Genomic DNA, 144,179 nt, shown 5'->3' on the forward strand with positions numbered 1-144,179 from the left:
CCGCTGTGCTTTCCTGAGTTTGGAGTGCGCTTCCGTCAGCCTGCATTTTCCCGGGATCAGAACCTGAGCCCTCCAGCAGCCATGCGGAGCGGTTGATGCTGTCCACCAGGTATGGGTGGTTCTCCCACTTCTGTCCATGTGATTGATTGGCACTGCTGCCCCTGGGGGTTGACCAGAGCCACGTGACTCGTGCCAGCCAGTGAATTTGTGAGTGGAAGTGAAATACGTCACGTCTGGGTTAGGGCATTTAATTGTCAGCGTCTCCTCCGAATTTATTTTAAGGAACCGAACAGTATTCTGAGTGAGTTTGAGCACAATTCTACTTAGAAGCAAAGAGTAGGGAGAGCAAAGCATTTACCCGTCCTCTCCTCCACTGTAATCTTATTCTGATACATGTTCTGCATTTCCGCCCGCAACACAAGAGTTTATTTTACCATTTTGGATATGAAATGTGATATCTGAGGTCCAGCCTACCGTCACTGTTCCTTTCCACTTAGCCACACACGTCAACATCTTTAACGTCACCGTGAACCTCCCTGAAATGTTCCCACGATGCCAGTTTCAGAACCTAATGGCATTAATAGCTACGGGGTCCTGATAATGGGAAAATGTACCAGGGGGAGGAATCAGATAGGCCTAGTCCAAATCTCAGCTCCGTCTGTTATCACTTGGGGCAGAGGGCTTGGGGGGACCCTGCGAACTCCCCAACAGGAGAGTCAGTGCCAGGCCCTGTGTCTTGTGCGGGTTGCCCAGACACGGCTTCCACACCTTGGAGATCTCCGGGCTGGAGTTTCGAGAATGAGGAGTTAACACAGAAGGCCTTGAAGGCACTTCTGGTGGGGAGAAAATTGAACGAGGACTTAAGTGCTTCAGGAAACGTAAGGCAGAAGAGATCACCCGAACCTGTGTGAGACAAGCAGAACCCAACACTTCCGAGCCACCGATCTCAACAGAAGGGGCCCCATTCAGCCTTCGGTGGGTGACAGACGCAAGGATCTTTTCAGTCACTGAGATGCTCGCCACATCTACATACAGTACTATTTTTTTTTTTTTGCTTTAATTCAACACACATTCTGGAGTCCCCGCTCTGCGCCAGGCAGTGATCTAGGCTTTGGGAAACATCGGCACCCTACTGCCTTCCCCTTCTTATTTTATCATGAAATACATTTATTTTTCGAGAAAAGTTTATACCACCACCATAAAGGGAAAGCCACATCCTCGCCAGGAATCAAAGGCAATCATGAACACAGACAAGATTAAAAAGCAAAATCCATCTCGCCAGATGCCCCCGCCTGAAGGGAGCAGGCTCGGGACCCGAGGTCTTGCCCTTTTGATTAAAAGGTAAAGCTCAGCAGGCGCTGGAGACATGCTAGGGACCCCCTGGCACCCCTCGGCCCCAAAGTCAGGAGAGAGGGCAAGAGGCGATGGGGACGTAGGGTACTTCGTCTCTGACTCACGGTGCTTTACGTCCTGGTGCCCCTGCAATGATCCCAGATGGACCTACAACAACCACACTGCAGAGAAATCCAAGACAGGGACTTCGAATCTTTTCTACTATTTCAATTCTAACCGTGAAGCATCGATGTCCATTGCCCTGATTACAGAGCCCCGGTTCCCCCTGCCCTCCTTGCCTGATTTCTAGGGTGACAAATCCAACTATGTCCATTTGGCAGGTGAGAAACATGAGTCCTAACCTGGTTGTCTCGTAGCACTTGTGAAATCTGCGGGCTTAGAGTCAGGATTTGAACTCAGATCTGTCTGACCCTCTCCGCTGACCCACGGACCTTCTGTATTTGTCGGCGCTGCTTTTTATGGACTAATCGCGTGATCGGCAGGCTGCGGAGTTAGATAGGCAATGTCATATTTCCTGCAGATAAAATCAGTTTGCCACACAGTTGATTACACAACCCCTCTTTTCTGAAATTAAAAAAAAAATCAAGCCATTTTCTTTCATTATCGTCCCTCTCCAAACCCTCTGCCTGGTGGCACTGGTATGCATGCTCGCAGACACCTGCATTTTCCGGTCGGCGTTCGAAACAGAGAGACCAACAGAGAGAGGCGACCGGGAGAGAGAGAGAGTAACACATTTTATTATTCTTGCTGCATTTGTAGTAAATTGTGTAATAGTTTTCATGTCTTAATTACTTAAATTTTATATTGAGCTATAGTGATATTATCTCTCTTTTTGTCTCTACACAATTGTATTTTACAATAGCTTTTATTAGAACCTACATGAATGGAATTTCAAATGAACACATCACTCGTGTGACTTGTGCAATACAGAGAAGAGAGCACCTCTCTGATATTTGGCATGAAAAGTGCTTTCCTTTGTATTTTATGACACATCGCAAGTTATATTAGGTGGGGACATATTTTCAACAGAATGGTAACTAAGGGAGACTATAGAACCTCTTTTTTTCTGCTTTTAGTAACTTCTCAGTGAAGAAGGGTGTGGAGTAGTCAGTGTATTAAGAAAAACTCCCCCACAAAAGAGTTAGCTAATTATAGTAAAAATGCAAATGACACACACACACACACACACACACACACACACACATATTTTTTAAACTGAGGTTTTCTTTTGGAACAATTGGACTTGGTTGGCGTATTAGAGAATTGTTGGAAAACTGGGTGTTAAATTACAATATCGTATTTCATGTGCTAATGTAGCAGCCACATTTAGTGTTTTAAATCCAATAGTTAATAGTATGTGCAGCACATTGCACAAATGAGTCTCACTCTGGCTCCTTTTAAAAGGCTGTGATCTTTCCAATGCGGAGTTTGCAAAATGAACCTGTAACTTGCAGTCAAAGAAATGTAGCAGGGGCTTCCGTACGGCGCTGAAAATGGGTTTTGTTTGTTTTTTCCTCTCTCCCCTGGTATGTTTTTTTCTAACCAAGTACAGAGGAGTTCGTAAATCAAATGGTCTCTTGCATATATTAATAGAAGTTCAAATATAAAGGGGAAAATCTCAACAAAGGATTTGTTGGCTACTTGGGAGTGATGGTTATAGGAAGAAGTGTGAAGAAATATTATAGATGCATATTTAATATTGTTGTGTTTATTGCTTCATTTATAAAAAGTCAGCCATCTAGAAACTGTGAATGAATAAACTCTTCACAGGCTATAAGTTAGCCACAGTGTAAGGTGTGTCTTAACGCTTAGCATTCCCAGAGCGATTAATTTAGAAAATCATTGCTTCATTATACTGAACGCGCGGTTCTTCTGACTGGGAAGGAAAAATGCAAAATCAATAGGCATTTGTTCCTGGCCAGTGTCTGCTCCTGCCTTCCTGGTTACTGCACTCCCCAAAATAAATCTTCCAAGGGCAGCTCACGTCACCTCCTCCATGAAGCCCCTCAGGCTTTTTCTAGAAAAGTTGCTCTCTCTGTGTGTTGGCTCTCTTTGGCCCTGAATCACAAGGCAAGCTAGCTCAAGGCAGCCCTGCCCCTCCACCAAGTGGGGAGTCCTTTTCAGGCGAAGACGTCGCCAGACCATGTTTATATTCACTCTCACGCTGGAGGCTTAGAGACGGGGCTGGTAGCGTGCAGTGCGTTATGCCAATGCCATGTCCCCTAGCAGGGGCAGGGCCGGGTTTTGCAACCCCATCCCAAAGATATTAACACACTGTCTTTGCCCTCAACCAAGAACGTTCAGACTCTGTGGATGAAATGACTCATAAAACAATCGGAGCAGTGTAAGATGATAAAGTCCAAATCTGGGGAGACAGACTAGACTTCTTTATCATCACCAGAGGAGGAGCTCAAGGGACTGAACTCAGAGGGGGCAGCTTCCCAAGAGGAGACGGCTACTCCATAGGGTCTGGCCCAGCAGCTGCTTCTGAAGAAGGCCGTATGTTCTCATCCGACAGTCAGACCGTCACCACATTTCACATGAAACCGCGTCTCACATGGAAGGAAGAAAAGGAAGAAGAAAGGAAGAAAGAAAGGAAAGGAAAGGAAAGGAAAGGAAAGGAAAGGAAAGGAAAGGAAAGGAAAGGAAAGGAAAGGAAAGGAAAGGAAAGGAAAGGAAAGGAAAGGAAAGGAAGGAGGGAGGAAAGGAGGAAAGAAGGGAAGGAGGGAGGGAGGGAGGGAGGGAGGGAGGGAGGGAGGGAGGGAGGGAGGGATAGAAGAAGGGAGGGAGGGAGGGAGGGAGGGAGGGAGGGAGGGAGGGAAGAGAAAAGAGGGAGAAAAAATACAAAAACACCAGACTCCTGCCTTCTTTACAAGTATCTTACTGGCCATGATTTTCCAATTACCAACTCAAGTCCATTTCCAAAAGCTGGTTCTTTCCAACCTGCAAGGCAACATCCCTCCCTTTCCTAGGATCAACCCTCTTTCCAAATCACAAGGAGCCCGGGCAGCCAGCACAGGTCTGGCGGCATCTGCTCGGACCGTCCACCCATGGTGTCCCTCCATAAATTGCCCCCAATGGAAGAGCTTTTCTACTTGGAGATTTGGTTTCTGCCGCTCACACCCCCGCCCCCCGCCCCCCGCCCCTGCCGCCCTCCCCTCACCCCAGTGGTTCACTTTTATTTTCTCTCCCCTTTTTATTAACACGTCCACACTGTTACTAGACATAAAGGGCTGCCTGAGGAACTGATTTCACCACCTTTGTTTGGGTGTTATATGGATGTTCAGGACGGAGATCAAGAGACTCAAACGGAGACGCTGCTGATTTATGAGGCCTTGCTGCTTCCAATTCCCTATCAGTATGGGCAGGCACGACGCAGTCAAGAAATGAAGCATCTGCTTCCCCGACGTCTCATTTGTGAACTTTAGCACCAGATGTAAATCATTCATAAAATCCCCAAGTGTTGGAAGGTGCTCATCCCTCGTTTCCACAAGCAGACACTCCACATACCACATCCGGTGTTTTCTCTCATTTGTTACAAAATGGTGGGAGCAGAATTTTAATGACTAGCAGAGATAAGTTTTCGGAAGCAAGGAAAAAAAAAACCAAAGCAGGTACTTCTGGAAACCCTAGCATGCCTCATTGCTCATCAGAGGTCTTCTGGAAACAGAAAGATATCGCATTCATTTATCGTCACCCAACGTCTCCACCGTGAAGAACTTGAAAGGGTGGAAGATATATTGACTGGTGGCGGTTTGTTGCTTTATCCCCTTTGGTGGCATCAGATCTGCGTTAATAAAGAATCTCTCCCGGGCCAAGGCACCTGCTGCTGGCTGCACAGCGAGCCCATCTGTCTCCTGGGCCGCACCCAGACACCGAGTCACACCTATGAAACATCTGAATCGCACACGCCCAGTTTCTCCATTCGAGGTGCTCCTAGTCCCGCCAGGGAGGAGGGATGGGGAGAGAGACTGACACTTACGTCAACACTGCTCCGTGGAGGGAAACCCTGGACCTCCCTGCTTCCCCGGTCCCCATCTTTTGGAAACAGAACATCCGTTTGCTGTGCGGATTTGGATGGGAAGGTCAGCTGAGGGGCTCTGCCATCTTCTGGCCAAGGACAAAGGGGAGGTGACCCGAGCGAGCTCAGATAATCCGTGGAGTAGACTGGCGCTAGAAAGAAAATGGCCCAGAGCGATGCGTCCTCCCTGCAGTGGCAGGTCCAGCTCTGAGTCCTCCAGAGTGGCCCTGATTCTGCTGACTTTTGGTCAACATCATGTGGGTCTAGTCGGTCATCTTCTATGAAAGGCACCTAGAGTCAGTGTCGCTTGTGTCCCACTGACGTACCCTTCTGAAACCTTCCGGAAAACACTGCGGCTACTGGCGATGGTACAGGGTTCGGGGATAGCACACAGAAGAGGAGTGCAAAAGGTGGTCTTCCAACTCCTTCTGCAAAATACAGACCCAAGTAGTGAGGCCAAGGCCTCTGGCTCTAAATGCTCCAAAGGACATGGATCCAACAGCCAGCACTTCCTGAGTACGTTCCTAGTACAACGTATCATACAAAACACATATTTTCTCTAATTCTTTCAACGCTGCCTACGATCCCACAGTGAGAAACCCTTGAATCCTAACTCCTTGGAACGTACCAGCAGCCTCCCTTGCTTTCTCTTCAGAAAAAAAGCTCCTCCTTGCCAAAATTCTATAATTTCACAAATGTCCCTTATAATGATCATGGGGAGGGGGCGGGGTTGCTCCTGGGTGGCTCGTCCCCGATAGTCTCTCTCTTGCAGAGACTAGAATAAACGTCAAGCACATGGAGAGAGTGTGGATACATAAGGATACATTTGGAGCTTTTACAATCCCATTTTTGGGTTGCTTTTAGGTCAGCTGGAAAGAGAGGACCCGAGGGATCCTGCCGTTAATAGCTGAGTTGAAATTTTCATGAGAAATACTTATTTTTATCTCTGCAAGAATTTACCATTCACTCACTTATGCATGCATTTGCTCATTTATCAGTCAACTCATTCATTCGTGATTCTACTCTTTATAGAGTTATTAATTTATAGGAGAATAACATCATATAAACATAACAAAACACGCATACTGAATTTTCTCTTCAAAACTCCAAGGAGGTTATACTCCAAGTAGAAAATACGGTGGTCTGGATGACTTGAGATCCAGATTCAAGTCCCAACACTGCAACTTACTAACTACTCAGGACTAGTCCCTGAGCCTCAGTTTCCTCTTATTTAGACAAGAATTATAATCTCTGCTGTCTCTGCACCAGAAGTTTATCAGAAGGACCGAAAGAACTTAAGGAGCCACCAACCCTTTCATTGGTAACCCCAGATCCTGGCCAAATACATGGTACTATAGCCTTCTGCCATTAGGAAGACGTATGAGGTCATAAAAGTCATTTTCAGTGTCCGCATGCCCTTCCCCCCCTCTGTGGTATGGGAGGTTACTACCCAATTGCAAATATTCCTTCTAGCTCCAAACATTGATAATTCTCTAAAGTGACTTTTCACTGTGAATTTCAAGTGGTATGATTCAAGACATTGGTCCATCTGATTCGATCATCTCAGTGTCTTCGTACTGGGGTTCCCCTTGCTGCACCTCTGTGCCCCCTGAAACACCTGATGGACCATGGAGGACAAGTATTAAGCTTATGCATGTTCTGATGGGCCTTTGACCTTATAGATGTCCAGATGAGGCTAAAGAGATGACCTCAGACTGGGAACTCTAATGCCCAGATAGTGAATTTATGCCCATCCTTGTAAATGTTTAGTTAAGACCTTTGTCCCATCTCCTCCCTGCAAAACAGAACCCTGTACATGGCTTTCCTGAAGTGCCAGCGTCTTCCTGTGTTTGCCTTATTCTCTAAGAAAGCTGGGACCATTCCCGCCCAGCCTCTGCATCTCACGTGTTCTCATTTTGTTACACAGCAGTAATAGTGGCTGACCCCTTCGGAGCCGTCACTCTTCCAGGAGCTTCGTGTGCCTTATGACGGGGGGTCCTGGGGCTGCTTGTCGCTAATTTATGTGCGAGGGACCCGGGTCTGAGAAGGGAGGCGACCTGCTCAAGATGACCTGCCAGGTGAAGCCAGGCCTAGTGTTTAATTCTCAACCATGAGGCCCATTGTCACGCTTGGAAATATATTTCCCTCTCTGTCTGTTTCCATCTTCTCCTCTTTATTCACCCACGGGCACCAGTGCACATACACACACAGAGAAATGTTAACAAGCACAACGGACAGATAAGAAAGTGGGAAGGGGGTGCCACCCGGCCTGTCTTGCCACCTTGATCAAGTAACTCGCCCTCGCCCGCTCTCGGTTCAAGGTCAACTCAACGTCTTCACCGTGAGGCTGTTCTATCTCCTGGGAACCTAAGCTCTTTGCTTCGTTTTCAGTTTAAGAAAATTTTCTCCAAACATCTTTACTGCAGCTTCTATTCCTACTCCTCTGGTTTCCTCCTGAAAAGGGGCACTACCTGATTTTATTTTTCCATTATCCATACTTGTCATACACGTTCTCATCGTTTTACTTCTTTCTTTGCTTCTTCTTTCTAAGAGGATTCTCGAGTTGGTCTTCTACCTCTCTGATTCACATTTCTTTTATGCCCGCTTTCCGTTCTCCGCCCATCAATGTATGAATGTCTGTGTGGGTCTGTGTGTGTGTGTCTGTGTGTGTATGTGTCTATGTGTGTCTGTATGTATCTGTGTGTCTGCATATCTGCATGTCTGTGTGTGTGTCTGTCTGTGTGTGTCTGTGTGTCTATGTTTGTGTGTGTCTCTGTGTGTTTGTGTGTGTCTGTGTGTATCTGTATGTGTCTGTGTGTGTCTGTATATGTCTGTGTGTGTGTCTGTGTGTATCTGTGTGTGTGTCTGTGTTGCAAATGGGAGAGATAGAAAGAAACTATGAATTTCCAAAGAAGAAGAAAGCACCCACTTCCACATCCTGTCTGGCTGAGGCAGGCTCCTGGGTGGCTGAGTCCACCTCTGTCACACGCACTCCCCACAGCACAGGCACCCCCTGTTCCCCCAGGACATCCGCTTCCGGTGACCCGCTCTCTAAGGAAGAGGGAGGACTCTCAGCAGCGGTGCCGTCACAGGAAGGCTGGCAGGCTGCCACTCTGCCACCGTGCAGGGAGCCTACAAGTCACGGTCTGGGGACTAAACATCCCGAGTGAGTGCGCCATGGGCGGGTGCCCAGGAGCCAGCGCTCCCGGAGATGTGTCCTGGAGCCACTGGAGCCTGCCCAGGGACCTGGGGACCCCCAGGACAGTCGTCTGTCAAAGACCAGAGGCTGAGCAGGACCTCCCTCTCCACACGCGAGTCTTCACTAGCTCCCGGCGAAGGCTGGAGAAAAGGGACAAGTTCTTATTCAGAACAGCTATCCCACTGATGAAGGACCTTGAGAGCCCCCTCATTCCAGGGTCCACACACAGCTCAGAGCACGGGCCCCGCCAGCAGCTCTGGGGAGGACTTCGGGAGAGTTTTGCCTGTTTTAGTTGATGCCATGTGTAATCCAACATGACTGAGGCTTCTCCCGGGGATGAATCACACGGCCAAGCTCAGGAAGCCGGGCCCGCAGGAAAGCGTGATTTAGAAGGAGACTGTCCCTATGTGGCTGGGGGAGGCGGGGTGGTGGTGGAGGTGGGGGGCATTGATGGAGGGAGTGGGAGGTGGGGGTGTGAGGGGGGTGAGGGTTGGAAGTGGTCACGTGGGGAGAGGGTGGCGATCGGGGTGAGGAGTGAGAAGAGGGGTGGTGATAGAGGGGGGCGGGGGTAGGGTGGGGGTAGTGTTGGTGCTTTGCTCTGCAATACTGTTTTAACTATGCCCTTCTCCAGGCCCCTCCTCCAGTGTCCACGTCCCTCTGAGTTCTCTGAGGAAAGCCCCTTGGTCCACGGTGGCCGTGGCCCCCTGCCGCAGGGCCCTTAGGGAGCCTGTGGTAAGAAAGACGGGAGCACGTTCCCAAAGGGAGTCTGAGCTTCTTACATGTGGACCCCTTGTCCCCACCGCTCATGACTTGCCGGAATGTTGACTTCACAAGCAGACCTCTGCTTCAGCAAACGCAAAACGCTGCAGCGGGGACCGCCTTCGCTCGTGCAGGCCCGAGGACGTTCACGGTCGGGGCCTGGCGAGCAGCTGGTGCACAGTCTGACTCTCTGCATGATGAAAGCCTGATTCTCCAAATGCATGATGTGTCCCACCTCTGGGCTCCCACCCTGTCTCTCATCGGGGACCCAGTCCCAGGTCAGTGTGGCCAGCAGAATAAGGTCCCCCACAGATGTCCATGTTCCTGTTCCCCAAACCTGTGACTCTGTCACCATACACGGAAAAGGGGACTTCGCAGATGTGGTTGATACAAAGACTAATGCTCCCATCAGAGAGTGCAGAGAACAAGGTCATTCGTTCATTCATTGAATCATGCATCCAAGAGCTTTTACTGGGTATCAGCTTGGTTCCAGGTGCCACTCTAGGCACCCAGGAATACAGCAGTAAACACGATGAGAGAGTGGACAGAATTGTCCCATCAAATAACAGCAAGTAAAGGCTACAAAGCAGGGATGGTCAACCTTTCTATACCTACCGCCCACTTTTGTATCTCTGTTAGTAGTAAAATTTTCTAACCGCCCACTGGTTCCACAGTAATGGTGATTTATAAAATAGAGAAGTAACTTTACTTTATAAAATTTATAAAGCAGAGTTATAGCACGTTAAAGCATATAATAATTACTTACCAAGTACTTTATGTCGGATTTTCGCTAAGTTTGGCAGAATAAATCTTTATAAAAACAACTCACTATAGTTAAATCTATCTTTTTATTTATACTTTGGTTGCTCTTCTACCACCCACCATGAAAGCTGGAACGCCCACTAGTGGGCGGTAGGGACCAGGTTGACTACCACTGCTACAAAGGATGTTTGTAATTAAATCGTGTGAAAGAAATTAGCATGGTGCCCAGAACCTCATAGGTGCCTGAAAATGTTAGCTGAATTTCCAGATAGACACAGGGACACTAAATCGATTCCCTCCCTCAGACCCATCCCTGGCACCCCAGTGCCAGGCCAGGTGGGCTGGCGATGGGGAAGGGGGCACCCAATGAGACCCCTGTTCTTGTCCTGAGACATGGAGGCTGAGGCACCATTTTTGGTCTCATGAAGATCTTAGCCAGATGGCAGTTAACTTGGGGCTGGCACCAATGACAAAGTCGACACCAGCGATAATTGTGCCATTCACGGTGATAGTGGCCCCAGACTCTCTTCCCCACCTCAGCCTCTCGTCCCTCAGTCTGACCCAGGAGTGATTCTTGACTCACAAACCAGGCCAAGTCCGCTGTCTTCATCTCCCAGGGCAACCACCAGCTCATGCGTCTACACGGCAAACATGGTGAAGCAGGTCAGCTGTAGAGGTTACTGGAGGTGAGAACAGGAGAAAAAAAAAAATTTTTTTTCCCCAAGAGAAGTCAGTAGGTTTTATTTTCAAAGTGCCCAGATATATTTAATGTTGGTAAATGAAAACCTCACCAACCACGACAATGATTTGCCTTGTGCAAGGTGATGCTTCAAAGGGGTGGGGGGCATCTGCACCCTGAACTTGCTTTAGGGGCACCCAACACGTGGTGGGCATCGTGGCACTGAGATGAAGGACAGTGGTGACGTGGAGCACTGAGGACCTGTCGGCAGTGTCAGGAGGCTGGGACCAAGGCCACGAATGGGATGAGCTCTCTTGGGGCTGAAAGTCTCTGGGTGTGGGCCTGTGTATCCCCCCAGTCCATCTCCAAAGCAGGAAGGACTGACCAAGCCCCTATCAGCTTTGCTTAATGCCCCGCCCATTAGTTTTATTCAGAGTCCTGTATGTGTTTGAAAATATTCCTCATCATTATTTATATTGTGCCACAAGAATGGTATATTTGAAGAAATCACCATGAATAAAGTGGCCAATTTAACAAGGAGATTTACTAGGAAAATGCTCAGTAAAAAATAGCTAGCCACCATGCCCTGTCTGGATAGCTCCGTTGGTTAAAGCATCATCCTGATGTGCAAAGGTTGTGAGTTCAATCCCTGGTCAGGGCACATACAGGAACAGATCGATGTTTCCATCCATTCTCTTCTCTTTCTCCCTTTCTCTCTCTCTGAAACCAATGAATAAATTTTTAATAAAAATAGTCAGCCACCGCATTTTCCAGGAGAGGAAAAAGAAAGTGCTGTTTCGTGAATCGCTGCAGAACTATGCTCAGAGCTGCGGGATTCTAGTCAATGATGTTTCCTATCACAACTCCCAAAGAAAAGTTTATTTTTAATCATGATAAAAGAAAAAATAAAATAACTTTGGTCCTAATTAAACCTAGTTTCAAAAAAAAGAAAGAAATCATGTTCTTTTCTCCCCCGTTCTAAAGTTGTTTGGGAAGGGCAAACACGTGTGCACATACAGAACAGAATGGCTGAGAATGTTGCATGGGAACATTCTGGGTTCGGGTTTGGGAGGCCAGGTGGCAGGGCAGTGAGAGCTTCTAGACTATTCTCACTAGCTGTAAAGTCAGGGGGGAAGTTACCCAGCGTGCCAGACTTCCATGTCCTCCTCCTTAAAATGCGGTTGTTATTATACTTAGCAAAGATGGCCAATTGCCCTCCAAAACTGGTGTTGTCCCTTCCATTGTGGAGCATTACCACTGGAAGGGGCCAGCAGTCTGCTGATGAACCCACCTGCCGAAAACAAACCAAAGGCATTTGCCAAAACAGCCGTGGTAAAAATACTTTTAAGTGTGGCCCATTTCAAGCTATCCACATGACATCACTCACCAAACTGGTTCTCGCTCGCACCAGCGAAGCAGGGAGCCCCACATATCCCCGCCCAGCCCCGTTCTGCACCCAGGTGTGGTCTTGTGATGATTTCTCAGCGGCCTGTGTCACGGCCAGTGCAAGTCCTTACCTTCCTCCCATTGGAGGAGGACCAGGAGGTGATGGTAGAGTCACAAGTGGCAAGAAGCCTGCTTCCCCGAGTGACTGTATGAAGAGAGCTATTTCCGGATAATAACGCCCACATCGAGCTGTTAGGAAATACCCTGTGGGGGTCTTTTATTGGTCCAGCAACTGGCATTACTCCCGGCAATGAACCAGCCTTTGGGGATGATAATGGTCCTACCTCGTCAAATTCTGTAGACATCACTTAGCTCGGTGCCAGGCACACGGGACACTCAGTGTTCTTCCTGTTATCAGAAGTGCCCCAGGCCCTGGCCGGTTGGCTCAGCGGTAGAGCATCGGCCTGGCATGCAGGGGACCCGGGTTTGATTCCCGGCCAGGGTACATAGGAGAAGCGCCCATTTGCTTCTCCACCCCCACCCCCTCCTTCCTCTCTGTCTCTCTCTTCCCCTCCCGCAGCGAGGCTCCATTGGAGCAAAGATGGCCTGGGCGCTGGGGATGGCTCCTTGGCCTCTGCCCCAGGTGCTAGAGTGGCTCTGGTCGTGGCAGAGCGACGCCCCGGAGGGGCAGAGCATCGCCCCCTGGTGGGCAGACCGTCGCCCCTGGTGGGCGTGCCGGGTGGATCCCGGTCAGGCGCATGTGGGAGTCTGTCTGACTGTCTCTCCCCGTTTCCAGCTTCAGAAAAATACAAAAAAAAAAAAAAGAAGTGCCCCAGAGATACATTCATTAGAGCCAGACATCTTGATACAGAGAGAAACCACCCAGCTAGCTCAGATAGGGACATGCCTTCTGTGAGCGGATATCTATTTGTAAGCAAGCACCTTTATTGAGCATCTGCTACTTGGGAAAACAAACAGAGTTATCTTTTCCTTCCACGAGGCACCTGAACTCCTGAGTGGGAGAGGGCCCACGCACATCCGTGACCACACGAGACGAGATGGACAGGTGCTCAATGACAACAGTAACTTTCGGCGACCACTCAAGAGCCTTCAGCGCGGAGAAGGCTCTGACCCGAGAGCGGCTTTCCTCCTTATCCCCGTTTTACACGTGAGGAAACGGACTCTCAGTGAGACCTCAGAACCGGGGATTGAAGCCAGGCAGTCTGAGTGCAGACCCCACACCGGGAGGCTGGGGGGGGGGGGTGCTACTCCCCGGACAGGGGCTCAGTGAAAGCACACATGGGACCGTGAACGGACTCTCAGTGAGACCTCAGAACCGGGGATTGAAGCCAGGCAGTCTGAGTGCAGACCCCACACCGGGAGGCTGGGGAGGGGGGGGTGCTACTCCCCGGACAGGGGCTCAGTGAAAGCACACATGGGACCGTGAGGCCCAGTGCTTCTGAGATGGGCTCTGAAGGAGTGGCGGGCCAGGTCCTGTGCCCCTGAGGGCACGCAGGGTCAAGGCTCCGGGGATTGGGAAAGGAAGTGGACTCCCGGACGCAGATGGCCCCACACGTGTGGTTAGAGAGTTTGGACTTAACGTTCCAAAATCAAAGAACTTGAAAATAAATTAAAAAAAAAAAAAAAAAACCAGCCAGAACTTGGATTATTCAGCTCATTTTCCATGAACGACCACGCGGCTGTGCCTCCCAGCCGCTGCGATTTCTCTGATTAGCTCCGAGATGGAGCCGAAGCCGTCTCTCCCGGGCTGATGTATTTACATCACCATTAACATGCAAGCCGGAATCTGCTCCCGCATCTCCATAGCGATGGATGTCCTCACCAAGAGCGCCAATTTTAATGATTACATTATCTCTGTATTTTATTTTCGGTTCTTATAACTCAACATTTTCCCACACTTGATTATACTTTGACTAATTTAATTCTACTTGGCCAACACGGGTGAGGTGACATCCCCCCCCCCAAAGAGATCTATTCTAGCTGCAAAGTACACACAGTTAGGACATCTCAAAACACTGTAATTTTAGCAGGGTGATGGCACATCTTAGCATAATAGTTTTAAATCACAATTTATAATCCTGAATTATACAGAAAAAAACTCCTCAGCCCAAGGAAGTTCTATGTTGATGATGTGATTGTAGGAAGTGGTGGAAAGAGCTAGTTCAAATAAATCCTTTTTTAAAAAAATGTTTTACAGTAGATTTAGAAGGAATTAATGCTGTTTCGTTGGTGATTGTGAACGGGAGACAATCTCCGGGGTTCCCGACCCCAACTCATGGTCGCCCATGTGCTTTCCTTGAACCCTTCCCTGCTCAGGGGGGTGTAGCACCCCCAGTGCCTCCTGCTGTGGGGTCCGGACTCAGACTGCCTGGGTTCTGCCCCCGGTACTGACATCCAATGACATCGTTTCTTTATTTGTCAAAGGGCTCATTGACTGAGCCTAATGTTATAATTAACTAAATACAGATTTAAAAAGAAAAGCCACCTATGGCCCCATACCAGGCATTAACTGACACAGACTTTGCTGACACCAAGAGAGTTTTGACTCCTGGACTAGGTCAGAAGTTTGCCTCTGTGGACTCACACTGGGTAAGTCACATGTAGGAGGCTCAGAAACACTTGGGGAAAAAAATTTTAAAGTTACTTTATTCACAGCTCAAAACCTTCTGGCCTGATCACTTCAACATTCCCATTCATTCTTTCAGGTGGCAGTGTAGACATCACTTCCTCCAGGAAGCCTTCCATGCACGCATCCACTAGGTCAAACCAGTCTGCTCTGAGTCCCCTTCCTGACGGTATTATGCTCATTGGGAATATGGTAGTATGCATATTTTTCATAGTGGTGATAGTTATCTACTGAGCAATCTGTCCTTCACACCTCTGGGTCGGAGCCAGCCTCTTTGGAGGGTGAGTCTCACATCCAGCTGCTACTCAAGCCCCAAGTCCCTAAAGGCCTCAAGTCCAGTGGAACTCAAGAATAAAAACAGAGTTTATCTTGGCCCAGACCTTGCATATGCCAGTGACAGTCTTCAACACTTGTCTTCATTTACTTGGTCCTCTTCCTATGTAGGGATACTTTCGCCATCCCATTTCTCAGATGAGGAAACTGAGACACAGAGCCTTTAAGTGTCTTGCCCAACGTCACAGTTACTAAGTGGCAGGTCTGGAATTCAAATATAAGAGGCCAGGCTCTTAACTACTCCTTCAAGTAAAAACTGTCATCCATCACAATACAATGGGCTAACTGCTTCAGGAAAAGTATATATGAACATTGAACTTGCAAGTGCACCAAAAATAGGGAACTTTATTTTTTTTCTTAGAAAGGGAAGTCTTTTTGTTGGGGTTTTGAAGGGTGACTAGGAGCTGAACTGGGCAAGAAGTGGAGAGAAGGGCATTCTGTGTTTAAAGCCCAGAGAAAAGTTTTATAGGGCTGAGGGGGGGGGGGGGAGGGAGCCTAAGAAGAAGAGACTAAGGAGTTAATTTGTGGTCAGACCGAAAAGAACCTCGCACGAAACGTGAAGAAACCAATTATTCCACCAAGCTTAATAAGAAATGATAACAAACTGTGTTTTGGGTTTTTACCTTATGTCCTTTCCTTTCTGGCCTGCCTCTTGGAAGCACTAGAGAAAGAACTCTGGGAAGCTGTAGAGATCGGGCAGGTCCATGCGGATACCCACCGCTGCGGGCGTGGGCGTGAGGGAGGCAGAAAGCACAGCTCTGTCTCAAGAAGCCCACAGTCTAGCAGCAGAGAGCGGCGTGGACTCGGGCTTGCCCCACCATGGGGGCAGAGATGGGAGCAAGATGGCTTCAGATCTACAGACTCAGTCTCCCCACTGCCGATAATCAGGATACCCTAGAACAGTGGTTCTCAACCTGTGGGTCGTGACCCCGGCGGGGGTCAAACGACCAAAACACAGGGGTCGCCTAAAGCCATCAGAAAAGACATATTTATTATACAATACATTTTTAAATAAAATATGTATTTCCAATGGCTTTAGGTGACCCCTGTGTTTTGGTCGTTTGACCTCCGCCAGGGTCGCGACCCACAGGTTGAGAACCGCTGCCCTAGAAGCTCAGAGAATCCGTAACCTAGATCACGAATCCTGGACAGCTGAATGTTCTTCCTCCACAAGGTTTATCATTAAAATGTACTCACTTGGATGTATTTATACCCTGCACCTTTCATTTAAAAAAATAAACTGAAGCAGCTTAAACAGCCAATATGAAATAAAATGACTAACATGGGGATAGAGAAGGAAAATGTGACTCTGACCAACAAGGGTCAGCCCAGCTGCTGCGACTGGGTTTAGAACCGGCTCTGAGCTTCCTAGTGGCCGGAGCAAAGAGGGAGTCTCAAAACAAATTAAATTGTCCAGAAATAATGAATAATGCCAGCTCTCCCAGGGAAGACAGACGTTTTCCTGGTTCTAAACCCTGAATGAAATGTCTCGAGTTAAATGTTTCTCAGGAAAGGCAGAAATAGCATCATATGGCTCATAAGAACCTTACATAAAAGTTAGAGACACGACATTTAGAGGAACGTGGCGCAGAAGAAAGAGAGTATGATCCCCATACGGGAACTTCCTGAGACTCCCAGTTCCTACCCTGCGTTTTTTCATCTCTCCTCCAGCCGTTAGTCACGGCTGCTAAAAGCCAGACCATCCTCTGGGCCCTGGGAAGGTGGGGAGGTCGGCCACAGGGCGGAAATGGAAGTTCAGAGAGGAGTTGTGTGAGCTGATGCTCGAGAAATGGATAGTTGCTGTGAGGTCGAGTGACCGCAGTGTCCCCAGAGGAGGGAGGGCTTCCCACATGTGGAGGCTCATGGAAAGCAACTTGGGCCCATGCCACTGCCCAGCTGTGACCACGAACGTGGACAGCACTTGGGTTTCTCACACGAAAATCCCAGCAGGACATGCGGGAAGGCTGACCACAGTCCTGGCTTTGACCCTCAACCCCTGTGGGATATTGCATGAGCCTCTAGGCCTCTCTGTGCTATAACTTTTCTTCATCTACCGAAAACGGGGTTGACCCTAGACTAGCCATCTTGGTCTCTTCCAGCAAGAATTCTGATTCGGGGAGTATCCTCAAACCTAAGGGCAGGATATTTTGTGCCAGGAGTAGAGAGACCCCGAGCCCCTGGTGTTTAAAAGGATCAAAGGCGTTGAGCTCGGAGGCCTGGAGGAGGGGGTCTCTCTGTCCCTTCTTAACTTCACAAGCCCCTTAAAGGGGTTCTTCCTTCATTTTAGGTGTTACTGCCCAATCACCAAACTCTTAGAGATGCAGAGTCCAGGAACCGGAATCTAAGTATTGCGTGTCCGTGAGGTGGGTTATTGAGCGCTGGGGTTGTTGTCCTCGCCGGTCTCACTGCCATCTATCTTCCTAACAAGATAATTTGATCTGTTACCAATTAGTAATTTCTCGCTGTCCAGTTAGGGGCTAAGTGAGCGGGCGTGCAATCCGATGAGCACAGCCAGGCTCCCTGGCCCCCGACTGGTCAGCCCATCAAAACCGCTCCCTGGTTTTACGTCATTGTGGAGACGTCGATGTATCTTCTGGGGAGAGGGGTCATCGTTGGGGTGAAACAGGGACAAAGACACTCGTCATCTCATTACCGTTCACTATCTCAGGCGTGTCTTCTGATCTAAGCTCCTGGCGTTTGAATTTTTTTTTTCTTTACATGAGCATGAGAGATGTTCAAGGTCACACGGCCCCCGGAAGTAAAACCCCCTCGTGTCGTTGCCCTGGGTCTCCCCCTCTGCCGTGAGCTCCTCCTATTGCAGACGACAGTGAGGTGCTGATGTGCTACCGATCCCTGGACCCTGCTGCTGCCGGCCACGGGCTCGGGGTGGCATCTAGGCCTTGGCTCTAAGGTCCCAGCGCTTTCGACGCTTGGAAGAGACAACAAATGGGCAACTGTGGCCCGGAGGGTGACGTCGCCCACCGTGGCCATCACTGATGGCAGCCGCCACCCACAGCCGGCCCTGGGGTGTCCTGTGTTTTCACTGCTCAGCAGAGAAGGCAATGAGGTTGCCGTTTCTGGCAGATCGGGGCACTGGGGGGTGGGGGGTGGGGGAGTAGCTTGGCTCATTAGGGAGAGGTGGGCACTGGAGGTGGGCACTGGGGCAGACTCCCACCGCCAGTGCTGGGATGTCCAGTGTGGCAGACACAGGGAGCATCTAGGAAATGGGCCAGTAGTGGACAACCCAAAAGGAAACACACAAGGTGGGCAAGGAAAGGAACAGGGAGCCCGGAGCGACGAGGCCGGAAACGCACACGCGGCAGGACCCGGGATGGATAACCGCTAAGACAGACCGCTGGAAAGCGGAGCACGCCCTCCCGACGGGGTCACCGGGGAAACCGCGGGAGGCCCGGTCCAATCTGGATCTCAGAGGCACAGCAAGCAATCATGTTGTATTAAGTATATCCCAACTATCCTGTTGTTTGTTGTGGATCTGGAATTCGAAGTTAACCGGCGTGCTATGTTTTTATTTGCTAAATCTGGCCGCCCTACCTTTGGAGCTGTCCCCAAATAAAAACTTCTGCGTCCCAGGGCGGCACACCACAGTTAGAAGGCGTGGCTTCCTGTCCGCAGCCGTCTGGCCGCCTCTATCTCCGCAGTCACTAACTCTGGACATTGTCTGGCTATGGCATCCCGGGGCAGCCATTCTAAAGATGACACTGCAGGAGCTTGGGTCCTCCTGGGTGCGTTACGGTCCCTTCAACGCACTGGAGAGCAGGGGTCCTTTATAGCCTTGGGAGCTGTTTCGGTTTGAAAGTGCCAAGGGAAAAAAAGAGAGAAAAGAATATGCAAAAGGAATTGTGGGAGAGACTGAAGGTCAGCAGGGAAAGGTTCCTGCAGCCCTCGAGGTAGACGCGGAAGCCCCCGCAGCAAGTCCCGCGGCCCCGCCCCACCGCCATCCTGGAGATGGGCCCCAGAAGAAATGGGAGGTGGCAGGGGAAGTACCGCTCACCCCCTCCCTGCCTGCGGGGACTCTGGCTCCTGTCCCCTCAAAGCCTCACAGGACAGGCTCCCCACCCCCAGGCACTGCTGCTGACCGGGTCCTGGCAGGGAGGAACTGAACTCAGACAACCTGGAGTGCAGCTCTCCACTGCGCCCTACACCGAGTGCCAAGGGGCAGGCGAATCGTCTCTCCCAGGGCAGGTGACAGCCAGGGTTAAACGATCTAAGGTAGACAAGCTGTGTGAGGCACAGGGACACCCGTCCTTCTCCCCCTGGCAAGGCCGTGCTCAGCAGAGGGCCTGACGCATAGTAGGTGCTCAGTAAATCTTGGCTCCGTCTGAACCCGACATGAGGCAGCCGGGGCTCTGTTGCTATGTGCACTGTTCTGATTAGAGGGATAAATAAATGGGCTTTTCTGCAACAGCGGACACCATTCACTACTAAATTCACTTTAAGCACAGGAAAAAAAAGAAAAATAAAAAGGCCCTCCGCATCCGATATTGCCACTGAAGAAAGAGATAAGGTTTAGACTCTGAGTGGATTCTGGCTTATATTTATGTAAAGAAATCAGACCATCAAAGCAGAACGAGAGAGTGAAAAGGGTGTTAAGACAAATGAATTTAAAAGCACACAATACCGGTCCCAGGTTTGCTTTGCCAGGCAATGAAATATTTCAGGAGATTAAAAAATGGTTATGTAACATCCAGAATCCAGGCTGTCAAAAAAGATTTGTAACCCAATGTTTTTCTACCCAGGTACCAAATGAAAGAGTTTCATCTAGGTTTTGATCACGGCAATTAAAAAAAAAAAGATATAAAATATATTGAAATATTTAAATTGCTTGTCAAATATAAACTCACCCCTGTCCTGACACGTTTAAAATATAATGTGGCTTTCAAACATTACTTGCCCTGATAGGATTTTTTAAGTTGTTTTATAATGCATTAATAGTGAAGCTGAGACTCAGAAAGACTACTGTATTTGTAATACTCACTTTTTTTTTTCTTTTCCCTTCGTCCCCTATAATTTCCAGAATGTAATTCTGCCCCCAGCTGGTTAAAACGTCTCTGACATCAGAGAGAAATAGGAAACTTCTAAACATCTCCCTGCATCAGAAAGTGCGCTGTGGGGAGAGGATGGGTTTGCAGGTGCGCAGAATAAAAACAGTCACCTTCCAGGGCGAGCTTCCCCAGCTCCGGAGGGCTCTGTCTGTTTGCGTGTAGACGGCATTTCTCTGTGCACGAGCGAGGAAACCTAAAAAAGGGAGACCCCGGTCTGCGATTCCTGCTCCAGAGTCCCATTAATGAGTTATCGATTGTCTGGCCATGATAATTGTCACCAGAGATCAAGCAGACAGAAAGTTAATAAAGATGACTATCACCACCACAGCCCCACGGCCCAAGGCCCGTGGAGGAACTCGGATTTGTTTTCTTAATGTGTGTGTTTTCGCCTTTCCCATTAAGTTTTCTGAAATTTATTCTGCCTTGGTCATGTCACTGCGCAAGCCACAGGACAGGCATCCCCGGTGTGGGACAGAGTCTCCCCCTCCCCCCGGCCCCCGCAGCCGGGTGGTCAACCTGCCACCCCCCCCCCAGATCAGGGGAAGCAGCCAGATGAGGCCAGATGCTGGCACGGTCAAGACCAGACCATGTACGGCCTTCATGGCCAGGGCCAGTGTTTATAAAAGCTACAGCCTTGAGCCTCCGGGACCGCTGGCCAAACGCTCATGGTGGAAGAAGAGAGGGAGGAAATTTCACAACGCCTCTTCTGGTGGGGTCTGTGAGAGAACTCAGGGAGTGATCCGACTTGGCAATACCCCAGCTCGTCGTGAGAGACTAGAGACTCAACACTCTCCCAGAGGGTTTTAGGCGGAATGGCCGCTGTAAAATTTTTATAGCAGAATCAGCGCGATGGAGAGATGAAAGAACCATGACTTTCCCTTCTTCCCTGTGTGTCTGAAAAATAACCTGGCTGGCCGGTACTCTAACGAGGTGCAGAGGTCAAGGGAGGGCTCCAGGGCCAGGCTAGAGGCCATTGGACTTCTCAGGACTTCTTCCTACCGTTTATGAGATTTTCAGAGTCATGATCAAGATTAAAAAGATGTCGGTACGTCGGGAAGTGCTGGCAGAGTCCCAGACTCGCCGCAAGCACGTGGTGAACACAAAGGGCCTTCTTCTTCCCCGGGTTTCAGACAGACGGGGGCTCGCAAATGTTTTCCGTAAAAGGCCAGACAGTCGATATGTTTGGCAAGGCAAGAGGCAAAATCAAAGTTATCAGGCAGTTACTCACATGACAAGAGAGGAAAAATTTTCTCTTCAAATTTATCAATGAAATTAAACATATAATTGAACATAATTTTTTTTTTTGTAATGCAGGACTACCAATGAGAAGATTGAAATTCTTTTTTTTTTTTTTGAGATAAAATGTTATTTAACTGACCTTCAAAGTCAGTGCTTCCTGTACTCAAATCAGTTGCAAATGTTCGTTGTAGAAATCCTTCTTAGCGCACAGACTGCAGGCTGGATTTGACCCCTGCTTTGCCAACCCTTGCTTTAAAACCAGCAGGCAAGCTCAGACAGCCGCCCCTCTCTGTTGTGTTAGGTTCCTGAATCAAATGCTTCACAAAGCCACGGTCCTATGTCACCTCCTCTGGGAAGTCTTCCTTGATCCCACCTTGCCCCTGGCAGGTGGTTGAATTAATATCAGTCCTGCTCTTAACACAGCCTCTCGTGGCGGGCACACAGGAAGGCCTGGGTCTTCTTATTCAAGCGTCTGCAGTGGGCGGGGAGACTAGGTCTGGACCCAGCCCCTGGGACAAGAATCCTGCCTCCTCCCAGCTGTGGTGATTAGTAACGGTAATAAGAACTGATCAGTGCTAAGTCAGCACTTCGTTAGATTATCTCATTTAATACCTATAATATGATGTAGACGCTGTCACCTCTCCACTTTACAGGTGAGAAAAGTCGAGGTCAAATGCTTAGTTCAGGGTCCCACGGTCAAGCCTGGATTCAAACCTCAGGCTTCCTCACCTCCAGTCAAGCCCATGAATTCAATCGCCACGGCCACTCCTCACCCACAGCCACTCCTCACCCCCCCCATGGCCACTCCTCACCCACCACGGCCACTCCTCACCACGGCCACTCCTCACCCACAGCCACTCCTCACCCACCCACGGCCACTCCTCACCCACCACGGCCACTCCTCACCACAGCCACTCCTCACCCACGGCCACTCCTCACCCATGGCCACTCCTCACCACGGCCACTCCTCACTCACCCACGGCCACTCCTCACCCACCCACAGCCACTCCTCACCACGGCCACTCCTCACCCACCCACGGCCACTCCTCACCCACCCACAGCCACTCCTCACCACGGCCACTCCTCACCCACGGCCACTCCTCACCACGGCCACTCCTCACCCACCCACGGCCACTCCTCACCCACCCACAGCCACTCCTCACCACGGCCACTCCTCACCCACCCACAGCCACTCCTCACCACGGCCACTCCTCACCCACCCACAGCCACTCCTCACCACGGCCACTCCTCACCCACCCACAGCCACTCCTCACCACGGCCACTCCTCACCCACGGCCACTCCTCACCCACCCACGGCCACTCCTCACCACGGCCACTCCTCACCCACCCACGGCCACTCCTCACCCACGGCCACTCCTCACCACGGCCACTCCTCACCCACGGTCACTCATCACCCACCCACGGCCACTCCTCACCCACGGCCACTCCTCACCATGGCCACTCCTCACCCACGGCCACTCCTCACCCACCCACGGCCACTCCTCACCACGGCCACTCCTCACCCCCGGCCACTCCTCACCATGGCCACTCCTCACCCATGGCCACTCCTCACCCACCCACGGCCACTCCTCACCCACGGCCACTCCTCACCCACCCCCGGCCACTCCTCACCACGGCCACTTCTCACCCACGGTCACTCCTCACCCACCCACGGCCACTCCTCACCCCCGGCCACTCCTCACCACGGCCACTCCTCACCCACGGTCACTCCTCACCCACCCCCGGCCACTCCTCACCACGGCCACTCCTCACCACGGCCACTCCTCACCCACCCACGGCCACTCCTCACCACGGCCACTCCTCACCCACGGCCACTCCTCACCCACCCACGGCCACTCCTCACCCACTCACGGCCACTCCTCACCCACGGCCACTCCTCACCCACTCACGGCCACTCCTCACCCACGGCCACTCCTCACCCACTCACAGCCACTCCTCACCCACCCACGGCCACTCCTCACCACGGCCACTCCTCACCCACGGTCACTCCTCACCCACCCACGGCCACTCCTCACCCACGGCCACTCCTCACCACGGCCACTCCTCACCCACGGCCACTCCTCACCCACCCACGGCCACTCCTCACCACGGCCACTCCTCACCACGGCCACTCCTCACCCACGGTCACTCCTCACCACGGCCACTCCTCACCACGGCCACTCCTCACCCACGGCCACTCCTCACCCCCACGGCCACTCCTCACCCACCACGGCCACTCCTCACCACAGCCACTCCTCACCCACGGCCACTCCTCACCACGGCCACTCCTCACTCACCCACGGCCACTCCTCACCCACCCACAGCCACTCCTCACCACGGCCACTCCTCACCCACCCACGGCCACTCCTCACCCACCCACAGCCACTCCTCACCACGGCCACTCCTCACCCACCCACGGCCACTCCTTACCCATGGCCACTCCTTAGCCACCCACGGCCACTCATCACCCACCCACAGCCACTCCTCACCCACGGCCACTCCTCACCCACCCACAGCCACTCCTCACCCACCCACAGCCACTCCTCACCCACGGCCACTCCTCACCCACCCACGGCCACTCCTCACCCACCACGGCCACTCCTCACCCACCACGGGCACTCCTCACCCACGGCCACTCCTCACCCACCACGGCCACTCCTCACCCACGGCCACTCCTCACCCACCCACGGCCACTCCTCACCACGGCCACTCCTCACCCACGGCCACTCCTCACCCACCCACGGCCACTCCTTACCCATGGCCACTCCTTAGCCACCCACGGCCACTCATCACCCACCCACAGCCACTCCTCACCCACGGCCACTCCTCACCCACCACGGGCACTCCTCACCCACGGCCACTCCTCACCCACCACGGGCACTCCTCACCACGGCCAATCCTCACCCACCCACGACCACTCCTCACCCACCCACAGCCACTCCTCACCACGGCCACTCCTCACCCACCCACAGCCACTCCTCACCACGGCCACTCCTCACCCACCCACAGCCACTCCTCACCCACAGCCACTCCTCACCCACAGCCACTCCTCACCCACGGCCACTCCTCACCCACGGCCACTCCTCACCCACCACGGCCACTCCTCACCCATGGCCACTCCTCACCCACCACGGCCACTCCTCACCCACCACGGCCACTCCTCACCCACGGCCACTCCTCACCCACCCACGGCCACTCCTCACCCATGGCCACTCCTTAGCCACCCACGGCCACTCATCACCCACCCACAGCCACTCCTCACCCACGGCCACTCCTCACCCACCACGGCCACTCCTCACCACGGCCACTCCTCACCCACCACGGCCACTCCTCACCCACGGCCACTCCTCACCCACCACGGCCACTCCTCACCCACGGCCACTCCTCACCCACCCACGGCCACTCCTCACCCACCCACAGCCACTCCTCACCACGGCCACTCCTCACCCACCCACAGCCACTCCTCACCCACAGCCACTCCTCACCCACGGCCACTCCTCACCCACGGCCACTCCTCACCCACCCACGGCCACTCCTCACCACGGCCACTCCTCACCCACGGCCACTCTGCACCTGGCATCCTGTCCTGTCTCTACAGCCGGCTCAGCTGCTCAAAGATGACCACTTCTCCCCCCATTTTCTTTATCATCCTCCGATGTTCAGATTTTGAAGCCAGACCTCCAAGTATCTCCCGTCAAGTACTAACGACTGTCATAATGTTGCTGGTGGCCCTTTACAGCATGGTCAGCCAGAGGAGGTACAACCAGGTGGGGGAAGCCCCGAATGGCGGTCCTGGAGGTGGCCTTAGCAACCAGGTGGGGACATTGAGGCCCGGAGAAATGGGGCCTGCCCGGGCGGCACAGCTCCGCAAAGGTAGCAGTGAGCCTAAAAGAGCAATAGCTGAGGACAGGACAACATGCTTGCAGCGGCCACCCCCGGGCACCGGGCGGCATGCGGAAGGCTTGGCCTGTGTCAGTGACATCAAGTCCCCCCAGAAGCCAAAGCACTGGGCACAGTCAGAGCATCCTCCTGACACGAGGCTGGTTGACCTGCTGGTGGGAGCAGACGCTTGAGCAGCTGGCCCGTGCCCGGCTCCAGCCGTAGCCCCTGGGCGGAGGTGGATGTGGTACCCGGGACGCTTGAGCAGCTGGCCCATGCCCGGCTCCAGCCACATGCCCCTGGGCGGAGGTGGATGTGGTACCCGGGACGCTTGAGCAGCTGGCCCGTGCCCGGCTCCAGCCGTAGCCCCTGGGCGGAGGTGGATGTGGTACCCGGGACCCTTGAGCAGCTGGCCCATGCCCAGCTCCAGCCGCACGCCCCTGGCCGGAGGTGGATGTGGTACCCGGGACGCTTGAGCAGCTGGCCCGTGCCCGGCTCCAGCCGTAGCCCCTGGGCGGAGGTGGATGTGGTACCCGGGACGCTTGAGCAGCTGGCCCGTGCCCGGCTCAAGCCGTAGCCCCTGGGCGGAGGTGGATGTGGTACCCGGGACGCTTGAGCAGCTGGCCCGTGCCCGGCTCCAGCCGCACGCCCCTGGGCGGAGGTGGATGTGGTACCCGGGACTGCCCGGGGTTGCCAGGCGAGGTCGAGCACACAACGCCCTGGGCGTCCTCTGCAGGCCTGGGCTGTTCCACCCCACGGAGCAAGCAGTGTCAGGGGACAGCGACCCTCGCCCTGGCTTTGCCCCTTCCTGGCCCTGTGATTTGGGGATGGCCACTTTGACTGTCTGAAACTCCACTTCCTCTTTGGTGAGAGGGAGCTAATGGCACTGCCTTCATGGCTCCCGAGTCCATGGTCGAGCCAGCAGCTGTCTTGATTACCTTGCTTCATCTCCCGCCATCCTTCCCTGAGCCGCTGATCGGCCCCTGGTCTGTGAGGTTCCAGGCAGTCCTGGGCCTCCTGTGTCCTCCCCTGGGCATCACCCCCCTACCTCATGGGACATGGGGGCTCCTCCCTGCTGAGGTAAGGTGCAGGGGCTCACCGTCTGCAAAGGGCCTGTCACCCGTCCTCACCAGCGTCTGATTAGGGGAGAGAGTGACCAGCAACACAGAGGGAGGCATGGACTGCCATGGGGCTTCGGAGGGTGAGGTCTCTTTAAATCGGAGGAAGGTACGAGGGCACGAAGTCCGGCTTCCTGGAGGGGGGCATTGCAGGCCAAGAGAACAACCACAAGCCAAGTAAACTGGAAAGAACCCATCTTGCAGCTCGGCAAACTGACGCCGCCCAGAGCTTCTCCGTTCGCCTCCTTTTTTCCCGGCCTCTCCCAGGACGACTGCGGTCTGTGAGTGCCTTCAGGTGGGGGCGCTTCACCCCTGTGTCCCCAGAGCTCAGCCCGGGCCTTTCGTTTTGTTTTCCCTACTCTCTGTTTTCTGTAAGAGCGATTTGAGGATGTTGGGACGCTGTGAGGAAGGGGCCACCTGCCTCAGACAGATGTTCATACTCCCTCCATCATACACCCACTGTGGGGCTCTGACCAGGGTCCCCTCCTCTCGAGCCCAGGTTCCTCAACAGGAAAATCAGTAACTGTCACCAGTCCGAGGTTACTCCCATCCCTGGGTCATCCAGGACCAAAGGAGAAAACACACAAAGAGCTTTTGAGCATATAAATGATTAGATAAACTTGAGACATTCATATTATTCGTGTATACTTGCAGGGGTCGTCAAACTTTTTATAAAAACCGCCCACTTTTGCAGTGCTGGTCAACCTGGTCCCTACCGTGCAACCAAACAGTGCCCATCATGAAAGCTGGAACGCCCACTAGTGGGCGGTAGGGACCAGGTCGACCAGCACTGCAAAAGTGGGCGGTTTTTATAAAAAGTTTGACGATCGGCTGCCCGCTCTGTGACCCACTGTTTCTGACCCTGGGCAGCAGGGGCCGGGGCTGGACACGGAAGGACCCGGGAGCCCCGACTGCGCGCTCAGCAGCCGCCTGACGCCTCGCGGACTCCTTCGCAGTAGCCCGTGCTTTGCAAATAGAGAGGCTGAAGCTCGGAGAAGTGACAGGCCCTGCCCAAAGTCACACAGCCTGGAAGGGGCAGAGGTAGGGCTGGACAGTACGTCTCTGTCTTCTTACTGTATCATGCTTCCCAACCGAGGTTCAGGCTCCCAGAACGTGACTGTCCCTCGGCCCTTAAGCTGCTTACAATGACGAGAGGAAGTCGAGATGTGCCTCGTTCGCTCAGCCTTTCACTCAATAGTTGAGCATCGCCTCTGTGTAGGGCTCCGTGCAGGGCACCGGCTACGGAGGACGACCCTGGAAATAGATGAGAAGTGATGCCATGTGTAATAAGGGTCGGTGTCAGCGGTGCCCACCATCGGGAGAGCCGGAACCCAGAGGAGGGCCATGTCGGAGCGGCTGTCCCAGACCAAACTGCGCTCGGGCCCCTGGCACGGGCTGAGGGCCCTTCTTCACCACTGCGCTCGGGGGAGCGCTCCCAGCCCCGAAGGCCCCACCCCCCACACGTCAAACAAAACAAAGACGTGTCCAGTCTTTCCATCTGAGCTCTAGAGACGGAAACCTTGGTGTCATCTCTCACGAACATCATCTTCCCTCGCCGCTCCATGCTCCCTCTCTCAGGGAAGCCCCTGGCTCTACCTGCACCTACATCCAAAATCTCACACCCCCTCCCTGCATCCCGCCGCCCCCTCCACCTCACCCTTCCTTCTCCGTGCTCCCCCAGGCTGGCACCCCTGCTGTCCTTGAACACACGCGTGCTCCTCTGCCCCGGGCCTTCGCACTTGGTGTTCTCTCGACCCGGAACGCCCTTCCCCAAAGGCCCGTCCATGCGGCTCGTTGCCTCCTTTCCTTCCGAACTCTATTCAAACGTCACCTTTATTGGAGAAGCCCCTCGTAAAACATCATTTCCAAAAGCCCTCTGCGCCTGTGTTCTTTGTACCCACTTGATTTTTCTCCACAGCTCTCACGACCGCTGACATGTGACAACTTTGTCAGCGCGTCACTTACGGGTCCTCTGTCCCTGGAATGGGACGTCCCTGAGGGCAGGGGTGTCCTCCGTGCATTGGTGTGGACACAGTGACTCCAGTGGTGCCTGGCAGAGAGTGAGAGTTCCAGAATGTTTGCTGGAGGAGGAAGGGGAGGAGGAAGAGGAGGAAGAGGAGGAGGAGTAGAAGAAGAAGAAGGAAGAAGAAGGAGGAGGAGGAGGAGGAGGAGGAGGGGAAGAAGAGGAAGAGGAGGAAGGAGAAGGGGAGGGGGAAGGAGAAGAAGAAGAAACAATAATGAACGTGGCTGGCTTTCTTCCGGGCGAGCTGAAGACTTCTGTCCCCACTCCAGAGCAAAGGGCCACGGGAGGGCTGTGAGCAGGCTGTGTCCCCCCAGCCAGGACCTGCGTTCGTGAGCAGCAGGCGGACGGCCGTGAGGGGAGGCGAGTGGTGGGAGCCCAGGCACCAGGACTGATGAGGATGCTATGGAGGTCATCCGGGCCGAGCTCCGAAACAGGATCGCGGCACCCGCCTCTGAGCACCCACGGGCTCCAGGATAGAATTCGGAGGCCTCTCCTTTGTTATCCACCCCACCCTGGCCAGCCAGGCGTCACGGGCCCTGCTTCTCACGGGCCAGGTCCTTCCACGCACACACAGGTGTCCGCTTGTGCGGGCCCGGCCGGCCGAACCGGGCCGGCCTCCTCCCCTCTCAGGCAGCTAAGCCCCTTCTTCTAGCCGGGCCCAGGCTTCTCGGACGCCCCAGGCACTCTCTGTGGGTCCCGCACACATCATTTCGTCCATACCCATCTGCTCCGAACCCTGCCCACTACGCCAGATGTAACGCCGGTGGCCGGGGTCAAGCAGGTGCACACTGGATCCGGGAAGACAGTAGAGAAACTGCGGAGCCGGAAAGGGTCGGCCATTCCGTTTAATAAAGTCTCACAAGGGCGGACAAGCACACAGGCAGGGGAAACCGCCTCTCAGGCAAACACACAGCAACAGGGCCCCTCACAGTGTGGGGGAGGGCAGGCACCCCGCCATCCGCAATCCCCCATCTCTCTCAAGCACAAGCACCCATAGCCCTCTGTAGGCCACACACACATGGTGCTCACGCACTGAGCAGGCAAAGTGCTTGCACCCACCTGGTAACCCCGCGAGCAAGCCGGACACAGCTCCCCCACAGTCCCTATCGGTCCCCATTTCTCTGCTCTCACGCCGTGAACCGCTCGATCACGGAGGGCTCGTCCTTTTCACAACAACACGTATGTGACGTATTTAGTTGGGTGCCTGGATGAAAGATTGTGGAAATGAGGGAGAGGAAGGAAAGAAAGATGGAGGCATAAAGGAGGAGAGAAGGGAGGAGAAAGGGAGGGAGAGGAGAGGTACCCCCCAGAGAGGGAGGGAGGGAGGGAGAAAGGGAGAGGTGACTCTGAGCCAGCCAAGGTCCTCCTTTGTTTGCAACTTATCAGGAATCAGGACGCTAACTTCTGAGACCCGTTAACTTTTTCATTCCATGGCGCTCTCTGTAACATTTCCTCTTTGTTCTGGTTTTTTTTTTTTTTTCTTCCTGAATCCCACAAACTTTCAACATCCCACACTTCACGTTAGACAGAAGCACACTCCACGGCAGAAACTTCCACCGGCAAGCTTGTCTCAAACTTCCTAAGGTTGTATAATCACCCCGTGTCTTTGTTCTCACGACGCCGGGTATGCATAAAAAATCAAAGACGCGGGAGGGAGAAAGAACGTTCCAGGCTATTACTGTAACAATCCAATTACAATGCCTATCAAACTTAACTTCACAGGTTATAGCTCCTAATTGCCTGACAAAAATTGACACTTCAGTCGCAACAGCATAATATAATCAGAGTCCAAATTAAATTTGATCGTGGGCAGAAAACGATGCTATCCTTCGAAGGCACGGAAACCGGAGATCAACGAGCATGATACCGGGGATCAGAAATGAGAATTATTCATTAACGGCAATGCATTGCCGATAATGGAAATGACACAGTTCAGACGGCTTCGTAAAAACACTATTAATTAAAAAGATGATGGACCTAACAAGCCGTAGAAACCGGAGGACTTTCTTTGAGTGCACTTGTTAAGGTGAGGGATGACAATATGTAAGGACAGAAGTCGGCATGCTCTGCCATGCAGACGGTGGTGCTGACGCCGGAGCCCAGGGTAGCGACTTCCTCCAGGGGCCCATGTTTCAAGACTATAAAAAAAAAAAGATTATGTGGCCATAATTCGACTTTGCTGTACGTGCAAAATAGTGCTGGTGAGAAAACACGGGGGCTCAGTTCATAAAAGGAAGGCACAGGGGAGTTTCACGTCCCGTAAAAGGAAAAAGCCGAGAAGAAACTTTGGAGTATGTGCATGTGTGTGCATGTGTGTGCACGTGGGTGTGCATGGGTGTGCCTGCGTGTGCGTGTGCATGCGTGTACACACTGTGATTTCCATCTTGAGAGGCTATGTGGTTTCTAGTTGAACAACAACCGCACCTATGGTATCAGGGCTTAGAGACAGAAATTTGAAGTACCTGCTTTTGGTTAAAAGCAAAACAAAAAACTCATGGGAAAATCATATCCTGTGAAAAAGAGTTCTGTTTTTGCCATTAAACCATCAACCAGGCCCTGGCCGGTTGGCTCAGCGGTAGAGCGTTGGCCCAGCATGTGGAAGTCCCAAGTTCAATTCCTGGCCAGGGCACACAGGAGAAGCACCCATCTGCTTCTCCACCCCTCCCTCTCTCCTTCCTCTCTGTCTCTCCCCCCCCCCCCGTCTCTCCCCTCCCCTCACCCCCACAGCCAAGGCTCCACTGGAGCTAAGTTGGCCCTGGTGCTGAGGACGGCTCCACGTCTGCCTTAGGCACTGGAATGGCTCCTGTTGCAAAGGAGCAACACCCCAGATGGGCAGAGCATCGCCCCCTGGTGGGCATGCTGAGTGGATCCCAGTTGGGTGCATGTGGGAGTTTGTCTCTCTGCCTCCCTGTTTCTCACTTCAGAAAAACACAAAAAAAAGAAAGAAAAACCATTCAACCAAAATGTATTGAGTCGCTTCGATGGTGAGGCCTCATCCTAGGATCCGGGGTGAGCCCTGAACAGGACGACGACCATGCCAGTTTTTGGAGACTAGCCAAAGGGATGGGCATGGGCCAGGCTAGGTGTGCGACAAGTTTGTGGGAAGGATTACAGCGACTTATGCTATTAAATGACCAAAGGGCTTAACTATTTGGGATGCTAGGAGGGCTTCTCGGAAGAAGTAGTATTGAAGGTGAGGCCCGAGTGGGAGACTGGTGAATCATAAGAAGTAAGGATGTGGAAAGAGTCCCAGCGTGGGTGATGATCCATTGCAACCTCCCATTGCAGAGTGATGAGGCTCCTCAAAATACGAATGGACACCTCAAAGACCTTCATGGGGGAAGCGAAACTGGACAGAGGAAAGAAATGCAAGAGCATTAGCTGAGGCCGTTCTCGGCACCAGGACTCTTACTGTTAAAGGAGCGGAGATGTGGAAGGCGAGAGGGATTGTCCATCTCCCATGTGCTGAAGTCAGGTACAGCCATGTGACTTGCTTTGACCAATACATTGTGAGCAGAATTGCACCGGCCACCATTGAACAGACGTTTCAAGAGCCATCACGGGGCTCCAATATGTTCCCTTTCCTTCTGTCATAAGGACTAGCAAAGTCCAAGGTCGAGGGACCTTCCTTAGCCTGAATTTCAGAGTGGAATGGCACAGACAAGCACTGCAGCTCCCACCTGAATATCAAGAACAAGGTTAGGAAGTAAGTCTCAAACCAGGACACAATGTGCTCGATCACAGATAGAAAGTTAAGGGTTCATGACTTTCATATATAAAGAGCTTTTATAAATAAAGATAAAGATTATGTGTTCCCCTACACAGACAGAGAGAGAGAGAGAGAGAGAAACAAGCAAATGACATCAACAGGTAATTCACAAAAGGAGGAATCTAAATGACCAATAATTTTTTTTGAAAAACGAAAACCTTATAAATTATGTAGTCAAAGAAATAAAAATTAACACAAGGAAATACCATGTTTCAGCCATTCAAATTAGCAATAATTTTTTTTATGATAACACTCAGTGTCAATGTGTATGGGGGAGAATACACAATCATCTGTACGGAGGACTGTACATAGTCACACCTTTTTTGAAGGCCAATTTTTACTAAAACTTTATCTTTTATGTTCATGTTCGTACTATAGAGAACAACAGCTCCCCAAAGCTGACCACATTCTGATCCCCGGAACCGGTGGGTATGCCATACCTACAGCAAAGAAGAATTTAGGCAGCAGATGGAAACAAGGTTGCTAATGGGCTTGACTTTAAAATAAGGAACGTATCCTGAATTGTCCTCTCTGGGGGCCCAAGCTAATCACAGCGTTCTTAAATATGGAGTATGGGCAGTGTCTATACACCTCTTTCCACAAGCCTTCGGGGACTTTCCCCTCCGTGCTGGGGAAGGAGGGTGGCTACAGAGGTGTCCGGGGCGGGCTCTGACCCATAAGCTGAATTCACAGTGCTTTCTGTGCTGAATGCTACTGGCAAAAAAACCCAAAAAAAACAAAAACAAAAATAAATCAAAAACAACAACAACAAAAAAGCCACTCCTAGAGGTCAATAGCAAAGGCAGGGCTTCCCACCTGAGCCCAAGGGATGTCCAGAAAGTGCTTTGGGCAGCCCTGAAAGCAAACATGTACCCCAGAGTCACTAAGTGTAGAGGATCTTCCCCCCACAGCTCTCTCTTCTGAGCACATCAAGGGGACTCCAATGAGCGGGACCCAGCATCTAAATCCTCCAAAACACCCGCCCAAGCCGCCACGTTCCGAGTCAGTCACCCACCCAGCAGCCGTGAGCACGCCTTTCAACCCGACATGTGTCATATGCAGTCTGAACTACTCACATCAGACGTGGCCTCCACGCAGGGGAACGAACCCGCCCACCCTGCACCTCTGCGGGCAATGCAGTGCTGACGGTGCCTGACTTCTGTGAATTTCCATGTCCACTTTCTCCTCTCCACGCCCCATCTGCAGCTGAGAAATTCTGAATCCATTAGCATTGGCTCCTTTGTGCTCCTCAACAGAGATTCTGTTTCAAGAACCAAGTAAGAAACTTAAGGAAATAAATACCTGTGGTGGCACAGTGGATAAAGCATCGACCTGGAACACTGAGATTGCTGGTTCAAAACCCCAGGCTTGCCTGGTCAAGGCACATAGGGGAGTTGATGCTTCCTGCTCCTCCCCTCTTCTCTCTCTCTTTAAAAATGAATAAATTAAGAAAAAGAAATAAATATTTTGGATTTTCATTGTACCTGTCCTGACTTCCACAAACTGATGTTTAAAAGTATTTAGTTAAAAAGAGGGGAAAAAAACGAATACAACAATGTAAGATTTTGCAGGCATCCCCAAACTACAACCCGCGGGCCACATGTGGCCCCGAGGCCATTTATCTGGCCCCCCGCTGCACTTCCGGAAGGGGCACCTCTTTCACTGGTGGTCAGTGAGAGGAACACTGTGTGTGGCGGCCCTCCAATGGTCGGAGGGACAGTGAACTGGCCCCCTGTGTAAAAAGTTTGGGGACCCCTGTTTTACAGCATTAGAGAGCGCACCACTGCCTCAGCTCAGGCCATTCTGCCAGCTTGCAGGGTATCCCTCCTGCCCCATTCTCTGCTTGGTAAACTCCTATTCATCCCTTCAAACCCTACCTCAATTGCCCCTCCTTGTGTGAAAGATTTTCTGACCACACGGCCCCTTTTCATCTCCAAAAACAATGAAATGCTTTGCATCTGATGCAGTCATATGGCTCTTAATCTATGGCTTCCATCTTTCTAACCTCTGTTTATCACCTTAGTCTCCCGTTTCATCTGCTAAGTTTTATGGAATGTTTACTACCTGACAAGGTGCCGGGTGCTCCACTAACCCTTACAACAACCCACAAGGATGATCTTACAGATGATCAAGGTGAGGCTTAGAGAGGCCGAGCTCCTCATCACACGACTCCAGAGTGGTGGAGAGAAACGGAGCCGACGCAGTCCAGCGACCTGCACGGAGAGAAGATGGCAGGGTTGCAGGTGGGCACGGAGAGATTTCACTGAGTTCTCAGCCTTCTGCGGGAACGCGGAAGTAGAAGTCCCGGCCCTGCTGTCTGAGCCCTGATAACCTGGTCCTGACACCAAAGCCCACGCCTTCCATTTCTCAGTAACCAAGTGAGAGTTAAGTGTGCAACGCTATACAGAAAAAAGCCAGTGGGAGGTGCCGTTTCTTTCTCGCTGTGGACAAGGTGCTGCCCGGCCCGTCCTACGTTGGCACCTAGCAGTCCGAGCTCCGCTGGTCTCTGCAGCCGCACACAGAGTGGCCTTGGACAACAGCCCCTCTATCAGTTTCTCTGAACTCCAAGCTTCTGAGCCAGAATTCAACCTGTCAACTTCTGTCAGGGGTGGAGAGTGTGCAGGGCTCCTTCTGAGGACACAAAGGGAGGCTTACAACAGGTGGCCAGGTCATTTCTGCCTCCGGGATTTTCCCTAACTACACAGCGAGAGGCTGGAACCAGCACAGAGCACAGCACACCCCAGGTGTTTCATTGTGGTGGTGTTTGCTGTTTCATGATTAAGGCTTACAGCTCTCAGAAATCCCGTGGAAGGCCCCCCAGGGGCGCTGGCAGGTCTGATGGTCATGAGTGTGATTGTGTACGTTTTTGGCAAAATAAATAAATAAATAAATCTTTGTGTCAGAGATTTTACAGTGCTAAAGAAGTTAACCTGTGCCTGACTGATGATGGTGCAGGGGATAGAGCATCGACCTGGGACACTGAGGTCCCAAGTTTGAAATCCCAATGTCACCAGCTTGAGCTTGGGCTCATCCGGCTTGATCGCAGGCTCTCAGCTTGAGCATGGGGTCACCAGCTTGAGCATGGGATCATCAACATGACCCCATAGTCGCTGGCTTGAGCCCAAGGAAGCTGGCTTAAGCAAGAGGTCACCAGCTCTGCTGGAGCCCCCCCCCCCCCGGGTCAAAGTATGTATGAGAAAGCCATCAGTGAACAACTAAAACGATGCAATTACAAGCTTCCCCCCCGGGGAGAAATATCACCTGGAAGAGAGAACTACTTTGTGCTCCTTGCTCTACACCAGGGGTCAGGGACCTTTTTGGCTGAGAGAGCCATGAACGCCACATATTTTAAAATATAATTCTGTGAGAGCCATACAACGACCCGTGTACGTTACACATAATCCAATAAAAATTTGGTGTTGTCCCAGAGGACAGCTGTGATTGGCTCCAGCCACCCGCAACCATGAACATGAGCGGTAGGAAATGAATGGATTGTAATACATGAGAATGTTTTATATTTTTAATGTTATTATTTTTTTTATTAAAGATTTGTCTGCGAGCCAGATGCAGCCATCAAAAGAGCCACATCTGGCTCGCAAGCCATAGGTTCCCGACCCCTGCTCTACATCCACCAAATTTTCATTTGCTGCTGAAAAGATTTCATGGGGAGCTTTTGAAGTCTCTGTTTTGCCTTGACATTGGAGTGGGGGAAAGGAAGAGACCTTGAACTGCCTCTAGGAGGCAGCGTATGTAGACCGGAGTCCAACTCAGCCTGCTGCGGACATTTGCTAGAGAGAGTCTTTGTGTTCACAACCCGCATAGCGTCCACAGAGACTGCTGAGCCTCAAGTCCAAGAGCATCCCACTGGAATCTGGGCTGAAGCCCATTCCTGATTCCCTCAGAGGAAGGCCCATCACTCAGCCAGCTGCGCCCAGGGTCTGCAGGTCTCACTCATCACTGAACACTTTTCTCTGTGGTCAGTGGTAGCTGAGTTCTGCTCGCATGCAATGGGATGGGCTTGGTTTGCCAGCGGAAACGATGCGTGTGATTATATGGGCTCGTCATGGGGAGCACGTGTCCCTGGGGAGTCACAGCAGGAATGACCTTTTGCAAGTGATGAGGTCAATCTGTGTCGACGGTGATCGCACTGTTTTGTACAGTGTATCGGGGTCTCAGCTTGGCACAGTGCACACTAGTTTCCTGACGGACCACCAGCTCTGGAGTGGCCATGTGCATTGGTCTGATGCACTTGGTTAAATGCAAGTTTACTAGAAGTCTAAAAACTATTTGAAAAATAGTGAGAAGGGGATGAGTGCCTACCAGTCGTATTCCAGGCACTGAGTTATGCTGGTCAGTTCATTTTTCCTGTTTCCCTGAAAGCTGTGGGTTCTTCAAGAGTGAGAACCACATCTAATTCAATTCTATTTTCTTAATCCTGGTTCAGCCCTTGGCAGATAGTAAGTGCTCAGAGACTGAATAAATGCCCAAAGTTTTCTTGATTCCAGATTCCAGTTTTAGAAGGATGAAAACTAAGCAGATATATAGTTTTAAGTATATGTGTATGGGTGGGGGTGAATGAAACAGCCTCAGTGCATTTTAATACAACAGCATGATGTAATATCAGGTAATCATTAAAAATAATGCTGAGGCCCTGGCTGCTTGGTTCAGAGGTAGAACATCATCTTGGCACGTGGATGTCCCAGGTTCAATTCCCAGTCAGGGCACACAGGAGAACCGACCGTCTGCTTCTCCACCCTCCCCCTCTTCCTTCTCTCTCTTCCTCTCTCTCTCTCTCTCTCTTTCTCTCTCTCTCTCTTTCTCTCTCTCTCTCTGTCTTCCCCTCCCACAGCCATGGCTCAATTGCAGCAAGTTGGCCCCAAGTACTGAGGATGGCTCCATGGCGTCTGCCTCAGAAATTAAGAATAGCTCAGTTGCTCTGATGGGCAGAGCATCACCTTATAGGGGGCTTGCTGGATGGATCCTGGCTGGGGCGCATGTGGAAGTCTGTCTTTCTGCCTCCTGGCTTCTCACTGAATAAAAAAAAGTAAAAATAAAAGAACAAATAAAAAATAATGCTAAGTCCATCGACAGATAAATAGAGAAGATGTGGTCTGTCTATATGATGGAATGCTATTCAGCCTTAAAAAGGAAGGAAATTCAGATACACGCTACAACATGGATGCAGCGTGCTGACATTATGCTGAGGAAATTCAGATACACGCTACAACATGGGTGCAGCGTGATGACACTGCGCTGAGGAAATTCAGATACACGCTACAACATGGGTGCAGCGTGATGACACTATGCTGAGGAAATTCAGATACACGCTACAACATGGGTGCAGCGTGATGACACTATGCTGAGGAAATTCAGATACACGCTACAACATGGGTGCAGCGTGATGACATTATGCTGAGGAAATTCAGATACACGCTACAACATGGGTGCAGCGTGATGACACTATGCTGAGGAAATTCAGATACACGCTGCAACATGGGTGCAGCGTGATGACACTATGCTGAGGAAATTCAGATACACGCTACAACACGGATGCAGCGTGCTGACACTGCGCTGAGTGAACTAAGCCCGTCACCAAAGGACGAGTGCTGAATGATCGCACTTATACGAGGCACCTAGAGCAGTCCCACTTGCAGAGACAGAAGGTAGGATGGGGGTTGCCAGGTTGCCAGGGCCGTGGGAGGGGTAGTGGAGAGTGGAGAGGTTGCATTTAATGGGGACAGAGTTGCAGTCTGGGAAGATGGAAAGTTCCAGAACTGGACGGAGGGGATGCCGCACAATGATGTGAGTGCAGTCGACACCGCCGAGCTGTGCACTGAAACATGGTGAGATGGTAAATTTATGTTATGTGTATTTTACCACACTAAAAACAAACATTGCAAGTTTTGTAGAAATGGGGAAAGTGCAATATGTTCAGTGCAAATAGCAGAATGCAGAATGGCACAGACCATGAAAACGCACATGCACGGGCGAAGGCAGGCGCCAGCGTGAAAACACCGCGTGCTGGGGGGCGGGGTTATAACCATGGTATGACTTCAAACTTCACTTCACATTTTCAGCTGCCTTCTCAGATACTTACCAACAGCAGCCAGAGGAATAGCCGGCAGGGGAAGGAGCACAGAGACAAAGGGGTCGGGCGAGCTGGACAAAGTCGGGTCAGGGTCTGAGGTCTGGGCGAGCTGGACAAAGTCGGGTCAGGGTCTGAGGTCTCTGACGCAGCAGGACCCCGAGCTCGTCCAGTGCCAATCCTCTCTCGATGAACATCCTTGGAAGATGATGGTGGCGGTGATGATGATGGTCATGTGGCTGGACCGTCCAACAGTGGGTTAACTAGACTAGGAAGAATTCTGGAACCTAAAGTTGCTGCAGAAACATGAAGGAAGATGGACCGTCTAGACAGAGCCCCAAAGAAACACAAGACACATATGGTGTGATCCCGCTTATACAAGGTCCCCAGAGTTTGGCCACGAATGCACAAATGTCGGGGGTGGAGACGCACACGTGTGTGTCTCTGTTGAACCGAATACCCGACTCCCAGCACACCGTGAGCGGGTCACCTGTCTTCTGGTCTGGTGACCTCCCTTTCCCTATGAAGTGAGAAGTCTAAAAAATGTTTGAAACATGATGAAATGAAAGGTGTGCGCTGGGAATCTCTAAGCAACCTTTCAGCTCTAGCAGACGTTTTCCAAACGGACGGAGCTTATCAACCCTTTAGGAGTGGGGAGGGGGGAGGGGGAGGTAGAAATAATTCAATGTTGACTATCTAACAGCCTCCTGTTACAAAAGGATTTCCACCAATGCTATTTTTAAATTAATCGGGTGCATATTGCAGGGCTCACAATAAATATATGAATACAAACAAGAGGAATTCATGTAAATATATAATTATATTATGCACATTATATAAATGTCATATAAACTCTGAGAGGGTAGAAACAAGCCGTGACTACAGATAATCATGAATAAATAACTTGTTATGCTGAGCTGTTTCTTGAAGCACAAGATTTGCATTACGGAAAATGCCTTCCATCACCCTCTCCTCCGTTCGCTTTCACGGAGGCCCTGCCCGCCCCGGGACCAGCGGCGGCAGCACGGCTGTCCTCGCGAGTCCGTATTTCAGAAGATGCCGGAGTGCCAGGTCTTCTGAATTCACACGAATATCCGCTGCAAAGAGTCGGTACCAAGGGACAAACGAGCGGGACAGAGGGGCCTTGCAGGACCCCGAGGGGACAGCGGAGAGAGGGGGGACCGCAAAACAGGATGGTGACCGTTCACAACACACGATTCAGGTCAGCCGCGTCCGGTGCCACGAGAGAGGCTCTGGCGGCCTGTGTGCCCCTGTCACAGCCTTGTGCTCGGCGGGCTTCCGGATAAGCAGGAAGTTGAAGCCATCAGGGGCTGTGTGAGGATGAGGGGTCCCGTGCAGCCTGGGGGCAGAATTCGGAGAGAATTCCCACCCCACCCCCACCTCCGCCCCCACCCCGGCTCTGGTACAATTCCACGGACGGTCCCTCAGTCTCAGAAGGAACCAGCCCTGAGGTCACCTTGGTCTCGGACTTCTGGTCTCCAGACCCACCCGACTCTAAGTTCCTGTTGTTTGCGGTCCGTTGTTACGGCAGCCTCAGAAACGAAGTCCGTGGTGATGGTGAGGGTGGCCACAGCAAAGCCAATGCCACCACAGACCCTGGCAGCTGTACTTAAAAGGTCATCAAAGTAAGCGAGAGCAACCCCCAAGGCTTCAGGGAGAGACCCCCGTGGTGGGGGCTCTGCCGCCACTCTCCCCATCCCCTTGAGCGAGTGACTTCCTCTCCCCGTTCCTCGGGTTCATCTCCAGCACAGAGACAATGTAACAACTGAGACGGTTGCCGCTTGACCCCAAAATTATGGGAAATAATATATACACCTGCCCAGGCCAGGCCCCTAGTAAATACTTCAGAGCTACAAGCTGTTCCGTTTCTACTCTAGAGTTCCCGTTTTACAAAACCCTTTGCAGAGACAGACATCACCTAATCCTCCCATCCATCTTGTCCCCGGCTAACTACTATTCTTATTACCCTCCCCACTGGGAAAACATGGAGACAGCAGCTTGTGAGAGGCCCAGCTTGGTGCCTCATAAATTCCTGCACCCCAACCCTGCCCGGAGGCCCCACTTCTCCCTAACCCCTTGAGTCTTGCATAGCCGGGGGGCGGGAGGGGGGGGAGCGGGAGGGGGGGTGTGTCTACCATTGAAGCCGTTTAACGTGTAGGTTTTATACCCTAAACAAAGATAACACTAATGAATTCACACTCAACCTTTCCAGCCCTGTGATAGCAAAAGATTTTCAGTCACTTTAGCCCGAGCTACATTTGCACCCGGGGTCACCCAAAGAAAAGGACAACACATTAATCTTTGTCCTCCTGGTGTTGGGCGACCTCTCAAATAATCCATCGCACGGCACGAAGCGAAACTCAAAACCTTAAAACGCCATCTATCTGGTCCCCAATTAAAACATAATCTTTTAAAGCTGCCAATACCCACTGACGGGATCAATAGAGGGGACGATTATGAATGGCGTTTCCTGGTGATCTGGCCCAACAGGAAATGGATGACTGCTGTCATACCCAGAGGGAGGGGGAAGCGGACCCCCGAGGTGAGGGGAAGGTTGCTGACAACCCGGCTTACCCCTCTGCTTTAACTGATGCCGAAATCGCGTCCCACGACTATAGCCATGGAGGTGCTGTTTGTAAAGCTCCTGTTAAGCCACAGTCCAGTTTACAGGAAATGAGTTAATAATCATCCCTCCAGGCACTCAGGGGGTATTTTGGAAGTGCATCCTCTGAGCCAGGTGCTCGGCAAAAGTGGGAACCACCGGGAGGCTGTTGCTCAGGTGACTGATGCCCCAGAAACCCTTGGTCTTTCTCCTGCCCCACTTTTAACACGTGAGAAAAATAAGGCTCAAAGACAGCATGGGATTTCCCCTAGGTGAGAGGCGTCCGCAGTGGGACTCAGACACCGGGTCCTTTCAGGTGTGGAGGCCAGTTTCGCCGGCTCTGAACCTCACACCTACTGGGGTTTCTCCACACCCCAGACGTGAGCAACCCCTGAATCCTGCAACATCCACACCCCGCAGTGGCACGGGACTTCTCTCTGAACCTTCGCCACACAGAAAGAGGAGGAGACATGTAGCCGAGGCGAAACTCGCCTGTGCCAATGGAAACGAAATGCAACATCCTTGAAATGAATGGCCACGCTGTCCTCCGGTCACTCTGACCTACGTTTCCCATATGCTCTTGCTAGACCAGCAGGCGGTATTGATCGGCAGCTCCCGATCTAAAATGTCAGCCATCTCTTATAAAGGGCTCGTCCCCTTGCCGTCTCTTTAAGATCTCTGCTTTTCCCATTTTGGACACTGTCCTGACGTGGGAGGGGTTATGGGAGGGACGCTAACAGTCGGGGGCGTCTGCTGCTTCACAGGCTCTGTGGCTACAGGTGACTGTGCAGAGGGGAGGCGACTCGTGCTCACGCTTCCATGACCCCCCCACCCCAGAGCCAGCGAGCAGGGGACTGCTCTTCCCGCTTAACCATCCCTCCCTTCCACTCCCTACAGAGTCTGTTTCTGAAAGACGGGTTGTAGATCCCAGTGGAGGTGAGAAAATGGATCATGAGATCCATTACCAGAAGGAGGAGGAGACATGTAGCCGAAGCGTAACTCACCTGTGCCAACGGAAATGAAACGCAACATCCTCGAAATGAACGGCCACCGGGGGTAACAGGAAGGGGATTATTCTCAATGTTTTTCGAGAGATGCAAGTTCAAGATTATCATTGTTTTTGTTTATTTGTTTGTTTGTTTTTGTATCCCTCCGAAGCTGGAAACGGGGAGAGACAGTCAGACAGACTCCCACATGCGCCCGACCGGGATCCACCCGGCACGCCCACCAGGGGCGACGCTCTGCCCAGCGACCAGAGCCGCTCCAGCGCCTGGGGCAGAGGCCAAGGAGCCATCCCCAGCGCCCAGGCCATCTTTGCTCCAATGGAGCCCTGGCTGCGGGAGGGGAAGAGAGAGACAGAGAGGAAGAGGAGGGGGGTGGAGAAGCAAATGGGTGCCTCTCCCACGTGCCCTGGCCGGGAATCGAACCCGGGTCCCCCGCATGCCAGGCCGACGCTCCACCGCTGAGCCAACCGGCCAGGGCCACCATTGCTTTTATAGCTTAGTGGTTTAGCTTACTAACATCCTTGTGATTATTCTCGTGGGGATTCGAATGTCATACAAGTCTGTCTGGGAGGAGCTCCTGAGTGTCATCTTGGACGTAAGGGCAGCCCTCGGGGCAGAGATAGACAGCCATGTGGTCGGGGTACAGGACTGTACCCCAGAAAAAGGAAGCACCGGCAGACATCTATGACAGTGACATTTCCAGGGACACAACGGCCAGACGTGGCCAGGCCAGAAGCCATCCCCCAATTCTGCTCTGCTCCTTCTGGGATCTCCTCTCTGCGCCTGGGACAAGCTGTCTGAGCCGTCTGACCACCACACTTCGTACAGAAAACAAAGGGAGTAAAAAGACAGGTCCCAGTGGACTAAAGGTAGACCCATGGGAGACCTTTTAAAAGATAAAAGACCACACACACCCTCAATGGCACCTTTCCAATAGGTGAGGACAAAAGAGGACCTAGCTTTCTATGGCTCCCTCCTAAGAACGAGGATATTTATTTCCTAAAAGACTGAGGCATGTCTTCCTGGATTCACTGAGCTGTGTTGACTTAAGCCCATCATTACCGAACTGCTGGGGCCGGTCAGCTGGGACCACTGGGACCTGGGTGGCCAGCGTCATGTCCACCTTGGGCACTCATCTAGAAGGCATCTGAAAAGGCCTCGGTGTTGATGTGTCACCAGAAATTAATGATAAAATATGGAACATATGCGGCAATTGCTATGCATGCTGCTGAATTATCTGAAAGCGCCCAACTATTTCATTAATAGGATTTTAAAAAGTGTATTCTGCCTCACAAACAGGTTAGACATAAAAGAAAAGATTTGGACCTTAAATGAAACACACACACACACACACACACACACACCGCTTAAAGCTCATAAATAGACAAAATAAAAACCAATGTATACCATGGAACTTTTTCATGTAAGCAGAAATTTTTTAAATCACATCTAATTTAATTTCTTTTTAATACTGAATGGTGCCATAAAAGAATGCATAACTGTTAAAATGCTAAAGGACAAAAGATAAACAGTTCAGCAATCATAAAGAAATTATTTGGCTTAGCTGCGTTTTCTCACTGACTATGAAGTGGGCAGGTGTCTTGTAGAGTAAGATATTTATTCATGACAACATGTGTTGGGAGCTCACGGAGAAATGACCCAAGCCAGGTACGTCACCTACATCATCTCATTTCATCCTCCCGTGCTCAAGAAGAAGGTCCTATTTCTCCTCATGAGTTAAAAACTATCTTCCTTTAGGAATGCACTTAAAAACCGAACCTTTAGAAAGTGTCTTTAATTTCCTAAGATATCCAGATAGTGAGATGTGGGCCGCAGGGTCGGCTGGTCTAACCACCAGGCCGCCATGATGGCATACACCGAAACCCGTTCACCAAGACTTAGATCATGGATTCACTCATTTGTTCAGTGGCTTAAAATAATCGGGTCGACTCTGTGTTCCAGCCAGTCGCTGTGCTAGGCCCACCAGGAGCCACGGCACTGGGGGAAAGCGCAGGCACTGAGAAAGGCTTTGTTCTGACAGTTCACTTTTCCAAAGGGCCTCAACTCAATACACAGCCCGTGACCTTGCCTGCCGGGGAAGCACTGTTAACGCTGCCAAGGGCGTTCTTCCTTCCTTCGTGGTCTTTATGGCTGGGACGATTCAATAAGGCTGTTTGGGCTCCTGACTTCATTAATAAATATTTTTTTGAAAATATCTTCCTATTACAGAAAAAATTTGTTACTTGTCACTAAAATATTAGTATATGAAAATTTGCCATATTTGGCTATTATTGAAAATGTAGGTTGCTTTTCACAAATTTCATACTATAAATACTATTACACTAACCCTTTGAGTGAGTGAGGTTTTTTTTCGTGCTCGCTGATGTCCAAGAGTGAGGGTTTTTTTTTCAAAAAATAAAAATAGTCCCAATTACATTTTTATTAACTTAAAATCATGTTTATTTGATAACCTATTTATGGAAACAAGAACATATATTCGCCTTTTTTTAATGATGCCTTACACATTTTAAAAATAAAAATTTTTGTATGATCGTCCTCTAGATGGTCAGGAGGCAAAAGGATGTACATGAATGTTCGTACTACTCAAAGGGTTAAATAATGTATAAATATCTGTCAACTACTGTTCTCTAGGTAGGAAAGATACTGAGAAATGTAATCACAAACAATAGAAACATCTCATGGACTCTTCAATTGATGTCTCAAAGTCACAGGTAAACATGGCATTTCAGAAATGGCATAAGTTACATTGCAGGCCCCTCCCAACCCGTGACAGCGATTTTGCCACACCACTCCCCTCACCCCAGGTACAGACCAGGCACTGAGCAGATGCTCAGCACAAGGGGTTGGAGTAATCAATTCATGTCATAATTAGTTTCCAAATCTCTAGTCTTCCCCCCCCCCCAAGGTGAGAAGCGGGACGGGGGCAGCAGACAGACAACTCTGGCATACACCTGACAGGGATCCACCTGGCATGCCCACTAGGGGGTGATGCTTGGCCCACCTGGGGCGTTGCTCCATTGCAACTGGAGCCATTCTAGTGCCCAAGGCAGAAGTCATGGGGCCATCCTCAGTGCCCGGGCCAGCTTTGCTCCAATGGAGCCTTGGCTGTGGGAGGGGAAGGAGGGGAGGGGTGGAGAAGCAGATGGGCACTTCTCCTGTGTGCCCTGGCCAGGAATCGAACCTGGGACTTTCACACACTGGGCCAATGCTCTACCACTGAGCCAACTGACCAGGGCCCCAATTTCTAGTCTTTACTTGCAAAAAAACCTTCCTCCATTTTTATTGTGAAAAGGTGCCTTGAAAGCTCATGTATACAATAAATTTGTCTAAAAAAAGCAATATTTTCAGCTACAATAAAGCAGAGATAGGCAAGTTGCAACCCAAGGGTCAAATCTAGCCCACCCTACAGCCTAGTTCTGTGTGGGCTGAGAGCTAAGAATGACCTTTACATTTTTAAATGTAAAATCAAAAGAATAACAATATTTTGTGACACTTGAAAATTATATGAAATTCACATTTCAGTATTTGTAAAATAAAGTTTAATTGGAACGTAACCATGGCTATTCGTTTACATCTTATAGAAGGCTGCTTCCATGATGCTGAGACAAGGTGAGGACTTGCGACCCAGACCAAATGGCTCTCAAAGCCTAAAATCTTCATGATCTGGCCTTTTACAGAAAGAGTTTGTTGACCCCAGATAGAATATTCATCTTGTTTAAAGTATCTAATAATTGAATAAAGCAAAGCAAAACTTAGAATTTGTGTATCACCCCCACATATATAGATGGGAAGGAAGGAAGGGAGAGAGGGAGGGAGAGAGGGAGGGAGGGAGGGAGGGAGGGAGAGAGGGGAGGAAGAGTCCTGTATCATTAAGAAGCTATCATTCTTTTTTCTTGATTTCTTAACTCTACTCTTCACTTTTTAAATATATATATATGCCAGAGATTGCAAACAGAGCATTTCAAGAAAGAGGAAGTGGCAAAAAAAAAAAATTAAAACGGCCAATACAACAAATTTCAATGTTTTAACCAGCAGAACAAAAACAAAAATGGAGGAAAACAAACGTTCTAAAACTTGGCAAAACGGTCTCAGGAAGCCATCGGGCTGAAGTCCCTTACGACACAGGCTCACCTTGCTCGCCCTCCTGGTACTAAAGTCTCTGATGAAAGATATGGGCTTGACCTTCAGAAGAGATTTAAATGGCCTTAAAAAAAAAAAAAAAAGAAAGAAAGAAAAGAAACAACATCCAGCAGGCCTCCCGCCTCCAAACAGGAGCGGGCCCCTCCCGCCTCTCTCCTACGGTAGAGGTTGCCCCTCAAAGTCAGCGAGCGAGGAACTTACAGTAATGGATTTCAAAGTCAAGAATCTAATGCAAATCTAAGCATTTGCTTATACACTCCCTGAAGTCTCGACAGATTAAGTTTGGAAGTATTTTCATAGATCATATCTACATAATCTAATAGAGGTGATTTCAGGAACACCGGAGAGGCTTCCTGCCTGGCACTTGCCAAAGTGCTACTCCTGGCCAATAACATCAATAAGCCATGCGCTTTTGTTTGGATTCTTTTTTTTTTTATTTCATCCAATTTATAGAACCATGTTGAGAGGTTTTAAATGATGTTCTGCCTCCGTGGCGAGGTCCTTGTCTCGGCCAAAGTGCTGGGGAAGAATGGGTGATGTCGAGCGGGGATAAGGGACCCTCCTCCCTGTTAAGGCTTGTGTAATGGAATTGACTTTGTTAAAGGACGCTTAGGAATCGGGTGATTTACATCTCGGGAGAGCGCAATACATCACCCACACGAGGTTCCGCCTGCTTAAATATTTCATTTTAAAAGGTGCGGCCGGCTGGCTCGTAACTTAATCAGCACCTACCCTCCCGGGCTGAAATGGATTCTGAAGCCCCGTCGTGGCGCCCGGGACGCGGGGCAATGACCTCTCCTCGCCTCTTCTCTCGACAAGGGAACCTGTGCTGGGACATCACCTCTTCCCACCACGTGACACGAGGCCGGGAAAAGACTGTCCCAGGCTGACGTCTTTGGGAGGATCAGAAAGGATGAGACTTTCATAAAACTCCGATTTTCCTAATGGAAGACATTTTGCTTTGTTTTGTTTTGTTTTGTTTTGTTTTCAGGTATAAAGTGTGTCAGTGCCTGCGGGGTCAACGGGGAGGGGCAGTGGCAGCGTAACTCACAGCAGCTCACGCCCCGTCCACTGCTTGTGCTCTGTGTGGTCTTGGCTATGTTGCTTGACCTCTCTGAGCTTCCTGCTCCTCTGCTGGACACGTAGCTGCTAATGCTAGAACTTAACCCACTGACGGAACACAGCCGACCGGGAGCCCCTTGCTGCTAAAGGCTGGTGTCGCAAAGACAACTGGCTCGCGTCCTCATGGTGCTCCAGGAAGCGCCTGTCACCCTCCCGAGGCCCGCACGTGGACACCTGGAGCAGAACTCTCAGGGAGCGCAGAATGCCGTGAGGAACACCCGACCGATCGGAAGACCCGGAAGACCCAGCAGAGAGTGACGATGACAGGGAGTTGCCTCTCCCGGGAGGTAAGTAGAGTCGGCCCCGCTGAGCACAGGCCTGAGGAGACTGGGATGAGTCAGGCGCAGAACCGAGGATCGCGCTCCAGGAGGGCTGAGCCGGCAGAGGACCCCTAAGGGCGGGGCCGTGGGACAGAGCAGGGAGCAGATGAGCGTGACACAGGGTTCAGACGATGCCGGCAGCCGCCCGTCTCAGAGAAAGGCTTGAATTTGTTCCCAGGGCAGTGGGAGGCCACTCAACGGTTTCAGAATGGGAATGACATGAGCAAGTCAATGAATGGACATGAATGAATGAGTGAGGCCCATGAAAGAAATTTTTAAAAGCCTATGTGAATATAAATACACACACACACCCCTCCTACCACACACACACATACACACACACATACAACCCTTCTACCACACACACACACACACCTCCTACCACACACACACACACACCTCCTACCACACACACACATATACACACACATACAACCCTTCTACCACACACACACACACACCTCCTACCACACACACACAACCCTCCTACCACACACACACACCCCTCCTACCTCACACACACACCCCTCCTACCACACACACACATACACACACACATACACACACACATACACACATACACACACATACACACACAACCTCCTACCACACACACACACCCCTCCTACCACACACACACATACACACACACACACACAACCCTCCTACCACACACACACACACACCCCTCCTACCACACACACACACACCCCTCCTACCACACACACACACACACCCCTCCTACCACACACACACACCCCTCCTACCACACACACACATATACACACACAGATACTACCACACACACACACACACACCCCTCCTACCACACACACACATATACACACACACATACTACCACACACACACACCCCTCCTACCACACACACACATATACACACACAGATACTACCACACATACTACCACACACACACACACACCCCTCCTACCACACACACACATATACACACACACATACTACCACACACATATACACACACACATACACCCCTCCTACCACACACACACATACACACACACCCCTCCTACCATACACACACATACACACACACATACACACATACACACACACATACACACACACCCCTCCTACCACACACACACATACACCCACACACATACACACACACACCTCCTACCACACACACACACACACACACCTCCTACCACACACACACACACACACCTCCTACCACACACACACGTACACACACACCTCCTACCACACACACACGTACACACACACACCCCTCCTACCACACACACACACACACACACCTCCTACCACACACACACATACACACACACCCCTCCTACCACACACACATACACACACACCTCCTACCACACACACACACACACACCTCCTACCACACACACACACACACACCTCCTACCACACACACACGTACACACACACACCTCCTACCACACACACACACACATACACACCTCCTACCACACACACACATATACACACACACCCCTCCTACCACACACACACATACACACACACATACACACACACACCCTCCTACCACACACACACACACCCCTCCTACCTCACATACACACACACACCCCTCCTACCACACACACCCTCCTACCACACACACACACACACACACACACCACAGGAAGGAGCTGTGTGCCCACTGCCTGCCCTTTTATTCTGTGCGAGCCCAAATACCAGGGTCGTTAGGTCTGGGGCAGATGCGGGAGAGCCTGGAATGACCTCAGTCAAGGCCAGCTTGGGATATGGAGAGAGGTCACCGGCAGGAGGCAAAGTCACAGGGATTTCGTCATCCCTTCTACAGGCATGAGCTCAACTCTAAGAGCTGGATGTCCTCTGAAAGAAACCCTTGGAAGGCTGTGTGGGAAGAGCCGCGCCGACCACAAGTACAGCCTGACGGGAGAACGTTTGTCAGTGATGGTCGTATTAAGTGCATGGGCAACCATGGCTTGGCCTCCGAGGTGCAGAGAAACACAGACCTAACGGGTACTGTATCTCAGACAACGTAGATGGTCACGGCTCCAGGGGCCATCGTGGCCTGCGTAAGCTCCAGCTAACAAGTAATCCTCGCCCATCAATAATATGCAAACTTCCATGAAACTCAAGACAGCAAAAAACTTTTTTTAATTACTATTTTTATTGTATGTGAACTTAAGTATATGTTAATAATGAGATAAATAAATCGACGATCCTGAGTATATTTTCCAAATAGACAAAATACTTTGGGGTACGGGGGGGGACTCTTCTCATTGAGAAAATAAGGGATATCCTTATATTAGGTGTCATCTCATCTTTACATATGGGAAGCTTAGATAAAAACCTTGCGTGAGACACTCGGGGTTACTTCAGTCTGTCTGATCCAAGCCTCCCTGATACGGGGTGTCATAGCTCTCTCTGGTCTCAGCCTGAGCTGATCTTGACCTCTCGGAACTCGCCTGCTCCCCTTTGGTAAAATGTCAGAGCCGCGAAGTGGATCCGGGAACGGGAAAGTGAGTTCCCCATCACGGGTTGTGTGCAAGTAAATGCCAGAGGGTCACTAACAGGATAGAGTAAATGCCAGAGGGTCACTAACAGGATAGAGTAAATGCCAGAGGGTCACTAACAGGATAGAGTAAATGCCAGAGGGTCACTACCAGGACAGGCGGCACCAGGGCAGCCCCCAGGGAGGGAGCCCGCAGGCCCCCGAGTGAGAGGGCCACCCAGGGAGATACTCTGCAGCCAGGGGCTGGAACACCCGAAGGGGCTCAGAGCCTAGTGGGACCCCTTCCAGCTTCCTCCCTGGATACACGTTTTCCTCCAGCCCTGGAAATTAACCTGTACCAGCCAGCCTCGGGCGAGTCCAGTTTCGGTGCCAAACCAGCCCTGCCCGTGGGCATAAGGAACACAGGCCTGAAGGCAAAGCTGAAGCTGCCCACTAGGAGGACAGTGTGGCCTCCGCCGGCAGCCCTCGCTCGGGGCCTGGGTCACCTCTTCCGGGGAGAGCCCTGGGCACTCTTCCATCCCTGTCTGGCAGACGAGCGCTTCCAGGAGACATTCTCCCCTGGGAAGTTCTTCCCCTCCCGACATGGCGTCGCTGGGCCTGGTCTCCGAGTTCCACTGATCGTCCACTGGAGATGTCATGCCTTGATGTCACCTCTGTCGGTAGAGCATGCATCGTTCCCCAAAGCTGGCACACATTCAAGGGAGCAAGAAATAGCCCACTTCTTTATATTCATAACTCCACTGAATCTCAATGTGGGGTCTATGTTAGTAAACGTGATTATAGGCTCAGGGCTAGGACATCGAGTCCCCAAGGTGTTGCATTAAATAAGACACAAGTTTATGGCTCCCTCACATGACAGTCCAGAGCAATATGAGAGCCCTGGGACTCCACATGGGGGACCCATGTCGGTGGGGTGTCCCTGCCACCCTCAACAGGTGACTTCCATTTCTGGGTCGAGGTCAGGTGGCCCAGCTGTTCTCAACCTTCGGTCAGAAATTATCAACCGGGGAGGGAGGGTGGCGGCTTTAGAGGGCCTGCGGCTTCATTTTAGGTACAGGAAACAGGCTGCACACAGCACGTGATCTTACACCCCGTTGTCCACGGGCAAAGGGCCGAGTAACGGTCCCAGAGAAGCCCATGTCTCCACCCCTAAGCCTGTGAATACGCGCTACCTTACATGGGAAATAAAAGGATTTGAAGATGTAACTCAGGTTAAGGACTTTGAAATGAGGCAAGTATCCTGAATTATCCAGAAGGCCTCAAAGCAATCACACAAATTCTTATAAAGTAGACAGGCCTTCCTAGCTACAGTGAGTCAGAGAAATGTCACAAGAGAGAAAGGGTCAGGGAAGTGCTGTTTTTGAGGGTGGGAGGAAGGGACTACAAGCCAGGGAATGTAAGCCCACTCTGGATGCTGGGAGGGGCAAGGAAACGGATTGTCCCCTAGAGTCTCCAGAAGAAGCAGAACTTTGCTGACACCTTGATTTTAGCCCAGTGAAACCTGTTTCAGAATTTTAACCTCCAGAACTTTACGAGAAGGAAATTGTGTTGTTTTCAGCCAGGAAGTCTACAATTTGTTACAGTCCCAAAAGGGAGTTAAAACATCCGGTCACATGACCCTACCTAGCTGCAAGGGAGGCTGGAAAATGCACTCCGGCTCCGTGGCCATGTCCTCCCTTGAGTGTGAGCATTTCTCTCCTGCACCTCTCTGGGCCGCAGGAAACTCCGAGAATGGGCTCAGGCCCTCTCTGCAGCCACCAGGCCATACAGGCAGGACGCAAGCCCACCTGTGGTTGCTCGTCATAACGCCGTGAGCAGAAGCCCTGCCAGGCCCTGCTCCCAGGATGCCAGCTGGAGAGGGAGAGAGCAGCACCCCATCCAGATCCTCTCATTGAGCAAGGGTTTATCGGTCCCCCACCACCCCCGCTGTGGCCTGAGGAATAGCACAGGTGTGGGCCCCTCCTCCGCTGCCCCAACATCTCATTCTTCTGTTCCCCTCCCCTTGCCAGGATCCTGCACGGAGACTCCCATCTGGTCTGCGAGAGCAGCTCCTTCCAAGTCCTCCTGAGAGCAGACGTGACTCCGGGGCACCGTTTCCGTCTGACCCTCAGTGGGTGCTGAGGAAGATTATACAACAAACACACACAGAAAGATAGCCAGACAACTATGGACAGCCCTTCCTAAGGAAGGGGAAACTGCCTGACCAGGCGGTGGCACAGTGGATAAAGCATCGGACTGTGACGCGGAGGACCCAGGTTCGAAACCTTGAGGTCTCTGGCTTGAGCGCGGGCTCATCTGGTTTGAGCAAGGCTCACCAGCTTGAGCCCAAGGTCGCTGGCTCGAGCAAGGGGTCACTTGCTCTGCTGTAGCCCCCGGTCAAGGCACATATGAGAAAGCAGTCAATGAACAACTAAGGTGCCGCAATGAAGAACTGATGCTTCTCATCTCTCTCCCTTTCTGCCTGTCTGTCCCTATCTGTCTCTCTCTCTGTGTTTCTCTCTGTCTCTGTCACACACACACACACAAAGAAGGGGAAACTGAGGCTAGACAGGTTACACTATTAGCAGCTGCACAACCCTATTCCTTCTGCTTCAGGAGGGAATTCTGAGCAGACATCCAACAGTGAAGGCCAGCAGCTCTCAGCATGGTGGCTGCCTCCACAGCCCCGATGGCTAATCATGTAATCATCGTCCAGGGTGCAGGGGCTGGAATTAACCCTCCCCTTCGTCCAGCCTCGACCAATCACTGTACCCTCCCCACTTGTGCACCGATGCTGCTGACACACGCAGATAGCTGGTTGACACCACGACCCTCCCCTTACCCGGTGTGGTGTCCTCACCCTCTGCTTGTGCCCCTGAAGCCCCCAACCCTAACCCCTCTTTAGGGAAACCCACACTGAGACATGTGACCGGCCCAAGGGGCGGGGCTGGTAAGAGGCACAGTCAGAACTCAGCATGAAGGGATCTGTGGACGCAGACACACCCAGTCGCCTCTGAGCAGCCATACAGCCCCGCTAGGGAGGTCCCGGGTCAGGGCCTTCCGGGGTTTCCTCTCCACTGTGGGAACAGGCAAGCCTCCATTCCCCTGGGCCAAGCAGGCTCCTTCTCCCGGGTCCCCCCGAGAACCAGCATGCGCACCCACGCTGAAATCGGTCACGGCACCCCAGTGCGGAGTTCCCACTCTGCGCCAGCCCAGGGGCGGCAGGCAGGACGGTTGGCCCTGGAGGTTGGAGGCGGCCCCCCTCTGGGGAGGGACAACAGACAAGCAACCAGGTAGGATGGGAGCCCGTCTTCCTAGGCACCTGTACAAGCACAGTGACCAATGGTCCCTGCCTCTGAAGGAAGTTTTTTGAGAATTTTGTGAGAAAATGGGCATTCTCCCCATACCTCTCATCGTTATTATTTACATACTCATTCATCCGTGCATAGGTGCAACACTAACATATCACGCAAGCCTACACATCTGTGATAGCATTCCCATTTTACGGCTGGGGAAGCGGAGACCCAGGGAGATGGGTGGCCCTGCCTGAGGTCACACGGCTGCACTGCTGGGCTTGGAGCGCCAACTCCAGGGCTCACGGTCCCTCGCCCCAGCTTCCCTAACAAACTCCTCGGAACATTACTTGGGATGTCGTTTTGCACCCAGCCTGTTTCTCTGAGTTTCTCTAGGCGTCCCACCCCGTGGGATCACTGCTGAACTCATGACCGTGAACTTCTTGGGGAGACAGGAGGGAAAGTGAGGGCCGGGTCACCACCCGCCGTGGTTCCTGATACACACCCGTTTGTTGCCGGGGCCTCGGCGTTCTCCCGGTTCTGTGTCAGTGATTGATGTGCCGCAGGCCAAGCCTTAACATCACCCAGTCAGCTCAGTGCCTCCCTCTCCTGTGCAGTCCTGGAGTGTCCGAGGCAAACCCCTCCCCCGTACACACTCCTCCATGGCAGGAAGTCAAGGGGCATGCTCAGCAAGCCACAAGGAAGAGACACCTCCCAGGTGGGCAGCGTAGCGTGACGTAGCAACCACTGTCTGCCTCCACGAAGATGAGAAAACCCAGTGAAGTGCTAACGATGCCACACTCCAGGTCCCCTGTGCTTCTCACTTCAGCCAAGCTACCTAGCTGAACTCATGTCCCAGGCCCCTTTTTCACTCCCCTTTTCCCTCCTACGTCACCTCCACCAGGAAGCCCTCCTTGTCTGCTTCAGCCCAGCACAATTTTTCTTGCAGCCTATGCTTTTCTTACTGACATCCTCTGGTACAAGTGGTCCTTTTGACAGGTGCTTATATCGTCTCTCCCAGGAAGCTCCCTAAGGACAGGAGCTTTTGGATGTCCCCACCCAGCAAATAGGGCTTGGCATATAGCAGGTACATCCGGAGGTACATTCTGATTAATTGAGTACATCCTCCACATACTCCAGAAAGCCTCGACAAGAAGGACCAGGACAGGCTAGTTTCTGGGTTCCCAGCCTTGGGCACGGAGTAGTTTATAGGATCGACTCTGCATTGTCCTTGCTTTAGGCCTTGACTTTCTCCTCCTCCGAAGTGTGTGGCGGACACAGGGCAGCGAGTCCTTTGCAGAGAGGGGCTGTGTGTCTCTCCTTAGCACTTCTCTTCCCTGGTACACACTAGAAGCTCAGTAAACACTCCGTCACAGGATGACTCAATGAACGCATTAGTCCCCTCTTTTTCCTCCCTGCCCCCATTTACTGATCCTGCCAAACGTTATGGGTCCCTAACATACCCCAGCACTGGCCCTGGGGGGTAAAGGGGGGTCACACTCATCATCTCTGCCCTCAAGGGGGGCAGCAAGGAAAGAAGCTAATGGATAATAAGCCTGAGTTTTTTTTCCTTTGTTTTGTTTTGCTTTTCATTTAATCCACATGAGTGCTTCCTGTGTTGGGTAATCTCATTGCATTTTGACAATGAGAAAAAAAGATTATCTAGGCAAAGTCAGCTGTCCAAGGTCAACTAATAAGCGACGGGGGTTTCTGGGTGAGTCAAGGACTGTTGGACTCCAAAGCTCATTTCACTGGGATTTCTTATCAGAGGAAGAGTTAAAATAGTTTTAAAAAAAATAGTAAGGAGATGAATGTGAAACTACAAAAAAGGAAAAACAAATTGTTGCAATTGATCAAGAAAGAGAGGGATCACCACTGGCTGGGCCAGGGAACAGACAAGCAACAGGAGGAAGCAGCACGGTGACAGGGAGGGCAGAAGCCCAGGCAGCCCCCTGGTGGCCGGACCAGCCCCCCCCCTCCCCGGCCACCACTGAGGACTGTTCAGGGTGTGCGCTGCACAAGGGCCCCATGGCACAGAGGTTCTCTCCCCGTCTCAGACAGTGACAACGTCTATGACGACAGTCTTCGGACAGATGGAAGTCCAGTGTTTGTGGGAAGGGGTATTGTCCCTAATTCACACACAGGCGTTCCCTGAGCTGAAGGCAGCCAGGTGCCCAACTCAAACTTCAGCCCCAGGTGGATGATAAAGTCAGAATGAGGCAAGTTCTACAAGAGCAGCCAGGAGGGAAGCTCAGTGCTAAGAGGGTTCAGGCCAGGCTGGAGCTGCACGTAGTGGAGCCCCAGTTATCCAAACAGAAGCACTCGCTGCTCACGGTTATCGACGTCAGCGAGACCAGATACCCAGCTGAAGGTCCACCTGTGGGAAATGGTTCAGTGAAACACCATTCACCCCCAACAGGGAGTCCTGCACAACCATGTTCTTCATGACGTTTACAAAGACGCCTTCAGAGCTTCAGAAGATGTTCATGCCATGGGAAAAAAAGCAAGATGTAAAACTCTTTATACAAAATTTCTTATATATACCTGTGTGTGCATTATACATACACATTTTTATCAATATGCAATTTAATCGTTTTCTAAATGCACATGGATTATTGTTAAAATTAAACAGATGCAATTTTTTTTTTTTTGTATTTTTCTGAAGTGAGAAGCAGGGAGGCAGATAGACAGACTCCCACATGCACCCAACCGGGATCCACCCAGCATGCCCACCAGGGGGCGATGCTCTGCCCATCTGGGGCCTTGCTCTGCTGCGGCAGGAGCCATTCTAGCACCTGAGGCGAGGCCATGGAGCCATCCTCAGCGCCCGGGGCAACCTTGCTCCAATGGAGCCTTGGCTGCAGGAGGGGAAGAGAGAAATAGAGAGAAAGGAGAGAGGGAGGGGTGGAGAAGCAGATGGGTGCTTCTCTTGTGTGCCCTGGCCGGGAACTTCCACACGTCGGGCCAGTGCTCTACCGCTGAGCCAACCAGCCAAGGCCTAAACAGATGCAATTTTTTTAAATGTATCGTTTTCAAAACCCAAAGAGTGGTGTGAGGTCCTGGTTTCCAATTGCTGCTGGGGCTCCGGCATTCCCATCCTAGACCCAGTCCAAGACTCGGGTCCTTGGAAACCAGCCTGGTGTCCAGGCTAAAGGCTCATGGCACGCTTCTCTCTGTAGGCAGTGCTCTGAACGTCCCTTGCTCTGCTGTGACATCTATAATCATCAGCTTTGGGAGCAAGGTGGTCCCCGGCGCACATCAAATGTCCCCGGGACATTTTCCACAGGCACTCCACCCTGACACCGCACAGCTGGAAGTCAGACACTCTGCGCATTAGAAAGAGACGAGGGTTTGAGGAGCGAGGAGGTGGTTCAAGGAGGCAGGACGGACTCAGCAGTCTCCGAAGGCAGCAAGGAGAAAGTCTCCTTCACAGCCCTCCTTGGGGCTGAGCTCTGGAGGGGGAGCCCACGGGGAAGGGTGTCAGGCGGCCCGGAGGACAAGAAACCAGCAGGAAGAGGTGTGAGACTCTCCGAGCTGGAAGGGACAGGAGAGGGACAGCCGGGCACCTGGCATGGGCCGCCCTGGGAGGGGCGATGAGGAAGCACCAAAGTCTCCGATTCGACGCTGAGAGCCGGCAGGCGGGACTCGCGCCCCCTGCTGCCGGGACAGAACCGTCTGGGCCCTCCCGAACTCACAACATTTTCTTAGGAAACCTTTTTTTTTTTTTTTTTAATTAAAATTTCTAGTTGTGAATTTATCTCAAAATGATATTAAAGAATTAGACATTTGACGTTCGCTGTTGATTCTTCCTCCCATTGTAAGAGCCGTTTGTTTTCATTGTTTTCCTGTTCTTTTTCATCGTTTTTAAATTTCTCTTCCTCCTTCCTTTTGACCTGAGGACACTCCGCTCTTCCTTCAGCACGCACTTTGCCGGTCTTTCCCCTCACCCGATGGTGTCGGGGACCTCGTGCGGCTCCTCCAGCCTCTCGTGCACACAGATGTCACCCTGTCCTGCCTTCCCCGCTGGAGGCAGGGCCATGGGCACTCGTGGGCCAGCTTGCTCTGCTAAGCGCGGTTTCAAGCACACACTGTGGTTGGAAGGAGATGCATCCGAGCTCACTGGAATCATGGCATAAAACATATGTTGGCAATCAATGTTTTTCCTCAGCCATCTACCAATCAGTGTCCATTTTTCAGCAAGGAAAATCATGCTTAACATTTTTAATGGCTGTATGATATTCGATCCAGCCCCACTCCACACATATCTACGGAGCATCCGCCATACGCAGCACCATGTTAGACACAAGGAACTGCAACAGACAGGCGGTTTGCGCCCTGCCCTCTGGCGCTGAGACCAGCACACCACATTCACAGATATGTCAGTGGGCACCGAGCTAACCCACCCCTTTGACAGATGAGAAAACAGAGGCCCAGAGGCAAGGACCTAGGGGAGGCCAGTCTGGCCCCCGGGAATCCAGATCCAAAGCCCAAGACTCCAGCCAGCACGCTCCCCTCTCCATGTAACAACAAAAGAATTGGCTTCTTTATTAGTCAGACTTCCGCAGAGTTCTAAATCAAACCCCAGCATTTAAAATTTTAAAGTTTCATCAGCTGAGAAGTAAGGATATTAAATATGATTAAATACGATTGCATTTGAGAGGACAAACTGTTCTTCCATTACCTGCTTTGATTAAAAAAAAGCTATCTGGGCTGTGGGGTAGAAAAGTTTAATGCGACAAGGAAAAAAAAAGCTCTCGCGTTTCCTGTCATTCCTAGTTTTTGTAGGAAGAGAGCATTGTTTAAGATGGGTGCATCGCCGCGTCAGGAACACAGGAGTTAGCGTCTGCACCTAATCTTCTCCCCCTCTCTCCTTAATTGCGAAAAATAAGAGCAGTAAGAAAGAAGAAAGAGTTATTTCAATGATTCTTTAGACTCTAAAGTTTAGAGAACAGAAGAAAGGCTGCCTTTTTTTTTTTTAATGTAATATAGACCAGAAGCTCCGATTCCTAAGCTGAAATTTAAGTGGCGTGCTATTGACATTTAGGTAGTAACAAGGATTTTTTCCTTTTTTTTTTTTTTTTTTTTTTTTTTGTCTTTGGAAATGAAATATGAGGGGGGAAATTATTCATTACATTGTTACATTGTTTGGGTTATAATGTTGTAGCTGCCACCCTGGTGTGTGGCATTCCTAAACTGATAATGACTATCACTGTTCCTTTCGTTTTCCACATGACACCCCTCCCTGGCTGGGCTTTAGAAATGACAGTGAACTTCAGGGAGGGAGCTTTTCTGAAGGCAGATTGAACAGGGACTGGACACAGGGCACACAACGGCAGGGCAGAGCGCACCGAGGCTCTTTCCGGCAAGGCTAAATGTCCTATTCTTGAGAGATGAGATAAATAAATGACAGAGAGAGAGAGAGAGAGAGAGAGAGAGAGAGAGAGAGAAGAGTGTATCTGGACAACAGCTCACTTATCTCTACCTTCTAATTGAAGATTTGGCTGAGATTCAAAACACCATGCCGACCCCCTTCAGCCCTCAGGATGCCACGCCCCCACCAGAGGGAAAAAGGATCAATCACAAATCAGCCTCACATTAGTGAAAGCTGAGACTGTCCCGAAAGGAAGGGGCGGGGGAGGGGGCATAAAAACAATTTCTGTCAAAATCACTCGAAAGACCTACAGGTTGTAGAAAGCTGGTGGTAACCATCATCTTCTCATTTCTGATGACAAAAATGAGAAGCCAGATGTCTGCAACACAGAAAAACCGGACTCCGCCTGCACGGGCTACGCGCATTCGGCCTTGGCTATTGACTAGGTGGCGAAAGTCCGGAATGGCTTTGCTTCCCCAGGGTCGGGAGCAGGACCGTGGGGACTTGAATCTGAAGTTCACACTTTACCGGGAGTCCACGGTTTTATTTGGCAGCCCTAGGCGGGGGTCGAGCTGTACGCCAGCCCTCACGTGTGTCTACCCTGCAGTTACCGCCATAATTGGACCCCTGAAGACCTACAGAAGACGCTGGCTGGCCGGGCTCTCCGGTCTCGGCAGGAGGAGGCTGTGGACATGAGCAGCAGGGGCAAGGACGAGACCGCTTTCCAAGGGCACAGTCTGCGGTTCTGAGGAGGCCCCATGGCCTTCCCTTTGGCTTTCAGGCCCTGAAACTCAGGCTGATCATTCCAGAGACAAGTCCACACGTGCGATGCCGGGAAACCCACGACCTCCTTTACTGAGCACCTATTACATCAGGGGTCCCCAAACTTTTTACACAGGGGGCCAGTTCACTGTCCCTCAGACCGTTGGAGGGCCAGACTATAAAAAAAACTATGAAAAATTCCTATGCACACTGCACATATCTTATTTTAAAGTAAAAAAACAAAACGGAAACAAATACAATATTTAAAATAAAGAACAAGTAAATTTAAATCAACAAACTGACCAATATTTCAATGGGAACTATGCTCCTCTCACTGACCACCAATGAAAGAGGTACCCTTCCAGAAGTGCGGCAGGGGCCGGATAAATGGCCTCAGGGGCCGCATGTGGCCCGCGGGCCGTAGTTTGGGGACCCCTGTATTACATGCTGGGCCCTTCTGCACAACAGCCCTACTATAGTCTTTTTACAAACAGACTGAAATGTCCTTAAAAATAAAAGGTCTGAAGCCCTGGCCAACCACAGTAGAGCATCGGCCCAGCATGTGGAAGTCCTGGGTTCGATTCCAGGCCAGGGCACGCAGGAGAAGCACCCATCTGCTTCTCCACACTTCCCCCCTCTCCTTCCTCTCTGTCTCTCTCTTCCTCTCCCACAACCAAGGCTCCATTGGAGCAAAGTTGGCCCCGGCGCTGAGGATGGCTCCATGGCCTCTGCCTCAGGCGCTAGAATGGCTCTGGTTGCAACAGAGCATCGCCCCCTGGTGGGCATACCCGGTGGATCCCGGTCAGGCGCATGCGGGAGTCTGTCTGCCTCCCTGCTTCTCACTTCAAAAAAATACAATAAAAAAAAAAAAAGGAAGAAAGAATTGGCAACATCGTCCTGCCTCGTGCAGGGGAACCCACAGAACAGGGCAACAGAGACTGCCAGGTAGTCGGCAGGGTGACCCCGGGAGGCACTGCTTCCTAACAGGTTTGGGGGCAGTTTTTCTCCTGTTTTATTGAACATTTTAACATCTCACTTTTTTTTTTTCAAAAATAAAATGCAACTTTCCAGCGTCATAACTACACAGACGGCGTTTGGACCATAAAACCGATGGGAGCAGAGGGTCATCACTAGGGCCGGGCTTGCGTGAAGCAGCTCTGTCGCTCAGGTGCAGATCTATGGCCTCCTTCCCCGGGCTATCTGCCTCCCTCTTCCCTTTCTCCTTAATCACACTTCGGGTCCACGTTATCACACTGAGAAGCCTTGGCTCGTCGGCATCCTGAATGAGGACAGCATTCATTTTATTTATCTAAAGCGTGGCTTGCCCGATGGTCTCCAGGGATGAGATAACGCACGCATCTTATATCCCTGGGGGCCCAGGTGCCGTTAGAAGTGCATTCATTCCAAGATTCCTGCCATCGAGCCAAAGCTAAAAAGCATTTCCTCAGACATAAGGGATCAGAACATCTACAACGGGAGCATAATGTTAATATCGCCGTTAAAATAATAACCAATGGCGCTTCCAAGCAAGCATATCAAATTGGCTTCTGGAGCCATGAGTCACCTGGCTTCCTGCTTCCGTTGTCAGGGGGCGGGCGGAGGGGCGTGGCTTGGCAGCGGAGGGGCGTGGCTGTGCAGAGGAAGGGGTGTGGCTGGCAGCAGAGGGGGCAGCGGAAAGGGTGTGGCTGGGCAGCAGAGGGGCTGAACCTTCCTTTTCTTCAAAGTGCTCTTGGCCATGGTGAAAGGAGGCAAGCCAGGAATTCCTGCTGACCCCTCGGGTTCTGTCGCTTAAATAATTCATGTGGTCATGCAAAAAAAAAAAAAAAAACAAAAACAAAGCTCAAAACACACACAAAAAGAGCCATAAGAACTTACTCTCTGGTATTTGGTCTCTGAGTCCCTTCAGCAAGTACTCCCTGCGTGTGAACCATGGGCTGGGAGCTGTCTCCGCGGCAGATGTAGGAGAAGCATGGGGGTAAAGCCCCTCTCCGCCGTCTTCCCGGGGCGATGGAGAAATCAACAGGTAACTCTAATATGCAAAGCGCTAAAATAAAATTAGTGCGATGGTTGAGGGTCACCAAGAATGCCCGTGTGACAAAGACGGGTGAGTGTAGTCGAGTTGGCCGTCCGGTGGAAGTAATATTTGGGCTGACTTCTGAAGCTTCAGCAAGTATTTGCAAAGTGAAGAAGTAAGGGAGGTGGAGGATGGCTTTCCACGGAAGGAGAAAAGTGGACTCCGCCCATTCTTAGCATGAAGAAAGGTCTGTAGTCCTAGTCGGGGTGGGACGCCAGGGAGCAGCCAGAAATGGAGGTGGAAAAATAGCCTGGGGGTGAGTTGGGAAGGGCTCCATTCACCAGGCTAAGGAAATGGGACGTCGTCTTGTGAACCCGGACTTAACAGTTTCGTAGGAGGTCAGTAGGTGTCACCAAACTGAGCTTGGAAAACTCCGCAGGACTTCTCAGAGCCTTTAATGCTTTCATACACACTGGAACTTCCAAGAGGTAATAAATACAAAAGAGGCATCATTTCTCAAATAGTGGAATCCTCACATCTTTTCCTTTTTTTAAGAGCACTCTTATGGGGTAGGCATTCCGAAGAATACACATTGGGAAATACAGAGCTGTGGAGTGATTTTTCTTTCTTCTTATTTTTTTTTTTTTTTTTTTTTTGAGCAGTGGAAAGAAAAATATTGAAATGGGAGGGGTGAGAGAGGGTAAGGGTTTGCAACCAATTTCATATAAGAAACAAGGGTCCAATGGCGACGTGTGCTTCTAACTTTGTCACTGAGAAGATGCTGAAGTGAACTGTGATATGGGACCCGGTGGGGAGACAGAAGTGACACAGCAGTTCGGGACCAGTTGATCTGACAGAAACCCTTGGCCAACGTGACTCAGAAGGAAAGCTGCAGCGTTGCTTTAAACTCGTTTTATTTTGAAAAGTCGAGAGGAGGGCTCAGTTATTAATGGAACGCTATGAAATGCATTTTAATTATTGCCAAGACTTGAGTCTTTTAGTGAAATGCATATTTATAACCCTCTGTGGAGCATAGATCATTTACCTAATAGAGCAAGACCGCTCCAAAGTCACCGTCCTAATCTATCAGGTAAATATCCACTTATAATTGGTTGTTGAAGCCCTGCTTCTTTTCCCAGTAGGTCGGAGTGGCCCGTAAGACTGCTTTATTCCTCCGCGGAAGTCTGTGATCATCCATCATAATGTCAATAGATATATATACATTAAAGAAATTATGAGTTACTGCCTGGGACAAGAGCTAACATTTAGACTGAGAGAAATGCAGAGCATAATGAAACAGCTGCTGAGGGTTGAGGAAGGGAGAATTTTTCATTTTAATAACCAATCACACTCCAGCGCCGCAACGGGGGGAAGGAGGACGGCAGCGTGGAGCAGACCTGTGTCTGAAATGTTCTGATCTTCCAAACGGGTCCCTGGCTAGAACCTCCCCCCTTAAAAGAGATAGAGGTATGTATTCTGCACCCTTAGACCCCTTGCTTTGGACCAGCCCAACACACGCGCACGCGCGCGCACACACACACACACACACAACTTCACTTTGCTACATATCTTAGGGATCTCAGAAGAAGACCACTGACTTTAATTCAGCCTCTATGATATGCTGGATGCTTCTGCTCACTAGAGCTCATCTATGTATTTTTTCCCCCATTTATTTTTATTTTTTCAATTACAGTTTACTTTCAATATGAGTTTGCACTGGTGTCCGGTGTACAGTGTACAGCACAGCGGTTAGACAATCGCATACTTTACCAGTACTTCCAGTACCTGTCGGGTACCATGTGTAGTTCTCACAGTATTGTTACAGTATTATTGTCTATATTCCCGGTGACTATTTCTAACCAAATGGTAACTTTTTAATCCCCTCAGCTCTTTCTTCCGGTACCCCTGCCCCATCCCCTCTGGATCTCCCTTAGGACCCCAACCATCCCACCCTCCCGGCAACCTTAGTACTCCTTCACCGACGAGGAAATGGAGGCTGGGAGAGCTGGGGGGTCTGCCTCTGCCTCACGGAGCTGAGCCTGGGTCCCCCTCTTTCCCCTACCGCGGCTTCTCCCACTAGGACTGAGGGGGGTCTAGGAAGCACTTCAGGTGTGCTGGTTCGGAGAAGACCCTGGAGCCAAAGGTACCCACCCATCCCTCTCACGGCACTGGCCCAGGCAGACCCCAGTGGGAGACCTCAAGTTTCCTCCTGCTAACCTCACTGGTTTTGAAAGTAAGCTTTGCAAATACGTGTAGGTGTGTGTTTCTGTGTGCATGCATGTCTGTTTGTGTTTCTGTGTGTGTATCTGGGTGCCAATGTCTGTGTGTCTGTGTGCGTGTGTGTTTCTGTGTGTGTGTGTATGTGTCTCAGGACGCATTTCGTCACACTCCTATGTGCAATCCCAGGAGACAAGCACATTGAGAACAGCTGCAATGGATGAAGGGGGAGCGTGGGTCTATGGAGTCTGTGACCCCTCAGCACCCCACAGGGCCCTGCCTTCCTCCACGCCCCTGTGGTCCCAAGACACATCCAGGAAAGCCTGGCAGAGAGCAGGGTAGCCGAGCTGGAAACCACCCAGTGGGGTCAGCAGGCACTCACTGGGTCCAAGCTGGCTCTGCACTGAGGGTCTTTGCCCTCAGGCATAAAAGCCGCCTGTGGGGGATTGGGGAAGGAGTACCCACATCTCTGTAAGCCCCATTGACATTCACTACTTTTTGGCACAAATGGTTTCAAAAAGAACTATCCGCCTGTATGCAGTGTGAGATGTATATGGGCAATCAGGACAAAGATGTCCCGAAGCAAGAGGCCAGCCGTGCGGAGCCAGAGGTTGTGCAGCCGGGCTGGAACTTAGCTCTGGGGGCTGTCTGTCAGTCAGACCCCCGAGAGCACAAGCATGGTCCCGAGTGCTGGGTGACAAACGGACACTGAAGGTCAGAGGACAAGGAGTAACGTTGACGGAACCACGATAGATCAGGATCTCATTTACTCTGCAAGGTAGAAATTGTTGTTCCCTCACTGTAGACAGAGAAACTGAGGCATGGGAGCCCAAGTTCTGCACCCAAGGTCACAGAGCTGCTGAGTGGAGGCCTGGGATCCCATCTGCTTGCCTACAGGGCACTGTCTCTTAGAGAAAATACGGTAACGCCTTCTTTCTCTGGGATCATGAGGAAAACGAGCTGCTTCTCCACGACGATTTTTCTAGGTAACTGAAACATATACCTTTGATCCCCAAATGTTTCAAGATTTTAATTATTTTAATGGAAACGTTTTTCTCTGTTCTTAAAACAGCCTATTCTGTGTGATTAACCTTGTCTCGCTGGCTCCGGGCCATGGGTACCAACTGGGGCCCTGTACTGGATGGAGCCCAGGAATAGATCGTCCCAGAATCTTCTAGAGGCTGGTCACCTGCTGCTTCCCATTACCACTGGCTGAAGTGCGGACCAGCAGGCGTCCAGACCCGCCCCCCCACCCACCACTTCAGGGGCCCTTCCTGCCCTCCGGGATCTTTCCCCGTGGGGCCTTTCCCCGTGGGCTCTGGCCATGCCTAGCTATGCGTAACCGGTTCCCAAAGCTCCCGGGCTGCGGCTCACCTCGGGGCCTTAGCTCAGGCTCCTCCTTCTGCCTCCAGCAGCAGTGCTCACAGTGTGGGCTGCGCACACCTGTGGCCCAGCAGAGCCTGTGGGGGGGAGGATCCCCTGTCCGTGGTCCCTGCCTCTTCCTGCTTCTACGTGTGTGAGGCCGGAGTTCCTCCTCCTGTGTCGGCCAAACACCCCATCGCCACAGATGGAACGAAACCCAGAGAGGGAGCTCCCGCTGTCGTCCGAGAGAGGGATGTGCAGAAATGTAGAGCAAGGCCACTTTTTGTGGCCTGGGTTGTTTTGTGTCTGAATAACTCACTTTTTATGGAAAAAAACAAACATATATATATATATACACATATATTATTTATGTCCGTCTGTAATGGGTTTATTGCTGTTACTTTCAACGAACTGGTAATTTACAATTCACACATCCCCAGATTCCTCCGTTTTCATGTCTCATGCAGTCAACATCGCTGTAACCCACATGGCAAAGGCTCTTGGGGCCCACAGTAACTTGTAAGCGTGTCAAGGGGTCCTAGGAGGAAAGAGTTTGAGAACCACAGGCAGGCCAGACCACACACGCCTCCTCCTCCACCCGCCTAGCTCTTTATCCTCTTCCAAAACCTGGCTCAGGGACCACCTCCTCCCAGCTGGACCCCCAGAACGGGACAGACGCCCGCTAATGCACACACATACCTCCCTCAACCTCCTATCTATTCCCCTGGGTGGGGCTGGGCTGCTTGGTATCTGTGTGTGCCGTTCAATTGTCGTCTGGGGGGTGGGCCTTTCCTGTCTCAGGGCGAGGAAGTGAACGAACGCGTGTGGGAGTGGACTGTGCGGTGGAGTCGATGTTCCGGGGTTCACACGCTTGCCCCTCTAATTTACCTGCCTTGGGTAAAGCTCTTAAGCCTTTTAATCCTCCGTGTCTTGGGGAATAAAAATACTACTGCTATCCGCGGGATCAGATGAAACTTGTGGTGTGCCAAGGCACCTGTCAGCTCAAAAACACACCCCAGTGAGCGACTGCTCCCTGCATGACGTGTCCCCCAGGACCCTCCAGCGGGCAGACTGCCCCCCCAGCGGCCAGGCCTGCATGGCATGGAGGTGTTTTGAACCAGCCTGGCTAAGGTCAAACTGGCTGCTGCACTCTTCCTTGAGATGGGGGGCACCAGCATGGAAGTGCACCCCTCAAGCTGCTGCTGCTCGTGTTCATCTGGGCTGGGAAACCAGAGAACAGGATTCCTAGGATCAGAGTGTATTCTTTCCCTAGAGCAGGGGTCCCCAAACTTTTTACACAGGGGGCCAGTTCACTGTCCCTCAGACCGTTGGACGGCCGGACTATTAAAAAAAACTATGACTAAATCCCTATGCACACTGCACATATCTTATTTTAAAGTAAAAAAACAAAACAAAACGGGAACAAATACAATATTTAAAATAAAGACCAAGTAAATTTAAATCAACAAACTGACCAGTATTTCAATGGGAACTAGGCTCCTCTCACTGACCACCAATGAAAGAGGTGCCCCTTCCGGAAGTGCGGCAGGGGCGGATAAATGGCCTCAGGGGGCCGCATGCGGCCCGTGGGCCGTAGTTTGGGGACCCCTACCCTAGAGCCTCCATAACAAATGGCCACATACTCGATGGCTTAAAACAAGCGAAATGGACTCTCTCAGCATTCTGGAAGCCAGACGTAGGCTGGAGCTAAGCTCCCTCGGAAGGGAATGAACCCTCATTGCCCCTTCCTTGCTTCAGGCGGCTCTGGGCAGTCCCGGGCGATCCTTGGCGTGTAGCTGCGTCCTTCCAGTCTGCCTCCGTGGTCACCTGGCCCTCTTCCCTGGGATCTGTGTCCTCTCCTTTTTTTTTTTTTTTTTTTTTTTTTTTTTTTTGTAGGGACACCAGTCATTGGGTTTGAGGCCCAAAGACCCTAATCCAGTATGACTTCATCTTAAAAGACCACATCTGCAAAGACCGTATTTTCAAATAAGGTCCCATTCGGAGGTACTGGACATTAGTACTTGGACATATCTGAGGGGGTGGGAGAGAGATGCCATGCAGCCCGCGACACGGGGTCACGACCGAAGGCGTTGAGAGAAGGCCAGAAGGCACGAGCGAGGAGGAAGGGTGCACAGACTGTAGGGCCCAGCTTCACGGTCACGTTCCAGCTCTGGGAAGATCTCCGCTGGCACTCGGGTTCCTGAGAGGGATTTGCGGAACCGTAACATCACAAGTCTGTCCTGCAGACAAGAAGCAGGAAGCAGGCACCTGAGGAAAAGGAGGGGAGCTTGGGTGCGAGCTGGGGTTCCATCGCTTTTGAACGGTAGGATTTAGACAAGCGGAGTCTCAGTTTGCGCACGTGAGTTAGGGATGCCGGGGCCTGCCTTCCAGCACTCTCTGAGGATCCCATTCATCCTGGAAGGTGTCTGTTACAACCCTACTACCCAGCAAGTGCTCAATAAACAAAAGTGATTTCTTCTTATTATTAATCTTACAAATTTTTCAGTCCTGTCAGCACACTTCATTTACTCGTTATAATGAGAGATACACAAGTTTGTAGGAAGGGTCATGTAGAAGCAGCACGCCATAGATTTCGGAGATTTCAAGGGCAGTTCAAAGAATGGAAAACCCAGTCCTTAGTGAGCATTTCCAAACTGTCTCTTCTCCCTCATTATAGATTTTAAAAACCAATGACTCTTCTAGAAACAGGACACATTAAAAAAAAAAAGGCAGAAAAAAATTAAATTTCTATAACCTAATCACCCCAAATTAGAGGTTATTATCTTTTTAAGTATATCTTTCCAATAGTCTCTATATATACATTTTTTTTTGATCTAGTGAGATGTTTCTGTTCCTAAGTGTTGTTGTGTGGTTTATTCTTCACTTTACGAACCACGGACCTTCTCCTGAGGCGTAGCTGTCTGCAGACGTAACACAGCTTATTTAAAGCTCCTGTTGTCGGACACTTCGATTTCATTGTTGTTGCTTGTTGGTGGTGTTTTTCATGTTACCACTTTGCAACAAAACCCCAGTTGATAAAACTGCACCGATGCTTGAGAGCTTCCACGGAATCCATTTCTAGAACTAGGTTGGACCGGGCAAAGCGTGTGAACGCTGTTCAGGTCCTTGACACGTTCTCACAAAAGGATGCACCAGCCCTCCCCTGGGCTGGGTGTGAGAGAGCCCCTTCCCCTCCACCCACAGTAATGCTGATTGCTAATCTTTGCTTGTTTGCACTGTTCACTTTACTCGGGACCCATCTGAACCCATCTTATGGGTTCAAGAGAAGCTTCTCTGTGATAGTCCTCTGCTTCTATGATTTCATTCAAGGGCCACACATCTTTGCTAGTAGGACGGGAGAGTTAATACGGGAGGCTCTGCGGCAGATAGGACCTCTGTGCTCCCTATGCGGCTGCCGTGGTAGCGCACGAGCAGCCATAGGCCAAACGCAGCTAACAGAGCCTGGCTGAGTGCCCATAATTACGCTTTATCCCTGGACACCGGAATTCGAATTTCCCGTCACTTTCACATTTCATGAAACACTATTCTTCTTTTGAATTTATTTCCAACCACTTAAAACAGGTTGGAAAAACGGGAGCTACTCTTAACTCCTACATGGTACAAAACCAGGCGGCGAGCGCGGGTTCTGTTCGGCCCGCGCGCCTCAATTTGCCAGTCCTCTGATTGAACCGAAGGCCTCATCGCACAGGACCCTTCTCCTTTCAAACTTCTCATTGAGAGAGGCGTTTTATCCCTAAACCTAACAGTTTTCAACCCTGGGTGCACGTTATGGTAACCTGGAAAGTTAAAAAAATAAAAATAAATAAAAGTCAGTGCCGGGCTTCACTCCAGATGAGTTCCTTCAATCGGGCTCCCTTCGGGGTCCACATGGGCCTAGCACCTGAAAACTCTCTCCAGGTGACCGACCCTGAAGCTCAGCTCACACTGCACTTCGCTCAGGTGCAAACTGCCACTCCGTTCTGCTCGGCCACCTTCGCTGGAGGTCCAGGGGGCTCCCAGGAGGTGACAAGCCCAGTGAGGGCCTATGAAATGCATTATACCATAGCCAGGATGTCTGAGGATGCTATAGATGTGCTAATGAGAGGCTTCTGCTTCTGGCTCCCTTCAGAACTCTCTGCCAACCTCCCTAGAAGGACAGGCAGTGAGGGGGTTTAAAAACAAAAAACAAAAGAACAATTCTTTTGGTTCCTGTGATTCCCAGGGATCCATCCGCCCAGGCTCTGTGGTTAGAAGACCTGACCCCAGGAGCAGCTTACGCCTGCAGGAGTCAGGGCTCTCCCGGCCTCTGCCTTTCCCTGCAGACCCAGCCTCTGTCTCTCCCAAGACCAGCCCCCCATGCCGGCGCCCACCCTGCCCTCCCCTTCGACCCACCGACCACGGGCACCCAGTGGCGATACAGAACCCTGGCTCCCTCCTTGGGCGCTTCCCACCCTTGGCTTTTCTTTGCAGATTTCAAGGTGATGACAAAAGAGAGAACAGTCTTAGCATTTGTTAATACCCACTTGACCCACAAAAGAAAATTTGCCAGCCCTGCGCAGCTTCTAATTTAAAAACCATTAGACTGTTCCGCTTGGCGGACCGGATCTAAATATTCTTAAAGGGGCGGTTTAATTTAATGATTACCTTAACAAGCCCCCTTTTAAAACGATGATCCGCCAAATTCGGGGGATTTGTTTTGGAATCTGATCCAATAAGTGGCTTTGTACAAAGAGGAGCAGAACGGAATCTGATTTGGTTCAGAACCCGGTGAAAATCGTGGAAATTACTTTGCATATTTAATCACTGTGGAAACATGAGTACAAAGTACTTTTCTAGAGATTACCTTAGGAGAAAAAAAAAAAATTAAAAAATAAAAAGCTTCAGGCTTTGCAGCCAGCATGCCAAGTATTTTGATTTACAGGGAATTATTGGGATTTTTGTAGAACATTCGGTGTTTCAAAGACTTCAACCTGCTCAGCCACGGGCGGAAGACACATTTTAAATCTTGGAAGTGACCCAAGGGAGACCCGTTGTTCAGACCTAGAGGGTGGACTTCCCCTCCTCGCTTCATGGCGTCAGAGGTGACCGGTGGATGGCTGACCAAGATGAGTTGGGAAGAAACGATAAGGGTGTGTCACCTCCCCCCCCCCCTCTGAGCTTGCCATCAGGACCTGAGGGCACAGGGCCCATCTCAGGAAAGACGGTCACTGTCCTGTCTGCCCCCCCAGTGCAGAGCAAGCAGAGAGCTCCGCCTGGGCTCTGTGTGCACCGAGGCTGGGTGGGGGCCACAGCAGCCAGAGTCAGGGCCAGAGTCAGTGGGCTGAGCAGGACCCACTGCTCACAGCCCATGCGACCTTGGCCGGGTCACTTCACCTTCCCAAACACACTGCTCACAAAAATTAGGGGATCCGGGAAGGTGCAGATACTCCAATACTTTCAGCCTTTTGTCTAGTGCATTTTCACCAATGAAATAAAAGTTGGCTTTGCCTCTCATTTGCATAACCAAACAACTTTCTTTGACTAGTCATTTGCTTTTCTGATGTTCATGTTTAAGGAAAGAAAAAAAAATCAAATGCTTCTTTTTTTTTTAATTGCTTCATATTCATTTTGAAATGTCCCCTAATTTTTGTGAGCAGTACATTTCTTTTCTCACTTGCTCCTCCCCTCTGCTGGGTTACTGATTAACTATTGCTTCATCAGTACGACCTTCTTGACCAGCCCTCTGAAAGAAACCCCACACACACTCTCCTCCCTCCCACCGGTCTTTGTTCCTCTTCACCCCACACTATGTCACCTGCGTGGTCCCCTGTCCCTATCACAACGAGGCCGGCATTTATAGTAGTGTGCTCTGTTCATTGGCTGTTTCCCCAGAACGGTGCCTGGCTCAATATAAGTATCTGAATGAAAAAAACTTAATAAGGGCCACCTTCCCCCTACTTGTGTGAGGATGAACTGTGATTACGGATGTGAGAGCTGAACAAAGCAAAAAGGAGTTGCACACTGAAAATTAAACAAACAAAAAGATAGTTCGGTTAGATTTTAGGGTGGAAGAGGACTGTGTTGGACCCTAACTGCTTTCTTCTTCTGGGACCGTGGGCAAGTCACAGAGTCGCCTCTCAAAGCCTCGGTTTGCCATCTGTGAAATACAACACGTATCTCCCGGAGTCATTGGGAGGGTTCCAGAGGGTGCAGGTGAAGGGCCAAGCCCAGAGCTTGGCACGTGGCCGGTCGTCAAGAACAAGGAGCCGGTAATGTGATCCCATGGTGGGGATGGTTCATCAGAGGCACCAACATGCCTGGGCCACGGGCTGCCCAGAGAGCTGGTTGAGCCTTATTCCTGGGTGTGTCTGTGAAGGGAGTTCTGGAAGGATCAGCATTTGAACTGGTGGACGGAGTAGAGCGGATGGCCCTCCCCAGTGTGGGTGGGCCTCATTCAATCAGTTGAGGGCTTGAGTAAAACAAAAAGACAGAGGAAGGGGAAGTCACTCTTCCTGCCTCTGAGCTGGGACATGGATCTCCTGTCCCCGGTGCTCCTGGTTCTCCCGTCTTCAGACCTGAACTGGAGTCCACACCCTCAGCCCTCTGGCTCTCAGGACTTTGAACTACACCACCATCTTCCTGGGTCTCCGCCTTGCAGATGGCAGAAGGTGAGACTTCTCAGCCCCATAATCACATGAGCCAACACCTTAAAACAAATTTCTTTCTGCAGAGAGAGATACGGTTCTGTTCCTCTGGAAAACCCCAACTGATACAACGGGTAAGACAACCACTGTAATGATGACAATACAGAGGACATCTGTCTCCCTGTCACTGGGGACATTCACCATCTGAGGCTCCCTTCCTGACAAGGACCTCTTCTAAGGGAAGTCTGCGCTCTATTCCAGGGGAACCAGAAAATAGATGTCTACTTTAAAAAGCGCTCCAAAAAGCACAATGTTTTCCAACGGGTCCCCAGTCCCAACAGCTGGCAGCCAGCTCCCATTGTAAAACACTGGCACGCAAGCATCTGTCTCCCTGTGTACACACTCGTGGAAGGCGTCAACTTATGCAAGAGCTCCACACTCCACAAGATATATGTGCTCTTGTGAGGGTGGGCGTGTATGTATGCGTTTGGGTTTGCCTGCTTCTGAGATGGATTGTGGGGACCAGATGTGTGCACTGCATGTGTGTGTAAATACAAAGAGTGCTATGTACGCAGCAGCACACACCTACCTGCTCCCCAGGCTCCTCCCCGCGGGTTCCTTGAAGCTTCTCTACTCCTCGAAGCCCCGCGAGCTTCAGAGCTCAACGGTCGAGAGGTTAATGAACGTGCTTTCTTTCCCATATGTGCCAAATGGATAATTTTCTTTTATTCTTTACGATAAGTTGAAAAGGCGTTTGAGTGACAGGACAATTTGTCAATCAGCCACGATGTAGAAGGGGAATCTCTTCTCCATAATTTTACACCCGGTATCAAGAATGACCTGCGGAGCTGGGACAGCAAAGGGGAGGGACAAGGTCCACGGTGCCTGTCACACCCACACCTGCTCCCAGCGTCCAGGGTCTCCTCCTTCCTACTTGCCCTCTGAACCTACTCAAGAGGGTTTGCCAAAAGGCAGGGCCATGAATTTAATCTCATTCTGTAAAAATCCTTCGGAGCTTTGTCCCGCCCTTAACCAGACAGCCAAGTTTCTTTCTCACTTGGACTGTCTCACTCCTCCTGCCCTTGTGCCTCTCCCCAGCCCGAATTGGCAGCTGATGGCCCCCGACACACCAGTCACCATGTCTTGGTTCTCTCTGTGCCTGCCACTTGGAACTCAGTCATTCACTCAACAGAATTTGTACAGAAAGCCTGCTGTGAATCAGACACGTGGCAGGCGTGGGGGATGGGCAGGGATGGAGAATAAGACAGACGCAGCCCCTGGCCTTGGAGAACATCCATCCTTTGCGATGGTGGCCGTCCCTCCTCCACCTCCTGCCCGCCTGGAACCCCCCTCACCACGCCAGGTTGGGCTCAAGTGCCCGCCCTCTGCCTATATCCAGGTGGGACCGGCCACACTTTTTTTTTCCACCTTGATGATGTCATTGTCACACCTGTCATCATCACTGTCTTGCACGTAACCACCATCCCTCTCCTTTTGCCCATTGAACTAAGTCCCTAGAGTCCTATCCACCTTCAGACCCCTTGCAGAGGAAACATCGCATATCAGACATTCTGAAAACATTTACAGATTAAATGAACCTGTCAGCCAATGGGTGGGAACCTGGAAGGAGGGGGGAGGGAGGGCATTCAGATGGCCAGGCAGGCAGAGAAGAGCTGAGACCCTGAGACAACCTGTAGCGCATGGGGTCAGGGCCCACCTGCCATACAAGTGGCAGCGTCCTGGTTATGAGTAACTAAGGGTAGCTGCCGTTTTGACCTTTTATTTTGTTCTGCATGTTTATCGATATTATCTCAAGTGTCCCTAACAACTTCACAGAGTAAGAATTACTATTATCCCTGAGGGTCAGAGAGGTTAGGCACCTCCCTCTAGGTCACACAGCCGGGAAGAGGCAGAGCTGGGGTTAGAACTCTGGATGGTCTGAATCCAAAGCCACCGCCATAGGCCCCCCATCCCCACGCCCGCGCATCAACGTCCGTGGTTGAACTTTGACAGTCACCTCAGGGCTTCCTTCAGGGACCTGGGGCCGGCTGCCCTCTTGGCCAGTGAGAGGCAGGTCTTTCTTGAAGAGCCCCATTTCTCCATCACCAGCCATTTCAGGCAGTGGGCTTTGCTAAAACCTGAATTATGGAAATTGGTTGTCAATTACCCTGGGTGGCTGTGTAAAAGAATTATTGCAACAGTCACAGTGAAAAGAAAACTTTATTTTCACCACTTTTCAGTAAAAGCTAATTCAGAATAACTCCATTTAACAGTTATTTTATGCTGAAATACTGAATACCTCGGGGAGTCTTTTAGGGATTTTAAAGTCTCTTTATTTATAAATGATTCATGCTGCATTTTCAGAAAAACCTACAATTAGTGTGGGTAGCACAGAAGCTCCTTAGGGAAAGGTGAAAAAAAAAAAGGAAAAAAGAAAATATCCATGCATTCTCTGCACCCTTTCATCCACTGTTGTTTTGCAACGGACTATAAAAAGAGAACCAGAGACAACGAGGCAAGGAGATACTGTGTCTCACCTTTTAAATACATGCCCCGCTTGACAGTATTTGTACAGCCGCTGTTCCCGTGATCTGCTCAACCCACGACATCCTTTCAAGGCGTGTTTCAGTCTGCCTCCTGCTCTTCGTACCTGCAGAAGCTTGCAGGAGTCAGAGGTGCTTTGGGAAGACCCCCCTCTCGGCAGCATCTGACATGAGAGAGAGCCATGGCCTTGCAGTCAGCCCTGGGGCCCCAGGAGACAGCTAAGAAAAGACTCTCCCTTTTTTTGTTGTTTTTTTTTAATCCAAAGCTTTCCGGGAGATGCTGATGCAAAACATCTCCATGTTCACTGTCCTCTCCTGGGAGGTGATCATGCTCATCTCACGGGGTTTTACCATGCCGTCATTCCTCGGCTGCCTTCTTTTTCTGTGCCTTCTCTGTGCCGTGTGCACCGCAGTCCTCTGGATCCAGGGGACCACCACCTAGTGGGGGAGATGGACAGAGGACAGTGTCCATGGCGGGGCAGAGGCCACGAGAAGCTTCAGCCGTCACAGAGTGAACCCAGATGTAGGAGTCGGGAAAGGCTTCACGGAAGAAGTGATGCCTAAGCCACTGCGTGAGGGAAGACCGGCACAAAGAGGAAGAAGATCGGGAAGCCGGACGCCGCGGCGTGCGCAGCGATCCGGGGCCCAGAGGGAGCAAAGCCCGTGCCGGCCCCGTTAGCAGGGCAGCTCTGCCGGAAGGACGCAGAGGCAGAGAAGGGAAGCTGATACCCATGAGCTTTAGAGGGTCCACGAGATGATTATTTCAATAAGAGGACTTTGTAAACTCGGGAGCTTTAGGGTCCTACACGATGTCAGTTATTATCTGACATTGTTACCATTCTAGATAGACGGGTGGGGGGGGGGGGCAGCGGTGAGCCAGCTAGGAGATGGAACTCAAGTTTTTCAATGTCGCTGACAAAGGACATCAATATTTCACTTTTCCACGTGTCCTTACCCAGTTCATTTACTCCGCGTGCGGGATTGGCAGGGTTACCTCATTCCTCCGTGTGTGCATTTGTATGGGGAATCAGATGTTTTATTTGTGTGTGTGTGTGTGTGTGTGTGTGTGTGTGTGTGTGTGTGGCTAGTATTGGGGGTTATTGAAAGTAAATATAGTAGAACTCAGAGTCTTGAAAACCACAATGAAGAAAAGAAGAGCAAGCTATTTGCATCCTGAAAAAGCGGCAGCATCAACTCCCAGCAGCCTCCTTCCCCCACCTGCGAACACCGTCTCCTGTCATTTATCCCCGTCTCCTCAGAAAACGCATGGCCGGTGCCGGGGAAAGCACATTTTAGATGTCTAATTGAATTCTTTTCAATTAAATGAGTGTTGTTGTTGTTGTTTTCCAAATCTCTACTATGTGCCAGGTAGGAAAAAAATGTAATAAGAAGACAGAAATGAAGGAGAGACCATCTCTGCCCTCGAGAGCTGCCTTTTGTGCAGGGAGATGTCACGGGAGACTGGGACGTGCTGCACAGCTCAAGGCGGCCAGACCCAAGTAGAGGCACCACCTCAAAGGGGGGGCATCCTGAAGCCTGGCCACACTTCTCGGCACTGTGACCTTGCTCTGGGGACTTGAGCTATGTGTGCCTCGCTGCCCTCATCTGCACGGTGGGGACAACAGCCTTACTGTCCTGCTTTGTTCTGATAAACTGATGACACACATGAGGTGCTCTGAAGAGTGTCTGACAAATGATTAGGTGCTCAGAAGGTTCCTTAGTCTTATTATCGTCCTTGTTACCATTGTTATAATAGATTAATTAGTAAACGATGGGGAAAGAGGGGACAATCAAAGTCAAGATGTGGAGCTACTCCTGGTGTGTACCCAGAGGAATGAGAACATCCAGCCACACAAACACTTGTCCAGCAATGTTCACAGCAGCAGGTATTCAAAACAGCCCCGAAGTGGGAACCACCCAAATGGTTGTTGACCAATGACTGGATAAACAAAATGAGATATACTATACCCTGGAATACTATTCAGCCATGAAAAATGGACGGCATACTGATACACACTACAATGTGGAAGAACCTTGCAAACATTACGCTAAGTAAAAGAAGCCGACACAAAAGACCGCAGGTTGTTCGACTTCGTTTACATGAAATGGCCAGAACAGGTAACTCGATCGAGACAGAGTGTAGGTGGGGTTACCTGGGACTGAGGGTGTGTGATTGTTAGTGAGGGGTTTCCTTTGGGAGGTGATGAAAATGCCCTCCACGGCAGCTAGAGTGATAGTTGCACGGCCCAGTAAATTAACTGACACCAGACAATTGCTCACCTCACGTGGGTGAATTTTTTGGTGTGTGAATTATTTCTCAATAAAGGGAAAGAGAGAGAAGGAAGAGAAGGCCATTTGGAGCCAGCGTTGAAGACTGGGCAAACCAAATTTTACACAAGATAAAGGGGCCGGGAAGTGGCAGATCTGGAGGAGGGACACTGACCAGCGGTCAAGTCCTACGCCTCGAACACCACACATCTGATCCTTTATTTTTTTCCCAAGACATTACTCCGTTCTTCAAGGAGCTCAAGCAGGAGAACAGCCGACAGGCACGAAAGCTTTGAGCGCCCATCCAGTCAATATTGAACATGGGTCTCCCGGGTGCCAGCTGCTCCCAGGGCGGGGGGGGGGGGGGGGTAGTGGGAACCAGTTCAAGAGACATCCGAACCCCTGGGGAGTTCACAACCAGGGGAGGCAGCAAACACGCTCGTGTGAAAGCACATCAGGTCACTGCAAAAAGTGACGAGTGTCAGTAAGGCAGAGAGAGGTGGTAGAGAATGACTGAAGCAGCTGCCTTGGATTTGGGGAAGAGAGAAAGGCTTCTCTGAGGAGCGGACATCTGAGCTGAAATGGGACAATAATGAACCCACCATGCAAAGGCCCAGATTGAGCGTGCTCTCGACGGGAACAGAAGGGCCCGGACTCTAACCAGCCCGTAAGGCAGACCCCAAAGACATTTTTGATTGGAAGGGCAGAGAGCTATTTAAATGAGAAGAGGGAGCTCTGGCTGGTTAGTGCCATGGGTTGGAGCATCGTTCCGACACACAAAGGTTGTGGGTTCAATCCTCAGTCAGGGCATTGACCTGCCTCTCTGTCTCTATAAAGTTAATAAATAAATTTAAAAAACCTTTTAATGAGAAGAGGGAGAAGTCCATCTGAACACCAAAAGCATGATCCACAAAAGAAAATAATTTAGTAAATTGAACTTCATCAAAATTAAGGACCTCTGTTCCTCGAAAGACACTGTTCAGAGAACGAAAAGACAAACCACAGACCAGAGAAAACATTTACAGAACGTGTTTATGATCCAAGACGAGTGTGTGCAAGATACGTGAAAAATTCTTAACTGTAATAAGAAGATCAACCAACTTAAAAGAAGAAAGAAAGAAAATGGGCAAAAGACCTCAAGGGACATTTCACCAAAGCAAGTCTATATAAAGACACATAAATGCAAGAAAAGATGCTTACCGTCATTGGTCACCATGGGAAACACAAATCAAAGCCATTATGAGATGCCACTAGACACCAGTGTGAAAGGTTAAAATTAAAAGTGGGGGGCGGGGGGTGATGCCAAGTGCCGGCCAGGATGTGAAGGAACTGGAGCCCTCCAATGATGCTGTCACTCTGGAAAAACACTTCGACAGCTCCTTGTAACATTAAACGTGCCCTTACCATACATCGACTTGATTTCTAAGTATATACCCGAAGGCAGTGAAAACTTACTTCCGCGTAAACACCTAGACAGAACATTTATAGCAGCTTCCCTCGGCATCTCCAAAACTTGGAAACAATCCAAGTGTCCCTGCACTGGAGGAATGAATAAATAGCAATAGTAATTTATTATTGGGATACGATTCATCGATAAAAAAAGGAACAAGCTGCTCCGTCACACAAGAACATGGACGGATCTCAGACTCACGGTGCCAAGGAAAATCAGCCAGGCTGGAAAGACAAAATTCTGTAGGATTCCATGGATGTGACATTCTTGCAAAGACAACACTACAGGGACAGGGACAGATCAGAACTTACCAGGGGCTGGGGAGGGAGGGCAGGGCTATTGACAAAGGGACCCAGGAAAATATTTCACGTGGTAGAAATCCACACCTTTGCAGTGGTGTGACACTATATCAAAACTCACAGAACTCGACACCAAAAGGGATGAACTGTATGTATGTAATTATATCAATACTTTTATGTTAGAAGGCAAGATGGAGGTATTAATTTTTTAAAAATCCACAAGAAGATGCAAAATCCTTCCTCCAATGAGTAAGTCCCCTTTCTTTTATAAAAGGGCATCAAGCAAGTCTTTGAACATATGGCCTTTCATTTTTAATATTAGAATTAATATTGTGGAAAAGAGAACAATAATTTGCATTGAGACAAAAAAAAAACCCACATCAATAAGATGTTGGGTCTTAATTTTTAATGAGGAAGAGAGGTCCAAATTTCCCACCAGCACCCGCTCTGTGTCCGCGCCCAGCTCGGCACGCAGTCCCGTGGTTAATTGCAGGAGCAGAAAGGAGACTGTCGCTTGGACTAACTTCTTCTTCTCTGTGTGTTCCAAGTTGTGTTCGCAAACTCTTCTTGTCAGAGAGCAACGCAAAGCAGAATGTACGCCTTGCGCTTACCCCTTTCCCCCCAAAGCTTTCGTAGTTCCGTCAATCAAGTGGTCTACCCAACAGCCAACTCCAGGCTGACTGATGCTGTTTCCCCCTAAATTGATAGAATCAAATGGTTATTTATTTATATTTACTCGCTAATAATTCATACCCTGTCTCCTTCCAAAAAGGATCTGAGTGCCTCGCTGGATGTCTTGGCATCACCTCCGAACAGTATCAACAACTCAACGGAGAAAATAACTTCTGGAGAAGCGGTCCCTGGTTCCAACTCTGCAGAGTTGGGCGGTTAAGGCGTAACGAGCCCATTACTGCAGAATATGAATAATGGAGAGTCCAAGCCGGCAGCGACGAGAGAGTGAGCTCTTCGACACGAAGCCACCTTGCAGCTGTCTGTACAGGTGAGGGAAGGAGATCTGGTTAATTGGGGCCCAAAGACTTCACACATTGAAGAAGCTGACACATTCTTCCCCGTGCAAGTCCGTGAAGCTCGAGAGGAGTTTCCAGCCATTCAGTGTCACCTGTGGATCAGCATTTTGCATGCAGAAGTTCAGTGACATGCCAGGTGGGCGTTGGGACGGCATGGAAAGACAGAGGCTCAGCGAGGGTAGGTCACTTGCCCGGGATCACAGAGCTGGTGAAAGTTAAGCCAGGATTGTGAATCCAAGTCTTTCTCAATCTGGAGCCCATGCTGACTGCCTTTCCCGAGCGGTCCCTGGGCTCTTGAGCTCCACCGACATGGCTGGCACCTGCTGTCTGTAATCAACCAGCTTATTCAAAGTCTTTGGCATCCTTTGCTCCCTTTTGGACATTGTATCAAAGGATTTTCGCTGTAGCTGTTTTTGGCGAGCCTGCTCTCAGCCACAAGCAACAACGAGGCCAAGTTCAAACCAGCTTCAGCAGTGAGAGGACGGCTCACCGGTCAGCTGTGGAGGCCCAGAGGCAGGGCGAGTTCGGGCACTGTCAGGGGATCTGCTTCGCTGCTCCGAGGCCTCCCTCCGTCCGGCTCTTTCGCATGTGTGCGCTTCCTCCTCGGGCAGGTATGAACCAGGCTATAGCAGTTCCGGCAATCTCTCCAAAGGAAGAGAAGGGCCCCTCTCCTTAGGTGTAAGAGAACCTTTCCTAGGAGGCCAGCTCTCATCACCTCTAGACTCATCGGCCAGAGCTGGGTACACACCCATTCTTATGCCACCCACTGGCAAGGGGAAGCGATGACCATGGATGCTGTAGATATACCTGGTGGATGATTTCTAACCCCCCTTTTCCCTCCTGGCCACCCAGGAAGGCTGTATTTCTCAGCCTCTCTTACAGTTCAGATCAGGCCATTTGACCGGCTTGTACCCACACAATGTGAGGAAAGTGATGCCCAGTTCCAGGCCTGTCCATAAAATGGCCTGCATGTCCCTCCGTGCTCTCTCTCAGTGCTGGCCCTAGAAGATGACATTACGATAGGATGTGACGGTCTGGGTTCCTGAATCACTCTGCAAAAGGCCACCCACCCGTCTAGACACCAGTGATGCTGCATTGCATTAGGTCACCGAGGTTTGGGGGCTATCTGTTATTGTACCTAGTGTTGATTACCCTGACTGATCCAAGTGGTTCCTGCTAACTATCTGCAGTGCGAAGGACGTTGGAAGTCACCCCTAGTGACCATTACGTAGCTCAGGCTATGGACATCACACATGTTGAGAGGGTCGTGTCCAGGGTCTCCCCAGGCCACGGTGACAAAGAAAACACACTATCTAATAAATGGTGCTGAAAGTCAAAGTTTGACATGTATAGGGACAGCTTTGTAGATTCACATCGGTCTCTGTGTGACCTTGAGCAAGTCATTCCCCAATTCTGAGCCTCGATTTCTCCAGGAGAATGTGATGTCCAAGGTCTCTTCCAGCTCCCAGTGGGTCAGGGACACTTAAGGGGCTTGACTGCACTCATCGTGGCTTTAGTGCTGTTGAGGCAACAGCTGGAGTGACCTGGGAAGAGGGTTGTTTTCAGAACCAGGGCCCCCAGCGTCCTCTGCTGAGAACCTACCCAGGCCACCTCCCAACTTCGGAGCAGTGACATCGGCAGACATTGGCCTACAAGGTGGGTGCTTCTCTTATTCCAACAATTATTCTAGCATTAGTTCATATCATACCCACAATTAATAACCTCTATTAATATTACTCATATTTATTATGACTGCCTAGGTATAAGAACCCCACAAAGCGAACCAGCCCCTCAAACTTACGTGGACCCCTGCATGGCTAAGTCACGTCCATTATACTGCCTTATAATCACTGCTGTACTTTCTATTATTAATGCTACCGACACAATATTGATTCATCATGAAACAGCCTCCCTCTTAGGAGGGAAACGTCTTTATTTGGAAGTCCCGCTAATGCTCCCTGGCTGCACACATACTGGCTGGTGCGTTTACAGCCGGAACGCAAACAGTTCCACTAAAGTAACCGCTAGTTATTGAAGACCTACTGCGTGCCAGGCTATGTCTTACATCCATAAGTTACTTAATATTTTTTTTTACAGTCCGATCCCTTTCAACCCCATTTTACAGAAGAGGAGACTGAGGTTCAGGGGGGAGAAGTAAGTTGCCAAGCGTGCCACAAGCAGTCAGTGCGGAACGAGGTCCTCTGCCCAAGACTCCACTCACATGCCTGGCCCATTGCCTTCCGGTTCTGGGAAGAAAAAAAGACTAACGTGAAGACTTTAAGACTGATGCAGAGAAGCAGCCCCCTCCTCGCTCCGATGTGACTGCTTCCCGACCCCCTCATTGTCACCCGAAATTTGCCAGCATGCCCCCTTCGTGTGCATGTGTGCTCACGTGACTCGGCCTAGAGGACCGTGGTGGACAAACTCACGGATGCTTTGTATAGTTTGGTGACTTTTCCATCCGTGACCTCAGGACATGTCAGACGACACCAGCTGAGGGCACCGAGAAGGTGTTCTTCCCTCCCCTCCCCTCTCCCCACCCCACCCCCTCCCGGGAGCAGGGACAGCCGTCCATGCTGTGCTGCTATATAACTTCCTGAGACTTGGTCACGCTTGAACGAGGAATGTCTTGGCATCTTTCTACTTCACCATCTTTGACCCCTCCACACCTCAGCCCTGCCCAGGACCCACCTCCCCGGCCACAACCACCTGCGGGCAGCTCGGGCCGGGTCGGCGGAGCTGGGGGTCAGCAGGAAAAAGCACAAGCCCATCGGAGGAACTGCTGTCCTCTTTCCAGAGCCTTCTCCGTGGCGTTTCTGCCTCCACACGCCGTCACACTGGGGGTTAGGGCTCCGCCAGACGACTCTGGGGGGTAAGGGGCACAATTCAGCCTGCAGCGCCCAGTTCGATTATAGTTTCACATCAGCATCAGATCATTTCCTGGCATGGATAGCCCCCAACAGGTACACCACACCCGCAATTCAAATTTATCTAGGCAGCCTGTATTTTCATTTGCTAAATCCAGCAACCCTAGCAGCAGCGTTAGAGAGAAAATCTCTACTGTGTAAGGCTCCTTTCTCCCCCTGTCCCCTCCCCAGAGCATCTCCGGGCCTCAAAGGAAGAGCAGTCACTGATTCGATGTGTCAGACCCCAAGATATCCCTGGTCCAAATTGTACCTGCAGGTAAGGTCACTGCCCTCACGGCTGCTGCCCAGGGACAAGTTTCCCTCCCTCCGTGCTGCCGGGCGCAGGCGGGAAGCAGACCCCAGGCAGACCCCTCCTCCCTTTCCCCTGGTCCACCCTCCTTACTGGCGGACACAGCGACCTTAGAGGCAGAAAGGGATGGGACACAGGGAGCAGAGGTTGTCACTCTCCGCGGTGTCTAACTGCTTTATGGGACAGCCCGCACCACAGGCACCGCAGAGACTGACCCCGACCCCTCAGGTACGGTGGGCATACACCGTTTCCTCCGCCAAAACCCCCTTGAGGAGGGGAGATGAGGAAGGAAGTGGGTCGTGAACCTCAGTCCTGGCTCCCCAGCGTCACGCGAAGGGGAAGCCCCCGACCCAGAAGTCTCAGGTCCAGACAGAGGTGTCAGCGGCACAACCTCCACCAGGCTGACGGTGAGCAGCAGTCACAAGCCTCCCCGGTTTCCTCCGGAGAGTGGGACCGTTTGGGCAGGGGGCAGGGCCAGCGCTCCTCAGGGCCGACGCAGCCGAGGCCACAAGCAGACGGACAGATAACTCTCTGCACTCTCTTCCCGAAGCCCATGCACACCGGCACGGCCTCCCTCCTCTCCTGCCCGAGGGACCTGGCTATTCCCACAAGTGAGGCCATGGAAAGAGGGCCCGGCCTTCATTTAAAAGCATGTGTCCCTCTTGTTTTCAGTGAGGAGCCACTGGGCAGGGCTACGTGGACTCTGACCTTGACCTCACATGGCCTCTGAGCTTGCAGCCCTGCGTCCCACTGCACCTGTTACCTGTACCTCCCAGCAGCGCCCCCAGCCCCACCCACACACTCCCTCGCTGAGCACTGCAGAGGCGAAGATCTCTGTCCTGCTATTCTGCCCTGTTAAAAAAATAATGGGTGCCTGACCAGGCGGTGACGCAGTGGTCAGAGCTCCGGACTGGGACATGGAGGACCCAAGTTCAAAACCCCGAGGTTGCCAGCTTGAGTGCGGGCTCATCTGATTTAAGCAAAGCTCACCAGCTTGAACCCAAGGTTGCTGGCTTGAGTAAGGGGTCACTCAATCTGCTATAGCCCCCCAGTCAAGGCACATATGAGAAAGCAATTAACAAACAACCAAGGCACCTCAATGAAGAATTGATGCTTCTCGTCTCACTATCTTCCTGTCTGTCTGTCCCTATCTGTCCCTCTCTCTGTCTCTCACTGTCTCTGTCACACACACAAAAATAAAAATTTAAAAAAATAAAAAATAATAGGGCAACCAGTATGGAAAAAATGTATAGAGGTTCATAAAAAAAAATAAGTAAATAAAAATGGAACTGCCATATCATTGACCAATCGCACTTGTCCGGATTTTTCTAAAAGAATTGAAAGCAGGTCCTCGGGGAGACCCCGCCACTCCCACGTGCACCATGACAGCCAAGATGTGGGGACATCCGAGGGGTCTGTCAGGGATGGGTGGGTACAGGATGCGTGGCACACACAAACACACACACACAACGGAATATGGTCCGACCTTGAGAGAGAAGCGGGGGCTCCTGCCGTAGCAACAGCGTGGAGGATCCCAGGGACCCGCGTGAAATCAGCCACCACAGAAGGACAAATACCGCGTCATGCCCCTTATGGGAGCTTTCTAAAATAGTCGAATGCACAGAAGCAAACAGCAGTATGGTGGCTGCTGGGGGGGGGGGGGGTGTCAGGGGGATGGGGGAGGTGCTGACCAAACGGGTGTAAAGTTGCAGCCAGGCCAGATGGATGAATGGATGAGCTCTGGAGACACTGCGCCCATAGAGAATGGCATGTACCGTGCACCTAAGCCCATAGAGAATGACATGTACCGTGCACCTAAGCCCTAGAGAATGACCTGTACCGTGCCCCTAAACGTCTGGTCAGGGGACAGAGCTCAGAAGAAAAGTCAAAATCACGCATGTCTCTGGAGGACTCCAACATATCGAGAGCCCAAACCCCAAATATATAACCACTGTATAAAAAAAAAGAGGGAGAAACAGAAATCAGCCTCGTGAGTTATTTTTAGGCGCGCTTGTCCTCACCACATAATGCAACTTTCAAGTACGGTTCTGTTTCTTCAAGTGGAGTGAGTCCCCGGATACCCCCCACCCCCCTGTTCACATGCTGTGTGTCTGTATCTCAGAAATATCTGCTCCTCGCAGATAACCGACCATCCTCATTAGTAACACAAAGTCGCAGGGGAGCCTTCTAACCGAAACCGCAGCGGGGAGCAGATAAGGAAATATACTTGGAGGTGAGGGAATTGTGGGTTCCTTTTATTATTATTATTATTATTATTATTTCCTAATTCCCAAACTCCTGCCAGTATCCACGATGCCTTGTGAATGCCAGAGTAATAAAACATGACATGCTCTAACCCAACGCGAGCCGTCAACATGACATAAGCAAATGCAGAGAGGTTCATTATCACCGAGCGTGTCAGGGACGCACGCGCCCTTCCTCCTGCCCCTGGGTCACAGGATTCGGAGCGTTGGATTGGATCCTGCACCATAGTGATGGCCGGAAATGAGAAGAACCAGCCCGCCTTTCTCAGGGCACCTTCCTTTTCAAAAGGGGATGAGACAGTCACACCCTGAGCATGGGGTCATTTTACCTGCCAGGGACCACAGGTGGACATGGGACCATCTGTGCATGACAGCTGTCACCTTCCAAGCCCCATAATCAGGTTTGCCTCTTGAGCTAAAATTACAACACATGGAATTTTTCCAGCCTTTCTTATTGAAGCTTGTAGGGACTTCCTTGAAATGGGCACCGTTTTTTGCAGGGCTAAGTAGCAAGCAGTGGGGAAGGGCGGGGGCAAGCACGTTAACGCTTGCCCCTGCTCTGCTCTGTAGCTGTTCAAAGTGTATTTTGCTAATAAATAGTCCCTCTTGATCTTCACAAAGACCCTGTGGAGTGAAGTGCAGCCCATCTCGTAGATGGGGAGACTGAGACCCAGAGTGGGATGTAACATGGCAAAGCCTCACGCCACGGGAGCAGCAGAGCCTGGGACAGACAGACGTCCTCTCGCTTGTCCAGGGCTCGGTCCGGGCACCCAGCCGTCCCTCCAAGTTGGCTGTCGTGCATGCTGTCAGCCCGGGCACCACCCTCCCCCATCGGGCCATCTGTCTGTCGATCAAGCTTCTGAACCATCACAATATGTCTCTTCTCGATTTCAGGATGTCATCGAAGGTCCTCAGAAACAGCAATCTGGTGACAGAGAGAAGAAAATCTCTTCAGAGCCCAGTTCCTACCACAGAGGACCGTGTCTCCCATTCCAGCAGGACCCGGATGGTGACCAGCCTCAGTCAGCATTCCACGGTGACCCACGGGCACTGCTCTCGGAGGTCCCTGGGCGCTGGCCACACTGGTCTGTCAATCATTCTGATGTTACCGGAAGCCATCAGTGACCAGAGAGGGCTCGAGACTGCTGAATTTTAGTTTTTATAGAGAAGCAATTTGGAGATGTTGGCAGTGGGCAAAGTGCTTTCAAAATCAATATGCGTCTATTAATTGTCAAAGAAGGTTGTCCAGAGCCCATGGCCTCAAATGACGCTTCTTTTTCCAGTCTGACTCGGTGGATGCATTTGCCCAGAAAGGGAGCTCTCTCTCAAAACTCCCACAACAGCCCAGAGTTGGGAGCCCGAAAAAGAAGAAGGAAGGAAACAAAGGAGGGAAGGAGGGACTGAAAATCACATTGAAAGGATAATAACAATCTTATATAAAGCTCATAGCTATAGGACTTACCTCAGTTAATTCAGTGTCCCCCATTGACCTGTGTGCTCGTTACAATTTGTACCCACATTTTTCAAATGACAGAGGCTCAGAGACGTGAAGGGTTACCCGCTCCTCAATGCCCCCCACCCCGTGCTATCCTGTGACACCCCCACGGTTATCCTGAAGGGCTCTTTCATTTCCACCACCCTCGAGACCCTGTATCTTTCTGATTGAGGAAGTTGCGGTCATTCCCTTAATTTACCACAAAGTACAGATCTGCATTTAAAAGTTGCGAGTCTGGAAAGAAAATGGAACACACTGAAGGGCCAGTTCCGGAGGCTCCTGAGCAGAGACACCGGCGGACGGGCAGCTGTGATCAGGCGCAGTCAGGGGCGTGTGTCCCCCGAGCTCCTCCCGCATCACACATGCTTGGTGGAAGGGCGTGGCACCCCTCTGCCCGGGTGGCACGGCCGCACCACCGCCCCCTCTGTGGGCAGCAAGGTTCCTGGTTGGGTTTGTGCTCAACTGTTTGCCACAGCCGCATGCAGAGGCCCGTGTCCCCCCATCCTGGGAGCTCCCCTAGCCAACATTAGAACGGGCAGGGTTGAGTTAACAGTCCTGTGAAACGAGTCACCCTCAATTTGCAGGTGAGGGCCACACCACAACCCAAGCTAGAGACCAGTGACACCTTCACTAATTGTTAACCCTATGACCTGTGTTAGTGTCCTGGGGCCACCTTTAACAAAGAATGACAAACCAGGTGGCTTGAAACAACAGAAATGGATTCTCTCACAGCTCCGGAGGCCAGAAGTCCAATCTCAAGGCTTCAGCAGGGCCGCTCCCTCCGCGGGCCCTGAGGGAAGGTCCTTTCTGGACTCTTCCGGCTTCTGGTGCCTGTCTTTTTCTCATGTGTCCTCCCCTGTTTTTATAAGGACGCCAGTCTTTGGACTTGGAGCCCACCCGACACCCAGGATAACCTCATCTCCTGACCCTTCACTAATCCCATCTGCAAAGACCCTGTTTCCAAATAAGGTCATATTCTGAGGTTCTAGGTGGGCACGAATTTGCAGGGGGACCCTATTCAACCCACCGCACAACCCCTACATTTGTTTTTGGTGCAAGAGATGTAAGTCAGTGAGTATAGAGCCTCATGGCTCGGAGGGCCCCGACTCCTGACTAGCGCCCAGTAAGATTCTACCATGTAGACGGTTGCATTTACCACCCAATTGGATGGCAGGTGCTCGCACCCGCCATTTGCCACCAATGCCCCTGAGAGGCCGAGGATCACGCAGCCCTGTGGGGAGTCAGGATGCCAACCCATTTCTATGCAAATAACACAGGGGAGGCAGTCAGTCCCCGATCCCTTGTGATAAACCTGTGCTTGCTCAACGCCGCCTGGAATTTCTCCACAGGACGGACTCCGCCAGCGATCAAACAAGACCTGACCACGCACCCGTCTTTCATCTGCGCTGCGTGCCTTTACTGTCCAGGTGCTGGCTTTGCGTGGCACGGTATTATTTCCAATAAATCCCCAAACGCTGCAGCCCCATCTTGATGGGGGCAACGACCGCAGCAGGCTGAGAGGGGGCTGGGTGGGAAAGGGGGCTGAAGGCAGCCGGTGAGCTGGGCTCCGGGAACTCCGAAGCGAAGCAAGCAGACGTGAGCCCCAAAGTCGCCCTCTGGAAGGGAGCCGTGTGTGTCGTCTGCCAGACCTCCTGCCTCTGCTTCTGAAAGACACGTGAGGCAAGGGGGCTCGGAGAAGCCCACGGCCCCCTCATTCCCTGCGCCCCGAATTCATTCCTGGACACAGAGACAGGCCACCAAATCGCTCGCCTGTGCCCTCACTCGCAAATGAGCCTCTTTCTAGGGAGAGACGTAAGTCAGCCCGGCTGAAAACCGGGTAAAGCGCTCCTGGGTAGAGTTTAAATAAAACGCCCGCCGACTTATTTATTATTAATTTGTAACAGGGATGATACAGGTTAGAAATTCAATATCCAAGCCCCCAAATAAGCTCCGGGAAGGAAGACACAGTCTCGGGACCTGAATGTCCAAGTGACAAGAACTTCGCAGAAGCGCATAGAGATATATATAGAGATACGCATACATATGCACACGTGTGCCTGTGTGATAGATACACGCACACCGGGAGGGAGGGGATTCTAAATCCTCCGCACCGCACACCAATGTCACATTTTAATGTAATATCGCGCCCCATGCATATTCATGAAGCAGAATCTTGGCAGTGACACAAGGAAAGTGGGACGGAGTGTGTTTGGCGGAGTGCGTCCCATTTCCAGGCCAGTGGATTTTTTGATTAAAGTCCCTTATCCGTTTTATCATGCATATCCACTCTCTGATTAAAGTGATCTGGGGCTGACACTCACAATGTCAGCATGCACTGAGACCCCTCGCACAAAACACGGCTGGAATTTATATCCTTTAAAAAAATAAAAAATGTAAAAGGACCCTGCCCTCCCAACAGCAAAACTGACGCGGGGCCACATCCATGTGAATGTGACTGCGCAAGACGGTGGTAGGGTGGAGCGGGAGGGGTGGGGGCGGCGGGGGTGGAGCGGGAGGGGTGGCGGGGGCGGCGGGGGTGGAGCGGGAGGGGTGGCGGGGGCGGCGGGGGTGGAGCGGGAGGGGTGGCGGGGGCGGCGGGGGTGGAGCGGGAGGGGTGGCGGGGGCGGCGGGGGTGGAGCGGGAGGGGTGGCGGGGGCGGCGGGGGTGGAGCGGGAGCGGGAGGGGTGGCGGGGGCGGCGGGGGTGGAGCGGGAGGGGTGGCGGGGGCGGCGGGGGTGGAGCGGGAGGGGTGGCGGGGGCGGCGGGGGTGGAGCGGGAGGGGTGGGGCGGCGCGAGGCGTCTCTACCTCCCCCCAAATGATTTAACCCAGAATATCCATCAGCGTCCGACTGCAGAGGCTAAATTTTCTTCTTCTTCATCTTTTTAAATCAAAGTGAAGTTTCTTCTTTCGGATTTCTCGGGTTTTTCTTCGCAAATGTTTTCACTGAACAAAAAAACGTAAGCAGAGACTACCCCTCACACACACACACACACACTCTTGAGGGATATAAATACTGAGTTCCCGAGTTCCCCCAGGTGATGGCCAACATGTCCCGTGTTTCCTGAGGTGCCTGTTAAAATCGCTTTTCAGGAGGTGGCCCCCAACGCGCTGGGGAGGAATGGGGGAGCCAGGTCATTGTCCAGCCGGAACTAACCCTGTGTGTCCATCAGAGTGGGGGCACATTTGACTCACCAACTGAGCATTTCAAAACCAGTTGGTGTCCCAGCGAGAAAACCACGAGGACATGGCGGAGTTTGAGCCCAGAGGGTTCAGAAGGAAATGGCTGCTTTAGAAGAGCTTGTAGAGAGACCGAAGTCCTGGGCACGTGTCAGCTGACCAGCAGGGGGTCTGGACAAGTCACCTCAACCATCCAAGTCTCGGTGTCCTCTTATGTTACAGAGGTAACAACACCCAGCCCACAGGCCTGCTGTATGGGTCCGGGGAAGTCAGGTCTGAGAGAGGGCTCCTCACTCACACAGGGGCGGATTCGGAGCGCAGGGCTCGTTACTATGACCCTCCGGGCAGGCCTGCTCTCCCGATCAGCCCCGGCATCCGCTCTGGGACAGCCCGCAGTCCACCTGCTGTCCCCAGAAATCTCGCGTGTGTTTAAATTCCTGGGCCCCCCAGGAGTCTGGAGCTGCGGTCCTCTGGGCATCTCCCGTTTAGAGCCAGGCCTTCCCTATCAGCAGGGCCCCCACGCCCCAGGCCGGGAGCTGGTCCGCAGGCTCCGGCTCCATGTGCTCCTGTGTCACCCTGCACGCCCCCACAGAAGCCCTCCTGCCGCACCCACACAGGGAGCACAGTGCCACTTCTTTAACGAGGCCCCTGCTGGACGGAGAAGCCGAGGGCTGGAACCACGGGCGGACACGCCTTGCCCGACCTGCCCACGGAACTGGCCCACGGGCTTTGTTAAGTGTGAGAATGCGTGAGGAAGCCCCGCCCCGTCGGTCGGGGAGGTAGGGGGGTCCTTCCAGCGCCAGGCCCCGCACTGCCCCTCCCCCCCCCCTCCCCTCGCTCCCTCTCCAGGCCTCACGTGAGCCTCCCAGTCCGCAGCATCAAGCCCAGCGTGCAGGAGCAAAGGGGGCTCTGAAAGGGGAACTCGGGTTGGGTCCTCCATGTGGGAGCCATAGTCCCCACCACAGCCACATTTTACAGGTAAGAAACCTAAGCCCGGAGACTTGGTGAAGGTTGCAGAGCCAACAAGGTTTACCAAGCACCTGCCCCTGGCATGTCATCGAAGTTGTGGGGGAGACAGGGGTGAATAGATGTATGCCCGCCGTCAAAGAATCCACAGCGTGCCTGGGTCAGTGGCCACTACACAAATAATTACACGTGAGAGGAGAGAGAAGGCTAAATCAGGGTGGCCTGGGGACCACAGAGCCCTAGGTTTGAAACCTGGTGACCATGAAAGCTTTGGACAAATCAACCTTCGTAGCCTCAGTTTGCCCCACATGTAAAACGGGACAGAGGCCTCGCCCTGCCAGGACTTAGGTGACCTGCGGGGCAAACTAGGGAAGTCGCAAATACTCAGGACTCAAGAGACGCTCTACAGAGGAGGTGACATTAGCTGGACCTTGGAGGATGCATGCCAACTAGTCTACCAGGCAGAGCTGAGAGCAGTGCCCTGCAGGAAGCCCCAGGGTCCATGAAAGAACCCAGCACATAAAGCCAGGTGTGGACGGAAGCAATGGCAGGGGCAGGGGCGGGGGCAGGGGGAGTGAGGGGGGGCTGGGACACGGGCAGGGGGCGGGGCTGGGACAGTCTACGAGCTGTGGCTGGGGATAGGCGGAGAGGATGGGAATTAAAGTGATGACAGCAACAGCAAGACTTTCCCAGACCACAGTGATCACTTCTTGAGCAGACACTCCGCTAAATGCTCTCTGTGCGTTCTATTTCTTGACATTCCCAACCACCTGGAAGACGGACTGTTACGAATCCCATTATACAGATGCGGAAACCAAGGCTCAGCGAGATGAAGTCGCCTCCCCAAAAGCTGCCCAGCCAGGAGGTAGCACTTCTCTGTGGGCCCGGGCCCAGGAGGACTGGATTTGAACATCCTCATCCGCCTGACCTGTGGTGGCGCAGTGGATAAAGCATCGACCTGGAAATGCTGAGGTCGCCGGTTCGAAACCCTGGGCTTGCCTGGTCAAGGCACATATGGGAGTTGATGCTTCCAGCTCCTCCCCCCTTCTCTCTCTCTGTCTCTCTCTCTCCCTCTCTCTCTCCTCTCTAAAAAATGAATAAATAAAATAAAATAAATAAAAATGAAAAAGAAAAAGAAAATCCCCGTCGATCATTAGGCTTTCTGCCAACATGGTCAGGAAGCATCATCCCGAGTCCCGGTGAGCTCAACAATTCCATCACAGCCGAAAAAAGAAAAAGAAAAAAAGAAGAAGAAAAAAAAAGAAGGTCCTCATTGCAAGGTAGGATTTGTTCTCTATCTCCGGAGCTAGATTATCCAAAAAAAGTGCTTTCACACCTTTTTTGACATTTGCGCTGCTTAATTAAGGAGACCACCGGCTGCCACAGCAGGCTTCTTATTTGTTCTACAGCAGCAGGAGGGACAGGAGAAGGTCCAAAAGGCCCAAACGGGGTCACGTGGGCTCAGGGAGGCATCCAAACCGCCGGATTTGGAGCTGGAGGCCAGCTTCCCCCCGCCCCGCGGGCTGTGCGTCAGGCTGCTGGACACCTGCCGGTCTAGAGACACCTTCTCCTCCTTCTCCAGGACCTGGGGCCGTCAGGGGCCGCCTGGGGCCACAGGAAGCACAGACCCCGAGTCCGGCCACTGGGCCTGAGGGCTGTGCAGTGCCTGTGAGCTTAGAGCTCGTCCCGCACCACTCACAGTGCGCTGAGAAAGCCCTCCCGCCGAGCTCACCGAAGCTGCTCTACAGCTCACAGAGGTGGGCTCTGCTGTTAGCACCCCCATTTAAAGACGGGGAAACGGAACCCTGTGGTCAGGTCATTTGCCGAGATCCCACGGCTAGCAAACAGCGAGCCAGGATTAGAACCGGACGTGTTTGTCAGATCCTCTTCACTTACCACTTGACAGTTCACCTGTGGGCAGGCCACGGGCACCCCCGCCCCCTGCCTTGGTTTTCTCACCTTACAGTCCTGCTTTGCCAGCTTGCAGGGACCTGCCATGAGGTCTTCTCTCCAATGCCCTTCTCATGGTGCCTCGACGGGGAACGGGGTCAGGACTCTTTCCACCGCAGCGGGGTTTACTGCTACACAGGGGCGTCTGGGTGCAGTCGTCAGCGAGGGTTGCCATAACGAAGTGCCGCCGACCGGGGACCTACTTCTCAGAGATGTGTTTTCTCAGTCCTGGCGGCTGGAGGTCCAAGGTCAAGGTGTCGGCAGGGTTGGCTTCTCCTGAGGACTGTCTCCTTGGCTTGCAGACGGTCACCTTCTCTGTGTCCTCACATGGCCTTCCCTCTGTGTGTGTCCATGCCCTCACCTCCTCTTCTCATAAGGACACCAGTCCTACTGGAGTAAGGTCCACCCTGGAGACCTCACTTAACCTCATCACCCCTGTAAAGACGCTCTCTGCAACTACAGTCACATTCTGAGTCACCAGGGGTTGGGGCTTCAACATAGGAAATTCAGAGGGACATAATTCATCCCACGACAGCAGGGAAGCCCGATGGTTTGTCCTTCTGCGTGTCATTCCCTTAGCCCCATTCCTCAGTGTTGGCTCAGACCACTGCCCACCACCTTTTTATTCCACAGTCACTGTGCAAAGCAGACAGGTTTCTGCTGCATGACACGGTTGCAGAGCTGAGCACCTCTCTGTCCCTGCCCTCCAGAAGCTGGCCGTGTCCCCGGTGACTAAGACGGGCAGCGTGAGTTACAGTTCACAGGTCCCTTTTCACGACCTCTGTGGCATTCTGTTGTCCGAGCACTCCTGAGGAGAAGCGTCTGGCCTTGCCCTAGTTTCTCAGCTATAGAGGCTGACGCGCAAAGGCTAAGTAAGTGATGGGCCCTAGACCACAGCGACCACGGGTTAAAATGTTGTGTCTTGAAACCGAGAGCTCTGGTCCCCACTCCAGAGCAGTCCCCAGTCTGGAAGGCTCTTTCTCCTGCCTCACCTGATCAACAAGGATGCATGGTGATCCTGTTTTGTGCCAAGCTTTTATGGGCTGACATGGAAGCAGAGGGGGGCAGAGGAAGTGACACAACAAAGAATTAGAGATTGTGAAAATAAGCAAGACGGTGTGATGGATTATAGGAGGGACAACAACGTTATATAATACTACCTCTGAAGGTCTCGCTGAGGGAACAACATTTAAGTGAAGCCAAAAGGAGGCAAAGGCGACTGTGCAAAGGCCCTGAGGTATCCTGGAATGAGCTAATGTTGAGAGAGATAGGCAGGGTCCAACTCACACATGGTCTTGGGAAATTTTATTCTAAATGTGATGAAAAGAAAAATAACCTGGACTTGAACTAAGAGCATGAGAACTGTTTATTTGTTGACACTCGATATTCTCTCTGATGTGCCCTTTAATTACTGTAGGAAAGGGGTAAGGGTAAAGTTAAATAGCTCTTTTGGGTTAAATGGTAGTTCAAATTCAGGCTTTCTGAATTGACAGCCAACTTCCCCTTTGCAGGGAGCACAAGGGAGGCTGCTCGGAGCCCAGTGGAAGCCCATTCCGGTCAAACCAGACATTATCCTCCTCGAGCTGCATCCAGTGGGGGCGGTGTCCATGGTGACCTTGGTTTACCACCACTCTCGGGGTGCAGACCAGCGTCTGGACTAACATGGGGCACTCGGTGCCCTGTGGCTTTGGCTGGGGCTGGCTGGAGTGGAACTGTGGACAGGGAAGAAGCAGGAACGTGGGGACCCGGGCGCCCTCCCGGCACACAGCTGTGGGAGACGAGTGAAGGGAAGTGGGGGTCACAATCACGTCCCGTTGTGCCAGCTCTGACAACGCGAGGCACATCACGCCACTCTAAAACAGCAGGACTGCTTTCTCGATCCTAATTGATGAACAGCTGTGCTCTAATCGACTACAGCATAGCTTCACTGATCTGTCCTTAGGCCGCCCCGCAATGGAGGCTCCCCGGGGAGCCGGGAAAAACAAAGTTGTGCCTGTGTGTGTGTGTGTGTGTGTGTGTGTGTGTATGCATGTGTGCGCATATGTGGGTATGCATGTGTGTGTATGTGTGTGCGTGTATCTGTATGCGTGTGTGTGTGTGTGTGTGTGTGTGTGTGTGACAGGAGGAGCAAAATTCTGTTAATAGCTTAGTAAATGGATAAGTGAATAACTCAATGGATTTTAGAACATGGGTTTCTTCCCTTTTTATTGGCCATTTCATGATAGTCACAGCTGTGAACTCTAAAGTTTCCCTTTAAAGAACCAAGCGGAGACTAAAGCTCTCGAATCAGATTGTGCTAACATCTTTGTCCTGATGCTGCCCAGAAGTTCTTCATTCTCCCCTCTCCACGCCCCCCCCAAAGGACTAGGCAGATTAAGGGTTATAATCTCTATTATACAAATGATGTTTTGTTATTCCACAGATATTTGCTGCATGTCTACTCTGCATAGCAAATGTACTGGGGATACAAGGAACCAAAATATACATGATCCTGCCCTCCGGGGGCTTAGAGCCTAGTGCACGTCTTGTCGAGCCACAGCCGGAGGGCCAAATCCAGGCCGCCCCCGGCTGCTGGAGGGCCCATGAGGCTTTTCGTTCTAAATGGTACAAAATACCAAAAGAACACGATTCTGTGACTCATGCAAATCATACGAAGCTGACGTTTTAGGGACCACAGTGAAGTTTAGCTGGTACACGGCGTAGCCCGCTAGGTCCGGTTTCATCCGTGGAGGCTTTCGTGCCGCCAGGGCAGAGTCGAACAGCTGGGACGGGGCAGTGTGGCTTGCAAAGCCTAAAATGTTTCCTTTCGGGCCCTTGACAGGTAACGCTTGTCCACACCTGGTCTGGTGGGGGTTGTGATGCAGAAAGGGAACTGGATTCACTGAAAGTGCGACATCTCATAAGCATCAGGTTGTTCGGATGTCACCGCTGGGCAGAGAGCTTGGAGCTACTCTTAAAGCTTACACTGTAAGAGGAGGAGACCAAAAACTTAGAAAAGTTAGCAACCTGCTCAAATTCCTAGTATTGTTCATGTTGTATTCCAGTATTCATGCTACAGGGTGTCAAGGAGAAGAGTGACCGTCCCCCGAAGACTTGTCACCCCTCCTGGGGGAAACGGTCACTGGGTGTTCTGTTGTACACAGGACAGCAGGTCATGTTAGCTGTAAGCACGGCCTTGTCATCATCTTTATTTGGAGACAGGTGTGGTTTAAGGCCATGTACACGGGTGCCATGTTGGCAAAGAGTGGACTCATGATCATTCTGTGTCAACTTGACTGGAGCATGGCACACAGATATTTGGTCAAACACTACTCTTGCTATTGCTGTGAAGGTGATTTTTTTAGAAGATATTGACATTTAAATCAGTAGACTCTGAGTAAAGCAGATGACCCTCCCCCATTAAGTGGTGGGCCTCATCCAAGAAGTCGATGGTATTCATAGAATGAAGACTGACCTTCCTTGAGCGAGAAAGAATTCTGCCAACAGACGGCCTTTGAACCTGAGCTACAACATTAACTTTTCCCTAGGTCTCCAGCCCCTGACACTGCCCTGAATATTTTGAACTTGCCAGCTCCCAAGATCATAGGAGCCAATTTTTAAAAAATACAATCAATCTTTTTTCCATCTAGAGAAATAGATAGATGATAGATGATCGATACATGCACACATGCATACATAGATACGTAGAGATAGAGATGCCTACACGCACACACGCACGCACACGCATCCTACAGGTTCTGTTTCTATGGAGAGCCCTGACTCACTTGTCTTTTGTTGAGTAGCAGGTGAGCATTGGAGGCAAGTCCAGCAGCAAAGCCACAGTTAGAATAAGGCTTTCCTGCCTCCTGGTCCAGCGCCCCTCTGACCCAAGCCTGGTTCTTAACCAGGTCTGGAAACTGCTGAGTTCTGCCATCTGTCTGTAAACCACATGGTTGGGTTGTCCAAGTGCAGCCATCAGGGGGACTTTGCGAGGATCTAACGAGAGGAGAGATGCGTACAGCACTTAGGTCAGAGGCTGCTGCACACAGCGCCCGCTGCTGGACAGCCATTACCATCGCCAGCTCCCGGCCCCGGACGCCCCCAGCGGGCAAGGGCCACATCTCCGCGTCTCCAGCTGCTGCCGCGAGATCTTCCGGACAGCATGTCACTTCAGCAAGTCCCAGACCCACGTCAGCTGTCTGTCATCTGTGTGTTCCTGAGCCTTGAACACCAACACCCTCCTGACTGTCTGAAAACCCCTTTCTGTGTGCAAAAGTGCAAGAAACGGTTAAAAGAAAATGTCTCTTATTGTTATATCAGTGAACCAGTTCAGAGATTGCCGACTCAATTCAATCAAAATTAGTGACAAGAGAGCAATTTTCCCTTCCCATTCGGCAGGGAGAGCTTTTTGTTTTGCTCTGTTTTCACTGGAGGTGATTCATTGTACCTTTCCTTAGAGGTAAGCTGGGGAGCTCCGGCAGCTCGCATGTCTCCTTTTGTCTAGATTAGTGTTATCCAGTAAAATGAACACAATAAGACTATGTTTATCTTAATGCTGTTTAAAAATCACATCACAGTAAGAGATCAATAGCTCTCCACAACAATTTACCAAAGACCCAACTGGGGAAGGGAAATTCAAATTGCATTGATTCTTTTTCCACGAGTGTGTGTGTGTGTGTGCACCTGTGCACACACGCAACAGTAACAGTCCATGAGCAAGTGCATTGACAACAGGGCACATGGGCGCTGAGTGTGAACCAGGAGGCAGAAGGCGCCCGAGGAGGGTCCCTTCCACTGCTGTGGCTGCTGTGTGTTGCTCCGGGAACTGGCAGAAATTCAATAAACAACAGGAGAGGAGGGCGATGTATTCACACACTTCCCATTTATCCTAGTTCATCGTCCTGAAGAGCAGAGCTGTCGAGAAGACGGTAGAGAGGACCCAGGCCCGCCTTCTTCAGGCCTCACGCGGACAGGGAGGGACGTGGAGACCCACAGCCAGCCGCGGGGTCCTGTGCTTATGGGCACGGGGCGGGGGGGTCTGCCTCTGCCTCACCTTGGACTCTGCCACACTCTAAGTGCTCAGAAAAGTCTGTTTAATAACTAGACTGGGCCAAAGCAAGAAAAAAGAGAGGGAGGGAAGGAGGGAGGGTGGGAGGGAGGGAGAGAGGGAGGGAGACAAGGAAGAGAAGAGAGGGGAAGGGAAGCAAATAGCCCTGAACTGTGCTCTGATCCCCATCCGCCCTTGACCTTGGGCACGCTGCCTCCCCTCTCTGAACCAGGTTCGCACCAGGGTTGTGAAAACCGCCAGGATGAGCACATGCACACTTCCTGGTACGCAGCCAGTGCTGCAGCAATGACAGGACAGAACTGGGGCCGGGTCCTGCTCCTTCTGCAAACGTCAGAGTCTGAAGTCCTCCGAAGGCAGCCCTTGACCTTGGCCAGTGACCACGCCCCTGGGCACAGCACCGGCCGGCAGGAGGCGACCCTGCACTCCTGCTCCAGCCACTCTGAACCATGCTTTGGAAGAAGTGGAATTTAAAAAATTAAAAGGAAAGAAAGAAAGAAAAAGAAAAGGGGGGGGGGTAGAGGGAAAGGGGAAAGCATGTAAGTGGAGAAATTATGGGAACTGGAGAGAGGTTTTAATGGCAACATTGGCATCCTGCAATTTCACACATTAAAACATATTTTTAAAGCAACGACTACAGCGCTGATTGTATAAGGGCAAAGCGTTCCACTCTTCAGACTATTAATAAGGACTTCCCATAGAGAAGACAAATACATGCTTGATGCAGTTTTAATCCTTTGCCAATACATTTGACTAAAGCTGTTTGCTGTTTCAGTGACAGGATTTAACTCGCCCTTCTGTATTCAGCGTTCCTGATTATTAATGACATTTAGGAAACACACGCGATAAAGTTACATTCTGGTGGACCTGCCGCCTCCCCTCGGCACACGCATCCGAATGGGGGGAAAGCCCTCTTCCAAAGGAACCCACCCGACCAGCCCTCTGGACCAGGGCAGAGGGGGCTCCCCGGCTCTGCGCTGCCCAGCACCCCCCCACCCACCCACCTCAACTCGGAAGCCAGGTCAAGGCCAGCGCTGAGCAGCCACACGCGTGGCTCCAGCTCCCTCAGCTGCGTCTCCACGTGCAATAACCTTGACAGTCCCCTCCATGAGAACCAGTCCCTGCCGTCGGCTGATAGGACCCTGGCGCTATTAAGTCCAAAGCATGGAAGATATGTACACTTCTCAGGGTCCCCCTCCTGCAAACCTTGATAAGGAAACCTTCCAGGAAGAAGAGGCAGCCCAAATTACTTCAAAACAGGGGACCGAGGGATCGCCAGCAAGCGCTGGCGTCTCAGCAGAGCAGGAGCCGAAGAAACCCTGACCCGACCCTCGCTGATCGTTCCTGCGCTTTTTCTCTTACGATCTTAAGGAACGAATGACCGCTTAGGTGGAAAGGAAGGCACACGTACAGATACCTCCGAACCACCTCCTTTACCCAGGAGGGCGCTGGCGTGTTAATAGAGGCATTAACCAAGTGAACACGCGAGACCGTGGTCAAGACCCGGTCCAGGTGGAAACTCCCAGGGTGGGGAGCACGTGGCTTTGTTTCTGAACTCCTCCTGTCCTGAGGTGGGGGACCCAGGGCCTCGGGGGAGGGCAGACAGACGTGCTAGTGAGTATCTGAGAGGAAGGAAAATCGCAAGTTGGGTTCACACAGTCGACATCCAAAGAAGAACCCCCCCCCATTCCATCAGCAGAGTCTTCCACACAAAGCCTTCCGACCCCCCGCATGGTAAGCTCAGCCCTGACCCCCCCCCCACTGTAATGAAAAGCAGGTCCCCCTTACGAATCTCAGAAAAACAATCCTGCATTTTACTGAGTTTGCATTAATTTTACACTTTCCAGCCCTTGAATGAAAATGATTGCCAAAAAAAAAAAAAAAAAAAAAAAAGAACCCACAAGAAATCATCTTCTTTCCCCTCCTCCCCTCACTCTGCAGCCGCCGTCTGGGTTTCAGGTTTGGGAAACCCTATCACTATTTAAAAAAGAAAAAAAAGTGACAATGAAGAAGAAGAAGAAGAAGGAGAAGAAGAAAGAAGAGGTGCTGGTGGGGGGGGAGGGCGCCGTTTGAGAGATTTTAATAGCTAATAATAGGGAGCGCACATAAAAGCCCAGATCCAATTTAAGCGAAGGAGTCCCTATGTAAGCATTGCTTGTCAGTCTCGGGGTGTACTGTATAGGGGCCAGCTCCTGAGCATGGCAGCCCAGAAATATAAAGTCCAGATTTAATTCTGATACAGAGAAATACAATTTCAAAACCGGACGTCTTATCATCGGCTTGTCCCACTGGAGAACTCATTTCCCTAGCAAAAGCCTGTCAACGCCATTATGTTGTACAAGGAAGCAATTTACCACTACAGCTAAACAGGGCTACCAGGACTGTGGGAACTTAAGCATTTGAAGTTATCGCTCGGAAAAAAAAAAAAAAAATAGCATTTCAAATGTCAGTGAAATGGGAAGGAATAATTGAAAAGTATCAATCAGGGAAGCGAAGGGGTTTAGAAGGCTGAGACCGCGGCCCAACGACCGACCGGGCTTCGCGCTTTTCCCTTTCTCTGCTGCCCCTTCCGCTGCCCGTTCGCCTGGCGGACCAGCCCCTCCCTCCTCCTCCCTCCCTAAACCTGTGTCCTCCCCATGAAAGTTCAAGTTCGACTCAGGAAGAGCAGAGCTGGCTGTGTCCCGAGTCAAGGGCAACTCTGAAGACGCCAGGGCTGCGTCCCCGTGGTGAAATGTGTTCTCCGTCCAGGGTCCCGAATGACCACTGGGCTCGAGACAGAGGCAGAAAGCACAGCCCTCCGGGCCCTAGGAAGCCACTCGTGTTCCCAAAGCCCCGAGATGGTGGCCCTGGTCCCGTTGCTCTTCGTGGCAACTGAGAACACTCCTGCACAATTCGGAGAGAAAGACCACAGAATTGCGTTTCTGCTTTGGACCCACCACGGACTTGTCCTGATTCGCCCTGACATCATAACTCCTCCCCCCAATGCCTCAATATCCTTGTCAATAAAGTGAGGGTAATGTCGATAGGAGGACAAGTCAGCATGCAGAGAGAGCAGCTACGCCCCCGCCTGTCACGGGCTAACCCCTCAATCTCAGGATTGTCATCCCACTGCAAGGACAGTGGGCAGCTTTCTGGCCGTCTAAAAGGTCCTGTGTCATCGGCTCGCCTCTGGGGGCTCAGTGTTACCACGGCCTCCCAGACTTCCTCCAACACTCCAAGTCCAGGCCCACCCAAGGTCTTAGCACATGCTGTTCCTGCCTTCTGGAATGCCGTTCCCATAGGTCTTCACACAGGGCGGATGCTCATTCTGTTGTCAGCCCCCACGTCATCTCAGGAGACCTTCCCGGAACACCTCCCCGGGGTTGTATGCCAGGAACTAGCAACTGCTGTCGTACCACAGGGCTCCTTCTTCCACACAGCAGCTCAAAATCTCCGTCGCCACCATGAGAACACGGACAGTATAGAGCAGGGTCCTTGTCTGTCTCGAGCCCTCCGGAATGGCTTTCTTTAGAACCAGGCGTCCAGTACAAAGCAGGTAGTTTGCAGATACCACCAAGTGCTGAATGAATGAACAAGGGAAGGAAGACCACCTGGAACGCCGGTGGCCGAGGCCAGGCAGGTCCGCACTGGATTCGGGCGGACGGTAGAGAAACTGCGGAGCCAGAAAGCATTGAGCCGTTACCGTTTAGTCGAGTCTCACAACGGCGGATGAGCACACAGGCGGGGGAAACCTCTTCTCCGGCACACAAACAGCATGGATTGGCCCCTCACAGTGGCGGGCAGGCAATCTGCCACCCACAGTCCCCCATCTCTCTCCAGCGCAAGCACCCATAGCCTTATAGAGGCCACATACACGTGGCGCTGCTACACAACGATGCATCCACCAGGCAAAGAGCTTGCAGCGGTAGGTAACCCCGCGGGCATGCCTGAGACAGCTGCCCCACACCACCCCACCTGAATGGCTCCTGAACCTGCCCGGCAGGCAGCCCCTCCAGAAACTGTGGCTGCCCCCCCCCCAGCTGAGTACCTGGGCCTAGACCAGCACGGTCCTGTGGGTAGAGCAGCCCACCTGTGCCCAGCAGGTACCCGGTGTCGAGTTACAGACATTGGGTAGAACTTACAGCTGGGCAACGGTCATACAGAATGTGCTTGGTATTCCCTCGATTGACCTTTTTCTCAGAACTTACCATCTGATACCACAGTTCGTTGGGTGACCTGGGAATTTCCCCGGCGGCCTGTGAACTTGGGTTCAGGGTCTCCGCCTCTTGACCATGTACCCTAAACCAGGCGTGGTGGCCAACTCACGCAGAGAACCCTAACCAAGGAAGATTGTAGGTGCTTCCTCCAGCCGGACCCTGCGCTAACGTCTCTGAGCACAAGCCAGACAGCCCGGCCCGGGCCATTGCTCTCGCTGTCCCCGTTTTACAGGTGAGGACATTGAGGCTGAGAACATTTGGGTTTGACCCCATCCCAATGGCACCGGGCCTTTAGTAAAACAAAGTAAAAGTTAACTATTGTTCATTCCTGTACTTCTAAAGTTCAGAAACACACATGGCTCACATCCTAAGATGTTCAAAGCTCGGAGGCGCCCTGCAGTCTGCGTGAGCGTCGAACGTGGGGGCGTTCCTCCGGTCTGGAAAAGCTGTTGTCCTGTCCGGTGGCGGCCGGCATCTGGGAAATGAGAAAACGGGGCGGCGCTTCAGTTAGGGAGGCGTGAACACCGTGACCCTTACCTCTGCCCCCCCCCCCGCCCCCGCCCCCGGCACCGAGACGTTCTTGTTGCGGAGGACACGCTGTTCCCAGGGAAACTTGCGGGGCTCCTGCAGGAGAGGAGTGCCTCCGTGGATTCTTGCGGGATGGGAACTTTTCTCTCTTTCCTCAGTCCCTGTGAGTATCTATGGGACAGGGAGGTGCGCGGGAGAGTGATGGAGACAGGTGCGTTTTAAGAATCTGACGCACGCCACTGGGGCCAGCCAGTCCGGAACCTGCAGCCTGGAGATTCGGGTAAGGCGTCAATGCCGTGGGCCCACCTGCACCTGACAATTCCTGGGCAGGCCCGCAGGCAGGACACTCCGGCCGGGTTTCCGCGTTGCCGTCTTGAGGCAGAATCGCTTCTTTTCCAGGAAACTCCGTTTTTGCTCTGAAGGCCTTTTACTGACTAGAGGTGGTGTCCACATCGTGGAGGGTCACCTGCTTTACTCTCAGTCTACTGATGTGTTACTCTCATCTAAAACAGTACCTTCAAGCAACATGTAGACAGGTGTCTGACCAAGCAGCTGGGTCCCCTACCTTAGCCACGCTGACACAGAAAATTAACCACCGGCTTAAAGAATCATCAGGAAATACTCCGGAGATCTCCATCAAATATTAAGCCCTAGACATGGCAGGTCTGAAAACCCTACCCGCTTGTGGCATCCCTGGATGCGCTGTGAGGTGGCAAGCACCTGACTGTGTCCTGCTGCAGACCCTCCAGGACCCCACTGCCCACTGAGTCCCGGAAGGCACCGCCTCTCAGCTCCGTGGTGATGCAGCCGCCCACCGACCTTTCTCCACCGACACCGGCCCTGTCCTCCTGGTGGCATCCGGCTCTGCGCTCTCCCTCCCCAGCACGCTGAGGTCAGCTTCGATGGCCCCTCACGTCGCCTGCTCTGCACCCACAGCCCATAGGGCCCCCGAGGAGGAAGCGGCAGCAGCCCTCTCCTCCCTCTCAGAGTCAGGAAACCCCACGCCCTCTCACGGGGGGATGCCATCTTCTTTCAGACGCCTCTACCACTTTCCTGTTTTTGTCCAGAGACTCCAACTGTTCTCATGACCTCTCAGTGGGTCCCTTCAGTCTTCTAATGTCTCTGCAGCAAAGCCCCGAGTTGTAGCTTGGTTGCATTTGAAATAATTCTCACACAAGAGATGCTGCCAAATGCACTGCCCGGAGGTCCCAAGTGGTGCGTGTGGCAACATCTGTCCTGGGCGGTGTCTGCTGTTTCTGAGGGTTTCTCTCACCTGGCTCGAAGGTCCCCAGGTAGACAGAAGAGTTGTTCTAAGAAGCACACAAGCCGCCGCCCCAACCCCCAGACTCTTGACGGACAGCGTGAAACCTCTCTCCTTCCTCCTGCAGAAAGTGGAGGGGAGCTGTGCTTCCCAGCTCCGCTGCTGGGCAGGGAAGGGCTGAACAGTCCCCACGGCTCCCAGCCCCCACGGCTCCCAGCCCCCACGGCTCCCAGCCCCCATGGCTCCCAGCCCATGCTGCTGCAGGTGGAACTGACTCCTCACGCTGCTCTCCACGGGGGCCGTGGAACTGACTCCTCACGCTGCTCTCCACGGGGGCCGTGGAACTGACTCCTCACGCTGCTCTCCACGGGGGCCATGGAACTGACTCCTCACGCTGCTCTCCACAGGGGGGCGGGGGGGCGGGAAGGGGGTGTCATTAGGGTCAGGGTCTGGGGTTCTTGGTGGCCTTGGGCCATTCGCCCAATAAGCATTGCATTTCTTCCACTATAAAGTGAGAATACAAAGAGTTACTTACTGACCACAAATCATACAGTTGTCGTGGGGACCCAAAGGGTGCTTGGGAAGGTCATGTACAGCAGTGGTCCCCAATCCCTGGGCCGCGGACCGGTACCGGTCTGTGGGCCATTTGGTACCGGTCCGCAGAGAAAGAATAAATAACTTACATTATTTCCGTTTTATTTATATTTCAGTCTAAAAGATGTTTTATTTTTTTAAAAAATGACCAGATTCCCTCTGTTACATCCATCTAAGTCTCACTCTTGACGCTTGTCTCGGTCACATGATACATTTATCCGTCCCACCCTTAAAGGCCGGTCCGTGAAAATATTTTCTGACATTAAATCGGTCCTTGGCCCAAAAAAGGCTGGGGACCATGGGTATACAGGGTGCCATACAAATAAAAAAATAAAAGGGGTAGCATAGTCTTTTCAAAAGCTTAGGAAATGGTCGTCACAGACACTTAAATTATACTATCCCGTGGCCAGGCTCTGGTCTAAGAGCTTCACCCATGTGGATTCAGCTCGTCCTCACAGCAGTTCTCTATTGGGGACTACTACTATCATTCCCATTGTAGAGGTGAATACACGAGGCCCAGGGATGTTATGGAAGGTCCCCACGAAGAGCTAGTCAAGGTGAGACTAGAACCCAGGCAGTCTGGCTCGGGGGGGTCTGTATCCTTCGCTGTTGCCCACACCGCTTCCCCCCTGCACTATGCCTTGTGTGGCCTCTTCCCAGAGCTGCTACCCCACCGATATTTGTCAAGAAAAGCAATGCCCCGCGTAAAAACAGCCCAAGTCCTGAAGAGATGAGAAGGATGGTGGCTGTTGCCAGTGCCTTGCTCGCAACAGGCTCTTAGTAAACATGTGTTGTGCGAATGAGTGATAACTCAGAGAACAACTTTCTCTCGATCTCTTAGTGAAAACTGAGACGTCGGAAACGCATCCTCGTGGGAGCTGGAGTGTTAGGAAGAATTTCCGCAGGCCAGGGGCATCCCGATAACGTGCAAGTCGCAGAGAATCGGGCCGCCTGGCCAGCTGCTAGCTCTTTCTGATGCTCCAGCAGGAGCCACGGGCCCCTTTCTCCTCCGCATCATCCCTGTGGGAGAAGCCATTACAGAGCGCTAAAAATGGCCCTTCACTCCGGAGAGCCAAGGGCCATCGGGCTTGTGTTAGAAAATTGTCCATGGGTCCCTTTCATTATTATTATCCTACAACTTAATTTATGTTAGTTGTTACATCTTCCTATACCCCATCTCTATGAAATTAATAAATTGATTGAATTGCATTTTTTAAAAATATATATATTTAATACGCTATTTCCTTCTAACAGAAAGTCTGCTGTCAGAATGAAACCCTGGCCCTAGCCAGGTGACTGACCCTGGTTCTAACGCGACTTGTCTGAATAAGGAAGGATTCAAATCAATTCAACATTGGATGAGACCCAGCGACGGATGTTTGAACCTCCTCTAGAACAGCCTGCATTAGGGGCTGTCTGCCTTCTCCATGGTTGGCTACTTCCAACTGATGGACTCTTGGTCCTAGTGGACCAAACATACCTTTGAGAACGTCCATCTCTGGCACTCACAGCCTGCAAGGCCAGCTCACTTGTAGTTCCACCCCCCCATGCCCCCACAGTTCAGGTCCTTGATGCTGACTCTCCTGTCACTACTTCCTCCAAGAGAGTTCGTATCCATTTCCTCTAGTTGGTCCTCCTAAGAAGGAGTGTACAGTTTTCTTTATTACCCGTCCACTCCAGCTTAGATACACCTCATCAAGATCCCTCTGAAAAGCTGCATTAACAGCCACGAACCCCCGTGTGGGCCAGGCTACCGAGTGCAGAGTGAGACGTCCACCTTCCTCTTGGGAAAGAACTTCAGTCACATGAACCTTCGTCTCACTCCGCCCTCTAACTCCTTTGACCCCAGTTCCACTGGAAGCCCTGCCTCCCATTCCTCCAGTGAAGAGAAGGGTTGCACCGCTTTGTTCTCATGTCAGAAACAATTCTATTTGTCATAGGAAGGTGCTCAGATTTCTAAGAAAGAAGAAATCATTGACCCTAGAACTTTATCATGAAAAACAACCTAACAGAAAACTCCAGTGCTCTGAAGCCTACCCCCAAAAGGAGGTCATGGTGGGGGAGGGGGCGCCCTGGAGACCTGAGACAGAAGGAGGGATGAGATGCATTTCTGCAAGAGTGTGCGGATAGATAGATAGATAGATAGATAGATAGATAGATAGATAGATAGATAGACAGACGACAGACAGACAGACAAAGGATATTGGTAATGCACTGAAACACCGTGTCCCACTTGCTGTTTCAAATAAAGGAGAAAGAAAACCCGTGCTTTTCTTCAAAGTGAACTAAAAACAGCAGGGTTAATATTGATGCCGCGCTGGGAAAAGCAAACAGACAGGCAGGGACAGGACTGCACCCAGCCTTCCAAGCACATGGAAAGTTGGAGCTAAAATGTCATATGCATATGTAATTTATATGCAAAACTCTCCCGTAACGGGGGCGAGGTTGCCAAGTCTCCCTCGCCACTTCCCCCCAGACTGCTGAAACTCTGCAACGTCCTATTATCAGTCACCCACCAAGGGCAAGTCTGTCTGCGAACAGCGCCGACACTCTCCGAAGGCCAGGGTACTAAACCCTCTGGCACGCCGCGCTCCCCGGCAGCTCAGCAGGTTCCGGCAGGAAGACCTATTTTTTGCTCCTGTGCGGGCTCTGTCCCTGGCAGTGAGTGACTGGAACAGACTGCGGACGGCTCTGCCAAGAATCCGAGGCTCTGATGATGTGAGCCAACCTCAGACTAATAATTTTATATCTCAATGTAAGCAAAAGAGTTCCATAAAAATAGACCGCTCTGAACAGGATGGTGTTCTGTGCGCAGCGCGGGCGCCATGCGAAACGTCTTTCTCCGAGCAGCAGCGCCTAACTTTAGCATCCTCCATATGTCTATTTGTCTGATCGCTGAACTTGGGGAAAGAATGGTGAATGAGATGTGACTCCTCAGACTCCACGCCTGGGACCCTTCGGAGGTGAACTGCCTACCGGCGTGTGTTACAACGCTCAACAACGCTTCCCTTCTTTCCAGTTCCCGGGAAAAGGAAAACAAACCCCGGGGTTCAGACTCTCGGTGTTCCTCGTCAAATGTACACACACACACACACACACACACACACACACACGAAACCATGCGGATGGGTTTCTGCTTATCAACCAACAAGAAAAAAACCCGATGCCCTGGGAGGCAGGGTGGGAATGTGCTTGGAACTCCAAACTCTCTTGGTCAACAAAGGGGTGGTAATGGTCACCAGGCGTCTCAGACGGCCAGATCGCACTGTACAGGCTGACTCACGTTGTGTCTCCCTCGTAAGTTTCCCTGGAGCTCCCTGGAGCTCCATCAGGCCAGAGGGAGAAACCAAAGACAAGTTGATCTTCTCACTTGGTGGGAAAGAAAGTTCCAGAATCAGTACTGGCAGAACAAACTAGCCTGAACCGAAGAGAACAGGAGGATTACAGGAAGGAGCAATGTCATTCACGGCCTCCGTGTCAATCTGAGCTTTCCAAAGACACGGAACCAATGTAACACCAACAGAAGAGACCTATTTGAAGGAACTGACTCATGGGACTGTCCAAAATCCACAAGGCAGGTGGCAGGCCGGCAACTCGTCAGAACTTGATATTGAGGACAGAGCGTTTGAAACCTGCAGGGCAGGCCGGTGGGTGGAAATCAGGGAGGAGTTGACGCTTACAGTCTTGAGGCAGAATTTCTTCTTCTGGAAACCTCTTGTGTTTGGACTCAAGGCCTTCATCTGCTTGAATGAGGCCCACCCACATTTGAGGGTGATCACCTTCTTTACTGATGGTAGATGTCCCCCACTTGCACAGGGGACTAAACAAGAGGCCTAGCCAGGTTGACACATAAGACTCACCATCACACCTCCACGAAGAAATTAAATGAGCCATGGCTCAGGGGGAAGGTCTGTTCAGTCCGAAGGAAATGGGCGGATGTGGAGCCCAGAGGGCGATCTCCCTGCACACCCTAGACGTGTGAGGACATCTGTGCTGAGGATCCACCGGGTAGACCAGAGCCGAGCTCCTCCTATGGACGGAGCACCGTGCTTGCCCTGGGGGCCTTAAAGATGGAGTTTCTAGTCCGAGGAGAAGACAAAGAGACCAACACTGACGATCGCAGGATAATTATACAATTATAACATGATCCTTTTATTTATTGATGACAAGCGATAACACCAGTAATGATGCCTCACATCTGCGTCAACACTTGGCGATTTTAGAGCGATTCACAGCCACCATCTCTCTGGGTGCTCATCCCCCTATCCTATCCCATCGCTTGAGGGTCTTAACACAGTGCTTAGAGTTGAAGAGCATCTCATGGGATGTGGTGGGGAAGCCTCGGGTTGGGTCACCTGGCACATGGGCAGGGCCGGGAGTAGCAACCACGGCCGAGCGCGTGAAACTCAGGCGGGTGCCGGGCTCTCACCACCACCCGGCTTTCTTCTCGGGGTCTGGGTCTGTGTGTGCCCAGGGGAAAGAAGTGTTCTTTCCGTCTGGGCAGGAAACAGGAAGGACAGGACACACGTATTACCAGTAATGAGCGATGATGACTCCTCTTGGATTCGGGGAACGTCCTGGGCATCCAATTCCTTCTAGGGACGTGAAGAACAAGTGCAAGACCTTTCGGTACCCCAGGAGAGACATGGGGCCGCTTGAGTCGGGGCGGGGGGGGGGGCCGGAGAGGTAGAAAAATGGACACATGCGAGGGGTTGTCAGGAAGCAGAAAAATGGGCTCTTAGCCTGCATTTTAACGCCTCTCCCAAAGAGCGCACAGAGAGCCTCGCCGAAGGGGCTCCTGGCACGGTGGGCAACGTGAACACAGCACAGACTCTTGTTCAAGTCCCTCAGCCTGACCCCTGACACCACCTGGCAGTGGACCTCTGAAGAACACACATATCCTACCCGTGTGAACTTCCTGGTTTTCAGACACAAGCACGTGCAACCTCTGGCCCTTAGCACCTGCTGTGACGCCCGCACCTCCCCCGAACAGCTCCGTATCTCGGCTCCTTGCCTGCTTTGCCTCCTCCTGTGGCAAAACGCAAGCGATGCCCAACCACCCCCCACCCCACCCCGTTACCCCAGCCCACTGCCCTCAGGTATTTTCCCGCCACACGCATCATTTTCTATGAAATCTCCTTATGTGCATATCCCCCACCAAAATAAAAGCTCCACGAATGCAGGAATTTTTGCCTGCTCTGATCACTGAGGCCACAGCATACAGGCGCTTAGTAGGCGTTCCAAACTCAGTTCTTTTACGAACAAATAAATCGTTTTCACACCTGCCGTCACCTGTATTCATCGCTCAAGAAACGAAGGCTGTGAGTCTTCTGACAACACCAGTAACACGAGTTTGAAATCGTATTCTATCAATCCCTCCACCACTACTCCGCTTTTCTGCATGGAACTACTTTTTGGGTTTTCTGTTGTTGTTTTTTTTTCATCCTCACGAGGACTCATTTGAGTGTTTCTGAGGACAGATCGTTCTTGGTGGCCTGTGCTTGTTAATTAAAACCGTGACCTGACTCTTCCAAGTAAAAACAGCAGAACCCCACAGCCGTCTCAGTTCGCGGACGGACCGCCGGCCAAGGCTTCAGCTTCGCTTCTGCCTGCCTCTCTCGGGAGGACACGCTCAGCCAGGCCCCCGTGCTCTGTCAGACTGCCCCGACGCCCACTCTGCCGTCGCGGGGTTTGTCCGAGGCGGGGAGCCTCCTGGTCGCTCAGCAGTGCATTATATATCTAGCTCCGTTGCCATCATGTGGAAGAGAGCTGGGATGGGAGAGAAGGTAAATGGGACATCTTGATTTCGGGGTTTACGGTCTCCCCTCGCGCAGCTGAAGAACCATCCATTCTCTCCTTACCGCATTGATCGGTAATTTTCATTTCCTAATTTCAAATAAAAACCTCTCGCCGCCTTCAGCGCGACACGCTCCCGAACGTAACTTCACAGTTCATTTTAGCTTCATAGCTTCAAGACGTTCTGTTACCCATCAGTCTTAAGTGGCAATTCCACTTTTCCAATTAGATTGTGGGAACGCACCAGATAAATGGACTCTCATCCCCCAAGCCATAATCTCCGCCTAACCATCACGGCTGATAACAAAGAACAACCCAGAAGCTCTTCCCTGTCGTTCTGCACCAGAGCCAAAGCCCGCCCCTCCCGGCCCCTTTCTAAAGGCGCCAGGCGTCGTTGTCATTGGGGTTGCTCTTGCACTTGAGGAAAGTTGCCCCGAGTGATCTGAACTCATCTTGAAAGGGCCCTAACACCCACCAGGAGAAAAGCCTCGAGGCCCAGTGCACCCGGGTAGGGTTGCAGCATCCTCCGAGAGGCGGTTCCCTCTCCTTTCATCAGCGCATGCCCATCTCATCAAAACCAACCCCAACCTTGACTCAGGGAGGTCTCAGTAGACACAGCAACAGAGTTTGTGTCTGCAGACGTGGGTTCAAGCCCTGATTGCAACATGGAATCCTGACCAGTCATCATCTCCTCCTGCGTGGGAGCGTCTGTCTCCAGGAAGAGGACAGACGTAAGCAAGCCCAGCACACAGGCCTGTTGGGAGAGTGGAGCGGTGTACGTAACGGCATCCCGCAAACACGAGGTCAGAAGCAGCCTGGTGCGTGGCCAAAGCACAGCCTGGAGGAGCCGGCAGACCCGCAAACGTAGGTTGTTATTTTACTCCAAGCCAGCACAACGCAGCCTTCCTCCTGTCCTGCCGATGGTCCATTTCTTAATCCTTTGAGTAGTGAGTTTTTTCATGCTTGCTGACCCCTCAGGAGTGAGTTTTTTGGGTTTGTTTGTTTTTTCAAAAAATGAATTTAGTTCCAGTTCCAGTTTTATTAACTTAAAATCATGTCTGTTTGATAACCAATTCAAGGAAACAAGAAGAACATAATCTGCCTTTTTTCTATGTTGCCTTACACATTTGTAAAGCCAGTAGCTGCGGCCGCCATCACAGCCACCTGGCCCGTGCAAGTTCGCATTAGATTCGGACAGACAGTAATGAAACAACAGAGCCAAGAACTGGTGGGCCATCACCTTTAATCCTAGCTTGCACCCGGCAGGCAAGTAAAAACACACACTGGGCTCCAAAACCCACTCATTCAGCGCTCACAAAGCTACTGACTTATCCGAGTTTCCTAGAATCAAAGGCGTCTGCCTCACCAGCCTTATTCACCTCTGTTTCCCATCTCCTTCCTTCTCTCTACACAAACTCTGCACTAACTGGCTTCTCCTTCAGCACTCCGCCATCTTGGCTGCTTCTCCTCTCCTCCACGTGGCCTTTCTCTGCTCTCCTCCAGCATGGGCTCCTCTGCCCCATTTTATAGTGTAGAAATCAAAACCTTTAATCCAAACAAGGAAGTCTCCGATACAAAGCCACTTATCTGAGGCATGATGGGATTCCTCATGAGAGTGCGCCACCCCCCATCATGCAACAGTCAAGGGGGTGAGGAAAAGCTTAGTCTTAAAACTAAGCCTTAGGCTATAACGACCCTGCCTGCTTACACCCTGTCCCCCACACACAATGCAAACTATAAGTGAGCAAACATATATCATATTTACAAACTTATTTGACTAACAACATTTTAAAAATAAATCGATCGTACTCTGGATGGTCAGGAGACACGAGGACGTACATGAACGTTTGTGCTATTCAAAGGGCAGCGAGACGGAGATAAGTCCTCAGGATCTTTACGGTCCGCAGGAAGACAAAGTGACATTTTGTATGTGAGAGAACTTTAAGAGCACATGCCGCATGAATTGTCGATAGCGTCACTTAATTACATCATTCAAATGTGTATTTGGTGCTTTCTTGGCATATAGTGACTTGTGCCACGTATGCCTGGATTGAGGCACAAAATAGAGACCAAGGTAAATGATCCCCTGAGAATGAACAACACAAAAACATGGTCACCTTGGGGGACAGGAAGTGGGAGGAAGAGGGAGATGCTCCCTTCTCCTTTCTCCTTGGCTTCCGGCTGATTTCCTTCCTCTGGCCCCCCTCTGGCCCGTTTATCTGAGGGCTGAAATATGACGTCCCATCTCTCTGCTTTGTGCATGACCACAAACGATTTTCTCGGAGGTCCTTGGTGGGATTCACTCTCTTCCGGGCTTTAGAAATCTAGTATGCCAATTATTTCTCGAATGTGTTTACCTGGTTTCTCCAAGCATTCTTTAACTTGGTCCTGGACAGCTAATGTAAATTTTTCTCACAACAGGGAGAGAGAAAAAAAGTCAATGAAGGGATATCTTGGATAGAGTCACTTCTCCAAGTGTCTGCCCCAAGGAGCCCCAGCAGATCCTCAGAGCCTCCAACCTCACCTTACAGGAAAGAAGGCTTTGGAGTCAGACCGCCCTGCACATGAATCCTGGCTCTGCCGTTTATTGGCTCCGTGACCCTGGACGCATTATTTCACCTGCTAGGTGTCAGTTTCTTGTGCTCTAAATGGGAATCACACCAGCTTCAGAAAGTTCTAAAGAGGAATCGAGGACATAATGCAGGGGTCCCCAAACTTTTTACACAGGGGGCCAGTTCACTGTCCCTCAGACCGTTGGAGGGCCAGACTATAAAAAAAATATGAACAAATCCCTGTGTACATTGCACATATCTTATTTTAAAGTAAAAAAACAAAACGGAAACAAATACAATATTTAAAGAATGAGTAAATTTAAATCAACAAACTGACCAGTATTTCAATGGGAACTATGCTCCTCTCACTGACCACCAATGAAAGAAGTGACCCTTCTGGACGTGCGGTGGGGGCCGGATAAATGGCCTCAGTGGGCCGCATGCGGCCCGCGGGCCGTAGTTTGGGGATCCCTGACATAATGGATTCTCTTTCCTTTCACCCCTCTTTCTCGAAGTGTGGGAGCATCATTCTGAGGAGAAGGTTGGCTGTCGACCATCGGAAGGGAGGCAAAAGGCCTGCAGAGGAGAGATGAAGTTTGTTGACACGAACTTCAAGCCCGACAAGAGGCACACCTTCTGGGGAGGTGACCCAGCTCGGCCCTCCTTGCCTTTGAGTCTCCCAGCTTCCAGCGGCCACTTCTGATGACCTCTTGTGTTCTCAGTTTCCCGGGCCCTGGAGAGGGATACTCCCATGTCCCCTCTGCGCTGTGATGGCCAGGTGGGGTGTAAGGCTGTGCTGCTCATGTTCAGACCTGCAGACCTCGGTGCACCGTCCGGAAGAGTTTAAGGGCCCACAGGGTAGTTCCCTTATTCTGTTGTCTCATTGTGAACGGTCGTGCAGAATATTATTGTTTACCGTGTGTGCAGAATATTATTGTTTACCAGGACAAAATCGCTTGTATAGTAATGGAGAGCAATTATAAAACGTTTTCAGAGAATAAGATTATAATTCCCTACCCTTTCTCATGGCTTCTCGGAGCCCTTAAGGTTGCTTTTGCTGCAGAGCACACAGGACAGGGGTTAGGTTCAAGGCCAAGGAACGCCGCAGGAAGATGGCGGGGCTGGAGCACCCCGGCGCTCAGTCCGAGGGTGTTTCCTCTTTTAGAGCCCAGGGTCCGGCCCCCACATGCCGCCGTCCCCCTAGGTGTGTCGGAGGCCACCAGGACCCCAGGGCCCTCTGCCGTGGCACCTTTGATCTTACTGCTCAGCGTCTCCATGTTGACAGTGCACTCTGGAAAAAAAATTTTTTCCAAAGGAACTTTCTGGAGAGAGAAACCTTTTTTAAAGGGTAAAGGGTGTCCAGGCTCCTAGGGTGGGGAGCCAGCCGAACACGGAGAGAAGAGCCGGCCGAAGGAACTGTGACAGAGACTCAGAGGTAGGTGCCCTCAACCTCTTTAGGGTGGCAGGACGGAGGCTCAGAGGAAGCAGTCACTGAGGAACACCTGAGGAGCGGGTCCTCCTGGAGCCAGGGTGTAAACCGAGGCCCTCCGGCGTCACGGCACAACCACTCCTGACCCCTGTGCCTGCTCCTCTGCGTTTCCAGAGCCTCGCGCCCGAGGCAACCACACACGAGCACTCACTACATCTTGGCTGAACATGACTAACACTCTCCACGACTGACCATTATAAATTTATGGGGTATTTGCTTAACGTTTGTCTCTGTCCCTGGCTTGTAAACCCTACAGGGACTGGGACCAGCTCTGTTTTCTGCAAACTGTGTGCTCAGCAACTGCCTACCAGGCGCCCAGCACACGTGTGTGAAGTGGAAGCAGATTCAGGTACGAGCCAGAATCAGGCAGCCCCTGCAGTCGGACTCAATGGCTGCCTTCAGATCACCATAGAAATCGGAGGTCCCCGATGTAAAGAAACCGGTGGGTACCCTGTGGGGAGTGCGGCCCTGCAGCTGCCAGGAGGCTGGCAGCGTGCCACTCACCCGGCCCGGGCGCGCCCCTGATGTGGCCCACACCATGTTGTGTTCAATGTGCTTCACCCTTGATTCACCTGGTTTCAAGGTTAAACTCAATTCTATCAGGAGACAAACGCGCTAACCAGTGGACAGCCTGCCGCTGTCCTTTTCACCGAGATTACAGGTGCGTGACCCTCCCCTGCACAACAAGCGGTTGCTATGGGAACCACATCAGATGCCAGCTTGACAACAAGTGACATTCAAACCAAGAGGGACACGGACCTGACCCCCCCCCAACACACACACACACACACACACACACACACCCGTAAGTGCTGGGAAGAAGGCACAAGGGTGTCTTTTCCTTTACCTGTATTACTGGCCTATTCATACTCATTAAATGAGGGTGACAAAGACTTAACTTTCATTACAATTTTCTACCCTATCAGAGGCAGATAAATAAAATCAGAAAACAGGGAATGGCATTGTTTTAAGCCTCCTCCGCTCTGCTATCTGCCAGGGGAGAGGACAATCCTCTCTACTATTAGTGCTGGGCGGGCACAGGGACAGCTCCCTAAAAGGAGGCAGTACTAATCGATAGAGGAAAAGGCAAACTGTCATTTCTCCAAAGATGGGTCGAGAGATTTATCCCCCTTACCCAGTCCAACCTCACCAAGGTTTTTGCCAAAAAGACCTACGTGACCTAGGGCTGGGTTCTGCACTCCGTTTCCATGGGACCCCTGAGCTAAGAGTGATATGTGCATGGGTGAAAAAGAAATCAAAAGAAAAGTATCTCGTGACACCTGACAATGATAGGCAATGTCTATCTGTGTCATCCGGAAGGTTGTATTGGACCCAGCAGGCTCACACATTTCTGCCCGGCCTTGCTTTTGCTCTTCAGAGGCACCAAAGGCTGGCTGTAGCCCAGACCCCGAGGCTGGCAGAGCAAGGTAACACCTTGAAGGAGCATAACAGGGACAGTGCCCAGCGTTACCTTCAGCAAAATGAACAGGTTTTTATTTTATTTTAAAAGTGCGGGGAAAAAACATTAATACAAGAATAATAAATCAGGCCCTGGCCGGTTGGCTCAGCGGTAGAGCGTCGGCCTGGCATGCGGGGGACCCGGGTTCGATTCCCGGCCAGGGCACATAGGAGAAGCGCCCATTTGCTTCTCCACCCCCCCCCCTCCTTCCTCTCTGTCTCTCTCTTCCCCTCCCACAGCCAAGGCTCCATTGGAGCAAAGATGGCCCGGGCGCTGGGGATGGCTCCTTGGCCTCTGCCCCAGGCGCTAGAGTGGCTCTGGTCGCAGCAGAGCGACGCCCCAGAGGGGCAGAGCATCGCCCCCTGGTGGGCAGAGCGCCGCCCCTGGTGGGCGTGCCAGGTGGATCCCGGTCAGGCGCATGCGGGAATCTGTCTGACTGTCTCTCCCCATATCCAGCTTCAGAAAAATACAAAAAAAAAAAAAAAAAGGTAAATAAAAAAAATTAAAAAAAAAAAAGAATAATAAATCAAAGCTGGGCTATAGTCATCTTTACATCCACGCAGTTATAAAATGTAATTTGCCATAATTCCCTATGAAAGGGGAGACCCCCGCAGACAAAGTGCCTAGGCCCACAGAGTCATAAGGTGAACCTGCAGCAAAGCCGGGCATTGAGTCTCCGGCCCTTTCCAGAGCATGTCCGCAGAGCCTGGGCCTAGCAGGTCTGATCCTCAGCATAGGGTGAACCTGCAGCAAAGCCGGGCATTGAGTCTCTGGTCCTTTCCAGAGCCAGTCCTCAGAGCCTGGGCCTAGCAGGTCTGGTCCTCAGCTGGGACATGGGAAACCAAGGCAGTGGTCCATCTCCGGACCTCTGGGTAACTTGGAACAATTGTTCTCTCCGGACTCCTGAGATTCCTGCTTCACCCATGTCCTGGCCGCATGACCTTCAACGTGGGACTTTTTCTCCCTGGGCATTCTGGACCTTACAGGGTTGGTGTAAGGCTGGGGGGGGGGGGGGGCAACCTCAGCGCTCAGTCCGGATTTGGCTCCCATAATGCAGTAAATTCATGGTACCCACGAAGCTTGCCGAGCTCCTGCTCTCTGTGTGGGACACAGTGCCAGACCTCTTATCCACTCGGAAAGCCTGTCCTTGCAAAGAGTTCAGGGCTGGGAAGTCTTTCCACATCAGGAAAGGCCCAGCAAGTGCCACAATAACTCCATAGGTTCAAGGCGGTCACTGGCAGGGGGAAGGGAACCCCACGCTCCCCACCCCCACTCCACATCCCCACTCCACCCGGCCCCTGTCACTGCCCACCCCCGCGGGGCAGCCGCCCGGGGTGCTGGGGGGTCCCACCGCCAGCCCGCCCGCCCGCGGAAGCCTCCGCCTCGCAATCTCTACATAACCTTTGCAAGGCGCCTGCATATTTCACCCTTCCAGGCGAGCCCTCCCATTTTTTTTTGTCATTCCAATTTCATTTCCTGGGCTGTGTGGACTGCGGGCTCAGCAGTCGCTCCGGTCTGAAGTGACTCCTGGGACCTCCTCACTGTTCTATATGCAAATGGCCTTGCACCTGGGCAGCCGAGCGGGCTCGCAGACAGTTTAGTTATGCAAATCTGATTGATCGCCACCATATTGCAGGAGAGCGCGCGCAGGCCCGGGACGCGGGCAGCTCCATCTCACTGGCTAAATTCCCGAAGAAGGGGGGGAAAAATTAAATGCCAGGCATTTTGATGCATATTTCCTTTCAACCCCTGTAGAGCAATAGTGTTTATTTCTGAATGTGTTCAACACTTGGGTTCGACGTTGCTAATGCAATTTTTTTTTTTTTTTTTTTGCGTGCAGAGCGGGTTATTGCTGAATTAACAGAAGCCTTGTTTTCGTATAAAAAGCCAGTTGCTGTGATGTCACCAGAACAATAGGTCCGTCAGTCGATTTGAAATAATTACCCAGGCAAAGGCAGTAAAGGCAGTGTTTTAAAAAAATAAAAAGTAATAATTAGGTCTTTCCGCCTCAAAATGCTCACCCAAGTGGAGGGAGTGGCATAAGTTACTCCGACTTCATTCTCTGCCACGATAAAAGGTAAAATAAACCTCAGGAATGCTGATTGCGGCATATTGTCATCCTCTGTTGTATAAAACGTTTGTCTGTTTACCAAACTTGGGCTTTGCAAGAGGAAAGATGGGCCAGCGGCAAGCAGCCGCCTTGGGGGAAAAAACAATTTTTTTTAAATGTTTTAAGTCAGATCTACGCAAAATAATAAATTCCACATCAGTCGCGTGGCACTCAAGCATGGTGAAGCCTGCAGCTCCGGAGGCTTGAGGAGCTGCCTCGTCTTGCTTTTCTGCATTCTCCCTATTGATTTATAATCACAGATAAATAAGATACACCTACATGGCTGACTGTTGAGGCAGAAGGGAAAAAAAAGAAGGATATTTCTGCCGACGTCTTCCCCTACCACTCACCACCACCCATAGATCAAAATTAAAAATAAATCTGTTTTCTGTAAGGGGAGCTGGGGAAGGGGAGGCGGCCGAGGTAGAAAGAGTGGATTTCACCTGGTGTCTCCGTCCTTATACGTCCTTATACATGGGCGTGTGAAAAGCAGGTCGTGAGGGCTGCAACCCCTGAGAGGAGAGACCGCCAAGGTGCCCCAGGGTTCGGAGTTAGGCTCTCTGTACAGAGCAACGTAAAAGTCACAGCTGGCCCGCGCACGCAGTCACTCACTCACTCCCGGGTGTCAATTGCATGACCCTTCACCTGTGGCCTCGGGTGATATGAACGTGTGTGTGCATGTGCCTATGTTCGTGTGTGGTGTGTGTGCTCACTGAGCTATTTCGCAGTATTCCTGTGGGCACAACCTGTGCACATGTGTACTCACACACAAGATGCCTGTGTTTGACTGCAAAGAAAAGGAAAAGAGGGCGTAAGAAGTACTTCGGGCCAGGTTTTGTCATAGGTGTGAGAACACAGGTCCTTTGTTTGACCCCAATTCTTGCTTCCTCGCTGCCTCATGCACACACACGCACACACACTCAGATGCATGCGTATGTATGTGTACACATATACGCTTGTATTACACATATGCATGTACATAATGCATGCCCACACGTGTGCATGCACATGCACACACACATGTACACACATGTGTGCATGTGTGTCTGCTAATGTCTTATACTGACACACATATTCCTTTTTTTAAAAAACAGCCATCTGACAGGCAAAGTCCAGCCAGAGGGTCAAAAACGGAGAGCCTGAGAAAGGTCAAGTTTAATCTCTCCCCACGATGGCCCCGCGCCCCCCTCCCACCGCCGCCTAACAAAAGGGCCTCGGCACTGTGACTGACAGAATTCTTAATTGTATCCACTCATTCATGACAATTTGATTAAAATATTACGCCAAAGTCTCACCCCCTGTTTGCTTCGATCCTCCAAATCTAATTTTGAATTTTCAGAAAGGAGATTACCTCCACAAGCATGACTGGGATGCTATTAACTTCTACTTAATCTTTATTACTGATGTGAATTGAACATATGTACGGCTTCGCTCTGTGCCTGTTCTGTGCCGCTCGGAAGTAACGTCCGGGCGATATTCAAGTGGCGGGCGTTAAGTTTCCCTTCACTGTTCCGAGGGAGCCCGGCTCTCGCTCGTTGACACAGAAGGGAAGCAGGCACCAGGTCCATCCCGGCCAGGTTCCGGTCAGAGCGTGGGACCCCACCCTGTCCCCCTCCCAAGGACCAGCTTCCCATAGCAGAAGCCAAGCCATGTTCAGCACTCAAGGTTTTGCAAAACCAGAGGAGGCATGAGGCTGGCTGTCCTCCCGTCTGCATCGATGGCCATTAGCAGACTCCAGTAAACGCTGGAGGGGCTTCGGTGGAAGAGATCTGCGGCCCAGGACTCTCCGTACAGTGCACCTCCATCTAGCATCCGCTGCAGAACCCCACTGGGGCAGAGCATGCCCCGTCTCCCAGCCACAAAGGAAAGGAAATCAACAAAAATACAAAATAAGAAGGAAAAACATTGACGTTGAGGCTTTGTGTTTTAAAGGGTTTCTCTTTTTTTTCGTTTAAGTTTAAGGTATCGTATGTGTGGGAATATAATCACGGTTTGTGTAAGCGTAAAAATTCTGGAATCTTAGCCTCCAAGGTGTTAACAGCAATTGCCTCCCCCTGGGGTTGGCGAGCAAGGGACAGAGATCACAGAAGAGAAGGACGCTCCTGCTCTTGTGCTTCTTAAATCTGCTAGCGGCTGAACCGTGTCCGCAGCAGATCCCTGGGTTGCAGGCCTGACGCCCAGTACCTTACTTGGAAATAGGGCTGTTGCAGACCTGAGGCACTAAGTCGGGATGAGTCATGCTGGAGGGGGAGGCCCCTAATCCAGTGTGGCTGCTGTCTTTATAAGGGGGACACTTCGGCACAAACACGCACACGGGGAACGCAGTGTGAACAGTGGAGTTAAGCTGCCACAAGCCAAGGAGCCACCAGCGGCCAGGAGACCGGCCTGGAGTGTATCTTCCCCAGAGCCTTCAGAGGGAGCCCGGTCCAGCCGACACCTTGACCTCAGACCTGCCGCCTCCAGGACTGTCACACAGTCCGCCTCTGCTGTTGAAACCGCTAGGTTAGCGGTAGGTCCTTAAGGCAGCCCTGGGAAATGAATACACTGGCCACTTCTATATTGTCTGAATCAGGTATCAAAGTCTTGTTCTCGAAATCTTCTAAAAATAAATGTATCTTTTTTGCATTCCTATTCACTACACCTGTCTCAGTGCGCACTGGGTCAAGATACCCGGTTTCTGCCAGAGGGGGCGGAGCCAGGGCACAGCGTCTGTTCCCCGCCCCCCCACCCAGGCCTGAGTCCCGCCTCCCATCTGCCTCTCACCAAGAGGGTGAAATGGGGTTAGTGCTTCGCCTTCCTTTGAACTGCGTTCCCTCCTGAAAACAAGGATGGAAGCTTTGGCCTGCCTTCCTCGAGTGGCTGAGGCAGGGTCAGCAAATGCCATACAGAGCCCTCTATCCATTCACAATATTAATATTGATTCCACGAAACTTCATTGAGCATCTGATAGAGACCCGGCCCTGCAGACACGAGGGTCTCAGAAAAGCCCCAAGTCCCCTTTTGCTCACAAGGAGGTCACAGTTGGGGTTCAGCACGTAATCAGCATGCAAGTGAGAGCTAGAGAGTTGCCCCCCACCCCCTCATCCCCCCCCCCCCGCCTCCCCCACAGGCATCAGCACAGAGCTCCGCGGGGTCTCCAAGGAGAGAAGGGGGCCCTTTCACCAGGAGAGTCAGGTGGTTTCATGGAGGAGGGGGTACTTGGAAGAGAGGAGTTGTCAGTGGAGAGTAGGAGTATATGTAATCAAAGGTGGGACAGCGGAGCCTGACCAGGCGGTGGCGTAGGTTGTGGTGCAGTGAATAGAGCGTCGGACTGGGATGCAGACGACCCAGGTTCGAGACCCCGAGGTTGCCAGCTTGAGCACAGGCTCATCTGCTTTGAACAAAGCTCATCAGCTAAGACTCAAGGTCGCTGGCTTGAGCAAGGGGTTACTCGGTCTGCTGAAGGCCTGCGGTCAAGGTATGTATGAGAAAGCAATCAATAAACAACTAAGGTGCTACAACGAAAAACTAAGGATTGATGCTTCTCATCTCTCTCCCTTCCTGACTGTCTGTCTGTCCCTATCTATCCCTCTCTCTGACTCTCTCTCTGTCTCTGTTAAAAAAAAAAAAAAAAGGTGGGGCAGCAGAGAGGTAACAGGAGGCAGGACAGTATGGAAATGGGGGCGGGGCTGATGGTGGGGGGCCTGGGATACAGGACCCCAGGCAGAGACTTTGCCTGGCTCTGTCCTTGTCAGATTCTTGGTCTTAGAATAGCACCTGACACATATGCAGTCTTCACTAAACATTTGTGGGGTGAATAAAGGAATGAATGACATTGTGGAATCAGGATTTCAAGGGATGATTTTGGAGTGACAGGCAGGGTAAAATCCCCATGAGACTTGGAGGCTTTGGCAAAGAAGCAACATTGGGAGGGTTTGGTACCCATTGGCACCTTATGGGCAGAAAAGCTAACAGGAACAGTAGCAAAACTCTGGGCTTAGACATGGGAGAAAGTTCCAGAAAGGGTAACGTAATGTAGGGTGCAGCTTCAGAACATGAGACAGAGAGAATGGCCAGAGAGACCATCTGTGACCTTTAAAAGGCACAGCAAGCCTGACCAGGCGGTGGCGGAATGGATAGAGCGTCGGACTGGGATGTGGAAGACCCAGGTTCGAGACCCGGAGGTTGCCAGCTTGAGTGCAGGCTCACCAGCTTGGACCCAAGGTAGCTGGCTCGAGCAAGAGGTTACTCGGTCTGCTGAAGGCCCACCATCAAGGCACATATGAGAAAGCAATCAATGAACAACTAAGGTGTTGCAATGCGCAACGAAAAACTAATGATTGATGCTTCTCATCTCTCCGTTCCTGTTTGTCTGTCCCTGTCTATCCCTCTCTCTGACTCTGTCTCTGACTCTGTAAAAAAAAAAGGCACAGCAAGCCTACCACACCTGAGGGGGAACCAGAGAAAGCTCTCACCTCCTTCCTATCTCCTCCAGGGCTCCCCCGACCACACCCAATGAGGGCCAGAGGGCAACAGAAGCCCTTGATAAAGTTCACAGTGAAGGTCATGCAGGTTGATTCCTGGGGTTCTGATCAAGGGAGAAGGGGAGACAGGGACCTGGAGGGGAAAAGGGAAGACAGAGATTTAAACTTGGGAGTGACAGGGTCCATATGTCCATTTAGACAAATGACTTTGGCACAGAAATAATGAACAGATTATTCTGTTACAGGGTGCTGAGTCAACAATGAGGAGATAGGCTATATAGCTATAGGTACTTATGACTCAATCAGAAAAAAATATAAGAAGGAGACAAAATGGGGCAATTAGCATCCACGTAATGTGGGATCTGACTTTCTGGCACATACAAACATCCATTAAATATTTGTTGATTAAAAAATATGTGTCCATTCCTATGAACACAGTAGAATTTAATTGGTAGCATTTCCCAGTCACATCATGGGTCCTACAAGTTAGTAGGGAATGACTCCCCAATCCTCAAATACACTGTGGCATATCTGTCCCTCGATATCACTCTTCCTGACCTCTTCATGGGAGGGCACATGGCTCTTGTTCTAAAGACCATATTTCCCAGCTTCCCTTGCAGCTAGGTGTGGCCATGTGACTAAGCCCAGGATAAATAGGAACTGAAGAGATAGGGGCAACCTCTAGGTCCTGCCTTTAGGAAGAAGGGGGGTGGTCTCCTGGCCTTTTCCACTCGTTGGCATGTAGACATGGGCCAATGGAGGGCAGAGCAACAAAATAGGAGTGTGGGTCCCAGCACCACACAGACACCCTGCCAACCTTGGACTGATTTCGCCCGGCCTAAGAGAATACATCCCTACACTGGGTCTCTACTTACAGAAAATGAGCACATGTCCTAATGAAGACAGCTGTTCTCATTGTCTTGCTTCCATGGCTTTGCTCCATCCCTGGGACCTGGTGACACCATCCTCCACCCTTCACAGCCTAGATGAGATGCTGCCTTTTCTTTTCTTTCTAACAGTTGTTTATCTATAGCTTCACTGAGGTATTATCATTTCTGTACCATAAAATTCACCCAGTTTAAGTACACAATTTTAAGTATACAATGCAACCGTTTCTTAATATATTTACATAGTTGTGAAGTCACGAGCTAATGAATGATAGAACGTTTAAAAGGCAATGAAGGTAGGACATGGTGGTCAGGCCTAGTGTCAAGGTCAGTTGAAAATGCCCTTTTGGAAGGGATTATAGCAATATGTATGAAAGTTTAATTCCATTCCTGAGAAAAGAAAAACTTTTCAAACAAAAAGTTCTACTGAGATCAGAAGTTACGTGCAGGGGGTTGTTCACTTTGGAACTCACTGTCGCTGAGAAGTAAAAAGGCCCTGAATCCTGTCAAAGTCAGAAACAGTTGCTTAAACATGCCACTTCCCCCTCACAGAATATTAGAGTGTCACCAATAGTAACCATTCTCCTGCTACCAAGGTCTGCCATAGAGGTTTCTAGAATATATGGCTGGAAAGAGTTTTATGAGATCATGTTACAAGGGAAATAGGATACAAAATTCAACATAACAGAGGAGAGGGATACATTCAAAACTGGCAATAATCAGTATGGATCTAGAATTTTGAGTATGGATTTTGTCCTCAGTTATTATTCAGTAGGCTCTCATTTAAAACCTCACATATACCAGACACCACAGACGACGACGGTGCCCACAGTGTGCCTGCCCACCTGGGCAAAGCCCATTCTCACCATATCCTGACCACACACCTCCCCTTCCTGGGTTTCCATGACTTCATCCATATTTTGTTGAAAGAACTATGAACCATAGCTGGCCAGAAAAATTGAAGGAAGAAAATAAAGGAGGTGTCCGATTGGGTCCAGCGCCACACAAAGGATGGGAACCGGGCACGTGCACACACGCTCCCCCCCTCCCCACACACACACACACACACACACACGTCTAGTGCCGGCGAAAGGGTGCTGCTCCGGTGTGAGCATTAAGGTTCAGTTTTCAGTGCAAGGTATCTCAGACGTTTTGTGGAAATTTGGGGGGCCAGTTCATCAGCTCCTTGTACTGTCAATTGAGTGACAAGCCATCACAGATTTCAAGCCACTGGGGCCCACCTGCATTGTCTCAGTCCTGGGCACGGCGAGCGGGGAGGCATGGCCACCTTCTGTGTGCAGCGGGGAAAACAGGCCCCGCCCCGCGCACAGTGTCCGCCAGCGCTATCTCCCCACTGGTCCTGAGACGGGCCTGCCCAGGTGACAGCCATTGTGACTCTGCCAAATACAAGCTTCCATTGCCGGATCCCTAACAGACGCCGCGGCCAGGGAAAGCCCCAGCCCTGGGCCAGGAGCAGGCGGCCGAGGAAGGGTGGCTTCCAGCCTGCCCCGCGGCCTTCGCACAGCCTCTCCCGACACAACCGCAGGAAGCTGCGGTCTGCCCGGCCGCCCGCCCATCTCGGGGGAGGAAGACAACAGCTTGGGAGACGCTGCGCCCTGCGCTCCACGGCGCGGGGGCGCCATGCTGAGAATGAGACAGACGCAGTCTGCGCTGGAGTCTCCCGCGGTCCGTTGGAAGTTTTCACAAAGTATCTATGAGGACCCGGCGTGTCCTCAAGACTCCTACGAGGTTTCAAGAAGATGAAACTGTCCCTTTGCTTCGTTTTTTTTTTTTCTTTCGTGTGTATTCCCCACTCTGGCTCCCGCTTGCCCTCCCGTGAGCCTCACCTCCCCGTTTCCCGAGCGGCTGTCAGGTGCGCCTGTGGCTGCGGGCGGAGGGCGGGCTGGCCATGGCTTCTGGAAGAGAGGAAGTCGTGGGGGCGCCGAGGCCATGCCACGGGGACAGAGGAGACGGAAGAGAGGAAGTCGTGGGGGCGCCGAGGCCATGCCACAGGGACAGAGGAGACGGAAGAGAGGAAGTCGTGGGGGCGCCGAGGCCATGCCACAGGGACAGAGGAGACGGAAGAGAGGGAGTCGTGGGGGCGCCGGGGCCATGCCACAGGGACAGAGGAGACGGAAGAGAGGAAGTCGTGGGGGCGCCGAGGCCATGCCACAGGGACAGAGGAGACGGAAGAGGACGGGGTGGTAAAGACAGTCAGGAGCAGGTCCTGGGGCTGCCCGCTGGGTCTCAGCATCTCCGTCAGTGTCACCGATTCCAGCTCGTGCCACGCAGCCTGGCAGGCTCCACGCAGGTCAGGGCTGCGGGCAGGAACGCCGTGCTGGGTGGGTAGTACAGCGGGTCCCTGCCGCGGGCAGCGGGACTCATGCCGGCACCGAACAGGTTTTTAGAAGCCCGCTCCTGTTTTTTTTGAGAGGAGCGAGTGTGTACAAGAGTGTGGGTTTGAGGCCATGGAGCAAGGCCAATCCACCCTCCAAACAAATTTCTGGAGTCGGAGGCTGGCTTCTTCGGTTTGGGGAACCGTCCTGTTCTGTGCGCCTGGCCTTGCTGTCTCTCCACGCATCCCTTTAAATGAAATGTCATCTCACGTTCTCTGCCCCCCACATTCAGCATTCAGTGTTCTCAGGGCGAGACGACCCCATCAGAAAGGCAAACACCCCTTCCAGGACCACAACTGGGAATTTTGTCTTCGGGGGCTTTGTCTGGTCTCTGGCGAGTGAACTGTGTTGAGGGAAAACTCAAGGGGTCAATCCAAGAGCCGAAGAAACGCCAGAAGGAAGATTTGAACTTTCTATTGTTGCTCCACTGGGTAAGAGCCTTATGAGGCCCAGCGAGGGCTCGGAGTAAAGGAGAACTCTCTCTCCCCATTCAGAGCCATTTGCAAAAGAAATGGGCTACTTTGTGTGAGATGCAATTCCCGAACAAAGAGGAGAAATCTGTGAGCTGAACCTGCTAGTGATCTATCACAACGCTCACTCAGCCCATGGTCATGAGTGCCCACTCCCTTCCCGGGCACTGTGGCAGGCGCCCCAGACGGCCAGAGGCCAGGAGAGGTCCCGCTCTGATAAACCTGGGGGTGAGGGAGTCAACTCATCAACGGAGAAGTGTTGCAGAAGTATTCACACTCAGGTTCCTTCTTTCCTTCCTTCCTTCCTTCCTTCCTTCCTTCCTTCCTTCCTTCCTTCCTTCCTTCCTTCCTTCTTTCCTTCCTTCTCTCCCTCCCTCTCCCCTCTCTCCCTCCCTCCCCCCTCCCTTCCTCCCTGTTTTGATCCTCCGTTCAGAAGGCAGGGCCGGCACTGCACAACAGTGAATCACTTCCTACACGTACAATGTGGCCTCCTGTGAGCCATGCTCAGTCTCTGCTGTTTCTGCCTTCCTCTCCTCACATCCCGGGACATGAAGAGGGGCTCGGGCTGGTCCTTGGCCGGTGCATCCCCTAAGGACATTTCATCTGGTTCCATCCCTGAACATTCTGTTGCCGTCACTGGTCACATCTAAGGCTAATAAGCTTGTGGTCTTTCCCAAATGGGCCAGAACCTGGTGTCCAAACACCTTGCTGCCTCAGCCTCCTGGGCTCTTTCTGGAACTACTGGAACCTTCCTGTCCCTCAGACGTTGGCGCCCCTCGGAATCCAGCTCACCCACCCTCTTCTCGTTCTAGTCAGCATACATCCCAGAGGGCCACATTGGCACTGACTGTCTCTCGGATAACGCCTCCAAACAGAGACACCCGTCTGACCTCCGAGTCAGGTGCCGAATGGCCCTGGTGCTCAGAGCCTCACAGCGGCTCGGACACGTGTCCCTGCAGCAGAAGGCGCCCTCCCCGCTGAGCCGGCTCGCCTGTGCCCCTCCCGCTGTGACTTCCCAGGGTGGATGGTGGGGGGAGACCTGCACCCCCCTTTCCAAGACTGGGAGCCACAGGTGGCAGACTAGGCAGGCAACGGGGTATTGACAAAACAGGAGCACCCCAAAATGAGAAAAAAAAATCGTTTTAGGAAAAATTTTATGCTTGATATTTGCCTCCAAACCATCAAACACCCACTGGGGATAAATCCGGACTTCATGACATTTCTTACCGGTATTTTATGTACTTTTTTTCTGTTTTTAATTACACACGGGAAGGTGGGGAGGTACCACCTTCACCTCTGTGATGCTTGAGGCAGTTAAGGTTTTACTCGACCCTCCAACTCTCATGTCACAGAGAGGAGGCGAAGAAGCACAGGGAAGATTCGGGTGCCGGGATGAGGGGGCTGCGAGGGGACAGAGGGGAGAGAAGGGCAGCGGGAGGTGTGCGGGGGGAAGAGGAGGCTTGGGGGCAGCGCCCCAGCTCGCCTTGAGGCAGTGCAGCCCAGTGGTTAACCATGTGGGCACTCAAATTGAGCTCCACTGCTAGCTGGACGGGTGACTTCGGCAAGTCACAGCTTGCTTTCCCCATCCCGTCACGGTGCTGGGAGGTGTCCGTGCATAACGCGGACGGGACAGTGCCTGGCGTACAGGCAAGGGGCTGGTCGGCTGAGGGGTCAAGGAGGAAGGAGACCCTAAACAAGTTCCTGCTTGGGGTGTCTCAGTGGACTTGGAGCCCCCCAAGACCTGCTGCAGGGATAGGTTCCTGCCCTTGGAGAGCTCTTCTGGATCCACCCTGACCTGGGGGGTGTGGAGACCCGGATGGGGGGTCCTCCCCTCTGTGCCCGCTCCACATCTGCTCCTTGAGGCTCACCCGTCCGACCCCCTCCTTGCCCCATGGTGGGGCTTGGCCAACAGGAGGCATCGGCAGGCTGCAGTCGGCAGTGGCCCCGTCTTTTGTCCACGGCCTGGAGAACCGGCTCCCTTCCCCAGTTCCGGTCATCCTCCTCCTTGTCCCTGCGGGCTGGCGGGGGGTGCACCTCCCTCCCACGCTTCCCTTCGCTTCTGTACACAGTGCCTTTCTGAGCCTCTCCTTGCCGACCCCATGTGACTGCAGCCTCGTGTCCTGCAGGGACCCCACCCACCCCGACACACCCTCCCCATCCTCTCTGGAGCTCCTGGCTGTTCAACAGGATCTGAACGGACTCTAAAGCCAAGAAGTGAGAGCACTCCAAAGAGCATGGGAAAGAGGCAGGAGAAAGAAACAGGGGCCACTTCCCAAGCCCAAGGACCCCAGCCGCAGCTCTGCAGGAGGGGACCCAGAGGCCAGTGGAGGAGAGGGAACAGCCTCCCAGGGATACTCTGGGCCTGGGACGCCCGGGGCGGTGGGTTGTAAGGAAGCCACGAAAGAGCTCGGGCTGGGAGAGGCTCCCCGAGGCTCCCAGGGAGTCTGAGGGACAAAGGCCTCAGGGGTGAGGGAAAGGGACCAGATTTAGGGAAAGGAGACAGCTAACGTAGAATGGGAAGTGGGGGTGATCTCTGGGACTCAGACGGAGCCAGCGGCCCCTCAACGTGAAGAACTCGCCGTCGCAGGAGAGAGAGCCCCTCCGTGGAGCCGGACTCGCACTGGATAAATGACTGGGTTGTGATTCTAAGGCCTAAGGGGGGGGGGGGGGTGGAGGGGATTCCGTATCCTCGGGAAGAGTGTCTGTCCCGGAGTCGGGGAGAGTGTCTGTCCTGGTGTCGGGGAGGAGTGTCTGTCCTGGAGTCGGGAAGAGTGTCTGTCCTGGTGTCGGGGAGAGTGTCTGTCCCGGAGTCGGGGAGAGTGTCTGTCCTGGAGTCGGGAGGAGTGTCTGTCCTGGAGTCGGGGAGAGTGTCTGTCCTGGAGTCGGGAGGAGTGTCTGTCCTGGAGTCGGGGAGAGTGACCGTGACCCAAAGCCAGGCTGCTGCCTTGGCATAAGCCCCACCCTGGGCAGTCTCCGGTCCCCTGCTTCTTCAACACAACATGGCGGCACTGCCTGCCAGGGCCCGGGCCCCCCTCCCCTCCTCATTTCGCCCCCTCACTTCTCCTCTTTACTCTCTTCCCCTCTGTCCTGCCTGCCTGGCCCATTCTTACTCCTTCCTGCTGGGCCGTGAGACCAGCAGTTCCAGTCACGACCTTGACCTCCCTCTGGGGGAGTCTCCTCTTCCACCCCCAGCCCCACAACCCACTGGACCCGACCTGGGCTCCGCTACCCAGGAGTTCTTCCCACCAAGATGCCTCTAGACGCCTGCCCCCCCCAACCCCAAGAAAAAGCCAGAAAAACCAGTCCCTTCCAGTTTGCAAATGCCACCGAAAGCCTGCACGTGCTCAGCCACCCCCACAGAATGACTCATTTGCGTCCCTGTCCCTGGAAGCCTCAGCCATTATATTTAATGGACTTTGATACTTCTTATTGTAGTACATAAAGGCTATTATTAAAATGAAAGATTGTTACAGTTAAGTATCCTTGGTACTTCTTTTTTTTTTTTTTTTAAGCTAACCGAAGCAATTGGTATAGGACTCATAAGTTCTTCTGATTATCTATTGACATTGCCTCATAAGGAGTTGTTTTAAAGATTTTATTGACCTCATTTATTCCCTGGGCTAGGAAGTTCCCTTCACTGCAGGCGGGGGCGGGGGGCAGTGATTAGATTCCCCGCCCAGTGATTAGACGGTACCCTTATAAGCATGTTTATGAAATAAGAGCAACGACTCTTGCCCGGCAGCTCGGAATCTAACGCCGTGCTGCATCTACCTGGTCTGTAGGATGAGAAGCCATTAATTCCTAGAATTGTTCTCTGGAGCATAAGTGACAGCAGCTGCAGCTATCGGCTCACTGTCTTCCCACACGGGCTCCCCTGCGCCAGGGACGCATGAACACGCACAAATGGGTGCTGCCTGTTCCGTGCGGACTGGAACCAAGGTCGAGCCTGAACCCAGCAGACAGACAGACAGACAGACCACCCCCCGACCCTCACCCAGGAGGCTGGAGAAAACGAGGGCCCTCCTGCTCCCCTCTCTCTGGGCTCTTTCCCAGACAGGAGCAGGTGGGGAGAGAGAGCGGTCCACGCGGTCTGACCGCGCAGAGTAACTCACCTGTGATCCCTCCAGCCTCGCAAAGGTCAAAGGGCCCCGCGCATCAGGCCGCGGGCCCCTGGGTCCTCTCGGCCTGGGTCTCCTCCCCCGGAGTGAAGGCCTGTGTTGACCATCTCACCAGGCCATTCCGGCCCTTCAAGTACAAAGTGAGCCCACAAACAAGCCAAGTGTCTTCTATCAGCAGAACCAAACTTTGCCAACACTCAGAGGGCCAAGTTGTCAGCGAAGATTTATAAATTTCTACTAACACAGAACCTAAATGACTAGGGTGTTTAAACGACATTGACTGGGGTTTTTGACTAGAGAAGTTAAAAGACTAGAACAAATATGGCTTATAATAGCAATACCCAGGTAACCCCTGTTCGATACAGATATAAGGATGAACGGACGGACGAACAGACAGGGAGTTAAGGTGCACCTATGTTAAAATTTTCAAATAGTGCAGAAAGGAAATTAAGTAAACTGCAAACATCGCTCTCTCCATCCCCAACCCAACCTGCCTCTTTAAAATCTCCCCCTAAAGTTCCGCCTTGCCAACAGTTTCATGTGTGTCTCACCAGGAAAACAAATTTTGTTACATTGATACCAGCATCTATACCAACATATGCTTCCTCAAAAGGGAAACATAATATAGCTGGCTTTCCACAACATTTTTCAAACATACAGAAAATAATGTAACAGACATCCATGTATGTACCATCCAGATTTGAGATATGTTTGCCTTACTTGCTTCAGATCCAAACAAGAAGGAAGAAAGGAAAGATGGGAAGGAGGCAGGGAGGAAGGGAAGAAAGGAGCGAGGAAGGGGGCGGGGGGGGGGGAGTGAACTTCAGGGATACAAGTAAAAGCCCCAAGTCCCATCCTGTCTCCTCTACAGGAGTAGCCAGTATCCTGAAGTTTGATGCATGTGACTCTCATGCATATTTTTGTAATTTTACTACATAGTTTTATATCCATAAAAATAGATTGTGGCTTCATGTATATGTATTTAATATTGCACGGATAGAGTCATACTGAATATACCTACTTAGAATTTAATTTTCTCAGTCCACATATTTATAATCATCCATCCACACTGATTCACATAGATTGAGGAAATTCATTTCAATTTTTCCATGGTATTCCACTGTACGACTAAACCATGGTTAGTTCATTCATTCTTCCATTGATACTGATACTGTCTTCCACTTTGGCTTTATTTTTATTTCTTTTACAATTACAAACAAAATAATTGTTAAGGCTCTTGCCTGTAATCATCGACATCTACCTTTTTCTTTGGTCATCTGGAGAGAATTGTACTGAGTGGATACACCATGATTTCTTTAGCCAGTACCCTGCTGATGGTCATTTAGGTTGTTTGAAAGATTTTATTCTTATAGACAGTGCCCCAAGGGAAAACTGTATCCTTATTTCTTGGTGGACTTCTGAAATTACATCTTTAGGGAAATTTTCTAACAAGAGAAGAGCTGGGCCAATGAACATGAACATTCAAAATTTTGGTAACTCTCACAAAATTATCCTCTGAAAAGTTGTCGGCAAATTGTCTCCCCACCAAACCATTGCGAGTGGGGGACTGTTATCCTACAACCTCACCAACAACACTGGGCAATGCTGTCAACCTGACGGGTGGAAATGGGATCCTGGCGACTTCCGGATCACATCTGGCTGCTTCTTTTCACTCCTCGCTCACAAGCTGGAGCTGAGGTGTGTGCACATCATACACCAGACCTCATATTTTAGGACCACTTTGATTCAAGGAAGAACCCAGACCGGGAGGGAGAGTTTCCGGCCCACCCAGAATATATCTCTCAGAGGGTGAGGCCCTGAAATGATTGTCACCATGGCAGCCAGGACACGGATGCATGGAGGATGGATGGGTGAGAAATATGGCTGTTCTGGGCCAGTGAGACCAGCGATGCGGCCTTAGGGACCACTCCCTTGAATCATAAGCCTTTCTGGGGGAGCATCGAACATCTCCACCAGGTCAGCCCCCCAACACCCTTCCCCCAGGACATCTGCAGGTTTGGTAGAGATGGTCTGTAAAGCACCTCCGGTCTCCACAATCCAGCAGCCAGAAAAATAACGAGCTGCCCGTGGCTTCCCTGTGCTCTGGGAAGGTGAGACCCAACCGTGCGCTTCCGGGAAGTGCGTGGCCAAAGGTCAGACCGTGGGCCAGAGCCCGACAACAGCAGCAATCGTACAGGCAGAGGGAGAACTCCGCCATCTGTGCCTTGCAGTCCGGCACTGGCCCTGAAACAGGTCGTTTTGTCCACTCGATGTATTTGCAGGGGAGGACTCCATTTCCTCATCATCCCCATGGCTCCATCCCAACTGGACTCCTGCAGGGACCCCTCTCCAAGGCAGACACCACTCTAGATGGGACTCGGTGGGACAGCCACCCAGACACTGACGTTCTCGCCTCTCCACAAGAGGACACACCTCAGCGAAAACCAACCCCATAGGACCTTCCATGGAGGCTCCAGAGTCCTGCCCCTCTTTGTCTTGAGACACTTGCCCTATTTCGGTTTTTACGCGATAGGTCATTGGAAGGGCTCTAAAAATATTAGATCATGTCCTCCCCGTGTATTATCACAGGTTGCAAGTGATAGAACCTCAATTCAGGTTAGCTTGAAAGAGAGAAAGAAAGAAAGGAAGGAAGGAAGGAAGGAAGGAAGGAAGGAAGGAAGGAAGGAAGGAAGAAAGGAAGGAGGGAGGGAGGGAGGGAGGGAAGAAAAAAGAAAAAAGAAAGAAAGAGAGAGAGAGAAAGGAAGGAAGGAAGGAAGGAAGGAAGAAAGAAGAAATTAGTTGATTCACAAGATGGAAGTACCCAGGCCTGATTGGATCTGAAGCTCAAAAACTGTCCTCGGGTCCTTCATGGCTCACTCTTGCTTTCTTCTCTCTCTCCAGCACCCCCACCTCCCCATGCCAGTCTTGTTATGTCTTCCTGGAAAGATGGCTGTTTAGATTCTTTCAGATTAGGGAGAAAAGGGCCACAAAGGGCTCTAATTTTACAGACAAGTCCTAAACCAGTCACTGTGTCTGTTGGACCAGACACCTTGATTAACCGTACAAGGATCAGGCTCCATACTCATAGAGAGAGAAGGGTGGGGGCCAGGACTGTCAGACTCAGAAAGTCTATAGAGTTGTTGGGACATCATTTCTCCAAAAGGTCACCGCCCTCAGAGAGCTTTCATTCCACTGGTGAACGCAGATGAACAAACGTACGTGCTATAATGCCCCGTAGTGCTAAGCACTATAACAAAACAATTCAGAGTGAGGACATCAGGGCTGGTGGAGGCTGCTATCTTGTTTAGGTCAATTCCTGGAAATGTCTCTGAGAAGGTGACTTTATAGCAGAGACATGGGTGAGCCAACAAATCCATCCAGGCCAGTGCCTGGGCAAGAGCTTTCCAGGCAGAGGGCACAGCCAGTGCAAAGGTCCTGAGGCCAGTGAGTTCAAAAGAACAGCAAATGCCAAGAGTGTCTGTTGAATGAGAGGGCAAAGGGAAGAAGATGGAGGTGGCGGGCGGGGGAGACTTTGTGGCTCATAGCAAGAACCTTGGATTGAATTCCAGGTGTGATGGGACTCCTTCGAGGAAGTCCCCTACCAGAGACTTCTACTCCACCAGAATGCCAGCTCCGGCAGAAGACAGCTCATCTGTGCCGTATCCCCAGTCCCATGAGCAATGGAATGAATTAGTTCATCAATGCAGCTTCCATCCCCTACCCTGCAATACACACGCGATAGATGTTGGCATTACAATTTCAACATTCAAATGACACTCTGCAGACAAAATCCTCCTTTCCTCCCGGCCGATTCAACGGACGTCCAAGGGGCCAGGGTCTTCGCAGGTCACGAGCAGCAGAGAGAGGGACTCCTTTGCTCATTCTACTAGCCCAGGTTCTTTGGGGGGGGGGGGGATGAGAGGATGTGCACACACTTCTCCCTAAAGAGAGAAATGCCACTCAAGCTGCAGCATGCAGCTGGTGAGCCTCTGTTCGGCCGTCCTCAAAACCTTACAGAAAAAAGACTGCCACCATTTACTGCCGCATGGACACCCCTTTTCTCCTTAAAGATGATCACCCCCACCGGGGGGCTTCCAACCTGGCGTGGGAAGGGCGGATTATTTAGAGGTCTCTGACTGTTCGTTTCCATAAATGTCATCCCCACTGTTGGCACCTAAATGCCAGTGAGTTCTTAGTAAACATGATAGGGGAGAGTCTTGGCTAAATAAGCTTGGCATCACCCCCAGCGTTGTAAGTGCAGCACTTACCCGGATACTTTAAAGGAGGAGCTCGGGATGGGGGGAGGGTGGGGAGGGCAACACCACACCATTTTTCCAACCAATCAAAAGCAAATTATACCTGAGCAACCTAATTGGAGTTTAATGAGTAGTTTTATGTTTTGCTAATCAAATCACCATATTGATGGGGTTTATCAGCAGAAATACAATGTTAATTACTAAGGAATGATAGAAAAAAAATATATTAATGCAACTCCAAATGCCACATTCCACACTCCGTACAGAAAGGGTCACGTGGCCGGTCAGGGAGCTGGTCATTTTTCCTTTTAATGCGTCCGGTAGCTGCCGGGCATGAAAGCTCTGGTTGGGCAATGTTTATGTGCCATTTTCAATTAAGCCTGGGTCAAGGGCTGCCTGTCATCTGTGGGCGCTAACGTGACGCGTTTGAGAGTGTGCGGACCCCGTCCCCGGGCTTTCCTGGGAGGGAAGAAAGTGGTACGCTTTTCAAATCTAACCGAGTCCCTTCTCTGTGGTATTAGGGTGTTGAGGAGCCTGCTAACTGACAGCAACAAGAAGCCCTAATCCCCCCAAAAATAAGTTAAATTAACTCAGGATTTAAAGGTCCACTAGATTCACATTCTGTCATCCAAAAAAGATCTAAAAATTATCTCTCTCAAAAGATCTGATTGATGAGAAATGACTCCATTGATTTGATCAACAAGAAACGACTTAGAGAACTATGTGAAGTTCATTATTTCACGAGACCAACTAAGAGAGTGACCACACACCCCTCTCCTCCTCCTCCTTTTGGGACAGAGGAAACATCCCCCCTGGTGTGGAAACAACCCACAAAGACAGGGCTCGGGGTCCTCACAACCGGGCGTTTGTCCTGTTCCCTGCTGAGCCACAACGATGTCTGTTTCTCTTGTGAGGTTCGACTGAGGGAACATCATCATTAACGTGTCGCAAGTGGTGTGTTTATCTGCTGCAAAGGTCTACATTTTGCTGATGTTTTATTTTGTTGTTGCTGCTGCTCTTTTACCATGTTGCCTCCTCTGAGTGCAGATCATACTGCGTGAGTGAGCTTTGGCTGGGCTGTCAATAGACTTGGGTGCCGGCAGGCTGTGTGACCCGAGGATAACTACCCCACCTCTCTGGGCCTCGGAGTTCTCGTGCAGAAAGCGAGGAAGTGAGAAATGTAAGAGTACTCCGCATTCTCCTTTCCTCTCACCTTCCGGTCTTCCCCCATCGCCTCCCATTGGCCACATCTATCTGGAATCCAGGGGACAAATAATCCCGGGAAAGGTCATTTCCTGCAGAGCAGGGCGGGCAGAGAGCGGCAGGGAAGGCTGCCAGGAACAAACTGACACAGGGGTGTTTGTCTGCCTAGTTTTCCTCTCCGGCGTCGGGTCATGCCTAGCACGTAGTAGGCACCCTGTGTGTTAACTTAATACGCATAGGTATGAAATGTTTCTGTACACGCTACATAGGATGCAGTTTATCTATGTTGTGTCTTGTAAGTGTATTGTGGTCAAAATCATCCATATCGACTGTAACTGACCCCAGTGACCCCCACCTTCTGGTATTCACCCCTTTGTGTGTGTGTGGGGGGGGTGTCCCCAGCTCTTGAGTGGGGATGGAACCTGTAATGTCTTCCAGCCGACGGACTGCGGCCAAGGGACGGGTGCCACGCCCGTGACTCCGTGCCGGCAGCGCCGGCTCCGGCAGGCTCACACTGCGGATGACCCTGCAGCACGAGGAAGAAGACACTATGAGGAAGCGGGCCCCTCGGGGGGCAGGGGGAGCTCCCAGGAGCTGAGGACGGCTGTTTGGAGCTGAGGACATCTCCAGACGACAGCCATCAGGAACCCAGGATGCTCAGTCCTGCAGATACAAGGAGACGAGTCCCGCCTGGGTCTGTCTCCATGCGAGAACACAGTGCGGCCGACACCCTGGCTGTGGTCTGCGAGGCCCCGAGCAGACGACACGCCAGCCCCGTGGGCCGCTCCTGGACTCCTGCCCCACGGAAAGCACACGAGAGTCAACAGAGATTGGCTGACGCTGTCCGTCTGCAATAGCGTGTTACCCAGAAAGGGAGCCCTCACGCCGATCACGGGCTGGCGGAGCCGAGGGCCGTGAGTCCCGCTGAGGACCCTGCTAGGTAACCATCCGCTCCCGTTGTCGTGCTGTTTGGTTTGATCTCCTGGGCAGATCCCTGAGCTGGAATCCTCAGGTCTCCTTGCAAGAGGTGTGGCCAGGTGACTGAGACCCAGCGGAAGCAAAGAAAGCAAAGTTACAGAGGCTGATCGTCCCAGGTAACTCCCCACCAGCGCTTTCTCCGTCCTCGGGCTGAGTGGGAGGACACTGAGCCCCTAGAGGGGGCAGCGCTGGCGTGGGAGGGGCCCGAACCTCACTCACTCAGGAAAGGCTGCCCAGCGCGCTCCTTAGGGCTTCTCTTGGGTCAGAAATAGGGGCCCACTGTGCTGAGCCACCAGGATTTCGGACTTTGTTACATCTGCTACTTAGTGTTCCTAACAAATACCAACCAACAGGAAGGGAAGTGCTCTGTGTGCAGCATCCACTCGGTACAAGGCCCTCGGCTAGACGGACACTTTATGGCGATTGTCCCAGGCAGTCATCTGGTCAACCTTTCAATGCAGGTTGAGTGCTCCCACTGAGGATCTGGGAGGCTCGGTTCCCCGGCCCTCACGGGACTGACAGGCCACGGAGGCGGAATTGGAAGCAGGACGGTCTGACACCAAAGCTAAAGGAATCTCTGAAAACGCACACCAGGTGTGCCAGGGATGCAAGAGAGAACAGGAACCTCGGGGCATCAAAGTCAAAACCACCCACTTTTGATCAAAAAGATCCACAAATGCTCCAGGAGGAGGGAGCCTTTGAGATGGTCTTTCAAAGGTGAGCAGAACTGAACCGACTCAAGAGACCGGTGCGTGGCCCGCAGAGGAAGCCGCCTGAGCGGTGGACAGGGTCTGAAAGGGGTAGGACCCGGGGGGGGGGGGGGGGGAGGAAGGGGAGGCGGCCCCGGGGGCCCTAGTGTTGGGTGCAACAGGAGACAAGCAGGGGCAGGTCTGGAGACAGAGTCTGGGTTTAAATCAGGGAGGATCTTGGATGCCAAAAGAGAAATCAGTGAAGGAATTTGTACTTGTAAGAGTAAAGGTTTTTGAGTAGATGAGTTACAAAATCTTAGCTGTACGGCTGAGGCCTTGTTTAACATAATCTGACGTAAGTACAGACGCTTTCTTCCACACAGAAGAACTCACGTCATTATATGATAGTCCCATTGCCCCATGATTTGGGGTAGCGGAGCCACACCTGTGAGCACACATGTGTGCACACGTGTGTCTGCGTGTGTGGCAGGGACAGAGGTGCTGGCACAGCCTGTGCAGAAAGGACGCTCTGTCCTCAGCCGGGGCGGCCTCCAGCACGCACAGGGTGGACGGTGGTGGCCATGCCTCCGGAAATGCCGGCTGTCTCTTTTACATTTCAGACGAGGGGCACGAGTCTCCTCTGCCTTTCAAGCCCCTGTCATCTCTTCAGACACGTGGACGATTTTCTTTCCATAAACAGGAGACCTGTTAGCCCACCCATGACCACAACAACATCCACAATTTCAGGCCTGAGAAGCAATGAGGCCAGCAAGCAAGGAAGGCTGGGAAGGGGACTGTCAGGGGGCTGTGTCTGGCTGATTTCTGTTCAGTGCCACAGGCACAGGCAGGCGCTGCGATGACTCTCTGGGAAGGGAGAGATGAGCTCAGTTACCCCCCCCCCCCACCTAAGGGAGTCGGTGGGGGGAGCCGGGCAGACCTACAGACAGTTGCAATAAGGGTAACCCTGCTCAGGGTCCTGCAGAAACAATATCAGAGGTTTACCAGCCCCACACTTGGGTGGGTGGACATCTTAGAGACAGCCACAAATTCCTGTGACCCGGTCTCTCAGATCCCCTGCTCAAGTCCAGCCCCTGATCAGGGAGACAGAATTGGAGCCAGGCTCACAATGGCTATGACACAGCAAGCTTTGGACCCAGGGGTCTGGGTTCGAATCCCGGCTTGGTTGCTCCAATGCTCCCGTGACTTTGAGTAGGTGGCTTACTCTCTTTGAATGCTAGAGACTATTGGGAGAATTAAAGAGAACAGATCGTTTATAAAATGCCTTGGCACATAAAAGGAACTCGGTAAATAATGGCTGCTATTAGCCATCACTCCTTTCCTCCGCGAAAACTGTGTGTTCAAACGGGACTGCTGAGATACTTGGGGTTTTGGCAAGAACTCTCAGGGGGCCAGGAACTTTTGAGCAGGGTGTGATCTGTCTGGATAATCTGGATACAGACTAAGTAAGAATCAGGATCATTTCACACCCAGAATTGGCAACCAGTATATCAGCATTCCCTCCCATTCGTCCCAGCTGCACACACGATAAGAAACCATCAACGTCCTCCTCTGAGCTGCCGAGGAAAATAACCAACAGGCTGAGCTTGAGACAGAGTCCTGGGCATAACCTTGGGAAGTCCCTGTGTGGTGACATCAGTCTGATCACTGATTCCCTATGGGTACAGTTGTTGAGTTAAAAAGCACTCCTACCTAAAACCTATGCAAAATTTGTCCCCACATCCTCATCCTGTCTGCTAGAATATCCTGAGAGATTTGGTCAAGTGTCTGGAGGACTCCTAGTATGAAACTCACCTATGACATTCCCCAAAGGTCTAGGCCACTGGGCCCAGGAGAAAAATAGTAACATATACCATTGCCGGCCATGCTTGGAACCAGCATCATAGAGATTCAAATCCTGACTCTACCACTCACCACATGGACCGACCTCAGGAGTGTTACTGGGGCTTCTGAGACCCCAGTATTCTCTTCAGGAAAACGGGAACAAGCCCAGTGAGCAGGCTTGAAGAGGAGCTTAAGGGAGACATAGTATGAAGCCATCCTGGCCTCAGGTCTGGCCCCTGGTCAAGCAGGAGTCCTTTTGTTCCATGCACAAGAGTCTCAGGCCCCAGCACTCAGAAGGGGAAGCAATGCCTAAGCCCAGTGACAGGTGTGTTTGCTCCAGTGAACCTCAGAAGGTGAACAGAAAGCCACGAGTCTTAAGAGACTTCTCAACACATCACTCACCAAATCGTCTCTACTTTTTTTATTTGGGCAAAGCATTCCTGCATTTTGCCCGTTTTCTTTAGGGTGGCATTGGCAAAAGGAGACTGGAACATACCTTTCAGTGTCGTGGAGACCGGGAGTGACGGTGGCCGGGGCCAGAGAGCCTCCCATCTCCCTGGAGGCTCCTCTCCGAGTTCACAGAGAGCTGCCAGGGCCTCATTTGAATATTCCAGACATTAATCCTGGGCTCTCGCCACAGGGCTGTTCCAGCCCTTTGGGTGTTTTGAATACATTTTAAGGATCATTGCAAATTTGATTGCCATCAATAAAATTGCAAACAATATAATTATATTTGTTTGCTTATGTCTAAATAGGTGCACACATATGAAATGGGAATAAGCTAAACATAAGCAAACACATATGCATATATATATTTATATCTGTGCTTTTGGATAGGAGGCGTTCATACTGACACAGCACACACACACACACACACACACACACACTTCCATAACTTGCAAAAATAATCTACTCCTTCGATGCTATACCAGAAAAAAAAAATCAAAATCAAATCTAAGCACGAAGGAACTGAAAAAAACTACATGTATCATTCACCTGATTTCAATTGTGCCTCCCTTTGAACCCCAGCCAAATCGTTTTGTACATTAAAAATTGGTCAGGGATGATAAGATTCCATTTTCATGGTTGGTAATGCAGAACCAGGGAAAGAATACAATTACAGACCCCTGAGTAAACTCTGCGAATGTCAACTTGATGTAAATGATCAAGTGTCGACAAAGGGGCCAGAGGAGGGAGGGAGGGCGGGAGCCGAGCTCCGGCAGACGGCAAGAGACGGACAGACGGAAAGAGCCAGGCAGGTGGACGGAGAGAGCGCGGGGCGAGAGCAGCAGCCCGGTCAGCGCTTCGTGGGGCCGAGTCTCCGAGCTCCTGGAGTCCAGGTTATCTCCTCAAGCGCTCACCCCCGAGCCGGTCTTGCATGTGCGAGTTTTAGCCAATCGGTGCATGGACAGCCGTTCCCCTCATCCAGGGGGGACACGGTCCGAGACTTCCAGCGGGCGCTTGAAACTGCAGACAGGACCAAGCCCCACAGGTATACGACGTTACTTTCCTGTCTATATACACCTCTCCACTTAAAGGAAGCACTTGACGGCTTCCCTGGGACACGTCTCAGGCTCCGGCCTGACCGCCCTGACAGGTGGGGACAGTCCCCTTACTGCGTGATGAAGTCACAGAAGGGGGACGTGAGCACAACCCCGGTGACACGGCGGCAGCCAGCCGGATAACCTGGACGGCTGCTGAGCGACTGCCAGGCAGGGAGCCTGTGGAGCAGGGAGACACCCGACAAAGGGCGGGCGTGTTCCGGCGGGGCAGGTGGGCGGGCGGGCCCGTGGCAGCCCTCACCACGCTGCTCAGAGCAGAGCACAGGGGAAAACCTAGGAATCCCTTCTTTCGGGAACTTTCCATTTTATGTTTTCAGAGGCAGGCTGACCGCTGGTAACTGAAGCTTCAGAAAGCGAAGCCACAGAGAGGGGAGAGGGGGGTTTGTACTCATTCCCCCAAAAATTACTAAGCACCCACGTGGGACAGTTAGGTGCCTAACAATGGGCTAGAGTAGGACGGACCCTGGGTGGCCGGATCAGGCCTGGAGGGACTGCCCGTGGGGACAGAAACGGGAGAAGCTCGAGCAAAGACACGTTGCTGGTGCCCAGCCTGTCGTGCAGGTGGACACACGGACAAACACCCTTCCCACAGGACCAAAAACACACTCAGCTCATCAACCCTCTTACTGCCGCCTGGGTCAAAGGAATGATGGGTGAGGGACACGGGAAGGAACAAGACAGCCCCCCCCCAGCTCCGAAGCTGCCCCTTAGTGGGACATCACACTCCAGGGCAAACGGGAGACAGCCTGGACAGGAGGGAGTGTCTCTAGGTCACGTTCCACGAGAGACTACGGGAAGAACTTGGGCTGTTTCTCTTGAGAAACAAAGTCTCGGGAAACTATGGCATCTATGACCAAGACCTGGAAGGACTGCTGGGAGAGGGGCCCGTTCAGTTAGACTCCTGCAGGGTTTTGGACATCACACTCGGGACTAGCGGGTGATTGGCTGGCGCAGACATCTGTGCCCCTAACAGAGGGGTATCCAACATCAAACTGAGCTGCTTTGTACGGTAATGAGCTTCTTGTCGCTGTAGGTATGACAGCAGCCTGGTCAACACTTGGTAGGAAGCATCTCTGCTTTGGGATGGGAGAGATGTAGGCAGGATAGTACTGAAAGGTCCATCAAAGGGGAGACCACTCATTAGAATCCAGGGGAGTATCAGGTTTGGAGAAGGAGGAGAGAAGATCTGAAACCCAAACCTCCCGTTCTCCTACATTTGTTCTCCTGGTCACAGTCTCTCAGATCCTGTGCCATCACATGGATGACCCAGGACCACACAGCAACAACCGTGTGGCCTCTTGTCTCTGGCTGTTTCCCCAGCGTGGCGTGTGCCTTCCTGCCCTGACTCCACAATCCTGGGTTCCCGAGTGGCAGATGCTTGTCTAGGCTCTGCAAGTACAAAGGTGCACAGGACACACGACATCTGTGGTATCTGCCTGGTCTCTTGATGCTGGACATGAGGTGTTCGGGCGTGAACCCCAGTGTCAAGGTGGCAGGTGTGTCCCCATCTGCCTGTGAGCTCATGCGTGCCCACGAGGGGTTTTATATACGCAGTACCCGGGGCACAGCCCGAGACAAGCTTCCCTGGACTAAAGGCAGAGGTCATGCCTCCACGCCTTCTTCCCACCTCTCTTGTCGTAGGATGCCGGCTGCCCTGGTCATTGATGGGAGGAGGGCGGCAGCGTGGAGGAGTGAGGGACCGAGATGCCACTAAGCCAACAAGGTTTAACCTTATGAAAGGCACTGCCCACACGTGTTTAGAGCAGGCTAGGCCTGTCACATCGCTGCCCCTGGGGCGTTCAAGGATCGGAGCTTCTGGACACCGTGCGGTTTCTCCCTTCCTGGAGCTGCTTTTCCACTTCCGAGACTAAGACTCTGGCTGTGCCGTGGCTTTTCCTTTTCCTGCTTCTGGAATCTTCAAAGAGGGTCAACTATTTTCTCCTTTGGTTCCAGGAAGGCAGAGAAGTTTCCAGCGGGCCGCTTCCCGGCCGTGTCTCTGAGAACGACGCACCCCGTCAAACTGAGTCACCGTGGGGTTATCTGCCCACCAGCCGTGGACTCCGTCCTCCTCCCCGTGGACTTGTGAGCTCGGCTGGGGGAAGTGTGCGCTCAGTCAGTGGCCTGATGGGAGAGGAGTGGGGACGTGAGCAGGGGGCTGGGAATGGGGGCCTCCCATCACACACCAGGGCGCCCACAGGGTCTGGGTTAGCGCGTCGGGCGGGTTGAACAAAGTCACCGTGGAGGTCCCAGCTTACCAAGGGGACCGCCACCACGTCCGCCACTGTCACTGTTTTTCTATTTCTCTCAAGTTTCCTTGTAACACTTGGGCAGCTGACTTGCTAGATAAGTGTCTTTGCTGAGCAGAATCAAATATGATTCTTATTTTTCATTTTTGTTATTTATTGGTTTTAAAAAGAGAAAATAAAGAAGAAGAGCAAGACAGAGAGAGAGAGAGAGAGAGAGAGAGAAAGAAACATTAATTTATTGTTCCACTTATTTATGCTGGATTCTTGTATGCACTCTGACCGTGGCTTGAACCTGCAACTTTGGCGAGTGGGGATGATGCTCTAACCAACGAAGCCAGCCTGTCAGGGCAAAAATACGATTCCATGTCCTCCACCTGCTGTTTCTTCAGGACCGTCTCAGCGCTGACTTGGGGGCAATCTGCAAAGAAGAGAGACTTCCCCACTCGTTCCCCGATAGCTGCCCACACTGCCCACCCACACAAGAGCCCCGAGAGGTCCTGCAGAAAGCGAGCTCAGGTCAGGGAGGCCGGTCAGCCGGGGTCAAACCTGCGCCCGGGGCGGGGAGCAGTGAGGACAGGGGTGGCCGGGGTGGGGCCCTGGGGGCTGAGGACTCTGTCCCCGGAGGGATCGGAAGACAGGGGTGGCCGGGTGGGGCCCTGGGGGCTGAGGACTGTGTCCTCGTCCTCGGAGGGATCGGAAGACAGGGGTGGCGGGGTGGGGCCTGGGGGCTGAGGACTGTGTCCTCGTCCTCGGAGGGATCAGAAGACAGGGGTGGCCGGGTGGGGCCTGGGGGCTGAGGACTGTGTCCTCGTCCTCGGAGGGATCGGAAGACAGGGGTGGCCGGGTGGGGCCCTGGGAGCTGAGAACTGCGTCCCCGGAGGGATCGGAAGACAGGGGTGGCCGGGTGGGGCCCTGGGGCTGAGGACTGTGTCCTCGTCCTCGGAGGGATCGGAAGACAGGGGTGGCCGGGTGGGGCCTGGGGGCTGAGGACTGTGTCCTCGGAGGGATCGGAAAGAACAAGCATTTCTTTCCGGGAGGAAGAACACGCACCTCCCTACCACCCCATCATCATTCAGAAGCCGAGAGCAAGACTGATTTTTCCAATTTATTTTAGAATTATCAACTGAACTGATTAAAGCCGCGATCAACTCCAGTTGCTCCTTACGCGGTGCCCTCGTTTCACATCTCCAGTGCGGCAGCTTCGCGGGCAGGCGGCATAAATTATTGAGGCATTATTTTATTTATCCATCCCCCTGTGACAGAAATAGGTTTTCCGAAAGCAGATCTTTCCCTAATCAGTTTTGTTTTTCTTGGTTTTGCTTTCAAATAGCTCCGTGAATCTGAGGCTGACAGATGTAGCACAGGTCGGCTTCCTGGGGGTGAGCGGGCCCCCGGGGGCTGGGAGGGTGTAGCACGGTGGGCTTCCTGGGGGTGAGCCGGGCCCCCGGGGGCTGGGAGGGTGGGCTTCCTGGGGGTGAGCGGGCCCCCGGGGGCTGGGAGGAGGTAGCACGGTGGGCTTCCTGGGGGTGAGCCGGGCCCCCGGGGGCTGGGAGGGTGGGCTTCCTGGGGGTGAGCGGGCCCCCGGGGGCTGGGAGGAGGTAGCACGGTGGGCTTCCTGGGGGTGAGCCGGGCCCCCGGGGGCTGGGAGGGTGGGCTTCCTGGGGGTGAGCGGGCCCCCGGGGGCTGGGAGGAGGTAGCACG

Source organism: Saccopteryx leptura, chromosome 6, assembly GCF_036850995.1.
Source record: "Saccopteryx leptura isolate mSacLep1 chromosome 6, mSacLep1_pri_phased_curated, whole genome shotgun sequence".
In the NCBI taxonomy this organism is placed as follows: domain Eukaryota; kingdom Metazoa; phylum Chordata; class Mammalia; order Chiroptera; family Emballonuridae; genus Saccopteryx; species Saccopteryx leptura.